The 144,179-nt window shown below is 23.2% G+C and overlaps 5 protein-coding genes across 5 annotated transcripts; 2 read left to right on the top strand and 3 right to left on the bottom strand.

Moving 5' to 3' along the window:
* Positions 1 to 3,043: 3,043 nt before the first annotated feature.
* LOC105365960 (WD repeat-containing protein 6) lies at positions 3,044 to 7,420 on the bottom strand. The gene is made up of 14 exons (XM_011504259.1): positions 7,328 to 7,420; positions 7,078 to 7,255; positions 6,831 to 7,004; positions 6,613 to 6,757; positions 6,310 to 6,534; positions 5,989 to 6,220; positions 5,575 to 5,715; positions 5,128 to 5,504; positions 4,872 to 5,054; positions 4,280 to 4,794; positions 3,824 to 3,908; positions 3,496 to 3,793; positions 3,270 to 3,432; positions 3,044 to 3,123 (listed from the first exon to the last, which is right to left on the bottom strand). The coding sequence occupies exons 1-14, from the start codon at positions 7,392 to 7,394 to the stop codon at positions 3,066 to 3,068; spliced, it is 2,841 nt and encodes a 946-aa protein (XP_011502561.1). The 5' UTR covers positions 7,395 to 7,420; the 3' UTR covers positions 3,044 to 3,065.
* Positions 7,421 to 14,513: 7,093 nt separating this feature from the next.
* On the top strand, positions 14,514 to 25,591 carry l(3)72Ab (U5 small nuclear ribonucleoprotein l(3)72Ab). The gene is made up of 15 exons (XM_011504143.1): positions 14,514 to 14,538; positions 14,627 to 14,694; positions 14,988 to 15,151; positions 15,346 to 15,865; positions 15,952 to 16,198; positions 16,876 to 17,203; positions 17,399 to 17,828; positions 17,946 to 18,235; positions 18,636 to 19,192; positions 19,612 to 20,219; positions 20,544 to 21,062; positions 21,520 to 21,795; positions 22,306 to 22,724; positions 23,054 to 24,429; positions 24,914 to 25,591. Exons 2-15 carry the CDS (start codon positions 14,650 to 14,652, stop codon positions 25,534 to 25,536), a joined length of 6,402 nt encoding a protein of 2,133 aa, XP_011502445.1. The 5' UTR covers positions 14,514 to 14,538; positions 14,627 to 14,649; the 3' UTR covers positions 25,537 to 25,591.
* Positions 25,592 to 28,936: 3,345 nt separating this feature from the next.
* Positions 28,937 to 37,844, top strand: LOC105365961 (prolow-density lipoprotein receptor-related protein 1). The gene is made up of 9 exons (XM_011504260.1): positions 28,937 to 29,000; positions 31,803 to 32,019; positions 32,904 to 33,023; positions 33,432 to 33,760; positions 34,224 to 34,475; positions 35,232 to 35,413; positions 35,583 to 35,826; positions 36,236 to 36,537; positions 37,660 to 37,844. Exons 1-9 carry the CDS (start codon positions 28,937 to 28,939, stop codon positions 37,693 to 37,695), a joined length of 1,746 nt encoding a protein of 581 aa, XP_011502562.1. The 3' UTR covers positions 37,696 to 37,844.
* Positions 37,845 to 40,798: 2,954 nt separating this feature from the next.
* Positions 40,799 to 52,170, bottom strand: LOC105365962 (uncharacterized). Its single transcript, XM_011504261.1, has 14 exons — positions 52,063 to 52,170; positions 51,857 to 51,969; positions 51,574 to 51,700; positions 51,253 to 51,493; positions 51,009 to 51,116; positions 50,592 to 50,670; positions 50,353 to 50,381; positions 49,674 to 49,891; positions 47,661 to 48,923; positions 47,279 to 47,289; positions 46,016 to 46,627; positions 45,118 to 45,306; positions 42,659 to 42,804; positions 40,799 to 41,083 (listed from the first exon to the last, which is right to left on the bottom strand). The coding sequence occupies exons 1-14, from the start codon at positions 52,132 to 52,134 to the stop codon at positions 40,962 to 40,964; spliced, it is 3,330 nt and encodes a 1,109-aa protein (XP_011502563.1). The 5' UTR covers positions 52,135 to 52,170; the 3' UTR covers positions 40,799 to 40,961.
* An 8,506-nt stretch (positions 52,171 to 60,676) lies between these two features.
* Positions 60,677 to 69,907, bottom strand: Cog7 (conserved oligomeric Golgi complex subunit 7). The gene is made up of 10 exons (XM_011504144.1): positions 69,874 to 69,907; positions 69,518 to 69,607; positions 65,667 to 65,852; positions 65,021 to 65,333; positions 63,455 to 63,648; positions 62,554 to 63,045; positions 61,855 to 61,975; positions 61,574 to 61,747; positions 61,050 to 61,508; positions 60,677 to 60,921 (listed from the first exon to the last, which is right to left on the bottom strand). Exons 1-10 carry the CDS (start codon positions 69,874 to 69,876, stop codon positions 60,749 to 60,751), a joined length of 2,205 nt encoding a protein of 734 aa, XP_011502446.1. The 5' UTR covers positions 69,877 to 69,907; the 3' UTR covers positions 60,677 to 60,748.
* Positions 69,908 to 144,179: the final 74,272 nt, after the last annotated feature.

Below are 144,179 nucleotides of genomic sequence, written 5' to 3' on the forward strand. Positions count from 1 at the left end.
AAGTTACTTACGTAGGATATCTTGACTGTTGCCATTATAATTATAAATACCATAAACATCATATATTTTATTATCTAAGGTTTAGATAAAATTTTAGAAAATTCAATTTTATTTTATTTTATTTTACACTCTGATGAAATGTAAATATTTAATTGATAGACAGATTAGCTAATAATTCTATATATGAAGTTGCACGACCTTAGAATCTTATGTGCACTAGCTTCTTAGAAATATATATTCCACTATTGACCTACTAAATGAGAGAAATGAAAGTGAAGGGCATGGAATATCAAGTTATTTAGGAATACCATCTTTTTGTATTATAAATCGGTTGTGTTACTTACTCGGTTGTAATACTTGTGTTTTTTATCGTTATTTATTTATTTTATATCATTATTTTTTGTAGGCTCTATTAAGTTATATTAGAAATAGGTTTTCTAAATAAATAATACTCATTATAAAAGTGTCAGTCATCATTAAATTAATTAATCATTAAATAAATCATATGGAAGCGTATTAATGAATTATTAATTAAAATAATTTATTAATTTTTGTTTATTTATTAAATATTCACTGGATTTATTTTTGATTTAAAGTAGACCATTTCTTTTGATTTAAAATAAATTATTGATTTTTATATCAAGGAGTGTTATAATTTACTTTATGTTGCATCAAATTTTATCAATTTTTTATTTAAAAATATTGTCTGATTAATTAATAAATTTATTAATTAAATAATAAAAGTATTATAATCATTAATAAGATAAAAAGAAAATTAAATTTAGAATATTGTGTAACAGATTTTATTTACATCATGTAGATTTAAGTAATAGAATATGAATATTTAGAAAATACAGATCAATATTTGATTATTAAAAATCATATATAAAAAAGTTTGAATGAAGTAATTGTGAGTAATAATACTTCAAAAGTTACATAAATATTCTGTATGAAGTAATTGTATGGAACTATTAAAAAAATTATTTTAAATCCTTAGAAAAGAATAAAGAATTATACATAGAACAATAAATATTATTTAATATTAAAAAAACTCAGGTATTACAATACAAATTTTCCATAATTTTTAAATTAACAATGTATATATACAGACAATATAAACATCTATGTGCATATCAATGGATGTTATTAAAATTGAATATAACATGTTACTTAAATAAAGTGGAATTTTTTTAGTGTTTTCTTCCTAGTATATTACTTAATTTTCACATGAATTTTGCATACATTAAAAAAAAATTAGTCTCATTATTACAGTAATTTTATATGATTAATTTTATAATTTAGTTAATTAAAATTAATGTTTTATTTAAATATTTTTATTATATAAAAAATGTTGCCCTAAATCAAAATTTATCTTTGCGATGTTAATTATTCTTAGTCTATATATTATAACTGAACTATTGCAACATAATATTATACCTGTGAATTTAATGACCTATATATCTAGTATGAAGTTTTTATTTTAAATTTTCTTACGAAGATAGTATGAGATTAAAATATGATATTCACATTGATAAAGCAGTAGTGTAGATAAAAAATTACGTCACAAATAATATAATTAGAAAAATATTTATAAAATACTAATAGAATAGATAAGAAAGTTGTTATTAAGATTATTAAGAATAAGTAGAAAAGATAGCACATATTTATCATTTAAAAATATTAAAGTTATCACCATGCTTATAAAATTACACTTGATAAACTAGCATTGACAGTATTAAATAAAGAATTCAAACAATGAAATATTATGCTATTCAGCTTGCATCCAGTCCTTTTTTTTCTAATGGTTTAAAGATCACATTGTTACCTTGTCGAACCTTCTAGTATAAGAATATAATATAGAAAATGAAATTATAAATTATTTTTGAAAGATTATCGTATAGCTGACTGGGAATTTCAACGATTTACCTACTTGAAGCATGAAAGTATTAAATATTTTTTTAGATAATTTTCAAAAATATAAAGAATTATGTAATTTTCCATGTTTTGATATTACTTAAGAACAAGGGGCATTAAGCAAATTATTACACATTTTAATTGCAATATAAAAAAAGTCTGCAATTAGAAATGAATCAAATTAAATAAACCAAGAAAAATTTTTTTTTAAAATCAGTGAAAAGGAGGTTAGATAATGACTAGTCAGTCTTTCTCTATTCATTTAAAAAATTGTTTCCAAATTATTTTTTCATTAACAAACAATTTTATACATAATGTTAGATTAAACAAGATATATATATATATATACATTGTAATTAAGTGTATAAGATGATAATTCATAATATCAATTTGAATGACACTTCCAAATACAATTTATAAATATTAAACCAAAATAAATAACACGTTGTAATCAATTTAATTATGACTGAATTGTACAATGCATAAACAATTTTGCACATACTTTATTATAAACTAGTAAATAATTTAAAATGAAAACAGACATTATATAATTTAATTATATAAATTATGTACTGTAATGAGCATTCGTTTTTTGAAAATCAAATGATTCTATATTCATGAATACATTGAACATGTTTAATGAATGATTTACATTAATTTAGTAAATAAAATTAAAGAAATTTAAAATAGTGAATATAGAATAAAAATCCTCTTCTCAAAAGAAAATGAACTGAAAATTGAATACATTACAATTTAAGGTGACATTTGAAGTTAAAGAATGACGGGGTAGAATTCAAATTAAAAAGCTAATGAAAGATATTTGTCCAATCAAATTGATAAAAATTTTTGATAGCATAATAATAGATATTGTAATAATTTATTAAACCTAAAAATTAATTTATTACAAGAAAAGAATTTTTCATTTGATCATTTGATTACATAATAATTTGTAAATAATACAAAAATTCATGATATTTATAAAAAATGTATCAATACACATTATGCTGTTTTTATTCACAAAATAAATATTTATTATCTTTACTATGTTTCCTTGTATTTCTTACTATAGTCAATTTATATGATTTATTTTATATCACATACAAGTATAGTTTTCTTCCTACACTATCTGTTTTGACATTTTACTATTTCTTTTATACTTCTAACAACTGAAATCCTTTTCCATAAACACAAAAAAGATGTGTATTTGGTCTGCAAAATAAATGTTTTTTTTTTAATTAAACATCAGAAATAATATGAAGTAATAAGCAAATGAAATGACTCATATTATTAATATGTACAATTATTTCAAACATATATTAAGTCTTAATATAAATGTATATAAAAATATAATTTACTTTTGATTTACACATAAAATAATGCCCTGAACATCTGATATGCACAAGTTTATTTCTTTCAGAAACATTGCACATATCTTTGAATTATTATATGAATATTTATGTACTGCAAGTTTTTGATCTCTTCCAACACTAATAATTCTGTTGTGCAGTAATATTATACCTGAAAATAAAATTTTAATTTAAATCATTTATAAGAATTTTTTTAATTGAATTAAAATAATACCTGTAATTTGAGCAGAATGAATAGAAATAGTTCCCCAAGAAGAAACTACATGAATTGACAAAACTTCATTATGTTGAAAAATAATCTTAAATATTAATAGATTAAGTAGGTTATCATCTCCACCTGTAGCCAATATATACTCATAATTATTTAATATTTTAATATCAAAACTATTAATTCCAGATTGATGTAAACTGAGATCGTGTTTCCCATCAATTGTTACATTTTTTATCTCGAATATATCATTTGTAGAAATGACGTTCCATATATTTAATAATCCATCAGTTGCCATGGTTATTAATAAGATATTATCTTGATTAATAAATGAGTGAACTTTTAAAATACACCTGTTTTTATTCATTAAAGTATTGATTAATTTGATTTGATTTGTTTGAATGCTGTAACTGAAGGACCTACAAAATATGTTATAAGTTAGTTAAATTGTCACATAAATTTTAAATATTTACCAATACATAGTTTCTCAATGTGCTATCTATAAGAACATGCTTATTACATTGCATAAGTGATAATTAATAATTGCTAATAATGATATAAAATATTAAATGCTATTTAATGAGGAAGGCAGAATATAAGAATAGTTTATAATTTAGAAATAGCAATCCAAATATAAAGCTCATATTATGTAAAGTTGATTAATTAAATAATAGTATATTTGAATCTATATATATAATATTTTAGTTAAAACAACTAATTAAATTTATAATTGCAAAATTATTAATTATTATTTAAAATATTCAATATTTAAGATGAATAATATATTTACCTGAGGCAACCATCAGAGCAGGCAATAAAAACTAAAATATTATCCATATTTTGAGGATTATTTATTGTACTTATATCCATATATCTTGTTTCTGTATCTGTATTATATATTAGTTCATTTCCAACCCAGATTTTATTTCGCTTTTTATCTAGCCCATGCAACATATAAGATAATAAATCTTTACAAGATATATTTTCATTTGAAAGAGTATTATTATTAGCCGTATTAGTTTTTATTGTTATCTCCCATAATTTTAGTTGAGCCCTGCCACCACCAGAAAAAATTAAATGTTTACTTATATTTTTATCTATTAAAACTGTGAATATTGATATGCATTTAATACTTGATAAGTGTCCATTAAAAAAATCTATAAATTTAACTCTTGATTGTGATTTAGGTATAATGGAGCTTATAAAAAGTGTACAATCTTCACCACCAGATATTAAAATATAATGATGCTTAGATAATATATGTAAAATTTTAATACAATTTATTTGTTTAGTATGGAAGGCATTCTAAAAATATTTATAAGTACATATAAAATCTTTATTCAAAATTATTCAATTCTCTTTATAGCTGTGATTATACAAACCAACAAAGGAGGATTATATAATGTATCTAAAGAAATGGTAACAATGTACACTTGTTTTTTTTGTATGTATGCAAAATTAGTTAATTTATTATACATCACACAATCCCAAGATCTGTGTCCTCCACCACAAAGAATTTTCGATACTATTCTTTTTAAAGAAAGATTATAAATTATGAATTCTTTCTAAAATAATTATATATTAAGTTTATAAAAAATATAAAATTAAATAATTATGTTTTTATATATAAATATATACCTCCTTAAATCCTAAAACATAGTAATAATTTTTATGTTTTATTAATTTACTAACCCAATCCATTGGCATAGTTTTTGCATGTAAAAATTCAATTGTTGGATTATGACCACTAATATCACAAAATTTATAAAATTTGAGAGTACGATCACGACCAGTTGTTATAAGATTACAATTCATAATTATACATGATTGCACACCAAACTGCCCATGGATTTTTCTAAAACTCTGTACAGGATATTTTTCATTATTTTGTAAATTGTAAACATAAATGCTACCTATTCTATCTCCGCACACTAAGAGATTATTGTACACACATGCTGATGTAACCCATCGTTGTCGAGAAGTCGGTAGTACATGTTCAGATAAAATTTTAATACCTACAAAATATAAATTGTAAAGAACGTGAAAATAAAGATTCATTTGGAAGCTAATTATTAATATTTTTACTGAATTTCAGAAATTGAATAATATATAAATGTCCTTCTGCAACACAAACTAAGATTGTATCAATATTTAACCATTTTATAGAAAATATTTTAGAATCTTCAATTTTATATTTTCCAATGTGATACCATTTATTCTTTATTCCTAAAAAGATAAATTATTGAAAATTATATATAAAACATTAACAGAAATTGATTAAATATATTTATTTATATTAAAATAAGTCACTTGTATATAATGTTATATATCCTCCCTTTGATGCTAAGACTATACATAATCTATTTGCAGAAAGTTCCATAATACAATAAGATGAGAAGCATTCTGGTAAATCATAAGAATTCAATAATTGTAATCTATTATTATAATGTAATATTTGAGATTCATTTTGAAAATTTGAATAAATCAAAATATCGTGATTATTAATTATATGAATATGCTTTGGAAGCATATGGTTATTGATTTCTAATAAAACATGATTTTGTAAAGGATTAATATTTTTCAAAGGCCAAGAATTTACAGATCCATCACCTCCTCCTGTGAATACAATATTATCTTCAGATATATCAATACACCAAATTGGTGCTCCATGATGAGCTTCTATTTTATATAATAGAACACCCAATAAAGTCCAGAAACATATGCGTGAATCCTGCAAATATATACATAATAATTAATTTTCTAATTTATTCTTATTATCGATTTTTAAAAATTATAATTAAATAACAAATGATATTTTACTTCTCCAATGCTTGCAATTATGTTTTTTAAAAAAATAGCTTTCCAAACTCTTGCTATATGACCATACATTGTTGTTTGAAGAGTTATCTCAATATTTTTCCAAACTGCATTATTTAAATCATTAATTAATGTACTTGATATTTTCCATAATCTTACAGTTCTATCGTCAGATGTAGAACATATTAAATTATTTAGTGGATTATATAGTACAGAAAAGATTACTCCCTAAATTAAAAATTTTATTATAAATAGAATATAATAGAACATTATAATTTATAGATATAAAATATATTTGAAACCAACTTTATGCCCTATTAAACGATGTAAAACTTCAGAAAATTTCATATTTGAATTATGCATTACTCTCCATATTAATATTTCTTGAAAAACAGTACCACTAAATATTAATGTATTTTTACAACTTTGACCAAATATAGTTCCAGAATATCTAATGCATTATATAATATTAAAAAAAATATTTAATCCATAACATAATACCTGTATAATTATAAAAAGGATACAACAAACATCTTTCTTTACAATGAGTATTAAAGTATTGCTTACTAAATAACTCAAAATTATAAACATTATTATTTGCAAATAAAATTGTTAATGTTGGATCAGATAGCGCACCTAACCATTTCACATTAATAATCCAATCATCAAATCTAATAATTTCATCAATTTGTTCTATTCTAAGATGAAAAATAATTATTTAAAAAATTTTGATGAAATTTTATAATTGATAAGGAAAATCCAGAAAATTACCTTATAAAATCATCTCTAAAACTAATACTTAAAATGCACAGGCTTTTTTTGCCATAAACAATAAGTTTATCATCTGATTTATTAATAATATCATATATATTATCAGGGTGAAGAACATTTATTTTAATTTCTAGTTTACAACGTATATTATTCAGCACATAAATCGTACATCCAATTCCTAAAAACAAACAGTTTAGAAATAGAATATTTTTTATTCATATAAATTTAAAATAATAAATATTTATTAAACCTATGAATACATAATTTTTAATACACTTTATTGCAAGAACGTCAGTGTTCATATCTAAAGATATCATGATAAATTTTTAATTTTACAACGAATGTAAATCCGTACACTAGTATGATGGACGAAAAAGAAGAACTTTAGGAAGTAAACAGCATAGAATAGGTAAAATAGATTGAAACATGCACTATTAAAATCTAAATTTATTGGCCTTTTTAAATGCTCACAATTTGATATGAAGTAGCAACGTCTGTTTTTTAGGATTGTTTACGTCCATTATCAAATATATTTCGATATAAACGATTAAATTATTCATCGACTGTTGATATTATAATCTATTGCAAGAACGTTTTCTAGAATCAATATATACTTGATCGTTAATTCACCTACCTATGGGTTTGTAAGCTTATTTATATGACCATATGTTTATTGACTGTTACCACTGTTAATAATGTAAATAAAGAGTATGTCTTTCTCGATAAAAAATATAATAAATAATTGTTAAATAATACTAAATTCGATCAGCTATATTACAAGCAGAAGAAACAAAATAATTTGTTAAGCAAAATAATTAGTTTTAAATGGCTTTTCGAGAATATTTAATTATTTCTTTGCAAACCCTATACTAAATTGTTCTGGACTTTTTGTCAAATAAATACAGGATTAGTCACGTTTTTAAGCCATTTTAAAAATAAAATAAATTTAAAAATAAAAAAGATAAGGAATTATATGTGTTACGGATTGCAGCATTTTACGCGGTAAACAAAGTGGGAGAGGTAAAGACACCTGCTTAGGTCAAAAGATTGCGCGCCAAGTCGTAAACACGATTCTACGAAATCGGGAAATTTCAATACTCAAATAGTCTAAATTACATTACAATTCCGACTAACAAGGGCCGACGAACTCTCCAAGGCTAGATTCTAGTGACGTCACTTTAACTATCAGCATGACAAGAGCAATTTAGAATTCACAGAAATCGCAAGCCTGTACTATAATATTTAAGGAGACGCGCTTAACGCTCTTACCCTCTTACTAGTTCAATCAAGCAGTCATCAAGATCGAATCGCCGTCGTACAATTCGACTACATTCAACAGAAACCAAGCTCACGGCCTTCTACCGCCGCTACACGGATCGACCTCAACACACGTGAGTTACTCCATTACATACGTTCTTACATACCATCAATGCACTGAGATCGACTCCACACGTAAACTACGCTATTACACACGTTCTTACGAATCACTAATACTCGGCTCCGTCAACTAAGTAAGCAGCAATACTAACAAACGCCTCACGGTACGAGGACTACTCCCACACGTCAAGCAGTAACGGGACACGGATATCCTTCTTCCACTAACCACTACAGCATGCAAGTCGCTAGACAACGGCATCATCACCGTTCCGCATCATAGTGACGTCATACAGGCGCCCCCACACTGGCAGCTACAGTTCGTATGCAGAGGCAAAGGCGGCACCATCATTGCCCCTTACAGCGTGACTATTGCCACAGCACCATCGCTGACCTTTACAGCGAGAATCTCCCACTACCACTGCGAGTTCATAACTACAAGTGGAAGAGCACCAAGCCATCAAGAATACACTTACAAGATTACTGAAGAAACTCTCACTTATTTATTGAATCATTCATTCATCTTACCTCAATAAACCACTGATTATTTATTATATCATTATATTCAATAAAAGGAAAACCAACTTATACAAAGGCAGTATTGAATTATTGCATTGTCCATTCCACTTGCCAGCAAGCCTCCCTACATCATCTCGGGGAAGCTTTTAGTCTGATCCCATTTTGATATTTTGGTCCTTCGAGCCGGATAAGTGGAAATCAGTGCATACATCCAATATTACCAGTCATAAGGATAATAGTACAATACGCAGATCATTGAGTACGAGAGAGATTCTTCAACACCGTAAGTAAACCTTACTGCTCTATCATATCAACATGTATATTGAGCTGAGCAATGAAAATCTGTATCTATATATGTTCGAGAATGCGAGAACATTTTTTCCTATTTTGTCAATGCAATAAAACATCTGGCAAGTAACATCGTAAAATTTCTATTTGGAGAAAATCTTCGCTTGCACAAATTTTCTCACGTATTAGTGTCATAAAACATCTGGAAAAACAATACCATAAACACGGAAAAACCTATAGTTTTGAGATCTGCATTTTCGTTCCGCTCGGCAACTACATCAAGCATTACTGCAAGCGGACCCTCATTCCCCTTCACGCTATCAACAAGTTGCAATGCTGTCACCAGATGTGTCAACGAACCGCCCCTCGCCGCTGCCAACATACTGTCGAATGCGGCAGCAGCAATGAGAGATCTGTTCATCATGAAGACCCAGAGACGACTAGGCCCTTAATTAACTCCGAAGCCAAAAGAGGCGCTGCCCTCGCACTATAAGGGAGGAGTCTCTGATTGGACAGACAATAAGGGAAGGGGTTCAAGTAAAATTCATGGTCAGAAAATGTATTTAAGGGGCGCAATTTTCAATATTCATTTACTCTCGATACTTAACTCTCTTAACCTTTATCACTCGTGATATTTAACTGTCTTGATATTTACTCTTGATAGTTTTCAGTTAGTAATATTTTCGTGATATTACTCTTATCGAAGTGTCTCTCAGTTTTTGATATCTATTGTTTATTAGTATTTTTGATATCTCTCTTTTAGTAATACTCTCTCAATATATTAAACCCTTGAGACATTTCATACTCAGTTAAGTTTAGTGAAAGTCAATTTAGCGCTATTTCGGGAACGACTTACACTTCTTCGGATTGTCCATTAACACTGTTACCGGAACAGTAGTTACTGCCCCGGAAGAACCACGACAGAAACCCGTATGTCCACTAACGCAGTACAAGAAACTGTAGTTACCTGTTCCAAGGGAGCCACGACAATCCGCCTATCAGAGTCCGAAGACGAGTCAACGATTAGTCTTTGTAAGTAGTATCTACGATAATAATTATATATATATATATATATTGAGATTCAGAGTATACAATCGACAAGCACTAAGGACGAAGAAGCTATTCTTAAAACGTCAGTGCGGAATAAATTCCAGTACGCGTCGTCAAGTTTCGTGCCCGCCAAGGGCATCCCACTTCGTAACCCTCACCTTAGTTCAAGTTCGGAAGCTTACGAAAGAGAGCAAAACCCAACGCAAGTATAGACAATCCAGTTTCACGCCACTTGCGATATCTTTCAATCATAAAGCCGCATTCATAACCTCAATCATACACGTGCTCGTTCAAAAGACGCTAGTGTCGATGAACGAAACTTCGCGCCATTCGGCATTCATATTGAATAATCAAGCTGCATAGATTATTGTACAGTTGTCTCCGCAACACATCACTTCAACCAAGAATTTAGTTCTACAAGTAATAATAGTAATATTAGCGAACCTTGTCATTAATTAATAACAGAATAAAAAGCATATACTTAAGCCATATCTTTTTTGTATTATTATAATATCCCTTCCACTTGTGACCTGTCATCGCTACCACACAACACCCGTGGTCTCTGAGTTGTCAACGGCATCAAATTATATCCGTCGAATCGGCCTTCATAAAACAAGTCGGAACGACGAGGTGCATTTTGTACAATATACAAAATTGAGTTGTTTTAAATACAATTTTACTATAAAGTATTCAATTTTTGCATGACCTTTTCATGAAAATCTATTTTAATATTAAATGTTTATTTAAAAATAATAGTTTTTCAACAAAAATTCTTGCGGAATATGGAATATAAAGCGTTTTACTTAACAGAAATGAATAAAAAAGACAAAAATAGAAATAACTAATAAAAAAAAAACAAAAAATTGTAACAATAAAAAAAACTATATTTGGTATTTCCTTTATTATTTGTGATTTGAGAATAATTAGTGAAAGAATATATACATAGTAAGTGTATATTTTTATAATAATATGAAATTTAAAACATGGCCACAATTCTGTATTATACAAATAAAAATGTATATTGGATATATTTATACAAATATAAAAACGAAATTTTATTAGTTTTTATTTCTAAAATATTATTAACTATTAATTATGAATTACAATATGATTTAAAAAATAAATGAATAATGAAAATGACATATAGCATAATGTTCAGAATTCCATTCATGTGGATCGAAGGACCAAGATGTTTAGAATTGGACTATGTCCGCCAGTTTATAGATGGGAGAAAGGTGTGGGAAAATGGAAGGGGTAGTGCTTCAACTCAGTATTTAACACATCTGATTTTCGTGCTTGGTATTTCGTTTATTTTACAACCAGAATATAATGATTCTATGTTGATAAGAATCGTTGAGATCTTGCCGTTTCTTGGTTGTTGCCACGAGGTGTCAACATGCACTACTTGTAAAGTTAAGGGGTCGTAAATCTCCTATCTTCTTAATGCAGTGCGCTTAGTGGTGATGTACTACAATGAGAAGTGAGAGGTCGTAAATCTCTTGACACTGCTTTGGGTAGTGCCACATGGTGGTCACGTGATTTTTTGACTCCTCCTTGATGTCTTGTGGTATGGAAGTAAGAATGCACTAACTCGTAAAAGCGAACACTTGCTGAGAGTGTGCTTTGGCAGTGTGTGTGAAGTTCCTTACTGAGAAGGCGCTTTGGCACTATGTGTGAGGTTCGATGTTGAGTAGTTACACCAAAATGGACGCGAGTTCCTTCCGTGGCGGCTCTGCTGAGAGAGCTTCTTTCTTGCTTGGCATCCCCACTATGAGAGCGAAACTGTTCCATGGCGTCCCCACTAAGAGAACGTGATCCTGAGTGACTACCTTATGACTGAATAGCGCGTGTTTCGTGGTGTGCTTGCTTTAAATATCTACGCGATAGTGTAGCTAGCATAGTGTGGTGCTAGATGCAATGGATGCGACTGTGCCCTTTAGATTTTTTTAGATGTAACGACTTTTCCCAGATGTCCAACGACTGTTGGGGCTTTTCCTAGATGACTAACACTCTTGGATTTTCCTCAGATCTCTGACGACTTGGGTTTACCCAGATGTTTAATGATTTGGGTTTTCCCCAGAATTTTAAAACTCCCGAGAGACTTTCGCTATCTCGAACACACACATATATATATAAACTGAATAATATTTAGTTAGAAAAAGAATATTAATTAATCAAAATAATATATATTAAAATAACATCTTCACATCACATAAGATACTGGATAAAATGGATATGAAAACACGTATAAAAGTAATTCTCAAATGTAATAGAATACAGTTAATCACATGTGTATTTATTTATATAATATAGTTTAATATGACATACAATATTTCATTTTTTTTATTGATACACTTACCATTATTAATTATTGTGAAGTTACTTTTCTAAAAATAACAGTTTCTATAAACAAAAACAATTTTTAATTTAATTTTAAATATAAAAATAATTTTGGAAAGTTAGTTAAATACACAAGATATTTTATATAAATAATATATACATAAGACGCATCTTTGATTTTGTTGTGCACTCAATAATCTTTATACCACACTATGTTGCAGTGCGCATACTTGTACATTATCGAATCTAAATCCCCAAACAAGCCATTACAGGTAAGTAAACTACTCAATTTACCAGTAGATATGCTAATACTATACATATATGTGACGGAATTTATAAAGCTTAGTTAACTTTAATGTAATGAGAAATTTGCAAAAAATAATAAATCATGTATCATCTCGGAATCTAGATGTGAATTGATAGACGTGTGTATAAACACATTGTTCGAGATTCCGAGAATCTCTCGAATGTTATCATTTCGGGCAAAGAGCAACGGCTATTATTAGGGGGAAAATCCCAATGGTTATCATTTTGGGGGAAAACTCCAACGGTTGTTGGAAATTCAGAAAAGCAGTTACATCCGAAAAAAAACCAAGTATACAAACGCCTCCGTTGTTGTCAGCTAACGAAGCTGCCGCGTGGATATTTAAGGCTAGCGCATCACGAGATAGTCGCCAGTCAGCCGTTAACTACTCAGCCAAGAACTAGTCACTCAGGATCTACTCACGTAATCTCACACACTCAGTATAAAACCGCAAGCAGCATGCCCTAGCGCACAAGGCATTTGCAGATATCGAACCTTTTCTTCGCACTTCCACGCTACAAGATATCAAGGAAGTTACCATAATCAGGCAATCACCACGTGGCACTACACGAAGAAGTGTCTAAAGATTTATGACCTCACACGTCTCCGTGTAAACATTTACCACTAAGCGTGAAGATGCTCTGAATAGTGCATGTTGACAGCACGTGGCAACAACCAAGGAACGGCAAGATCTCAACGATTCTCATCGTCAACGTAGAATTATTATAGTGTAGTTGTAAAAATAAAACGCAATGCCAAGCATGAAAAGTAGATGTGTTGAATACCGAATTGAAGCGCTACCCCTTCCACTTATCCACACTTTTCTCCCACCAATAAATTGGTGGACATAGTGTAATCCTAAACATCTTGGTCCGTCGACTAGATGAACGGAATTCTAAACACATTATTTAAGAATCTAAAACAGGGAATACTGCATTTTGGCTGGCGAAAATAAGGTCTCATGTACGAAAACATTCATTCGCATCTACGCACACACAAAGGGTGAAGATTTAAATTTTTAATGGCAAATTAAAAATATAATTTTATCATATGTATTTTTTTATAAGAATTTGTTTTTATCTTTGTTGGACTCGATATAATACACCATTCTTCTGATTAAAAACTATTTAGTTTTATTTAAAAATATTGATCATATTAGTATTGGAATAATATATATATGAAACTACTAAATATATTTAAATAATTTTATTTTAATTTAATTTAATAGATATGTATACAAGCAATACATTTTGATTGAATCCGTAAGAGTATAAAAGCTGAATAACGAATAAATCATTTGAAAATTTTTTCGCCTGTGGATAAAAAGTTAATATATTATGTATGTATATAATATTAATATAATTTTGTTTTACATATAAAAATATATTTAGAAATTATTTTTATCATTAATGGTATAATATAATTAACTATTGTAATATTTTTATAATTTAATTATTAAAATTTAATGTTTTCGCTAATTAAAAAACAAAAAAAGATCGTTTCGTACTTGACAAGTATGAAAATTAATATATTATTATTGAATACATGTTGGAATTAACTAATAGAAGTTCAAATTGAAATTGCAGGTATTTATAAGAAAATTATAATAAATTAAATTTCTGTTGTCTGTATCGCAAATAGCTATATTTTACTTTGGATGATTTGACTATTAAGGTAATCAGTTTGTACTGGAAAACATGGCAGATGCTGCAGCTAGACAATTACAATACGAGTACAAAGCAGTAAGAAATATTTGTCATATTTCAGTATTTTATTTCTTTCTCAGATTTGTTTATTCTATTTTACATTTACATTACAAAATTTTATTTTTTTCATATTTATCGTTTTATGTTGAATGGGGTTATGTTAAAATTGTGAAAATGTACATCGTCTTTTAAAAATTACGTGTAAATAGTTTTATTAAATTTTATTCACTTGTCAAGTTATACTTGTTACTGTATGTTTAACATCTACCTTTTTAATTAAAAATAAATTAAACATTTTAATAATCATGTTATTTTTACTCATCTTCTAGAATTCTAATCTTGTTTTGCAAGCTGATGTTCGATTAATAGAAAGACGAAGTAGAGATGAAGCTACAGGTGAAGTTATGTCTCTTGTGGGTAAACTTGATGGAACGAGAATGGGTGATAGAGCACAAAGAACAAAACCAGGAAAAGCAGAAGAAAGAAAAGTAAAGTATGTAAATCATATAATAGTTTTATGTTTTTTTCTTTGTTCATTAATTATTATTAAATAAATTAAAAAAATTTTTATAAGAAACTATCATAATTTTCGTCTATTTTTCGTCTATTATATATAAGTTCAAAATATATGCACAATAATATAAATTACAAATCGTATTAATTTGTTTTGATTAATACTTGTCTTAGACGACAAAAGCGAGATGAAGCTCAATATGACTTTACACATAGTAAGGGAGCAACCGTTCTGTCTGAAAGTATTGATGAAATGGTTGGTATTATATATAGACCCAAAACTCAAGAAACACGTCAAACATATGAAATTTTACTAAGTTTTATTCAAGAAGCTATTGGTGACCAACCACGTGATATACTTTGTGGTGCAGCAGATGAAGTTTTATCAGTTTTAAAAAATGATAAACTGAAAGAAAAAGAAAAAAAGAGAGAAACAGAACAACTTCTCGGAAGTTTAGCTGAAGAAAGATTTGCATTGTTAGTTAATTTGGGAAAAAAAATAACAGATTTCGGTAATGATGAGAAAAGTGGTACAGGTGAAGAAAATATTGATGAAACTTATGGAATTAACGTACAGTTTGAAGAAAGTAGTGAAGAAGATGATGAAGATGTGTATGGTGAAGTTAGAGAGAATGAAGATGAAGTAGATGAAGGTGAAGAAGCAAATGATGATAGAGCTATTCATGCAGAAAATGTAAATATTTTAAGTTTTATTTACAGATGCATAAGTAAATTTTACTCAAGTAAATATATAGATTTAATGTAAGTTTTAATTTATAGTTAGGTAGAGCAGAAGAAATGAAAAAAGAAAAAACCTTGCATCCAAGAGATATTGATGCTTATTGGCTTCAAAGGCAATTGAAGGCAATATATAATGATGCAATGATTTCACATGCTAAAGCAGGAGATGTCCTAGATGTACTGAAAAGTGCTGCAGATGATCGTGACTGTGAAAATCAGCTTGTACTATTACTTGGTTATGATTGTTTTGATTTTATTAAACAATTGAAAAAGTACAGACATATGAGTAAGCTAATTAGATTTTTCTAATAACATTAAATTTCACTGTATAAAAATAAAAATATTTTTAGAATAATAATATGTTTTTGAACCTGATATATATATATATATATATATATATATATATATATATTATCTTAGAATTCTTACATCGTTTTTTTTATATTATATGCATCATAATTAGCATTAGATGTATTTTAATAATTTCAGTGTAAAATTAAAAAAACTTAATTATCTGTAAAAGATTTATTATAATACAAAGAAATTTCTATAATACATCAAAAATTAAAAACGTAAATGATTCTTAAAATAAAAATAATATATAAAAAAGAAAATAGTTAATAATTGTATATTAAATACTTCATGAGTCACAGTTTTTATCTGTTATATCAAAATTTATTTTACATGATATTAAAGTTTTCAATTAAATTGTTTGAATTTATATGCACCATTAACATTAAACTTTTGTTTTTGCACGTATTTGCTAATTATTTTTATTTAATTACTAAAATTTGTTTTAAGAAAAAAACGAAGTTTTATTTTCCATTATTGTATTACTTTGATACATTTATTTATAGGCTATTACATATAGCTTAAAAAATATAATTTTATCAATTATTTATGTCGAAATAACTTACATGACAAAAATTAATTTATTCGAAATATTGCATGAAATATTGTTAGTTGCTTACTGTACAATGTTGGCATCGTCTCAATCGGAGTCGGAACGTTCAAAAATTCGGAAGAAAATGAGTGAGGATCCAAGTCTTACAAAAATACTCCATCAACTTGAAACTGGTAAAGGTGATGTTGATAATGATGAAACTATGGAAGCTAGAGCTCAACGTAAACGACGAGAAGAAAATGAAGATACAGGAGGCCCTGGTGGGTTGGTACAAGGAACAAGAAATATTATTGATCTAGAAGATATTGCATTTGCACAAGGAAGCCACTTTATGCCGAATAAACGATGTCATTTACCAGATGGTAGTTTTAGGAAACAACGTAAAGGGTACGTCTATTTTAATTTTATATGCATAATTCTTAAAATTACGTATAAAAATTATGAATTAAAATATTAAAATTAATGAAATTTGTTATTTACATAGTCAAATAATAAATACCACCAAGAAAAACCAAATTATTTATTGTATGCTTTTTTTTTATATAAAATAATACTGATTTTATAATCTGTCATTAATTTTAGATATGAAGAAGTTCATGTACCTGCTTTAAAACCAAAACCATTTTCTGAAAATGAAAAACTTATATCCATAACAGATCTTCCTAAGTTTGTCCAACCAGCTTTCGAAGGTTTTAAGACTCTGAATCGTATTCAAAGTCGTTTACAAAAATGTGCTTTGGAAGAAGATGAAAATCTTTTATTATGTGCCCCTACAGGAGCTGGTAAAACAAATGTTGCTTTATTGTGTATAATGCGTGAAATTGGCAAGCATGTAAATCCTGATGGTACTATTAACGCTGACGATTTTAAAGTTATTTATGTAGCACCAATGCGTTCTCTTGTACAAGAAATGGTTGGTAATTTTGGAAAGAGACTTACATCATACAACTTAACAGTTTCGGAATTGACAGGTGATCATCAGTTAACTAGAGAACAAATAGCTGCAACTCAGGTTTGTTTATTTTTTCTTTGTACGTGATTATTTATTAATTTTATTATTTAATACATTTGGAAAAGTATGCTTATTATTAAAAACATATTACTAATTTAAACAAAATTATTATTATAGGTGATAGTTTGTACTCCAGAAAAATGGGATATTATTACGAGAAAAGGAGGCGAAAAAACATTTACTTCTCTCGTGAGATTAATCATTATTGATGAGATACATTTACTTCATGACGAACGAGGTCCAGTTCTCGAATCATTAGTAGCAAGAACACTTCGAAATATTGAAACAACACAAGAAGAGGTCAGATTAGTTGGCTTATCAGCTACTTTGCCGAATTACCAGGATGTAGCAACGTTTTTACGAATTAAACCTGAAAGTGGCCTCTATTATTTTGATAATAGTTTCAGGTATGTTTCTTAGAACTGATATTTAACAATTATTAAGTATAAATGTTGTAAAAACAATATTTAACATTTTTTATTTTAAATGAAAATATTACACTTATTTAAATTACTTATTATTTGATTTTAAATAAAATTTAAAAATATACAAATTTATAAAATATAAATATGTTAGTCATTTTTATTAAATATTATTTAATCATATTTATTAAATTTACTAAGTTTTTAAATTTAACTTATGACAATTTGTTATGATTCTCTTGTGCTTAAAATTATATCTGAAAATTAAAAATCAATATGAATTTTAATGCAAAATAAGAAATGGTATTATTTAGAAATAGATCTGAGTGATTTATTTAAGAATATTCTTTTTGAAGCACTTATTTTGGGTTTTCCAATAATTTAGGCCTGTAGCATTGGAGCAACAGTACATTGGTGTGACCGAGAAAAAGGCACTTAAACGATTCCAGGTTATGAATGAGGTTGTATATGAAAAAACAATGGATCATGCAGGTAAAAATCAGATTTTAATATTTGTACATTCAAGAAAAGAGACTGGAAAAACGGCTCGCGCCATCAGAGATATGTGTCTTGAAAAAGATAGTTTAGGACAGTTTCTCAGAGAAGGATCAGCATCAATGGAAGTTTTAAGAACTGAAGCTGAACAAGTAAAGAATATGGAACTAAAGGATTTACTGCCATATGGTTTTGCAATTCATCATGCAGGAATGACAAGAGTTGACCGTACTTTGGTGGAGGATCTTTTTGCGGATAGACACATACAGGTGTTAATTTCTACAGCCACTCTAGCATGGGGTGTCAATCTACCAGCACATACAGTCATTATTAAAGGAACACAAATTTACAATCCAGAAAAAGGACGATGGGTCGAATTAGGAGCTTTAGATGTTTTGCAAATGCTAGGTCGAGCTGGTCGCCCTCAATATGATACAAAAGGAGAAGGTAGAACAAAATTTTAATTTCATTATTTTTATTCAGTATTTTATAAAACATGTTTAGTATTTTTATACAAAATACATTTAGTTAGTAAACTAATGATATATTAAATAAAATATATTTCATTAAAACTAATTTAAAATTTTCAATAATATAATTAATTAAAATAATTTTATTTTAAGATTAAACATTTCTTTCGTTCATTGAATTTCGTTATTTATTATAACTCTGGTTTAAATAGTAAAATTTAACGAAATCTAACAATTTTCATTTGATAATGTGTAGCATCCTTTTTATAAGAATGCAGTTAAAGAGTGATAGTATTTTAATAATTTCAAAATTATTTCAGTTATGAATTTTTTTTTGAAAAGGAATCATATTTTATAATAAATTTTGTAATTCAAAATATTTTTGCTTGCTCATAGGTATTCTTATAACGAATCATAGTGAGCTTCAATACTACCTTTCATTGCTCAATCAGCAGCTACCAATAGAATCCCAACTTATTAGTAAGATGTCAGATATGATGAATGCGGAAGTGGTCCTTGGAACAATTCAAAATGTTCGTGATGCGGTCACTTGGCTAGGTTATACGTATCTTTATATTAGAATGCTCCGTTGTCCTAGTCTATATGGAATTACCTATGAAAAGTTGCGGGAAGATCCTCTGTTAGAACTACATCGTGCAGATTTGGTACATTCAGCTGCTATAGCCTTAGATCGCAGTGGCCTTATAAAATATGACCGCAAATCTGGTAATTTTCAAGCTACAGAATTGGGAAGAATCGCCTCCCATTATTATTGCACACATGATACGATTGCTACCTACAATCAGTTATTGAAACGAACTCTCAGTGAAATAGAGCTATTTCGCGTATTTTCACTTTCCAGTGAATTCAAACATATCAATGTTAGGGATGAAGAAAAGATAGAACTGCATAAGCTAATGGAACGCGTTCCTATACCCATCAAGGAAAATATGGAGGAACCTAGCGCGAAAGTTAATGTATTACTCCAGGCATATATATCTCAGGTAAATGTATTTAATTCTTTTATTTAAATTATATATATATATAAACATGCTTTTCATAATTTAGCTCTAATATTGATTATATATAACGTTCTTTCTAATGTACGTATGTCGTAACTGCAAGTGAAATTAAAAAAAAAAAGAAAACTTATTCTAATAATTAATGTTCCTATGAACAATGAATTTTTTTGTCATAAAACTAATTTTATTATTTCATTTATTATTATTTATTATTTATTTTATGAGTAATTAAAATTTTTTGATTACTAGCTCAAATATAAAATTTAATTTTTACATTCTTATAATAAATTTAAAAATTTATTACAGCTGAAACTCGAAGGATTCGCTTTAATGTCAGATATGGTGTATGTAACCCAATCGGCCTCTCGGCTAATGCGTGCAATTTACGAAATCGTACTATTTCGAGGTTGGGCTCAATTGGCTGATAAATGTTTATCACTTTGCAAAATGGTAGATCGCAGAATGTGGCAATCAATGTCACCACTGCGTCAATTTCGCAAAATGCCAGAAGAAATTATTAAAAAAATAGAAAAGAAAAACTTCCCTTGGGAAAGATTGTATGACCTGGGACCTAATGAAATTGGCGAACTTATACGCATACCAAAGTTAGGAAAAACTATTCATAAGTATATTCATCAATTTCCGAAACTTGAACTCTCAACACATATACAGCCAATCACTAGATCAACTCTTAGAGTTGAACTCACAATAACACCAGATTTCATGTGGGATGATAAAGCTCATGGTGCATCTGAGGCTTTTTGGATCCTCGTTGAAGATGTTGATTCAGAAGTTATTCTGCATCACGAATTTTTCCTCTTAAAGGTAATATAAATCTATTGTGTAAAAAGATAGAAAATTTTGATTAAAACTTGTCTTTATTTGACTGAAAAGCAAATCTAAAACATCCATCTTTGTAACGGATGATTTATAAAGTAAACTACCAATGTCTAGATATTTGTTTAAATCCTAACATGAAATTGAACACATATATATGATATTGATGTTGTTTTAGTAAAAATTCATGTTATATCTTATTATACTTTATTAATTTTTTAACTAGTAAGGTCAAACATCTTTTTTACTTTATTTTATTTTCGTTGCACACAAAATTAATAGAAGCATGTTGGACAATTTTCAAAATAATATGTTATAATTAATAGGAAATTTTTGTTGGACAATTACGAACATATTTTTCTATGTTTTAAATATGATATAAAAAATTTCATTTATAATATAAGCAAAATAAACTTATTAAAAAATTTGTATATATTACTTTTAGGCTAAGTATGCAAATGACGAACATTTAATTAAATTTTTTGTGCCGGTATTTGAACCCCTACCACCTCAATACTTTTTACGGGTAGTATCAGACAGATGGATAGGAGCTGAGACACAGTTACCTGTTAGTTTTAGACATTTAATACTACCAGAAAAAAATCTACCGCCAACAGAGTTATTGGATTTACAGCCACTACCTATCACTGCCCTTCGAAATTCGATCTTTGAAAATTTATATATTGACAAATTCCCACAGTTTAATCCTATACAAACTCAGGTATCACAAATACATTTTTAAATAATATTTTTTAATTATCTTACATTTTCGCCTATATTTTTTATTTTAGGAATTACTAAAATAATTAAATTTCAAAATTTAAATATTTATTCTATTCTGTATAAATTTTAAACAACGTTCTTCAGTAGTTAAACATATTATATACTTAATATAATATATTTAATTTAATGAAATTATATTTTATATTTAATGAATTATTGTATATTTAATATAATTCGTTATAATAATATGCTATTATAATATAAAATAAAATTCAATATTTAAAAAAAAGATTGTGCAATCAAGATATACAGATTTTTATAGAAAATTGAGAGAATGCATATTATTGACATTTATATTTTAATTGAATAATTATTAGTTTAAAAAACATCTGCTGTTTAAAGATGAATTAATCAACTTCGAACATTTAGATATATTATTTAACATAAAAAATGTTTCCGATATAACATTTTTTTATAAAGAAAATTATTTGTCCTTTTTATTGATTAGGTATTCAACGCAGTTTATAATTCAGATGATAATATATTTGTGGGTGCACCTAGTGGATCCGGTAAAACAACTATTGCAGAATTTGCAATATTACGTCTTATATCTCAAAATTCAGAAGGTCGATGTGTATATATGGTGAGCAAGGAAGCACTTGCTGAACTTATATATAAAGATTGGATATTTAAATTTGGTAAAAGTTTAAAAAAAGTTGTATTACTAACTGGTGAAACTGGTACAGATCTTAAATTGCTTGCTAAAGGACAGATAATTATTACAACAGCGGATAAATGGGATGTATTATCGCGTAGATGGAAACAGCGTAAAAACGTTCAAAATATTCATTTATTTATCGTTGATGAGCTACAACTTCTAGGGGGAGAAGATGGCCCTGTTTTGGAAGTGGCTTGTTCCAGAGCTAGGTAGATTCAGTATTTTTTTTTAGAAGTATTAAATTTATTCCTTTTGTACAATTTTATGTATATAGTAAAAATCCATAGTAATATCAATTCTAATTTATAAATTCTAATTAATTATGTGCATAACGAAAAATATGGTTTTATCTTGAATGAAAATTAAAATAATCCTACAAAATTCATTTTTAAGCACATTTTTTTACATAGAAAATATTAATTATATATAAATCATATAAATGCATGTTTAAAAAATATATTGCAGTTTAAGAACAATAATATAATACATAGACTGCATTTTAATATATTAAATTTAATATATATATATAATTTGGCAGGTATATATCATCTCAACTAGACAAACCAACTCGAATAGTCGCGCTTTCGAGTTCCCTCGCCGATGCCAAGGATATAGCCCAATGGCTGGGTGCACCAGCTGCTAGTACTTTTAATTTTCATCCATCAGTTCGACCAGTACCTCTTGAGCTTCATGTTCAGGGTATTAATATTACTCACAATGCATCACGTCTTGCTGCTATGGCTAAGCCCGTATATAACGCTATTCTTCGTCACGCACCAAGAAAGCCTGTTATTATTTTTGTACCAACTCGCAAACAAGCAAGATTAACGGCTTTTGAAATACTAACCTTTACTGCAGCTGAAAGTAAACCTTTACAATTCTTTCATGCTGAAGAAGCAGATATCAAACCCTTTTTAGATCGAATAGTAGATACAACTCTAAGAGATACTTTATCTCAAGGAGTAGCTTATTTGCATGAAGGCTTATCTAATAACGACAAAAAATTAGTGGAACAGCTATTTGATAGTGGAGCAATACAAATTGCAGTCGCTACAAGAGAACTCTGTTGGAGTTTATCCATTTATTCTTATCTTGTAGTTATTATGGATACACAATGTTACAATGGTAAAAGTCATGCTTATGAAGACTATCCTATTACTGATGTACTTCAAATGGTTTCCCTCGCCAATCGTCCTCATGAAGATGATGATGCTAAATGTGTAATGCTTTGTCAAAGTTCTAAAAAAGACTTTTTTAAAAAGTTTTTAAATGAACCATTACCAGTTGAAAGTCATCTTGATCATAGACTTCACGACCATTTTAATGCGGAGATTGTCACTAAGACTATTGAAAATAAACAAGACGCCGTAGATTACTTAACTTGGACGTTTCTTTATCGACGACTTACTCAGAATCCTAATTATTATGGATTACAAGGGGTAACTCACAGACATTTATCAGATCATCTGTCAGAGCTAGTGGAAAATACTCTAAGTGATTTAGAACAAGCTAAATGCGTAACTGTAGAAGATGAAATGGATGTAACACCGCTAAATTTGGGCATGATAGCTGCATACTATTATATAAATTATGCAACTGTAGAGATGTTTGATGGCTCACTCAATGCCAAAACAAAAATACGCGGTTTATTAGAAATTATCTCAGCTGCCGCTGAATATGAATCTATTCCAGTAAGGCAACGCGAAGAAAATCTACTTAGAAATTTGGCTGTAAGATTACCGCATGCACCGCAAGCTCAAAGGATGGCTGATCCACATATAAAAGCTCAGTTACTTCTTCAAGCGCATCTTTCCAGAATACAATTAGGACCAGAATTGCAAAAGGATACGGAATTAGTGCTTAACAAAAGCATCAGATTAATTCAAGCATGCGTTGATGTTTTGAGTTCATCAGGTAAGTAACATATTATAAACACCTGATAATTATGAATAGTTATAGAGACTTCCTGAATTTATCATAATTCTTATCGTAAGTTTTTTTTCTTAATTTTTTCTAAAATTTTTAGTTTATTCACTCATAAATTCATTTTTCTCTGCCTCGGGAAATTAATATTTATCTGGATCTTTACTTTTTTATATTTTTAGCTTTTAAAACTCAAAACAGTTTCAAAATATATATTATTTTAGCAATATTCTATTCCAAATAATAAATGAAATAATTTGTTGATATATAGCTAGTAAGACTGTTCTAACTATTTTTAAGAAATAATTATAATTATATTAATAAATTATATTAATATTTTTTTAATTAAAATTATTTATGAAAATAACATATTTAACTTTTTAAAAAAATTTAATGATATGACGATCGTTTTAAGATAGTTTTAAGTTTACTTTAATAGAGTACAGTAATATGTCATTATATATTATTATTATAGGTTGGCTAGCACCTGCTGTCTCAGCTATGGAATTAGCGCAAATGATGACACAAGCCATGTGGTCAAAGGATTCCTATTTAAAGCAGTTGCCACATTTCACAATTGACATAATTAAGAGATGTACTGATAAGGGTGTGGAAACCGTTTTTGATATTATGGAGCTAGAAGACGATGTACGAAATCGATTATTACAACTAAATGAAATACATATGATGGACGTCGCTAAGTTTTGTAATCGATATCCGAACATTGAAATGGCATATGATGTCCAAGATAAAGAAAATATAAGGCATGGGGATTCAGTAAACGTAATTGTTCAATTAGAACGTGAAGACGAAGTAATTGGACCAGTAGTAGCACCTTTTTTTCCACAAAAGAGAGAAGAAGGATGGTGGGTTGTTATTGGTGATCCAAAATCAAATCAACTTTTGTCAATTAAGAGATTAACTCTGCAACAGAAAGCCACTGTAAAATTGGACTTCTTGGCACCTGCACCAGGGCAACACAATTATACATTATACTTTATGAGTGATGCCTATCTGGGATGTGATCAGGAATACAAGTTTTCCATTAATGTAGGAGAATATGAATCAGATGTTAGTTCAGTTTCAGAATCAGATTAAAAAAGTTTCATAATACCAGTCTGATATTAAATTGGAAAAATAGCAATATATTATACGTTCATATTATTATTTATAAAATAATAAATAAATAATAATAAAAATATAAATAATCAAATTAGCTTACAATTATCTTGAATTATTAAGTTTGTTATTCTTAATATAAACTTTCTTAAGCAGTATTTTAATATTTGTATATACTTCCAATAGATATAAATTAGATTTTTTTATTATAATCATTAACTCAATATATATAAATTTTAGAAATAAATAACAAAATACCATTTTCATAGTAAAAACAATATACTTTTACTGAATATTTGTATTTTATATACTATATTTGAATAATATAATAAATCTATCAAATTTATTTGTAATATTTGAGGTTATTTATTTTCCACATCACACAAATTAATTTAAATTTATACAAATTAAAAATATACAAAAAATTTATACATGAATTAATGTAAAAATTTAATATTAAATCATAGTTGTTATAAATTTATAATAATAAAATGTGTATGTATCATACATATATTATACATTATATTTTTTATCAATAAAAACAAATAATATAGTTTTTGTTATCTAATTCTCAATTTAAACAATTTTTTAGAAAACATTCAAATTTTTTTTATATATTGATATCTACACATATTTAAATTTTACATATGAATTTACAATCATTTTTGTATATTTGATTTTCTTATAAAACAATAATTAATAGACATTGTATAAATTTTATTTATCTTTATTTATATATCGAATTTTCAATGATTGATATTAACTTTATTTTTTATTTTCTCCTTCAATATATTAATAATAAAGATAACTTTCTATATATTTAATAAATTATAAATTATGTTATAAAATTTCTTTTACTATTAAACATTTTCAGTTTCATATTTGCTATGATCCTTAATAAGAAATCTATCCGATTTATCTAAAATCGAATTAAAATGGTTAGCATATTTGCATTTTATTGTATTTAAAGTAATTGAGATATTTATTGCTTCAAAAAAGGAAGCAACCATTATTATTGTAAAATTAATTAGCATGGATACAGTCGTAAATCGTGTTATTTGTGAATTAAAAATCATAATAAATATAGTTTTCTCGGTAAAATAATTTCATATGAAAATCATTAGCTTAAATTATAAATGAATAAACATAAATTAATTTTATATTATACAAAAAAGAAGTTTAGTAATGGTGTAATATTAAATTTAATGCTTGCACAATAATAATTTATAAAAATTTACTACACTTATTATAATTATTTAAAAATATGAAATGTCTGAAATTACAGTTTTAATATATTAGCCCTAAGTACAAGTATACACTTTAAAAAATTCCTGTTTTCCCAAAATAGCCTTACACTGGTATAGTATCATAAGTTTATGAAAAAAAAAACAATTAGATACTTTCGACATTTAAAGAAATTATGCACAATGCAATGCTATGCAATTTTCATTTAATTTTCAAGTAAAATAAGTTTTAATACTTATAAATAATCCATATACAATAAAATATAGATATTCATGTCGTAAAATAAACCATTTATATATTTATTATGGATTTATCATAAGAATAAAAAAGAAGAATATTGAATAAGATAGTTGCAAATAAACAAGCAAATATCTAATAGCAGACGGCCTATTATATGGTGATATACGTACGATGAAGTAAAAATATTACTTCTCTCACGGATCAAATTTCATGCATAAACGATTGAAATCAATTAAAAGCTATGAAAATTTTAATTATTGACAGCAAAGTAAATTTTTTTATTATTATACAATGCTCTCATATAATTTATTTATTAATAAATAAATCAAAATAAACTTTTTTTATATATAATTGCTAATTATTAATTTAATTTTAGAATCAAATAAATGATTGTTTTAATAAAATCAAGAATAAATATATAAATATTAGTAGTTCGATTGTGATCGATAATTAAAATTAAAATAACATTATGTAATTAATAAACAATATTAAATAAAGAAATTTAAAATTTTTTAAATTTAATTATAATTTCGAAAATTATAGATTTTTCTATATTCAATACATTCCCATTCTGAAAATCAAATGTAATTTATTTAATAACTGAAAATTTTAATTTAACAAAATATTTTTAACATTTGAATAAATTTTTATTGAAAATCTATTTTATAAAGATATCTTTGTCAGTATGTAAAATATAAATAAATATAAGACTGAATGTCATTAAAACAATTATTATACTAGAATTTTCATACAAAAAGTATTGTAAAATTATAGTCGCAAATGAATAATAAAAATTATATAATATTTATTATAAATTTTGTTTCAATTGAGATTGCTATTTTAAAACTAATGAATTCTATACAATGATTTTTAAAAAAGAAACGTGTCGAATAGAGTATTATGCCTTTTAAGAATAAATTATTTTTTATAAACAATTACACGCAAATTATTCAAGATAATAATAATACTTATAAATTCGTTATATATAAACATGAATTTAAAAAATGTGAATAATAATTAAAATACATGCGACAAAAAATATACATAGAAAAAATTATGACGCTGATCTTCAAGCTAATGTGTTTTACTTTGGGTATATCATTACTTAATGGATATATAATTTTATATAAATTTAAACTTGTAAAATTTATTTTTAATAATTTGATAATTGTTTAATATCACAAATTAATTATTATATAGAACTAATCACAGTTGGTATAATTTTTTATATCTCTTATTCAAATTTAATTAATTATATTATTCTTCTATTTCTCATTTGACCTTTAAAATGTATTATACTAATAATAGCTTCAATCAATGTATTTAATTCTTTACTAATAAGAATCGACTTTATTATTTTTACAATCCAACTTTTATTATTGTTAAGTGATGATTACTAATTCTTAATTATGTATCTCAACTTTTTTATACGTAAATTATATTACAAAATTGCATTGGATAATTCTGGAACTTTAGGCATCTCACATTATATATGCATTAGTAAGACGAGATGGCAGTTTTCAATTAAAAAATATCGTATTTAATTGAGAGACTATCTAAACACTTGCCACAAGTTGTTTTACAATGTTTATTTCATAGTTTTAAATGATAAATATTTAATCAAAACATCAAAAAAAAAAAACAAAAAAAATTAATGGTTAAAAAATTGGTTTTATCCAAATTATAATATTTGCAAGTTATAAACTATTAAATTATTATTTAACTAACTGAATATGAATCATAATGAACAAAGTTTACATTTTATAAATATTTAAAATCCAAAACACTGCCGAACTTGAATAATAATGTCTACAGTATTTTAAGCATAATTTAATAAAACAAAAAGTTGTCAATATCAAATTAATGAAAAGTAGTTTTCCATGTTGCATTAGCGATGAATAAACTATTGATAGAAATTTTAACAGGATTAAACAAACGTTCACAGTATTTGGCACCAAGTAATTAGTACAATTTCTTGTAACGCAAATACCATATAATGCATACTTTTATATCAGTAAGGAAATTGAATAATAAGTGAACGTATTATATAGCATTAAATGAGATGGCAATTTTTATGAATTAAGAATTTAAATTTAAGAATAAATTTTTTTTGTAATAGATGTTAAACTTAAAATAATTAATAATATCATCATATAAACAATAAACTAATTAAGTAGATCATATTTTAAGTAAACTAAACAAATATATATTTACATAAATTATAAAATACATATTTAATATCCAAACTAATGTCGACGATATCTATCCAATTTTCATCTTAACGATGTTGAATTCTTGTTCGATATTTTAATCCGTATTAAAAATATAAAATGAAATAATAAATATTGATGAATATATAAATACAGATAATATAGACAAAAATAATATAAAATTAATATAGTGACGCAAGATATACAAAAAAAGATCTATGCGACAACCGATGATGTTTCATCCTTTATCTGCAGTGATGGGACGAAGATAGCATTAAAAAATGTATGCGATGGCCTTCCTCACTGTATCGATTCATCCGATGAGACGGCCAAGCTGTGCCACCATATCGTGTAATATTTTTATAATATAAATTTATATTTTAAATAAGATCTTTAATTATCATTTTTAATTTAGTGTTCAACATTTTATACGCATATGATTCAATAAATATTTCAAATTCTTATATGTTATATGTCAATGTAATCAATACTAAAATTATCTATTATTATATATTCAAATAGCATTGAGAAAATTAATATATTTATAAATTTTTATCATTATAAGATTTATTATGTAAGATATATTAAAAACAACGATATTATAATAGAATCATAATACATTTAAAATAAATATAAAAGTATGTCTAAATTTTAAATTTAAAGTACACAAAAATTATTGTTTACATTAATGTAGAACACAGATTTTAAGTCACGTAATATAAATATTTTAATATCTAATATTGTTGAAAATTATAAAAACATTATTTTAAAATAAAGTTATTTGTAACAAATTCGGTTGAAATTTAAACATATTGAACCAATACCTAATAGTCTGTTTTAGGATCTTTATCCAGCAATTCGTTTCGCATTTAGTCAACATATATAATATATCTATACATAATATTTCTTTTCAAAGTTTTGTAAATATTAAATAACATTAAAAATACAAATATTACTATATAATATAAATTTTGAAATAATTAATTATTTGAAAATACATATTTATATTCTTAAAATTTTAAAAAGTTTGAAAGAATGAGAAAATTAATTATCCAAATTATTGATGAATTGTCTATAAAAGTGAAATATTATTACTAAAATATGAAATTGAATTAACAATGTATAAAAATTTGTATTATGTAGAATACCTAATGGAATACCGAATGGAATCATCGGATCCATAAAATTCATAATAAAGAACAAAAATTATGACTTTTTCACTGTCAAATAGAAGATATAAATTTACATTATAAAGATGTTAAAACTTTTGAAAAAAAATTTTTAAAATAGAAATAATTCATATTAAATTTTTCAATATTTATATATTATATTATTGAAATAGTCGATTTATTTAGAAAAGAATATCAATGATCTGAATTATATATGTAAATTATCGATTTTCGATATCATAAGCTTTGGTTTATTATAATTATTGTATACACGAGTTATTTATTATTTATTGTTATATCCAATATTTTATTAAATATAGTTATTTATTAATATATATTTCATATTTGATTACTTTATTAATAATAATTATTATTATAAAAAATATTTTTTAAATTAAAAGTGAAATTTCATTTTTTTGCAAACTAAATAATATTAATAAGTACATTTCTTTTCAACTACTTTACAGATTTATGTTTGTAATGATATTATAATCAACAAAACTAATTTTAGCGGGAATACATATTTGATTTAAAGAAAATTATGTAATTATTGTATCAAATATATTGCGAATGAACAAAAGAAATACTATTATGTTTAGATGTCCTTTAACAACATATAAATGTGCTTATGGAGCATGTATATCGCGTAGTAGACGCTGCGATGGATTTGTCCATTGTATTGATGGAACTGACGAACTTTTCTGCAATAATGAAACAGATTGTGCAGATCAAATGTTTCACTGTTTTACATCATTAGAATGCATATCACTGTCTATGATTTGTGATGGTATGATTAATTTGTAAACAATACTAAAATAACATAATTAATACGCAATATATAGTCACAATTCTATTAAATATACTGTTAATAGTAATAAATGTATTTGATTAATAATAAATTTGATTAACTAATAAAAAAATTGATTAACAAAAAATAAAATAAATATATTTGATTAAATACTTCTATCTAATAACTTTAAATTTATTAGATTTTTACCTTTATACCATATTTATTTTCATGTTTCAATTATTGTAATTTTCAATCAATTATTACTAACATATTAATCAATTCATTATATACTTAATATATAATTATCACTTATAAAATTATTATTATATAAGTATTTAATTACAATTAAATATATATAATAAAATAAAAATATGAAATTTAAAAAATAATTATATTTTATATTTTTAATAATAATATTTATAGAGTCCAATTGCAAAAATTAATAATTTTTTTGTCACAGATATCTTTCATTGTTTTATTTGTTTATATTTATTATAAATTTGGGGTATTAATTAATTATAAAATAATTTTAAAATTTTTAAAACATACAAGTTATTTTTAATAAAAAGCAAAAATTTTACATTTTTCAAGGTTTTGTAGACTGTGTTGATCAAAGCGATGAGAGTATAGAAATTTGTCAAAATTATGTTTGTCCTAATCATACATTTAAATGTTCTTATGGTGGATGTATTCATGATGAAATTGTTTGTGACGGTATTAAAGATTGTATTGATGGCAAGGACGAAGCTAAAGATTTATGCACTGCACTTAACTGCAAAAATGACGATTGCCGAAAATATACTTGCAAGTATGATTTCTGTTAATAAAATGAATCAATCTTTTACAATGCAAAATGCATTTAAATTTTCATTTATAATAATAAATGCAGTTTTAGTCACTGTTCTTGGAGCAAATTTTTTTCAGTTTTCGTTGAAGTTCACAAATACGTTAAATGTAGCTCATTTTTGATAAGAATTAAAAATTAAAATTGTAATAACGAAGTAAATAAAAAATTTGAAATGCTACAATATTACGTAATAAAAAATCAGGAATTAAAAATGAATTTAGTAATTGTTATTTTTTATAATATATTAATAAAGAATTAACGAATAAATATTTATTTTATTAATACCGATTCCCATGTATATATACATGAATTATTTAATTTTGATCATTTATAGAATAATACAGAATTGAAAATATAAATAATTTGAAAATATAAAATATTGTAAATAATTTTATATTTAAATAAAATTAAAATAATTTACGATGTATCAAATTCACATTAAAAGTGAATTATTAGTGGATAACTAAATAATGATTTATTTATTTCGATTACAGGTAATACTTATTAAAATGTATATCCTATTATAGATGTTTTTACGGAATAGTACAATTTTACTAACAATTTATTAAATAAATTTCTATTGTCTAAGGTATATAAAATAAATAACAAATTTTTTTTCTTTTTTTCATTTTTCCTAATTTTTAGTATTAACTTATTTTACTAACTAGTTCCATAGTAATTGTAAAAAATACTTATAAGATTAAATAAATATATTCATATCATTCACAAGAAAAATTTATGATGTAAAATGTATACATTTAGTATATAGAAAACGTTTTTAATATTTTTATTCAACAAATAAAGTTGAAATTTGTAATAATTTGAATAACTCTTTATTGTTACAGAAATGATGAGTTTAGTTGTGAGAATACTGGCCAATGTATTCCAATGAATAAAGTTTGTGATGGTACACATCAGTGCCAAGATGCAACGGACGAAAAAAGCGATATATGTAAAAATCGTAGGTATGCTACAATAATTGTATAGTAATTTTATAATATAATGGCATATAAAAATATATATTTTAAGTAAATATTATATTTAAAAATCATATTAATGAATGTAAAAATTATTATTATTATACAATATATACAATAAAACTATTATTCAATTACATAGTTATAAATAAATGTATTTATTTATATCATATTTTAAAAACTTTTCAAAGTGTAAACAAATAATATTTTATAAGTATAATAATAAACTATTTCATTATATATTAGAAAAATATTTGAAATTTGTAGCAGAATCATTTATTAATTAATAATCTGTTTTAGAAATATTTTTAGATTTTTTATTTAAAATCTACTTTAGATTTATTTTTTAGATACTTTGTTAGATGTAAAAAAATTTTAGTAAGAAATCGATTTAAGTTGTTCCAAAGATTACTTTCGTTGCGCTTATGGTGGCTGCGTACCGTCAAGCTCACAGTGCAATCTTCGTGCTGATTGTTATGATTGGAGTGATGAGGATGACGATACATGTGGGAATTCATTACCAGAAGGTGCATGCAATCTTCCTCTTGTAGAACCTGGAACATGGTACAATGTCGGAAATTGCGAGCGTTGCCGCCCTGGTAGTACAGTACCAGAACTTACAAGACTTGAATTTAATTGTTATGGAAATACAAGCATAGAGGGTGCCAGTATAGCATACTGTCAAGGTAGTCGATGGCTTCCATCTCTTCCTACTTGTTTAAGTGGTAAACATTCGCCATCAAAATTTCTATTATACTTGCTATAAAGATAGGATGTTAGTATTTCCGAACAAAATTATGAAGTTTTTATTATAACTCAGTTACAAATAAGATAATACTTAAAATACTTGATATTATTCAAATAGTTCCTATAAGAATTTTCTTATTTTTTTAGTATAAAATTATTTTTATTTTATTGAGCTATTTTATAAAGTTTGTACAAAAATAATTAAGTATTGTTTAGTATAGTAAAGATATACAATCTTAAGAATAATGTTTAATGTGAAAAATGCATTACTATTGTGTTCTTGGTATATTATAAATTTTATATATAATAAGTTATATACATTATGTTTATTTGATAAGGATGTTATAATAATTTACAATGTAAAAAAGCTTTTAACTGTTGAAATTTTTAATAAAAAGTAATCGACAAAATTAATTGTAGTAATGATTAATCTGATTATAGCTTCTAGCACAAAGAAATGTCCCATAGTAAATTCACCTGGAGCGATACAATACTGTGAAATAAAACAGGGTGTCAAAGCAGGTTTAACATCTTGCAATCATCCGGCATCAATTGGTACAAGAATATCATTGAAATGCCATCATTTCTATGAAAGAGAACGAGGCTCGTCTCATATAACATGTTTACACGATGGTACTTGGAGCCAAATACCTCTCAGTTGCCGACCAACTTGTGGAATAAGAACATCAGCATGTAATTTAATTTAAATTTTATTGTTTTATATCATTCTTGCTTCAAATAAGTATATAAAAATATTTTCCAAATGAAATACACGATAAATATTTTAATATCACACAATGATTCAATATAACTTTGCAATAAAACTCTATAATGTAAAATTAACAGTACGAAAAAATATGTTATGTATAATACACTTTTATTTAAAGCAAAACAGAAATTAATTTGTTAAATTGTATTTAAAGGCACATATTTGTATTGATTTTATTACAGTACATTAATAATTAAGTTATCATTAATATAATCTCGTTTGAATAATTTTTAAGAAGCTGAAGAATAATTGAAAATTTACTCAATACTTAAAATGTTTGGCTTTATTACGCATCTGATAACTTTTGTTTATGGTTAACATATATTTCAAATATAAAAATTTCAGATGGAATTGTTCTTTGCATTTGTTTGAGTTTTAATAAAAATAAATGAAATGTTCTTAATACAAGAAATTGATTAATATTTATTATTCAGTAATAAATTTATAAATTAGATAAATTTATGAAAATTAACAAAAATTTTTATTTATATTAAAAAATATTCTATATCTATATATACTATGACAAATTTGTCATCTTTTTTTAATAACTGATTTTAAATTAATATAGAATTTTATATGACTTTGTAATTATAAGAAATTAAATTTTCATTTAATTAAATATTTAAGAAAAGTTTTTATAATTACTAACATGATCATATATAATAATATAATTATAATAGTAGCAACTATGATTATAAGAGGTTGGAAACCATCACCTAAAGAAGATATTCCATGGCATGCAACGTTATTTTCTTATGAAAATGGATTATGGAATTTCTTTTGTGGGGGTACGTTAATAACTGAAAAAATTGTGCTTACAGCAGGTCACTGCATTTGGAAAACTTCACCTGACACCATCAAAGTAAACATATTTTTGTCCATATTTTAAATAAAAAAAATCTGCTTAATTCTTCTAATGTTGAAAAAATTAATATTGTTTTTTCTAAAACACTCAATTTTATAACATAAAAAAACTATTTTTAAAATAATTTTTAAATATTTAAATACAAGTAAATATAATTTTTATACAGGTGTTGTTAGATAGTAATTCAAGTAATTTTACAAATCAAAATAAAGAAACTCAGATACGAGATATTGATCGAATTGAACTTCATGGCTCGTACCAAGACTATGAAGGAAATTATGGTTCTGATTTAGCCTTGTTAATTTTTAAAAATCCAGCTTTAATAAATCCCCGTGTGCTTCCTGCTTGTATTGATTGGTCCAGCCGATATGATGTAACTCAAAGAATAGGTGAAGTTGGTTTCATTGCTGGTAAGTTAATAATATTGTTTTGAATAAGTTTAAATTTCTCAAAAAGAAACATTCAATTACAAAAAATATATCAAAATCAGTTGTTAATATATTGCTAATAAATTTAAATGAATACATTTTATTTATATTTTAATATATAATTAATATTTTAATTAACATGGTAAAAATATAAATAATTGCTTGAACAGAAGTGTTTTAATTTTTCCTTTAATCTAATATTATTTTCAACAATTTAAACTATATTATTTAATAATCACAATTAAAAATCATGTTAATTTTCAATGTAAATATCGCACTAATGATAAAATTATAGATTTTTTAATATAATGATTACAAAATAAAACTAAATAAAATTCATTGCTCTTATAAATCAATTTTTAATAAATAATTTAAATAAATATCATTACAGGAATGGGTGTAACCGAAAACGATACATTCAGTTCGAATTTACGAATAGTCTCTGCCCAAATTATATCTGAGGATGTCTGTCGTAAGAAAGAAATGCCAGATTTTCGAAAATACTTAACCTACACATCTTTTTGTGCTGGATGGGCTAATGGAACTGCTGTTTGCAACGGTGATAGTGGTGGTGGTTTTCTTTTACAACGACCTAATACAAATATTTGGGAGGTTCACGGAATCGTTTCTTTGAGTCCTAGACGTTTGGGTGGCTTTTTATGTGATCCAAATTATTACACTGTCTTTACAAAAGTATGTCTTCATGAATATTTAGTATTCTGTATTTACTATTCATTACATATAAGTATACTGTTTTCATGGTATCTGTCATAGCAGTCTAAATACTGATATCTAATTGATTTTTTTTATAAATTTTAAGTCAATTATGTTAACATATAGTAGTATTGGTATCATGTATTATTATAGATAAGTATTATGTATTATATTATATGTCATATGAAGATAATTATACTAACTTGTTTCTTTATGTAATTCTATTATTATAAAATGATTGTGAACGCGAACGTTGCGAATATATCTTCGTTCTTTCAATTAATTTCTATTGGAATTTGAATTATTATTTTTCGTATACGCGTTAGTTTGAAAAATATCCATTCGTGTAATGAATGTTCTCCCAATAAAAATATTATCTACACTTTTTAAAACTCATCTAATTATAACTAAGGTATAAGACATTAAACACGTAATTAAGTTTGAATCTTATATATATAAATAATTAAAATATCTAATTCTAGAAACAATTAAATATTTTTGCTTACTAATCTACCTAAATCTATTTTTGGAATAAAAATTCAATATTAAAAACAGTATGTATATATATATATATATATATTTATATATATTGTTGAATCTAAAATTTTTACATACGTATGAACTTGCAATATAATAAAAAAATGAGATTACCTGTATGAACCAATTTAATTTTTAAAAATACTATTATTATTTATAATTTAATAGGTATCACCATACATCAACTGGATTAAAAAAATAGTGTATTCCATTTCAAACAATGAAGAAAAATATTTAGATAATATTTTGATATCCAATAACAATAATGTAAATAAGAAAAACTGTTATACTATTAAAATACTTTTATATTATATTCAATTTAGTTACAATTTTAATTATTAATAAATATTTCTATTGAAAGTAATTTTAATTTACTATAGTTCTAACATTTAATATAATACTTCGTGTAGAAGAAATGATGTTCAAAGATTGGTTGTATATAATTTCTTTATATTAGTAGATAAATTTAATGTCTACTAAATAATAAATATTTATTTTATTTTATTAACAACAATAATTAAAAATTCTAATTTGAATACTAATGTGATCAATTAATATTTATAGATAGGGAAAAGAAGTAATGAGAAGTCGAGAAGATAATTAATTAAATATTCCTAAAACGATTTCCAAAATAGAAAAGGTGGTCAAAAACAATTCGAAGATAATAAATAGATGTGAGGAGTACATCATATAAGAATAGTATTTTCTGTTAAAAAGTGAATACATAAATAAAAAAACTTTTAATTGAACTATTTAAGCTATGAAATGAATTCTTTATGTAATGTATATAATTAAAAGAATAAAAATAACTAAGTTAAACATTGAACTAATAAATATATACTTGATCAAATCATTACATATTATAAAATTCTAAGTATGCTTTTGATGTAATGAGATATTAAATTTATTTGGTATTAATGCTTTTAATTAAAATAAGAAAATAAAACTCAACCATAATTTATTTAAAAATTTTGAAGGTATGTTTACTATAAAATTTTTTTTATAACCTGCATGAAAAAACAAAAATGGTGCCTTCATTACAAAGCATGTGTTTCTTACAATAATCTCTTTTTTATATAACCACAACTATATGCATATATATAATCGTAGTTTTTAAATGAACACATATAATAAAATATACATAAATAACACAGTTATTTATATGATTTTTATTTTATACATTTTTTTAATATTTATTTTTATTTATTCATATTAGTAAATATAAAATAAAAAATATTTTTAAATATAAATTCAATTACAAAACTTAATATAAGTATTATTTCAAATTCATTTTTGCACATATATAAAAATATATTTTATAGTTTTTATTTATGTGCACTGATATTATTAGCAATTGAAAAATCAAATATACCTACAATTTGTTTACATGTGGTTTAATAAATCAAACTATATTGAATGCTTAGTAGTCATATAAAAATATTAAAATTTTAATATTTTAATATTTTTAAAAAACTGATTTTATAGAAATAGAAATAATAGAACATATAATTATTTCAATTTTATTAATATTCATATGTTTATATTTTATATTTTATATTATGAATTAATAAACTTTTGTTACACTGATTTTTAATGAATTTATTTTTGTTTTACTAATATTATATAATGAATGTTGTTAAACAGGTGCCTTGAAATTTATATAAAAATTATATTATCTAAAATTGACTATTGAATTGTGAAGCACAATTTGAACCGTATTTTTATAAAATATTTAATTATTTTTCACTTTAAATTATATATCAAATAAATAATACTAAGATATTAAAATCGATATAAATGATATATTCTAAAGCTCTGAAAAATTTAATCAAACAATTTTCGTTTAAAATTTATTCATTCATCAAAGTTTTACATAAAACGCATATCGATTGAAATTTTTGTTTACAAATTTACAAAAGTTAAAAATATTAATAAGAAGAAATTGAAATATTGTATTAAACTGAATATATTAATATGTATTTTTCCTACTATTATAAGTATAATTACATTTGTGGTACCACAACTTTATAAAAATTAGTCATTACTTCATACAAGCCGATTAATGTATTATCTACAAAAATAATATAATAATTTAATATAACTCTCATTAAATATATTATTAGCTGCTTTATTAACAACTTCCAAATTTGGTATAAGAGATTAATAGAAAGTATTGGTTAATCGTTAAATATGCATATTATAGTTTCATAACTACATCTACACTTTGTATGACAGTACACTTAAATCAATTTTATAAAAATATAGTTGAGGCATAATTCTTATGCATTTAAAGTAAGCCTCAAATAATAATTTTGAAAATTTTATTATATTAATTGATAAATTATATATAAAATGTATGAATTAAAACAATACAGTTAGCAAAATATCATAAAAATAAATATCTTTATTAAAAGTATACATTTTATTTTCAACTTTTATTAAACTTTAAGGAAAAATTTACTTGAGCTATTGTTAAAATGCATCCCTGAAAACATATTTGTCAAAAATGGTAAATAATTTTGGCAATTAATTCTTATGTATTAATTATTTATTGTAAAATGATTTATTTAAATATTTTTTACAATAATAAATATTTTAAGTAAGCACCAATTATCATAAATATAAAATATATTTACTACTATTGCTAAGATAAATAGTAATAAAAATACTTTTTCTTTAAATTATTGAATATTTGAAATTTTTAAAACAATTTGTTTGTAAAATATATATATATTTATAACAAAATATTTTATTTTAAAACAATGTACAATAATTTATGTTTTGTTCAACTTATAATAAGTCGTATTATAAATATTCTATATTTACAATTAAATAAAAATTCAAATCAAAATATATTTTATAAAATAATTAAACCAGGAATCTTTGACAAAATATGCTTTAAGTTCACAAAATGAAAAATATATACAAATTAATCGTTAATATTATATATAAATATATATAATATATAAGATCGGCAAATAAATTATTTGAAACTTCTAAAACCTGTACATAGTTTACATTTTCAGTTTATAAAAAAGCTTGTCAACAATATAAATAATTATTCGTTTGATATTTAATAGATACGTGTTTGTAAAATAATTTAAATTCTCACCCACATGTTTTAATTAGATTCTTAATAACATTTAAAAATATTTTTATAAATTATAAAACTAAAAATAAATCATGGAAAATTAGCTAAATAAACATTATTTGTAAAATTTCAATTAACTATAATCAATTCTGTTTGAGTATTTATTTATTTTGGTTAAATACCATAACATCACATTTTCATTCTTTACATTCATAAAAACTCATCAAATGTGCAATTTGATTTGAAGCACAATAAAGAATAATGTAATTTTATAGATACTTTTTACATCTCGAAAATATTTTTCAGAAAAGAAAATATTTGCTATTTGAAATAAATAAATAAAAGATGACAATTTTGATAATAATTTTAAAATGTATATTATTAAATTGTTTCAATATTAAATTACCTGCCAAAAAAATGATTTCTATTATGTTTCATACTCATATGAAGCAAATAATTTATATTCAGTTGACTGTATTGACATTAGTAATATTATAATTTTAATAATTAATTGGTAGTCACAATAGCATGAAAATCGGTATTTCGTTGCTACTTTCGGCTTTAAAGATTTTTTTCCTGTACTATGTTTCTTCATGAATGAAAATTTGGAATAACGTATTTATACATTTTTTTATCAATTAAAAATATTTGCGAGTTTTCTTGTAAGCAGGATGCATTTAGGTTATAGCCAATAGAATCTCAATTATAAAAAACTCTATGGCAACAATAAAATAAAAAAGTGAATTATATTTATAATTAATAAATAATGCATATGTCACACTTTCCTTTTACGTAATTTCGCCTGCGCTTCTTTTAGTAAGAGGTCGAAAGTATTTTCTTCTTCAGGCTTAAACATACTACCTTTATTTCCTCCAAGTGAATTGTTTGCCACTCCATCTAGTTGATCGATTTAAAGATTAATGAATATAAATTAATATTAATATTAATATTTTTATTAAAATATTCTTTATTCTCTATAATATATAATTACTTCAAGTCCTATTTTTTAATAAAATTATAAAAATCAATTTAAGTGAATTTAAATAATCAAAATTTGGATACTTGGCAAATTCTAACCAAAACTGAAATAATTATAATCACAAAAATATTTTGACAAAAGCTACGATATAATAAATTAGTAATGATTAAAAATATTTTTAATTAATAAATTTAATTAATTTGACCTGAACAAAATAAATATTTAAAAGATAATATGCTTGAATAAATATAGCATAAAATGTAATTTAATTTACAAAAATTGTACCTAATTGAAAATCACTTACAAATTGATATTGTTTATTAATATTTACAAGATTATCTATTATCTAGTTATTATAATTTTAATTCACATGTTTTTATTGTGTATCTAAATTAAATTGACTTTAAAAATAAACAAACAATTTTTATTTTGTTACTATTAATATGAATCTCGAATATAATTAATTTTCTTTATTTGATATTTATGAATACAGTATTGAAAACAATATCCATCCAAATATTTTTAAAACAAAAAATAATTTTTCAATATTGACCAATATGATAGAATTTCAGGTCTTTTATCATACAGCTTAAAAGATGTATAAGTCATAGTAAAAAATAAAATATTTATCAAAACTGTACACTGTAAAATAAAAATGAAAATTTCCGATAGTTAAATTTTCATGAAATTCATGGTTATAATTGAAAAATACTAGTAAATGATACTTTAGATAACAACAGAAAATTAAATTTTTTACAAGAAATTATTTAGTAACAAATAGAGTTAATTTATAAATAATACTTTCAAACTGTATATATATATATATATATATATATATACACACATACATATACCTACACAAATAATGAAAGAATTAATGTAACGATTTTGCACAATATCCCACATTCATTATTAAAATTCGTAGAAATATTAATATATATTATGATAGATTAGTATAATGTAGATTATAAAAATATTGGATATCACAATATGACTAAGTTGTAATTATGTTTTTTATAGTCCATAAATATCATAAGCTAGATCTGATCATGAATAAAAATATATAAATAAGAAAATAAATAGAAAATACCACATTAGAGATAAAAATACAAACTATTAGAAATTGTCAACAGATTTTCATCAAAATATTTTTATAAAGAATCCCAAATGTTATTAAAACGGATTGTACTGAACTTAATTAAAATTTTAACTAATTATTACCAACATTTTCTATGAAAGTACACAGTAAGTTGAATCAATTAATACTTTTTATTTTATAAATAATTTAAAAATTTATTTTAACAATCACTGCTTTTTTATTTCCATTCATAGTTTAACAGATATGGATAGCACAAACTAGAATTTTCGTGTCAAAAAGTATTGTCTAAAAGTATAATATATTTTTTATAAGTGTTCAAATTTTTATTAAATTTGAAATAATAGAAATGGAAAAATCGCTTAAAACAGATATTGAATTTCCTAAACCAACTTACCAAGATCAGCATATTTTACTTTACAAAATGCTCTGCGACCACCAAAACACAAATCATATCTAGGTAGTGATGGATCATCATTGCCATGCTCTACTGCTTCGTAAGCATCGTTTTTATACGCAAACGTTACAAATCCATAGTTATGCCTAAAAATAATATTTCATGTATATATTTATATTTTATTTAATTAAAAGTAAATTTTTCGCTATTTTAATCCGCTCAATCACTATTTCAGTAAAATTTGTTTCAGTGTAATAGAATTTTTATAATAATATTTGTTTCCATAATTTTATGTGACGGTTGCGCGAGCGTATGAATATGTATGAATATGTATTCATATTAATACATTTTTGCTTGATATTTTAAGACAGACAGTGATTGAACTTCACTTTTAATGCATTTAATCCAATGAATGTTTGATTTCATAATAATTTATTATTATTATTTATTATTATTTTTTATTACATTACATAAAAAAGTTTAATAAAGAAAACAAAAAAATGTAAGTATTGTTTTAAATACATTTTCTACAAAAATTTATTTATATGAAAATTTATTAAAATCAATGCAATTTTTATGCTTCATTTAGATTAAGTTATTGTAAAACTTCGAAGTAAGCTTTCCAAAAATTAAAATTAATTTTATTTTTTAATTGAACCTATACATAAGCAGCTTCATTTATAAAATGTGAATTACAGAAATTTAGTAATATATTTAAATAATATAAAAATATTAAGTAATATGTACATATTTTATACTCTCATCAATAATTTTTAATTGATAATAAAATGCTTAAACACTAATAAAATAATTTGCAAATGTGATTAAAATATTTTGTTAATTACCTTGTATTTAACCATTTCCTAATTTGCAATTATTAAATAATGTAAATATCAACTTTATAAACTAATACTTTTATATTTCGCAACAAAATATAAAACTAGAAAGCTGTAAAAGCATTAGCGTTTATATACTCTGATTTCAATAACTTTCTGCTATACATATAGAGAGAACCTCACTGTATGAATCGTTTTAATTTCTGTAATAATTGTATTTTAATTATAAACTTATTTTTGTAATTGCTGTTGTGTAATAAACTAATTTCTATACATGTCTAATAGTGTCTATATAAATCATATCCAAAATAAATATTTACGTTCGAAACGTAGAATAAAGAGCTCAGAAAAGATGCAATTCAAAACACATTATAAAATTTATTGATTTATCCTATATTGTTTTATGAATTATGTATTCGTAATAGTACTAATATTAGATACAATACTAATAAAACTATAGCAACATTATATCATAAGTAACACTAAATGATCATAATATCCATACTGTTTAAAGGCTGAAGATATTTAATGTACTTATTAATTAGTTAAATTTTAATTCATTATATAAATATATATATATATTAATATAATTAATTAATGAATTAATATAATTTTTAAATACTATTAGGATGATTTTATTCAAAATAATAACACAAGTTTGAAATTATTATCTTAAAACTATGAGAATAGTTTTCAATAAGAAATAACTATAATTGAATAATTTAACGATATTCATAATAATTTTACAACTTAGAATAGTTGTATATCAAAATCTAATAAGAAATTACGACCATTTAAGATAAGCTATATTTTTTACGTTATGAAATAAATAAAGGTTTAATTCTTATACTAACTCCTTATTGAAGAGATCTTTGAGCTAATAGAACGATGAGGATTACAATATTGATTAGCAGACTTAAAATTTTTTAAAAACAAATCGAATTAAAATTTATAATGAATAATTTAAAAATTTTATAATTAAAAAATATAATCTATTTTAGTAGTTTTATTATTGTCTTTGTTGTGATGTATTATTTAAAAAAATCTACTTTAAAAGTTTTTCATTTGAATATAGAATAAAATATTATACAATACTATTATTATTGTTTATTAAAAACTTTTATTAAGAGTCGTTAAAATTTTACTAAATTAAATGTTTATATTAAATATTACAAGAACAAATATTTATGATGTACAGTATCAATCTATCATCATATAAAAAAATATCGTTATTATGTATAACCACATTTAATAATAAAAACTTTTAAATTAATTACAAATAAAAATATTTTTTTTTTAATTACCGTTTTTAATTTTTAACAATAAATATATTTTGTATTAATATAAATTTATTAATTTCTAAAAAATCAAACAGTTTAACTCATAACTTTACAATGAAATGAAATACAATTTTTTTGCGCAGTTTTTTATTATTTTAAATTATAAAAATACACAATGTATTTATCTAAGTATCCATATAATTTTTATTTCATATAAAAATATATAATAGTTATTCATTTATTTTGTATGATGATAAATGTTTGGATTTTTTGTGTTTTGTTCTGATTTTATGATACATTTAATTTTACTGACCATAATTGTAATATTTTTAAAAGTACTCACCCTCGCTCCCGAAAGTGTAGACTGATATTAACAACTGGTCCGAAAGTTTCAAATCTTTTTCGTAACTCTGTTTTGGTAATATCATCCTTCAATCGACCGACGTAAATAACTCTTCGCTCCTCTACTTGTCGTTGTTTTTCTTTAATACACCATTCATCATATGAGCGTCTATAAAATGATAATGGAGATCTAATAGTAAAAAATAAAAATTATATTTAAAAAAAGCAGTTAAACAGTTATGTTAATGTGTGTTGCTAAATGTAGTAAACAAGCTGCGTAAAAACATTTAAATCTAATAATCTATATTATCAGACAGCAAATCAGGTAACATTTTATTTGAATTTTATTTACAAAATAATAAGTAAAAAAAAAATCTGAAAAGTACTCAATAAACAAGTCACTGACAAAAAGGAGTTAATTATATGTTCCTAATTGCAACTTCAAACCTAATTTATTTACCTCCAACTACCGAAGCCATGACTATAACCCGATGAATCCTATCTGAGATTATTAAAATTTCGTCTGTATCCACGCCTGTTTCTTTTATTTTTCGACCATTTAGAACACCCAAAAACAGAACGGGGATTAAACCTATGTTATTTTTAATACCATATTAGATTTTTAATTTGTTTATAAAATTTTTATAAAAACTCCAAAAGCCGTATATAATATAAAATTAAAAAATCATTTATTATAAAATTATATTTTTAATTTAATTTAGTGCACTAATAATTTACTCGTATTTGTATGCGTATGTTTATTTGGTAAAATTTAGTAGATTAAAATTGAATTCCTTTTTTTTTGTTTTATAAAACATACAAATAAAATGTTATATTCAATGTTTATCTTTTAAATAAAAGTTGATCTTTATTTATCAAAAGTACTTAATTTTGATTACCTCGAGCTATTGGAGTATCTAGATGACCTTGATCTCGAACTGGAGCTTCTTGATCTCGATCTCGATCTCGATCTTGATCTCGATATTGATATCGATCTTGATATCGATCTTGATAAAAACCTACATCTCATTGAAGATCTTGAGCGTGATCTTGTAATTGATCTCGAACGCGATCTGGAGTGTGATGACCAACTGCTAGTCGAGCTAACGGAACTGCGTCTGTGACTGATCCTTCGTCGCCTTGTATGATGTCTTACACAAGACTTACTTCTACCGCGCGATCTATTTATATATATATCGGTACTCCTGCTTTTGCTTCGAATATCATTGCAATCTTCATCACCATTCTTCGTTCCACTTCGTTTGAAATTATGACTGTGATTACGATTACAACTGCGACTACCACTATGACTACGACTATGACTACGACTGTAAGCATAACTACGATTCTGGCTCGCTGTCCGACGCAAGCTTTGATTAGTATAATCGCGACTTGAATTTTGATTCCGACTTCGGAAACATGAACGAATATGTGTCCGTCTATAAGTATGATGTTTCTGGTCTCGCATGCAATTTATACTGCAAATTAATTGAATTGTTAAGTATCCTAATCTTATAAGAAAATTTGAAAGAAATAAAAGTCAACAAATTGGCAAAACAGTACTTTCATTAAATAGTAATAGATATTTTGATTTATTCGCAACAAAAAGTATAAGTATTTGAATAAATATTTAAATTTATTTTATTTATTTTATCGTAATTGGAATAATTATTACTTGTATTTCTATTCATACCATTTTTATTTCATATTAAAATTCATATACAATAAAAGTAAAGCTAGGTATAAATTTTTAGTCATTTTTTATTGTATATTTTCATGTATCAATAAAACTCAATTGTTAAAATAAATATTTTACTTAAAAAAACAAAATTAAAGATTTATGAAAAAAATATTTATATTAATTTAAATTATTATCACTAATATTATTAGTTAATTATTATTATTATTATTGTTATTGTTGTAATGATAAAATCATTCGTAAAGTTTTGTTATAATAAATATAAAAAATGCTTGTGTCAATAGTATCAAAATTATTAATATATCAATTTAATATTCAAACTGATCTAAATCAAAATTGTTTCATAGATAAATATTTTGTTCATATTATTTTTAATTCAGAATATATGATATAATAATCAATAGTAATTTAAAAGTTTTAATTTTAAAAAGAATTAAAATTTTTATTGACAGTTCAAAAATACCTAATTTTAGACTGACATATCTTGTCCATCATTTAGATTTCAGCTTATTTTTACAAGTTATTATTTTATAAATGTACATAAATATATGTAATATATATATTTTTAAATAAAACAGAACAATTATACATCTTTTTTTTCATATTTATAATAAAACTATAGTATATATTTATTTTTTTAAAACAAGCATGTAATTAATATGCTCAATCTTTTCTTATGTAAACATAAATATGCTGTAAAAATGTAAAAACCAATCAATGCTTGGTTTTTGTCTTAGCAAAAGATAGGTTTTTAGTGCCCAATGATAAGATTTTAATAGAAACATATATTCACCATACCTCTTTGTTTGTGCAGCTTTCTGTTCATTATTTATTAAGTCAATATGTAGTATTTTAATATCATCCTTTAAGATTTTTTGATTGTTAATTTGAATATTTTTTATTTTCTCATGTTTCAACATATTGGCAATGAATTCCTTTTTAATTAGCGTAATTTTATCAACATTAATTTCGTCAGTTATACCCTTACTTATTGGTTGCTTTTGTTCTTGTTTATCTGATTCATGTTTCCTGTTTTGATTTCCATCTTCGTTCTTTTCGAAAGAAAGAATAAAAACCATCTCAGAGGTTTGTATACCTCTATCTCTCGAAGGTTGCTTTGGTTTAAATCTCTGTTCTTCTACTTCTGACTTTAACTTAAGTACTGATACAATCTCTCTCTCAGACAATGCAATATTGTCTAAACTATCATTTATAGGTTCTGTATTTGTTGATGCATGATGAATATATACTAAAATCATGGGTTGTACAAGAAAGTTTGTACGGCTACCATCACTAAGATGTTCACGCCGACTGCGATACTCTGCAAGATTCAATTTCTTACGAACTGGTTTTTTCTCATCTTTAAACAATTGAACATCTGTTGTATCCTCAATAATTATATTTCGTACCTGGTCATTTAGGCTATTTGTTGTTGTAACAATTGATTTTTTTAAATTACTTTTTAATTTATTTTGAGGTATAGTTAGTGCTGGTGGTTTTTTAAGTACTGACACCATCTGTACAAGTCTAGGTGTATCTACTGATTTTGTTTGAGTAAGGACACCTTTTCGCAGTTGAAGGATTCTTGTAGCTAAAGCTGATTGAATCTTCATTTCGTAAATGGGCTTTGATGAAGTCATATTTGTTTTATTTAATATTTTATTTTTGTCTAATAGACTAACTTGGGATAAAGTCTTATTTAATTTTCTTGATTCTTTGGTTGTCATCCCTTGCAATATACATTTTGTAGAGTTAGATGAAAGCGGCTGTTCTTTATTTGTATTATTAATAAATTCAAAGTCGGTATTTTTTTTGGAACTAGTATCCATCCATATCGTTCTAACCGCAACCGCAACTTTACGATTATCATATTTTGCATGTTCACCAGTATTTTTCTTCCATAAATCATTTTGATTACATAACTTTTCTTTAATTAAAATGAACTGTTCATCTTCACTTGGTTTATTAATATATTCATCTTTAAATTCAGACCTTTTGTTACAACTAACACTGCAATTACTAAGCAGTAAATTGGAATTACTACAATAATCGTGATCAAGTTGAACCAATTCGTCAATATATCCATTGGTGTGCAAATTATCTGTAATCTAAAAAAATACCACAAATTTCACTTTTTTCTATTTGGTTTCAGAAAATAGATCAACATATATAAAACATAGATTTAAATTAACTCATAATTTTAATTCTACTTTTGTAAATAATTATAACAAAAAATTGTATTCTGATATGGCTATGAAAACTGTTTAACTTTAATATAAAATTCTCCTCAATTTTAGAAAGATTTAATTACAAAGTTAAATTAAATAAATTTACTTATCACTTTATTTAACATTTATTTATAAGTTATCACTTTATTGCTTAGCAATCTTCAATAACTAAATATTTTTCTATTAATATAATATATTTTGCAATAAATTATTATTAATTTCTATGATGAATATATATCAACAGCATAAAAAAAATATGTATTGGAAAATATATAGTTTTTCACTATAATAAATATATATAATACAAAATAAATTAGCATGCCCATACAAAATTTATCCATTAATTTAGGTAAATTAATAAAATGTATCCAATATACTTAAAAAATATTTAAACGACCTTGAAACAAATTATTAGTTATCACTAATCAATTTTTCATTGTTTAAAATATAGTAAACTATATATATATATACATAATATTTTCTAACAAAAAATAGTTTTAACTCAATATCACAAATAAAAAAGATTTTACGAGTTAAACGTATTTTTTCACTTAACTAATAGTGAATCAAATCCATTAATTAATATCTAAAATATAATTATTTAAATAATAAACAGATAAAAGGAATTACCTGTATCCTATCAGTAAGTGCTTTGGGAAGAGAATTCTGTATATCTTTCAAATTCTGTGAATCAATGAATTTTTCTACAACAGATACTTGGGATTTATTAATGGAAAATTTTGAAGCAATTGGCTTAGAAGTAGCTTTTAGTACATGGGAAGAAATGGAGGTGGCTTCAGTAGCTTCAAATTGCTCTAAAAGGCTCTTGACATCACCAGCTTCCAATACTAAATAAAATAAAATTTTCAATAATGTAATAAATTTTAAATTATATAAAACTATGTAATAGGAAACTGCATTAAAAGAATTTACATTACTATTTAAATTAATTAAAATACTAATATTATAAATTTCTTTATAGTTAAAATATCAAAGAATTTTATGTTTACTTAAACTTCTAAAAGTATTAAACTATATGATCACTAGATGAATATAAAATTATTTAAAAATAATGTACTATATTACTTGATGTTTATCAATTCTCATTAGTTATGAGTTTTAACCATTGTAATAATTTTGAATGTTTTTTAAGACGTTTATTATAAAATTTCATAAAACATATTTTATATTTAAGCTTAGTTTTTAAATATCAATAATTATTAAATCCATATATAATAAAATATAGTTAAATATTAACATAGTATAATACAATATAGTTTTTATTTTTAATTTTATATGAAACATGTACCAGGTTTTTTTGGAGATGTTGACGAAATACTTTGAAAATTACTAGTTTCTTGTATAAATTTTTTAATCTGATCATTTTTGTTTGATTTTTGTAAATTCTTTATACAAGTCTTATCAGATATTTGAATAGCTTTTTTACTTTTTTTGTCTAATATTTCTACTTTATACTTTTTAGAATGTTTCTTTTTATTATTATTTGAAAATTTAGAATTATCTGAATGTAAAGAAATAACTGGAAACGTATCATGCTTAATGTCTAAAGGTCCCTCCTTTACCATGATATCAATTGATTTTGGTTTATTTGATATTCCATTTATACCTGAATTATAAAATAAATATGTTTGAATAGAAACAATTTTTAAATAATATTTTTTCATTATATACAATTATAATATAACTTTATGTATTATAAAATTATATATATTTAATAACGTATTACAAAAATGATTCCAAAAATTATTTAAATATTTTACATTTAATAAACATAAATACAACTAAATCAAATAAGTAATTTCAATAAATATTATAACTATATAAAATGAATATCTTCTATATAAATAATATTAAACCTATTCAAAAACAAAATGAACTATTGTTTTAAATAAAAAAAACACTATAAATTATTCATAAATTAAAATTTATAATGTTTAGACAAACCTAAAGTTTTTGAATTACGTATAAACTGATTAGTTTCATGCTGTCTTCTACTATCCATAAACTCAATCATGGACTTTGTATCTTCAACTGAATCTATTCCTACAACATCTTTGTAAAAAGTAAAATATAAACACTTTGAATATCTATATTGAATACCGATCAATCATTTTATTAATGATAGAAACAATTGTATTTTGATGAAGAATGAAAAAATAAATTATATAAATCATTTATAATCATTTACCTATTTCTTTTTCACTTTGGTCTAGCAGTGACATAGGAGCAGTTTTATAACAATTGATATTGTATTTAATAGAATTACAAATTATGTTATTTGAATGTTTTGGAGGTTCTTCATACATTAAAATATTGTTTGTAACTTTTTCAGTAGATTTTATTGTATTGTCAAGAACATTATTTACTAAGTTTGAATTTATTCCAATATCTAAATTGACCATATCAATATCTTCTTCAATTTCAGAAGCCTATCAAATTTGATTGTTTTATTTATGTAAATAACTGTGCAATGAAATTTATTTCAAAATTTAAACGTAATATAGTGAACCTGTAAATATCCAATATGTTCTTGCCAATCAGTGAGTACTTTTGCAAAGTCTTCCTTGATATTTTCCATTTTTGGAATAACTCCAGCAACTCCAGAAACAGGTAATATTGCAAGATCACCATTGAGTCTGTGCATAAGTTATTATTTCTTTTAATGTAGTTGAATTTATAGTTTAACATAAAATGACACTTAAAACTGAATCATAGTTAGAAAACTATCTTTGTTACAATCAAAATATTTTTATTAATTAAAAATAGTAATATTATTATCATTTATTACTTACTCTTGTTCAGTTTCCCACAATGTACCATCAGTATCAAATCCTATACTTTCTATATAATTAAAATCATCCACCATTCTTACTAATGAACTTTGTGATTCACCCAGTAGATTGTGCTAAATTAAGAATAGTTAATATTTTTCATTAAGATTTTTATCTTTTTATTATTTTTATTTTTATTATAATTTATTTTTAATAAAAATAATTACTTGGTGATCCAAAGATAATGAGAAATCTGAAATATGTTCCTCATCATGAAAATTTAAAAATCCAGTTTCCATGTCACAAATACCCCAATAATATAGATTCAATTTTTAATCTAATTCAGTAACAGAACTGAATAGAAAATTATTATATAAAATATTTATAGAAGATAACATTTTATTGTTCTCGATCATCCAATAAAAATTATTATTTTAATAAAAAATTTTTATCACAACTTTATAATGAATTCAAATTAACTTATATAATATACAGTAGAGCATTAAAAATAAATTATTTAATATTTAACTTCATTCTTATTTAATATATATAAATTAATTAAAATATTTATTTATATATTATACATAATTTATTTAAATACAGTAAAATAATTCAAATTATTAAATGTGAAAATTTTTTCTTTTTGTAGAAATTGTTTATTTCCTATTATGGAATTTTAATTGAATAACTTAATAATTAATACAAATTATTATACATAATTTTTGGATATTGACATACTTACACTTCAAGTTAAAAAATATGTCTATTTATATATTCAACTAATCTTATTACTATTTAGCAATATGGAACTTTGAATACACAGAGAAACATATTGAATAAAAAGTACTGTATATTATTTTATGCTAATAAAACTCTTTTAAACTTAAAAAGAAATAACTATATACAAAAAAATTAATATCGAAAAGTAAAGCAATTATATTTAATATCCGAAAATTATTTAGGTGACAACAATCATGGCAAAAAAACTCGAAAACACGTTGTTACCATGTGGTTATTTTTTAGGTTATGTCGTTGATACAATTTATAAATTAAAGATTAATATATATATATCGATAAAATGGAGTTATTGAACAACGAATATTTGAAAAATAATTAATGCAACAAATATTGAAAAAGTTGACTGAAGTTATTAACAATAAATAATAATTATTTTAAATGTCTTGTTCAATATTTCAGTGTTTAAAACAATAAAAATGGAGGTTAACACACATTAGTTACCGATTGAATGCACGTACGCGTGCACCAGAGAAATATATATATTATAGTATATAGATCAGGCATTGTTACGTTATAATATTTCGGCTACTACTTTTATTAATTATAGGAATGCGAGTACATTCATAATTATGTAAGATTGAAAAGTCATTTTCGTACAATAACACATTTACAAATTCGTAAAAAATTGATGTAAAACGATAATTACGTATATCTGTAATTACTTTACCTTAACTTTCAAACTAACCCGATTGACTAAAAATGTACTCAATAGATAGGTAAGTATCTCCTATTTTAACTTTTTTAACTTTAACTATCGTTCAAATGCACCCCCTTTCGCCGCTCTTTACACTTATATAATATATATATATATAGTGATACAAAATAATAAAAGAAACATGAGTATTATAAAAATTTAATTATTTTCACTTACTACTGTTTATTTATTAACATCAATCCATTACGTATAATTCAACCTTTTAAATAATTGCAATCATAATTATTTAATAGTAAATATGTTATAAATCATAATAAAATGTCAATAATTCTTAATATAACAATTATTATATAATTCAAAAACCTTTGATTTCACATTAATAGATTCGATATAAATATAGCTATAAATATTGGATAGACTTATCATTGGTTCAGAATTGTACATACTCAATAGTAACAAATGTCATTACTGCATGCTTATAATGTACGTTTTCCTCGTATTCAAATACTATTCATTATAAATTATCTATCAAACAACGGAAGTTGGAATGGTTTTTAGTAAGATTATTATTAATAAACTACTATATCAAACAAGAAAATAATTTTCTAAAACATACAGAAACACTTTGGAAATTAACGTATATATCATACAATGTAATGTCAATAATTAATACAATATATTAATTAGTAGTAATATCATAGATTAGATTTTTACTTATTATTAGAAATATTACCACGAAATGAAAATAGATGGATTATAAATAGATATTATAAATTAAGTATATTGTATCCAAAAAAAAAACTGATTGAAAAAGGTCCGAAACAAATTGAATTTGTGAATAACCCATAAAAGAAACTTATATACAAATATTTCTCAACAGTTTACGGAACATTTTTTAATTAATTTAAGTTTACGGAACATAAAATTAGTAGATGTCATACTTTAAAAATTTAGTACATATCTTCAATAAAATTAAAATAAATTCAGATAAATCATTTGCAATCGTTCATTAAACAAGCTATCACGAATGACAAACGCTTGATTATTGGCATTGTTGAAAAAAGTAAAAATAAAAAATAGACCGGTATTCTTAGTCGATATAATACAATAAAGAATACTAAGAATACTAGAAGGATATGGAAAAAAGCCAGATATGTTCAGAAAATACACAGGATTCTGAATTTATTGTAAATATCTAATGTCACAAAGTCCGTTAAGTCACATTATGAAATATTATTTAAGAATGATGTATGTTAACGATATATATTTACTAAACGACTGAAGTTTACAATGCTATTATCAAAACAAAAAAAAATTTGCGTAAACCAAAAATTAAAATATTGATAGAGAAAGAGAGAGAGAGAGAGAGAGAAAGAGAGAGAGAAAGAGAGAGAGAGAGAGAGAGAAAGAGAGAGAGAAAGAGACAGGGCATAAGCATAATTTAATATAATAGCGTCAGCAAGAAGAAACGAGCTATCCTTACATTCTACATGATAATAAAAGAATAGCAAAAGAATTTATTATTGATAATGTTTGAAATATAGAAAGAAGAGTTGATTCAGTAACATAAATCAGAATCTTTAAATGAAGATTATTTATAAATTACATATTGAAAGCAGTGCTCTAAATAAAGATGATGAACAGAAAATAGATTAGTAAACCTAAAATTATGATTAATAGTGATGAATGTATTTCGATAAATATGAATAAAACTGCACAATATAGTTACACAATCAAGTATAAATATATTTATGTAGATAAAAGAATAAAACAAAATTGAAATATTGAATAATAACTGTTTTCCATGTATATTGTATTATCTACATTGAATTATAAATCATATTTTAAATCGATTAAATCAATTTAAATCGGATAAAATCAAATTTTAAGTTAATAAAAGTAACTCTTATTATCAAGTATGTGTAAAGAAATGTAATGCAGTTTCAGGATAGTCGGTAGATTATCTTATTAATGAAAACCAGTCACAAAATTACTTTATTAAAATAAAATAATAAAGATCACTATATTCTACTTAGCTATACTATGTCACTACCAATAGTTCTTACATCTTTATGAAAATAATAGTAACATAAAACTAGTGATAAATATATCAACAAAAATGAGATGCTCTAACATGTTATCTAATACCTAATGTACAGACTACACTTAGTCCTAAACATATACAAAAAAAATTTTAATCTGAAATTTAAATTTCTAAAAGCACACTTTTTAAAAGTATCTTTTATAATTAAAAGATCGACGTATATTACTTGTAGGTGTCTTAATTCTTTAGCTTCTTGTCTATCCAAAGGTAATCTTTTCAGTCTACCGTCGTACAAATTATATATCACTTAAATTAGATAATTGCGTACTTAACTTTGGACATTTTTCCGCATTAAGCAAGCACATTGCATTGCTTACTACTACATGCGCTGTTGAATATATATCTTCTGCAAATTGGATAAATTTTATAACAACAGTGATTATAAATATATGTATGTATTTTTATATACAAAATATAATACTGCTTAGGTAGTATAATATATTAAAGATTACATAAATAAATACACTATCAATTAATAGAAGTGCTGCGTGTCAACTGACAATAAACAAGTTGTGATGGAGGTCTGACGTTGCAATTTTAGTTATTTGAAATTTTAGTATATAGTAAATAACAGAAAGTAATACATAAATTATTCTTAATTTATACTGTTATTTAATTTTCTATACCAAAATAATAAATTTAATTGCTAGACGAAGAGCTACAACGTAGAACATGAAAAAAACGTGAATGGAATTTGATAAGAATATCAAGTTTATATTATACTTTCTATTTATATTATTAATATAATGAATATAACATAATCTTTTCTAGATTTCGACAAAAATTTAAACTAATGCATTAATAACAAGAAAACATTAATTTAACATTGAGGATTGTAATTTTCAAAAATATTAATTTGTTCGAAACTGTTTGATTTCTTGGCTCGAGCTGCCAATATGTCGATAGCTTTATAATGATTTGCCGCCCGCCCTAGAAGATGCTTGGGAAGGTGTGAAGTGGAAGGGTTGTAGAAATGTATAATATGTGCAAAGTTCATTAACGTATGGTTTATTAACAGTTACATTAATGATAAGCAGTATTCACTTCTCATAGAAGAGTGTAAACTTTGTCTTGTCGCAATGATGTGGTTGCTGATTTTGTAAGTATCAACAATGGATGATGCATGCTCCTTAGTAAGGAGTATGCTCTTTCTTGTGTAGATAACGTAAAGTCTGCTAATGTTGTAATTGTAACAATGAAAGAATAGCATGTAGTCTGTAAGCATACACAATGTGAAAATAGTGTGTAGCCTGAAAGCGTATACAATGACAAGTGGCGTGTGGTCTGAAATCTTATACTGTGGCATCTGCTTATGTTGCAAATATTAGCAGAAATATGCACGTACTCCTGGAGGCACGTGTGGCGACCGAATGATTATAAGGAATACCTTGAGACTATGCTTCTTGTAGCCGTATAGTTTCTCGTAATGCAGTCAGCGCCCTTGACTGTTTTTAGTTTGAACGTGTATTTCTTGGGATGGCTTCGGTGCGTGAGTGTTTTGAGACATTTGAAAGTAAGGCTTTGGAATATTCGATAATTCTCGGAATCGAATGTTTACAAATTTTGATAGAAGGCTGATATCTTTCCTAAAGTCAAAGTCTCAAAAAATGCTCCAATTTCGAACATAATTACATTAATTGTTTTTGTATTATATTTTAAGAATTTTAAGAAAATCAATTTATGACTAAATTTATTTGTAATTATTTTAATGATTTCTTTCATAAATGATAAAAAAGTTAAATACTAAAATAATGCTCACTAAATCACTGTCTAAAGAATAACAAATTATAACGATTCATCATAGATAACGAAATTACAATGAGTTCATTAATTATTTCATATATATATATATATATATAAGATATAAGATATATATATATATTGCATCTTTTCATTGCATCTATTTCTTTATATATTATATATATATTTATTGCACGCTTGTATCTTTTATTTTGTTTAGATGACTAAGGGCTATTGGCTCTAATGTAATCATGTTGTACTATATTTCAAGCAATATGCTCCTGTACAACTTTTTAATGAAAATTATCTCATCGTATCTCTCAAATTCATAGAATAATTTTATCTAGGATAATATATCCATTAAATTGCTATTTAAGCAAATATTAATTTATAGATCCGCTGGATTGTAATAAGTAAGTTTTTGCTTCTTTTTTTGCTATTATGTAACAAATTAAATTATAATATTAAAATTCGATGTAAAAATTGCTTAAAATGTTAGCACGTCACACTACTTGGTAAGGATATTTAATGATTTTTCTCCAGCTCAATATATATTTTCTTACAAAAACTATGCTTTTACTTAAAAAAGTTTTTATGTACTTGTTCAAAATTAGGATACCAGCTCGGTTATCATATCTTTTAAAATAATATTAAATATTATTTGTACAAGAAATAGTTCAAATAAACATATCAATTTTATTTGTCATCATCAAATAACTGCACCTCAAAGAACTATTATTGGCATAAATAAATAAATTTAACATTTACATTCTATTTGAAATCAAACTGCTGTAAATAATTATAATAATAAATAATATAAGTTTTTGCCAAAATTTTAGTTCGAAAAAATGCTATCAGAATAATTTTTTTAAAATTTCTATCAAAGTTGTAACAGCACTTACTAAAGAAAAGTATAAAGAATACTTCAAAACCATTCATCTAGAAGATTCAAATTGTTATTACATAGTACATTTGTTAATCAAATTGTCATAAAATGTGTTCGATAATTCTTATTAAACTGTTAAACGTTAATCGAAAGATAGTTTAATAAACATTCTAAATGTAGTATGTAGTATTATAATTCAATCATATAATAAGAAAAAAATTATTAAACAGTTACTCAATACTAATATTTTATAATGTATTTGAGCGTCATAACTCAACTAAATTAAGAATTATTAAGAAATATAGTTTAACCCCTTTAAATAATTCAGTAAATAATCTTATGTATGTAGAAGCATTTTAATTGTTTTGATTCAATTTTATAAATTGTTTTTATAACATCTTTTAATTGAGATTAATAAAGACTGTAGTGTATTAATAATCAATTTGATGTTATATCTATATATTTGAATAATATATATATATTTGATGTCATATACAGCAAATACCGTATCATTTCTAATGAGAAAAAAGACTTTTATAGTTTGCTGAAAATGAAGATTAAGAGAACATATTCAATAGAGTAATTCTGTGGATGAAATTATAGAAACTATTCATCGATTGATTAAATTTTCTACGCGAGTAGACTTTTATTTATTATATAACACTCACCTATTATAATTATTAAAAATTATTTTATCAACTATCTTAATAAAAATAGTATTATAAAATTAAATGGTTATTTTAATAAATTCATTTAAATTCTAAATAATATTAGCACTTGTTAGAAACAAATACTCAAAATGGCTTATAATCATGGAAATAAAAATACTTTTATTTGCTTTATCCCACTAGTACATATTAGGTAAAATTTTATTTACAAAAACACTAGTTTTTGAAAATAAATTATAATAATCCACTACCACTTCAATTTATTTTTCAATGTTTTAACATTATAAAATATTTCTCAAGTCTGGTCAGGCTCTAAATACTGGAGTGGTTAGATGTTTTAAAAACTTAACAAAATAGCCACACAGATTTTCCGATACATATTTGTTTATAATAATTACTGTCATATATTTATTTAAAGATTTAAGATTGTTTAAAGACTATTTGAAATCCATAGTAGTGCTATTACTGATAACTAATAATCTTGAAAATAAATTTTGTTTAGAAAACTTTGTAATAAACAGTTTATGATTGAAATTTCGAACAATACAAAAATATATACCTAGCATATGTATATACTTAAAGAGTATATACTTGCTTATTAGAAATATAGGTAAGGCACTGCAAATTTTGTTAAATATTAAGATATCAATGATTATATAAAAACTTGTTCTATATGGTTTATAGATAGCTATGGTTTATCGATTCTATTTATCATAGCAACACTGACCCGAACAAATTTTATATGTAAGAATGTCGTATTAATTTCCTATTACAAAGAGTATACTAAATGAATGAATATCAGTGAGAATGAATAAATACTCACAGCTTAAGTTGTTGAAAAAACTATTCGTGGTTTTAAGTTAAATTTAATGTTAAACAAAAAAATTGATTTATTAACAGTAATCTTTATTTATCGAACAGTTTTTTCTTAAAGAATTCACAATTATAAAAAAAGTTGATTTATAAAGTTTGAATTATTTCTTAGACTTTCCGTATTTTTAATAAATAAGGGATACGGATAATGAGTATATAAGATAATAGCAAAAATACCTAGGTAAATATTGTTAGTCAAGACTGAAAATTATCATAGTTCACATACTTAAAAATACTATACATAAAAGTATTTGAATAATATTATCACCAAATAATGATATTAGAACCAAATACTATTTATGAAATATTGGTAGCAAGGATCCTATTAAAACTCATATTATCGTTTTAATCAGCTCAAATAAATTATGTTTGCTTAAGTGTAGCAGTATTGATTTCATTAAATCGCTGATAATAATATAGAGTGAAAAAAAGTCAATTCTCATAAAAATTAATTTGTTTTTACTTTACAAGATAATTTCACATATCTACATATTTTCAAAAGAATTACTAATTTTACTGGAATTGAATAATTTTCTTAGTATTGATGCTTCGTTAAAAAAATACTGTCATAAATAGGCTTCAAAAATCCAAGATTTGTTTACAATTTTACTGAAAAGCATTTTAATTTATCAATTGCTTCTCATATGGATAATACCTGAATGCAAAATAAGAATGCGCTTTTGAAGTATAAATCTACTATTTTTCTGTAACTCGCATTAATTAATATTAGTTATTATATACTCTTTCTTTTTATATTTAACATAATTACTCGTTGACCTTAGCGATTTTCAACTTTTTAATACATCTCACAGAATCTATAATTTTTCAATTACCTTTAGCCATTGTATAATATTGTTTTTATACTAATATAAAAAAAAATATAATTTCTTAAAATAATAACACTTGCATTAGTAAATAATCTTTCAAAATCATTCATAAATATTTTTATTATTAAAAAAAAGTATTTTACTGTATCAATATGTTTCAATAACTATTTTTTTAAAACATTATAATTAATTTATGAATATATTGATTAAAAGTAATTATAGTTTTATTATTTGCACAAATTAAAATATTAATTCCAAACAGCAACTATTTTAGAATAATATATTCTTTATTTCTAAATTATATCTTTATTAATAAAATTGAAGTCAATTATAAAATTATAATATATGACAACTTATACAATTCATAAAGATGAAGTAATATTTCTCATCTGCCTTACAGTAGCTACAACATGTGCATTACATCCAAAACTACCGCTATAATAGTTTTCAGGTGATAGTCTAAGTAATTGAGACATTTGTTGTAAATTTTCAGATAAAGATAAACCAAGTTCTTCCAGAATATTTCCAAGATAATCTAAAAATATATAATTATTATTTATGATTTTACTTTGTTAAAATAGTAAATGTAATTAAATAAATGAAGAAAACCTTTGAATAAATATTAATCTAAATATAGGTATTATATAAATATATTTTTCTTACCAATATCAGTTGCAAGTTGTTTGCAAGCAGTAGTATTTAATTCACATATACTCCAAGTTTGATCTTGAAACATTTGACAAATTTCTTTTGCTACAATCTCTAATAAAATATTTGTAAAACCAGATTCACAAGGATCTTCACTATATCGTGAGTCTGCTATCTTTAATGCTTTTGTTAAACTTGGATTGTCTTTTAATAAAAATGGTTCCAGATGTTGAGGTAGTGTCATTAAATATTGTCCCACTTGAGTTATATATTCTTGTGGAGCAAAGCTATAGTCAGGTAAATCCAAACTTAAAAAAGATCCTTTATCTAAATTCATTGACCAAGCAGGTGCTTTTTTAATTTGAAGCAATTGTGTAAAAATTGGAGCAAATATAACTTCATACGTTGATCGATGTAGATCTATACAAAGGCTTTGAATAGATTTTAATGTTGAATTCAAAATTGATTTTTCTTCTACAAAAAAATAATAATAGGAATTACATAATAAATTGTATAATTAAAAATATATATTACATTACCTTTTTGAATACTTGTAACAAATTCTTGAAATTCTATCTGTGTAGCTGGTATTAAAAGTAAATTTATATATTGTTCAAAAACACTTTTTGTTGGGTTTTGCAATATAATGTATGAATTTATTACATTAGTAAACAAGTTTTCTTCAAATTGTTCAACAAGTCTAAAAAATTCTCCTATAAAAGTATCTAATATTACGAATGAATTTCATTTGTGTACTTATTATTAAATTAAAAAAAAATTTTGTATTAATTAATTTTTTTATTAATTTTTTAATATATACCTGTAGTTTGCATCATTGTTAAACACATTTGAAATAAATTCCAATCTTCATATTTGACTTTACGTTTATTTAATTGTTTCAATGCTAATTTAAATTGTTTTAAATAATTATTAAAATATATCTGTAATAAAATAGTTAAATTGTTTTATAGTTTTCTTTCAGAAATAAATAAAATTTTTTTTTAAATAATATTAAAATCACATAAATATAAATTATAAATTCTTATTTAATAATTAAATAAATTAATATTGTTAATTATATTACATATCAATTTGTTTATAATTTAAATATAATTTGAAAATTTAAAGTCTATTAATTTTTGCTAAAATCTAAATAGTTTAAATATAAAAATTAAATTCTTGAATTTGATACATAAATAACGTTTTAAATGAAATATTAAAGTTGTTTTGATTATCATTCTTCATTAACTTAAAAACAAAAAAATCTCTATCAATAAATGTTATTATTTTGTATAAAATTTATAATACGGTAAAAGTTTATATAAGAATAAAATTATATATTAAAGTGACATATTTAAAATTTTCAACACATTAATTTGTATTATTTATTTATCAAATAAAATGAAATAATTTTATCAGCTTTACAAATTTGAAAACAAGGAAATATGAAATTTTTTTTAAAATGATTGATTAATTTATATAGTAAATTAAGCTCAAGTTGGAAAGTAAAAGCATTTACATCGAATGTTTTAATCAAATACGGATAACCACATCCGTTAGTAAATATATTGCATCTTGTATTTGCTTCATTAGCATAATCCATGATTTTAGTAAGGCTATGTGATATGGCGTTAATTGTGTCTTTTAGATCTTCATGTACAAATTCAATTCCCTCTAGCTGCTGACATAAATATGAAATCTCGTACATTCCATATTTGGAGATATACGGTACATATGGTATATAAATGATTTGAGCCAATGATAAAACTTTGTCAACTGGGATTCGATCTAGTGATTCTGCTTCCAATATGGCTTTTATGTTCGAGGCAAAGTAATGACTTCTCTGTTTCAGTTCCATAAGAGTCATCAATTTTATAGAATTTGAATGTTGTTTTAATGTTGAATCAATACATTCTACGATACTGGGGTTCAAAGAATGTAGTAAGTCGGCGAATAATTCGACCAGTGTTGTTAACGTGAAATTTGGGAAGACTTGATTACACCATTTTACCTTAAATATATTTGTGAAATAATAATGAATTTCCAGAATTTTTTCCATAAATGATTGGTATAGTTCTTTGATATTTATTATGTTAAATAACTTAACAATAAGGCAAACAAAAATCAATATTTCAAACATTTTAGGTATATAGAAAATATATATGTTCATGAACAAATCCATTTTTAACAGAATCACCGTTGCAATGCATCTTAAAATTCATTAAACATGTGTTCGTAAAAATAATAAAAAATTATTTTAGTAAATTACACACTGCACACTAAATAATATAAATTAATTTATAATTTCTTTAGTTCATTAAATGTGAAAAATAATATAATGAAAGTTTAGTTTTTTCGATTTTATTAGTTTATTTAATTGTTTATAAATTTTAAATTACATATAAAGATTTTTTAATTACCTGATCGTGTAATACAGATACCACTTTATCATAGTAAACTTGTAACCAATATGAAATGTTTTTATCTTGAGCAAATTCAATAATTTTTTTCCATTCTTGAATTAATACAAACTTCTGACAGTTATGATAATATTTAATTACTTCAGTTAAGCGATCCATTTTCAAAAAAATATCTACATAAATTTTTGATTCGTCTATAAAAGTAAAAATATAAAAATATGTATATATATATATTCAAGAACGAAAGCTAATGTTAGGGTTTAATAAAAATATTTAAAAAATATGTATAATGCGATACAGTATTTAAAAAAAATTTAATAACTTATCCATTTATCTAGTACGAAAAAGTAATGATATAATTTTATTAATTATGATTAATTTAAATTTACATTGAAATATTGATTCTACAGTTTTGAAAACATTTATTTGTATATAATTATTGTTCTGAGAAAAGAAATTGAAAATTTCAATTTCAATTGATTTAAAATAATGCAAACGACTTTTTACCTCTGGATAATCACAGAAAAATACACGTTTCTAATAGATATTTCTAATAGTGCTGCTATTGATTTTCATTCAAAAGTTGTTTTTTAATAATGTTTGCAGTATTTTGTCAGCATTTTTCAATGGAGGCATGTATTTTCATGACCAATCAATAGGTTGCGAATAAACACTAATTTAAATTTACCCTACCTAGAAAACATGAATTCTGACATTTATTATAATAGTTATACTTTTCTCAATCCTGCAATTTTCGTAAACGCATATACACACGCATACATGCAATATATATATATATATATATATATATATATATATATATATCAATTCAAATAAATACATAGGTACATAGATATAGAATAAAAAATAATCTACAATTGTTTATAACATTTTTATCTAAAACTAAAAATAAATCAAATCCTTAAATCAATTAATTCAAATAAACATATACTTTCACTGTAGCTTCAATTACTTAATGCTTCATTTTTCTTATTCATTATCTATTACATTAATTCTTCCATTTATTATAATTATATTAACATAAATAACAAAAATAGTAATTAATATCTAACAATTATAAAAATATGAAGTCTAATAAAATTTACGATTATCTCAAGATTATTTAAAATAAAATTCTATAAAAATAAAAATTTATTTTTATTATTCCCGCTGTTAATTTAAAAGGGCAATTATAAAAACACTGATATTTAAAAATTTTAGGACTAATTGTTAAAAATATCTGTCCCTGAAATTTGAGGGCCAATACCAAATTTTCAACATGCTTTACTATGTTAATCAAAATATAAAGACAATGCTGAAGACCCAACATGTTTTGTTTCTTAGTCTAAAGATTGAAGATTTTTTTTTAAATGATTAAAATTATATTATTAAATTATTAATAAGTTTTTTCATTTTTTTCGTATGTCAAGAAAATAAATTTTAATATATAACATTTGTTTTTAAAAATAAACATATTAAGGTTTGAATTTGTAACATTATTTTTATATTAAAATTTAATAGAATTTATAATCTTACAAATTTAACTAGATGATGATATTTCCTTACCCAAACTTCCTGAAGTGAAAGCTTGCATAAGTTTTGGTCTGATCATGATTTCCAGTCGATTTTTCAATTCTTCTAGTTGTGACTTTTTATTCTTAAAATCAGTTGAATCATTTAATGAAGATAATGACTGCTTCATACTATATAACGTTTTCGCTATAGTTTCTTCATTTTCCGATTCAAATACACTATCGATATCATGAATTAATATGGACCAGGTATTATCTTCATTTATGCATGTCGCATTACTTATTGTTTGTGCCTTCAACTTATCTAATTTCATTAATACATAAATTGAAGAAGTATCTTTTTTCACCTAGTTTTTAATATATATAACCATTAAAATTTACTTAAATTAACATTTACTTATAACCATTAAAATATTGAGCTACATCCTAATTTACTAAAGTAATTTTTTTAGATTTTTGTAAATTGTGTTCACACAATACTATTAACAATTGAAAAATCAAAAATAATAATATTTACGTTAAATAATTAGAATCATATAAAAATGCTTAAAAATATATTATTCAATGTTTTCCAATAAATTAAATAAAGCTCAAAGTAATACAAAATGAGGCATGCTAAGATTAATAATTTATATAAAAATCTTTGGACATTAAAAAAATATTGTACGAAAAAAAATTACATTTTCTAATTCCATTCTAACAGTTTGCATTTTATTTTTTAGAGCTTGTGCTTCTTGTTGTAGCAGCTGAGTATCTCGAAGAACTTTTGGCATATTAGATAAGACATTTTGGTTTGTTTCTTCAAGTGATACATGAACTTGTTGGATGTATAATTGCAATTTCATCAAAATTGAAGAAAGATGAGCCTGAAAATATTTAACGATAATGAACAGAATTACTTAATAACTTATTGTATAAATAAATATAAATTCAAATAAATCAAATTGAAAAATAATGTCGAATAAAGAATAAATAATTTTTTGACATTTGTATCAAATTAACTTAGTTATAAAATAATTTACCATTAAATTTAATATTTTAATTAAGATTTAAACTGAATATGAATGTTAAAATTACTATATTTTTTTAAGTACTTTAATTTTATTTTCGTCTTATTAATAATATTAATAGTATTTATATACAATACCCTTAAAAAGCATTTTAATAGATTTTAAATTAAAATTAAATTAATATTTTTATTGAATATTAAGAATAATCTAGATTTACTTCTACCTCTATCTACAATATTATACAAGATTTGATCAATATTTTTATAGTAATTAATTTAGAGTGTGTATTTATTTATAAAGGTTAAATGTTCATAGGGTTTATAAAATCTTAATTTTAATGAAAATAAAAAAAGAGTACGTATATGATGTAATATAATACATTAAACTTTAATCTAACGTAAGGATTTACTTGAAGAAAATACTTAAATATACGTACCTATTTTAATCTAATACATCTAAGAGTTATTTTTGACACTGAAACTCACATTATTATTATCTATCGGAAATACTTACATTTAATTAAGTTATTATTCAATTATATATTGTTGTTGGAAGTATTCTTATAGAAAAAAAAAAAACGGATAGTGCCTATTATTGTGATGAAATCAAAAGATATACTTAAAATCCACTACTCGGTATCGAAAATAAAGATGCTACCAGCACTTGTCATTTTGGTGGAACGGAAGGATAGTCAATACCCGTTATTTTAATAAATGGATAACTGAATATAGTAAAAAGTTATTATTCTCTAATAAGTGGGAGAAAGAAGCGTACGCACCGTATAAGTATGCTCATAGGGAACAATAATAAAATGAAATGAGCACGGACACGCGATTAAGGATCTGTATTAGCGACCTGTACATGATATATGCAAATTTGTATGTAAATACATACGTTTACTTAGACGCAGTTACATTAACGCATAATTTTCATCGTAGGACACCTTCATTACAAAAGTAAACAATTCTTCAAGTTCTATTTTTATTATTCATTTTTATGATAAAGATAATTTTTTAAGTTGAATAATAAACTGTTCGGTATAAAAACTAATATGAACAAAAAAATATGCTAAAAAATAAAAGACTTTCATGATAAGTTAGCATTAGATTAATATTTTACGTTTAAACGCATTATTGGTAAATTTTATTTTTATAAAATTCAGAATATAAACTTTATGTTCAATTATTGTATAAACTCATACCTGATATATTCTAATTCCTCCTCTGAGTCTGATAAAAATTCAATTTTTCTCAATAGTACAAATAATGCCGATTCACTGGGTACAGTAATCAGTACTCTTACAGCGAGAATCAATGAGTTTCAAATTCGAATTATATCCTGTGTTTTGGACACATGATGCGTTGTGTACACATTTTTACTTTCTGATGATAATTTCTCAACATAAAATCATTAAAACAAATTCTTATACAATATTATGCACAGTACGCATAAACATAATTTATGGGTATACACCAAATACTACCGTTAAAGTACAGACTCAAATTTTTTTATTGCAAATTTGAGTTAACGTAATAAGCTACATACATAAAAAATAATTATTATAAGAGTTTCATTTATAAAATCTCTATGAAACCTATATAAAAGATGTAAGAATAAATTTATATTATTTTTTTTATAAGTAGTAAAAATAAAATAAAATACTAATGAAAACCATACTGATATATAATAATACTATGTATTTTTCAGAAAATTTAAAAATATTTGCTAATGGAAAAATTATTATCATTATATAATTATCATAATAATCACTATTATAATTATGATAATATTATAATTATAATTCCTATTGTGATAATTATTAATATTAATATGATAATTAATTACAATATATTAGTTATACATTATTATTTGTATATAATGTTTTTTAAACACAATATTTGATAGAATTAAATTTTATTATTATATGAATAGAAATTATTTTTTATATTGCCTATTCAGAAGTAATTTTAAACATTTCTCTTATTTTCTATTTTTATTACAAAATTATTTTTCTGGTTTAACGAATTATTATAACCTTATTATATGTAAATAGAAAATTCATAAAAGGACAAATAAATCACTATTTGAATAAAATAAAAGTACGTATCAAATTCTAATAAAGAATTCTAATAAAAAATATTGAAAATGTAGTACTATTTTATATGTTATAAAATAAGAAAACGAATTGCTGTAATCTTGTATCTCATTGATTCTATATAAAAATGTAAAGAATATAGTAAATAGATGGATTCATTTATGTAAAACGGGTTTTCTTTTGAATAGCTTTGTATATTAGTAATCAAATATAACATATAAATATAGTAAATAAAAAAAATTCACAATAAAATAAAACAATGACATCACACACATATCGTGATATCATAATTATTAATAACGTTATATGATTATAATTTCAATTTAATTAAATTAGAATGAATGTTAAGATAAATTATTATACTTGGTTTATTGGCTTTATGATCTACATTTAAGACTATGGAATAAAATATATTCCTTAAGATTTGAAATATATCTTCTATTTTTGATAAAAAATTTAATTAAGCACTATTTTTTAAACATATTGAATGAATTAACATGACATTTTTCTATGTATATTAATTTACTTATTTTAAAAATATTTTTAAAAATCATTTATTTTGTATGCATTTGATTAATTTATATATTAAAATAACAAATTATTTATAATTTTCAAGCTAACTGAAAGAGAATATTAAAATAATATAATAGATAAACAATATAATATAATGATAAAAATGGATGAATTTGAATTAAAAAATAATTGAGTATTTTTATCTTTACTTTTGAGTTATGTGGAATTAAAATTATTTAGAAGTCTTGGCTTCTAAAATCATAAATGTACATATGATTAAAATAAATCTATATACGACTCTATTATATTAAACTCATTAATTCTACTTTCAAATGTCAATCAATCTTCGGAATGACCTCTATATTTATTTATAAATTTAGGATTTTTGGTAATTTTTAATATTTACTGAATATTAAAAAAATTGATAATGTCCTTATTAAAAAAAAATCTTTATTAGACTCGGATTGTAATGTGACTAAATTTTATTTCAACATTTTAATTATTTATCTAACAAAAAACAATAAAAATCTCGTTTTATAACCTTGATACGTAAATATATTTTATTCTATTTTATCCTATGGAAGGATTGTAAAATTTATAATTAATGAAATATACAAGTAAATGAACGAATTTTAAAGATACTAATTGCATTAATTACAAAAAATAATTATAATAGAAATGTGTAATTAAAGATATGTGGTTCTACGGAGTAGGAGTAGTGGTGGAAGTGAATTGGAAATGGGAGTGTTGAGGCACATAAATGCGTGACAAAAACTGAAAAATAATCAGTATCGAAAACAAATAACAGTACTCTACAGTACCTGTTACATATGTACCTAAGCATCGTACAGTAGATGAGACTGAGCAAATACATAAAAAGAAGTAAAAAGAAGGAGATAAAATATTACCTTACCTCAATATTCGCACGCGCCTCTTCGGACCTACAGATCTTGTTAATAAAATCGATTGGATCAAAATCATTCTCGTTAAATGTCGATATATCCTGAAAGTTCAAAATTTTAAGGTTATGAAGTTAGTATTTGTGAGACAATTATATTTAAATGCGAACATCATAAACAAATTTCTACACTAGCCCATAATGCTTTACAGCGACGTAAGTTTTCTATGTATTAATAAGTTTATAACATTTGGCAATGAAGAATGTTATGTCACATTAGCATACACACAATATGAATTATTAATATGTTAAACATTTTGGACCTTAAAAGATCAACAATAATTATCTTCTTGAAGGAAACTGTGTCTCACCATTATCTTATTTTATACAATTATTGATAATGGACGTATTTCCTAATCTTTCTTTAATGATCTCGTAAGTTTTAATATTCTATTTCACAGTGTTATTATCTGTCACTCAAAACAGCTTTTGCAGGCGTGACTGAATATATTCGCTCTCAGCGCCTCTAGTTAATTTATGTTGCATATGTGTATATGTATAGAAAAAGAAATTCAAACAAGCGCATACACGAGAGAAAGAAAGAGCTAAGGGGTCTAGCAAAAACCAAGTGGTGGAGGAAGCGAGAGAGTTTTTTGTAGTGCACGAAAGAAAAATAATGAATTAGGTACTGCAATTGTTTTCCGTCTATTGCAAATAAGTGAAATTTGTCTGATTTCTATGTATTATTGGTATTTGAAATGAGTTTTGTATTAATTTTCCTCTATTCATCAAATCTAATAAGAAACACTAAACGAAAGATCAAATTGTAATTTAAAAATTATATCTATAATATAGAATAAATATATATTTAAATCTTAAAGTATTTATATAAATCAAACAACACCAATTAAAATAAAAATATTTAAAATAACGATTACAAAGTTAGGCTATTTTTATTTAAGAATAATTCATTCAAAATAATGTTTGTTAAATCTAAAATTAAAACGACTTATATATAATTGAATATAATATAAATAAATAAAGTTCAATAAATATTCATTAACAAATTCTTAAATGAATTTTAATGTACTTATTAAATTTCTTAATTCAATATTTATGATTACGATTTAAAATTATAAAATATTTTTAAAAATTTTAATTATTTGATGGAATTGTACAAATATTTGTATATTCTCTACAAAACTTATTCAATAAAAATAATATTCTTTATATTATAATGTATAAGTTTACATAAAAAAGAATACAAAATGTTTTACTATAGTTTATTAAATATCATAATGTACAGTTTAAAAATATAAAAGTTAATAACATTGCATTTTTGCAAAAGTATTCCTCATTTTATTCTTTTTTATTTAATCTTTTTTTCTTTATTATTTTCTTATATTTAAAAATATTGTTTTATAAAATATAAATTTCATAAATAATAATATATCTTACGTTAAAAAAAAATTAATTATATTAATGTTACTGAATTATTATTTTTATATATATTATATATATATAATGTTCTAAATATTGATGACTGCTTGAAATCGTTTGAAAAATTGAATATAGTGAAATAAATGAAAGAAAAATGGCAATGTAAATTTATAATATTTTTTACTTTAATAGTAATTTGATATATAAAAGAATAAAACTGTTTTTATAAAAAATTCTTATCAAAATAAATAGTATGAGGGAACTTGTTTCTATTTTTGAAAAAGAATAAATACATACAAAATTGAAATTAATAATATCAACACAATAATAATTTTACAAAAATTAAATTTGTACGCACAAAAATTTATACATGATTTTTAAACGTTTTATCATTCACGACAACATGCTTTCATATTTTTTCTTAAGGACGTTTTAATTTTCGTATATATACATAATAAAAAATTCTGTCGAAAATAAGTAACTCGAGATGCTTTTCTTTCTTTTTTTCTTCGTCTGAGCAATCTAGCCACTTATAAACTGTTTACACATATACATATTGTGTCGTCCTGGGGAAAAAAACTGCAAAGCAGAAAAATAATGTAAATAAGAAATGAAAAATGTATTGTCGTTGTTGTTGCGTTAGCTCGCTTGCATGTGCAAACACTGCACATTTTATCGACCCTCACTCGACTAGTAGTCATCCGCGGCCGTTGCCGCCACCGCTGCGGCCGGGACCAGTTTCTCCTCTTTGCTACTATTTCTTTCTCCCTCTCTCTCGCTTACTCTGTGGCGCGCAAGGGCACAAGACAAATGCTCGGTGCAGCTTAGGTTAGAGTCCCTGAGGACAACGCGAGTCTCGCGCAGGCACTCACTGAGAACATCGCCTGATTATTACGTGTGCATAAAGTAGTTGAGTGCGGTCGGGTTAATAACGTTTCTTCGCTCCATATAGGAGTGACATCCAGAAGATATTCTGTTAATAAGCAACCACTGAAGTTCTCTCGTGCACGGAAAGTTGTGTTGATTGCTCTACATTGATAAATAATAATAAAAAATAGTAGGATAACCATTTTTATCGTAGCTTAAGATATAGTCACATTTCTTTTAGAATAATAATAACTATATGATGTACAAAATAGAATATAAATCAAAATTTAAATGTAGGAATTAAGGATATGTGTTGCTCTGAAAAGTGGTTGATTTAAGCACTCGGTGGGGTAAAAAAGCTTTTACGTTAAAAGCCTCTTAAAACTATTATTGTATTACAGTATTGTACAGAATTTTGATTGAATTTTTAATAAAAGGTTGATTTGTTTAAAAGCTGCTATCAATACGTTAAAGCCAGAGTTACCCTGCTTAGAGGCGGCTTTAGCGTTGGTGTATACAGTTAGCAATCCATTTTACGATAGTCAAAATTTACCACTGCCTTTCGAAAATCATATGTATTGTTTTTTAATATCTTGTTGTAAGTTTTTATTTAATTTAATATTACCACTTTTATGACAATTTTGTATTCATTTGCGTATTATGTGACATATCTTGAATTATGAATAATGATGGTCATTTTTACGCCCGTTTTAGTGTACCCGTTTAGTGTAATATAAATTTAATCGGAAGTGACCATACTTGTAAAGATTTATTTAAATTTTCTATCGATATATACGGACACTCTCTCGAAGGACGCAATTATTCTTCCCTCAAATCTCTTGATATTGGTTCATTTTAAATTTTATACTCCATTTTAAAAGTGCAGCGAAAAATATTTCAGAGACAGAAAAAAGGGATGTTAATGGCGCGATGGTCCAAGGACGTTCTCGAGAAAGTGCTTCAATGTACGTACGTGTTGTACAATTTTTCTTCTTTGTTTTCGTTTGTTTAAATACAAATAAATTTTTTTTAATTATTCTTTTCATTCGTATCGAGCTCTTGTAAAAAGATAGCGTGTATACTTTCACGCATAATTCAGCGCATCTACACCCACGCACATGCGGGCACTCACACATTTGCGCCGTTGTCTATGTATTCGTATTTTCCACGGGTGCATATATCGCATAGAAATTCACGTGCGCGCATATAAACGTACGTACGCTCACGCAAACATACATGTACACATATATACGCAACATTGAAGATGTGACTCGTCCTACTTCTCTGAATAAAACGAAGAGTGGGAGAAGAAAGAAAGGCAATTGGCAACCAGTGCACTTTTACGTACACTTTTATACAAATTCGTTTTATTAATATTTTAAGTTTATATTAACATATTCTACTGTGATACTTCTAAATTATTTCAATTTGTTCACATATCTTCGTGAATTTTCAATTATTTAATATTATCTTGCCTTCTATTTATATGATCTATGGTCTTACACGCATGTGTAAATATATATATATTTATTTAATTATTTTTTTACATTAACAAGCGTTAACGTTGTATTTTTGTGTATGCCCTGATGCATTGACTTGCGCACAACATATAGAGCAAAATGGAGAATCTTTTTCGATTTGTTAAGACGTTGATTAAAGGGCAGGGGGGCTGAATAAAATACTTTTTCTTTCAATTTGAGAGCTATTCAAACAACTGAATGCAAATAATTATTAGTTGCAAAGCTGTTTTAAGATTTTTATGTAATGGTTTTCTGGCAATCTATGCATAAAATATCGAAGGCTAATGGGTGTGTCCATAACAATATTTAGTATATTATATTTTTATTTTTGTATTACTTATCATAATCGAATTTTCGTATATGTTATAATTATATTTATCGACAAATAAAATAAAATTATCTTCATATACGGATTAATTCATAAACAAATTACAATAATTTTGCAACTCTGGTAACTTTTTTTTTTGTAGATTATTGAAACTAATTTAAATAATATTTTACTTGTGTTAACTAATTTAATTAATTATTAAAAAGAAATTAAACATCATTATAAATAAAAATTAAATTACAAATTTTAGAAGTAAGAATTAACTTTTAAAATAATATTATTTAAGTTCAAATAAATAGATGTTTTGTTTTTTAAATAACTTCTAAACAAATTTCTAATAAAAGAAATTTACGTTATACTATAATAAATTTGAACATTCGTTGCTTATTTGTAATATTTGATATCTTGTTGTTCGTCATCCCCTTAAATTTTGTTTATGTTTTATTTATTGTTAATATAATTTTATATGGTATTTAACCATTTAACACGATGATAAGAGAGTGTATTCATACTTGAATTTTAATCGAATTTTAAATAATAAAAATTAAGCATAATAAAATGAGGACCAGGAAATGATCTAATTTTCTAACATTGATATTTCAATTATAATCAAATTATTTGAATAAATTTTATTTTTATTATCTATGAAAATGAAAACGATAAATATTCATAAATAACAAAGTAACAACTTATTGTATCATTTAATATTAATAAATTACACAAATAACATCTTTTTGACATTATTATAAAACTACTAGTATTTAATATATTTCAATTATAAAATTAAATTTTTTTTTATAATTTTGATGTAACAATAGTCTAAATATTTTTTATAACGGTTTATTTGTATGTATGTTGTATAAATCTGATAAAAAGGTACAATAATATATAGATTTTTACTTTAATTTATAAACTATTGCATAACATTTTATTTTTCACTATTCTATATATTTTTATAAATTTATTATAATTTCATTTTTCATAAGTCTCTTATATACAAATTATTATTTAGTATATATGATACTTTATATTATGAAAACTGTAATAAGTAGTATTATATTTAAATATATATGTAACATCAATTTTTATATATTTTTTGTTTAATTCTTTTCCTAATGTATGAAACGAAACATATTTGATATTTTGTCAAATATAAAATATAAATATATATTTGGTATTTATATATTTTTCTTTTCACATATTTAAAATTTTTTTTTAAATTATTTTATTTAATTATTGAAAAACTATTAAAAAAAAGTAACGATAAATTAGATATTTTTAAAAATATCTAAATACTCATTGCATTAAAATAAAAAATAATTAATAGTTTTAAGCGTTTTAATTAATATTTATAATTTTAAATGAAAAATGTAGTAAATAAAATTTTTAGTATTATTGAGTTATAGATAAAGTAAAAATAGTAAAGATAAATAACAGAACATTGGATTTGTTATATATATTTTTTTTACTCTCATTATATATTTATTTTGTGGCTTATTTTTGAAAACATATTTATAAATAGTAATAATTATGTAATATAATGCTATAAAATATTGCTAAAACTCTTGCCTGAAATAGAGTTCATCTAAGTCAGTAATTTTACGACAATTTGCACTCAATTTCTTACTTATTTCTAACTAAATGTAATTAAAATATTTTAATTCTTTTACAACATTCATTTTGTTAAATATATAACGATATATTAATAATATGAATATAATTTTCTATATAATACTAACACATTTTCATTTTGTAAGCATAGTTTAAAAATCAATATTGTAGAAATCACTTATTCCAATTTAGGTGATTCCAATTACCGTTTAAGATCTATTTAAATGTAAAAATTAATTGAATACCAATGATTTACAGAAAAAATTAAGTATCTAAGAAAATTAAAAATTAATTTCAAATATATTTTAAATTAAACATGTAAATTGGGATAGCTAATTAATAATTATTTTTGTTATACCAATATTATACAAAATTTTACTATAAATAATAAATTATTTTGTATGTAGTCAATACATTCATCAAATGTTTTTTTATTATTATCTTTGAATTATGAACTTTACGTACTATGTCAATAAGATAGTCTATAAAAAATTTCTTGGATAGAAAGTTGAAAATATTATTGTTTGACCCTGCAATTCATCAAATTGAAGAGTACTGAAAAATCTTCTAACAAGTACACATACTTTCCACGCAAAGAAGATAGTATAATTTTTATTTTATATTCAACATTATTGATCGAAATGCTGAAGTGACTTTCTATTTTGAATACTTAGAATATTCTTCTTTTATATATTTTTTATATAGTTTTTATATATTTACCCCTTATATTTTTTATCTCATTTCCATATTGATTTTTTTATTGTTGTTGTAATTACTTAATTCTGAATTTAAATCATTGTATTCTATAATTTTTTTTACTTGTAGAAATTAATTTATAAATGCATGTTTGGTATATTTATTTTAATTTTTATAGTGTATTTGCTATCATTTTATGAAATTTGTAACTCAATAATTGTGAAAATGTAATTACTTTAGTTAATACAAAAACAATTGTAACATATTAAAAATAATTAATAACACTTTATGTCATTGGCCGTAAATTGGCTATTTTTTCGCCAGTCTTTCGTAGGTGAAATTTTGTGTTCTAGAAAATATTGCAAGATAAAATTAAAGTTATTATACAATATTAATATTTTTAATTTAAAATTTCAAGATTAAAATGCAATCTATTTTATACTTAAGTAGTTTTGAAAAAATAAAGATTTTCCAAAGTTTCTCTTTGTATTGCGTACCGTATTAATTACGTAAGAAAATAGATAGAATTACATAATAAAGTATATACCATTCGATGCAAAATACTAGCAAAATACAAATGCCAAATTCAACCTATTTCAATAACTGTTTAATTAATTAACTGTATACTATTTTATTTTGATTGTATTATCAAAATTAATAATTTCATAATTAAATTTTGATGATTAACATATCATCGATTATATATAAACTAAATATTAACTAAATATATTCATTTATTTTGAAATTAAAATTATTTCTAACAAAGGCAAAATATTTTGATTTTATTTATTTTTCTTACTATAATTTTATAACGTCTCAATCAATTCACTTTTATATTCTAATAACTAATTGCATCAATTATAAATATTTCACAGATTTAATTAAATGCTATAAGATATTATTTACATTTTACTTATTTTATATACTAATACAAATAATTTAAAATCGTGAATAAGATAATGTATAAGAAATAAAAAAATATTCGAATTAATTACTTAAATTTGTTACTCAATTATTTAAATTACTTACAATAAGATTATATCTATTACGGTATAAATTATTACATAGAAATTCTAGTAATTCCATTCATCCGTTTCATATTATTATACATATATAAATAGTTCCATGTCGCAATATTTACATAAGATAAAAAATAAAAACGTATTTTCGAGTATAACAAATTAAAATATTTAATTAGATCAATTTTATTATTAAATTATTAGATCTATTTTAATAATAATAGTTAAGTTAATAATAGTTAATAATAATTAGATAATAATAGTTAAGATGAATGAGAATCTAATTATGTTTATTATATTATTTACAAATTTCAATCTCCACAATCTTTAAGTTTAATCCGTAAAAAAAAATAAAAATCATCTTTCATTCGTAATTCTTTCGACCTACTAGAATTCTTCTATAAAAATGTGTTATATATTATTTCGTTTACAAAAAAAAAATAAATATATTTTCAATAACACCAACAATAAAATGAGATATTATGAACTTATAATAAAATATTTTTTAATTTTTATGATATGTATAATTAATCCAGTATATTTATAAAAATTAAAATATACAGTTTGTTTGAATAATGTAACCAAAAATATTCATTCAGTAGATTTCTGTTAACGGTAAATTGAATGTTAATAACTGTTCTCATATGGTACATTGTAAAACTATTTGCTAAAATTTGATTCTATTATACTGCATGCATTACATTTGTTTGATATAAATTAATATTTAATATATTAATAAATTTTGTACTTAATTAAATCTAACTTTTTCTATAGCTATTAAAAAAGAAAAGTTCATATATATATATACAAATTTTTCAGAAAAATTTTTTAAATTTTATTTTATATTTGTATTTAATTTATTTTAAAAAAGAAAACATTAAAATGAGGAAGTGCAAAACTAATATTTAAGCAAAAATTTAATAATTTTATATACTATAATAGGTGCGTTATAATGAATAAATGAAAAATATAAAAAAAACTATATAATGAAACGGCATCCCAATGTTTAATTATATTCTTTTTTATAATTAATTACTTTATAGTACATTACTACTTTTTACGTACATTATTAGTGTTAGTATTATATTTGAAAATATCGTAATAGATTATATTTAATCAATTAATTAAATTTACAAAAATTATTTTTAGTAGAGCTCTTATATTAATAACTATGATTATTGTTTTAATAATAATATTTTAATTTTAATTTTTTTTTATTTTTCCAATTTCTACCGAATATTTTAAAGTAGTAGATTGTATATTTTAGATATAATTCATCAAACTTTTGAAGCAACAGAAGTATGAAGTAAATTTTTTTTTAAATATTAATCTTTATAATAAAATACTTCAAATTCTATTTGAATGAATTAATATATATATAAAATGTAGAACATTTTTTGTTAGATCTATTAAATAATAGATTATATGTTATATACAATTATTTACATTGATGCCTAGTTCTTTTTTATAAATGATAGATAAGATATAAAAAATATAATTTTTATAAAATACTGTTAAGTATTCTTTACTAATATATTTTTTAATTTTTTTGAATAATTTTTTCATTTGTATTTGTGATAATTTCGCAAAAATATTTGTTGAATTATTATTAAATTTATCTATTTAATTTTCATCTTGTTATAACAACGATTCTAAAATTTATTGCAAATTTCAAAAGTATATGCAGACAACATTTACCAAAATCAACATTATAATTTTTCTTTTATAGTAAAAGATTATATTATATAACATTGTTAGAAAACCAATTAATTTTATATATAAGAATATTATATGTAAAATGTTATTTCGTACGTAATTTAATCATTTATCTTTTATAGTGATATAAAAAAAATTATCAAAGCAGCTTGTATAATAGATTGCAGAATACAAAGTTAAATTAAACCAAAATAGGCTTATAAAATTAATATTTTTAAAGATAAAAAATTTAAATTCTATAAGCAAACGAATAATTTTAGTAAACAATAGAATGCATTTTTATATATACGGAAGTAAACGTTTTCAAACAAAAACCTTATGTCAGAAGAACTATGAAAGAGCAATAGATTTATTAAAAAAGTATTTTAGACTTACTAAAACAAAATTCTGAAAATGTATCCTTATAAGTACATAATTCAATATTTACTTACTATTTCTTCAACAGTTCACATTTTTATTTAAACTTTTAAGATTTAAATGATTTAAATATATCAAAGTAAAGAACATAAAAATAAACTATGGATTTTAACAAATAGTTAATTGTGTTAATGCATCTCCGAAGATAATTCCGTAACAACGGTGCTGTGCTAAAACTTTTTCCTAATTATGCATATCTTCCTTGTGTATCATCATTTCTGTAAGTTAATTCGAAGTCGGTTTAGGCAACATCAATTTATGGTCTATTTGCAATTTATGCAAGGTGAATATTACAAGGTCCAATGCCTGTGTTATGGCAAAGGCACATGTGTCTATTGGGACGGTATCTTGTGTCACTTTCAGACTACTGTCTACAATTTATCGGTCATATGGGCAAGAATATAGTATTACCGCAACGATGCAATAAAGTGCAAAAAAGAGGGAATCTACTCAGAAGATAATCGAAGGCTGTTGCTGATAAGATGAATACAATATTAGCAGAATCACTTCTCCAGGATTAACAGGTAATAATTTTGAAGGATTTGTTGCTTTCAGTGCATTTTATACAGAAGTTGTTCCTTTCTTCTATAGGTTTTTTGTAATTATTCCCGTTATTTTATGATGGTCCTGAGTTTTAATATTATCTTTCGTGAATTATTATTCCTTCTGTAATTGCAACATATGCACTGTAAGTACAACTTTTCTCTCGGTTTTGTTTGTTCGAAAGTGACTTAAGAACAAAAAAGCTATTTAGCAAGAGATAATATTTTATTATTAACTTACGTAAGGGAAAATTGATAATTTTAGAGATCGTTTATGGTTAATTACATAAGTGACAATATGTACTTTTTTTTTTTAAAATTTTTTTCAAGTTTAATTTTATTTTTAATTAACATTCTCTACATGAGACATGAAAATTTCTTAATACAAGTATTAGTTTTGGCAGAACGCCAAACATTATGAAACTCAATTATTTGCTTTACAGTAAGCTGATACATTTGTAATAATTTGTTTAACTTTATATTGATTATTTTCTGCAATCGATATAATTAACATCAGGATATTTTAAAATAGTAATAATTTATATATGTTTTTAATGAAAGCATTTATCAAATTTCTTATTTATGATATTAATATCTCAAGATTAATAATATGGAAAATATATTAAAAATTATGTTATTGCGACAAATTTTTTTTCCTTTTAAAAACGTTTTAAAGATAAAAAATATATTTTATCCAAAAAATTATAATTTAAATCTATTAAATAATAATCATGCACCTTAAGGGCTTGTGTTTTGTTTATACAATATTATGGTTGTAATTAATGTATGTAGAATATACTATAACAAATTAAATAAAAGATTTTTTATTAAAAATATTATTTTCTTCTAAAGAATAAAAAGCAATTATATCATATTTGCATGCATTTGTTAAAATCTAATAACAGAAATCATAAAAAAAATGGAATGACTATACCGTGATAATAACATATTGGTCCGGTTTATATTCCTTTTTATTACTTACTATGTTTAAATTATAACTATTTTATAAAGTATATGAATACTTTGAAATGTATATTCTATTAACAGATGATATCAGAAAATGAATGTATAATTTAAAAATAGAAGTTTAAAAAATAAATTATCCATTATAAATAATTGAATTTAAAGTAACTTGAAATTATTAAAATTATATTTAATGTTATAAGATCATAATTTTATAATTTAAAAAATTAAATAATTGACAAAAAAAGTTAGATAACTATTTAAAGTGATAATTTTACTTAGATTATAATTACTTAAAAATTTACATAATTTATTCCTTTATCTGTTGCTTCAAATTTTAGTTAATTTAACATAGCGATTATATATGTATTAACAATTAAATTATTTCTAACATACTGTAAATAATATTATACGCACAGTAATTGAAAATTAAAAATTTAAAATTAAATATGTAAGCTTATATAAAGAATGCCATAGTAAGACATTTTAGAATGGCAAGGCTTTTAAAATTATGATAAAGTATTCAATTTAAAAATAACGTTTTACTAATTCGTACAAATCATTTATTTTCTTAAATATATGAATGAAAATTATAAGATTCTTTTCTCTGTTATAGTTAATGTCCTTTCTTTTTTTCTAATAATATATAATAATGCGCCACTTACACCAATAATTGCGCCTTATCAATATACTCCTTCTTATCAATAACAAAAGAATTTATGATATAATATAATAAATAGATTATATAACTATCTTGTGAAGATTAAATTTCTTAATAGTGTATTGAATTATATAAAATTAAAAATTCTTTTAAAATGTTTAAATATTTTTTTATTTCCATGAATCCATGTTGTATTTGGAGTGTATTTTATTTTATTGAAAGTGTTAAATGAACTTTATAAATGTCCACTTAGTTGTTTAAAATTATTTTGTATAATAATTTTTTAACTTGAAAAATGTGTCTTCATAATATTTTAACAATTACTTTAACATCGTTATATATATGTTATTAGAATTTGTTGTAATTCAATGTATTCAATGCATATATAAATTATATTATATGATATTTATACATATAATGTATACACATATTTTTACATAAGTAAAAATAGTCAATTATAAAAAAATAAAATTATATATATATATAATATGGAAATCTTGTAGGTTATATATAATTGTACTATTTTATTGATTTATTTCTATAGTTAATATTACTCTTATATATATTAAAATATTTAAAAATTTTAATAAAATTTTTTTGAAAATATACCATTCTCCTTGTTAATTATTTATTTTAAATTAATTGTTTATAATTTTACAAATATTCTCCGATGAAATTTAAATAAAAATATTAACAATTCTTATAATATTACAATATGCATTATTACACCTTGTGTAGGAAAATTAATTATAATAATCGATTAATTTATACGCATTTAATGAATTAAAAAATATAACAAGTTTCTTGAAACATCAATTCTTATAAAAATATTGAATAAAATTTAATATATTACGTTTGTTACTTATTTCCATTTTTTAACCGTGTTGTTTAGTTCCCGTTACAATTTTTCGTCTCCGCTATTGTTAATTTACGCACTTGTTTATCTTACATCTAAGATGAATCGAAGAGAGCAGTAGTTTCAAAATTAAAAAAAGTTTACGAGAAATGTCGACAATTATACAAAAAACGAACAAATTTTTAAAAATTAAATAATAATTTATTCTTTATATTAAAAAAATGTTTTCTAATTGATTTGTGAATTTTCAAATTTTTTTAATAAGAAACTCCTGATAATTTAAATAACTAAGATATCAGAATGTAAAAATATTTTTACACGCTATACATACATGGTATGTATTAAAGTAGTAAAGTATTTTTTTTTATTTAATTTAATTTTTATTTTTACTTACATGGGATTCTTTATATTACATTATTTTATTAATTATATTACAATTCTTTATATTACATTATTTTATTAATTTTGTCGTTTATATTTTATCAATTTTATGTTTATATTTTAATTTTATGATTTATTTTTTATTAATTTTATTAATTTTATAATTTGTAATTTATTTATCTGGAATAATATTTATCAATCCAAATGTAACAGTAATGTATTTTTAATTATGAAATGCATTATTTTTTAATAAAAATTCAAAATTTTCTGTTATGTATATTAATATATTTTTTTAAATTATTTAAATGCTTAAACAGAATATATATATATATATATATATATATATATATATATATATAATATATATAGAATTTCAAAATATAACAACTGAATGTGTAAAGAAATATATTCTAAAAATAAATAATTAATGTTAAAATCTTTTTAATGAAAAATAGAATAATTCAATGTAAAATTGAAATTAAAAAAAAGGGTTTAATTCAACAGTAACATATAAAGAATTCAGATTATGGCCATTATTGCCTTATTCACAGGTTGATAACTGCGAAAGACTTCTAACTCTTCTCACAGACAGAAAAATATGAAATAAACGATCATGAATGACATTTCCTTAGTACACTTTTATATTACTTATTATATCTACGACATTTTTTGACTTTCAATTACTATTATTCTAGAATATTACAATATAGAAATATATACAAAATACTATTATATTCCTTGATACTGTCTTAATTTTCTATATTGTACAATAATTATATATATATTATTAATTATGAATGTATTAGTATATATATGATGATAATAAATGAAAAAAGTACAAATTGTTTTTATATATATTATTTTACTATTGATCGATTTTAAGGGTTTAGTTTATGGCTCGAAATGACAATTTAATAGTTCAATGGATTAGTCTCTCGTCAGGATAACTTTAAAGGAAATAATAAGTGAAAGGGCTGAAAAATATTATGTATTTTAGTAAAACATTGTTTATTCTATTGTAGTAATGAGGGTGTGTTCTTGTATTCTTGATTATCGTAGATTTCGCCCGCCATCATCAATTTGTTGATGATTAAATTTATCCTTTCGGGATTGGTAGCTTGCCAGGTTCATTTATCAATTGTCTAGAAAAAATGTGTCTTATATTTGAGTGAGCCTGCTTTCATACCCTTTTTTATGATGTGCGAAACTTGATCCATGTGAGAGTTCTCAAGAATCTGTCTTCAAGGGTGTTGCCATTTTCCTTGGGATCCTTGCTCCTTCTTAAAGCTTCCTTTGTTACATGGAGTGTTGGCGACGGCTCATGTTTTTTTTTAACGGCTGATAAATTTTAAAACAATGACAATCTTTAGTAAAATTTCCAGCAAAGAATATCTGTATGTTTGTCTCAGTGAAAATTTGATTTAGTTTCCGTGGCCAACAATGATGTACCGGATCGTATTTCTTGTGGAAATTGTTTATCTCATGTGAGTTGCCATGGTCAGTTTCTGGCGATTTTAATCTGTGGCGGTTCGGTCCACCACAATGCATACTCTTGAATTTATGTTGCATGTATGTTTCGTGTACCGTCTTCTGGATTTGATGTCCCGGTGACATATCTCCAGTGTGCTCTTGATGGTTTGTCTTAACTGCTGGCTAACCCTGTTTTCACGTATTCCCTTCAACTTGATGGATGGGACTTTATCCATGTGAGAGTTACCGTAAATTATTCCAGCAATGGATTGCCTTGACGTCGATTTTCAATGTAGCGAGGTCGTGCTATATGAACCTCGTAGGAGTAACGCTGCAGCAAGCTCTGGTCTTAGGATACTCCTTCGCATGATGGGTGTCTCCTTTGTTTTGGAACACATTAATATAGCCATTATTTTATTTTATTCGTGCACTGATACGTACATGATTGCCGACGTTGCCAATTTTCATGGATCAGAGAATCCATGTAGTTTTCTGTGTGAGGTGCTCCTTATGTTGAGTCAACGTGGCATGTAGAGGTCGGTCAGGTTGGTGAAATCCCTTCTGGTTTTCAGCCATTGTGCAGAAGGCTGAGATTGCATCATCTCGCCCCATTGAACTTGTGCTACCATAGCTTTTTGTTTGAATATGTTTTTTCCCAATCGAACCGACGTCCTTCCTTTCTTGACGTAAGCGTGTCCTGTTGAAGAGACCATCTTTTAATTTTGGTGTAGCAATCGTCGAGCGTAAGCTGGGTAGTCTTCTTTAATATACTCTTATTGCGGTGATGACATCTTGTTGATTGCATGCCAATTTTCCAAGGAGTAACCGCCCGCTATGCGGGGGTCTCGTAATCATGCTGCGACTTCAGTTGCTTGTTTTGTGTCTGCATTTCCGGAACTGTCATCGACATGTCTTCCTTGAATGATGGAAGTCACGATAATAGGGTATGTACTTCCCTCGTCCTTTATTATTGCAGCAGCGTTCGATTTGCCGGAAATGAGTGGCCTTGAAAGTGTGCGTGCCGTCTGAAGCACTTCTTTCATAGTGTATTTATTCTGCATACATTAACAATGTGACATATTTGACAGTTGAAACATAGTCCTGTCTTCTTTCTATATTTTGTTTTCTATGATTGGCATGTTCATGAATTGTGTACATACAAGTGTTGAGTGTGTGTGGGTGCATCATTCCTTTTTTGAGCTTGTCATCTTGTGCCGGAGGATTCGGCTTGTCGTTCATTTATACTTGATAAATCCTTAATGACCTTTTCATATGTTGTTCTGGTCGCACAATACTTCTAGATGCTCGTCCCTTGTCTTTAGGTTGAATCTTCATGGCCTTATTTTCCTTAGTGTTCTCATACGATATGTCAGGAATTTACATTTTTGGACTAATTGATACTTCCCACAATTCTTTTGAGCTGCCTCATTGTTTCTTATTTTATAAACTATACAATATAATGAGTCTAAGATAATGTTGAGGAGTGGTAACACTTGCAGTTCTGTGATATTTGTCACGTGGCATCAGCTGCACTACATATGGAGATAGGAGGTCATGATTCTCCAGATCCTCCTTCTGTGGCGTGCGTGGTAATAAGGTATCATATGAATAGACTGTGTTAGTTGCATGTATCATCTTGTTGCCTGTGTACTACTTGTACATTAATAAGGTGCCTCTGTGTGTGTACATTGATTGGTGAGGATTCTTTCAAACTAGGTTCCTTATTGGATGAGTGACGAAGTTTAATGATGATTTTCAAGCCATGTTGTATTGTTTGTTTTCCTCTTGATAGGTTTCCTTAAAAAATGTTTTGATTAGTATAGCAGATGCTCTGGGTGCATCTAAGTATGCATGTTCCTTGATGCAGAACTTATGTAATTCTTCGACATGTAATAATGTATTCTTAATTTATCAAAAGATATGTTTTATTGCAATGACTCACTTTCCTCAGCCAGTTTCTCAATTGATGCAGTACGAATTTATTGAGTTTATGCCTTTCTCTATTATTCAGAGGGTAAGGGTGACAGTCAAGCGTTCATGAGTGTCGATTCTCTAGGACTCTTAGTGTTCGAGTATTGGGCAGCTTCCTTCATGAAGATATTAGATGTAATATATTCATGATTATGTTGAACAGCTGGTCAGATCATCTACAAGTACGTATGTTCCTTAGTAAAGGCCTTGTAGACTTCTTCAGCAAATGAAGAACTGAGAATCTGAGCAAATGAGAATCTGAGAACTCTTCTGCTGTGACGTCAAGTTCAGGTACATCATATTTTCTACAAGGTTCTGTAATATTTTGAATGCGATTAGATTACGTTGCCATTTTTATCGTAAATTCAGAGATTGATTAGGGAGATAATGAGCTGGACTTTGCTGATTTGAAGGTCCTGGTACCCTTGACCTCCATAGTGGCGTCTTTGAACTCTTTCTTATTGCTTGATAGCTTGTGGAATACGCCCACGTGTTCTCTACAGATGTACTGCCTTCCACTACGTCTATCAGATCTAATATGTATGTGTGGGCCCTACTCGTGTGCAAGATCTGCTATCTGATGATGAGACTATGGGGCTCGAAGGACCAAATGTTTGATTTTAAGGGTTTAGTTTATGGCTCGAAATAACAATTTAATAGTTCAATGGATTAGTCTCTCGTCAGGATAACTTTAAAGGAAATAATAAGTGAAAGGGCTGAAAAATATTATGTATTTTAGTAAAACATTGTTTATTCTATTGTAGTAATGAGGGTGTGTTCTTGTATTCTTGATTATCATAGATTCTATGGATATGACTGTGTATCTTGAAGTTGAGGTTATGTTGTTATAAATATCAGCAGGTGTAGTCTATCATGCTCATGAGGTAGCATGAGAAGATGGTGTTTAAATCAAGTATGTTTGATATATGGAATAACTATACTTGATATGGTGAAAGATGTTTAATGGAACTTGGTGAGTAATCAATTGTGTCTTTAATTATTTATGGAGGCAGTAGAAAGACTAGTCACACACAAGAGTAATTAATGATAAGCCTTCGTGCTCTTGAAGGACTTAATGAAATGTATTTGTAGTCGATTATTCAATATATTGTTGTCTGGTCTTGACAATGTGCTTGAAGAATTGCGTCACTTGTATCGAATCTTATGGGCCTGTACGGGGTCGAAGCGTTGGTTCGAAAGATAGATAGAGAGAGAGAGAGAGAGAGAGAGAGAGAGAGAGAGAGAGACAGAGAGAGAGATCGTAAGTTTGCCCGATCGACTGGTGTGCGAGGTGTGACTAGCTTATTTATTAATATAAAAGTGTACCTTGTGAGCTGCAGACAAGGTGTGTTAGTTGTTGCATAATTGATGTCCCCTTTGATTACTATTTCAATTGGCTTCACTGTAAATCATTACTAAATCTGCCGATTTCCTTTTAATAATTCACACGTATATTATTTACTAGGCTGCCGAATTTATGGCCACGTGTCGTCGTCACAGTATATACTAAAACACTGAAGTGCGAAGTAGGATTACAATAAGCGTATGAGCCTTTTGAATACGCACACGAACCGAAGGCTTGATCGTTCCGTGGCGGCTCTGCTGAAAATACCGACCGTTCCATGGTGGTCCTGCTGAGGGCAGATCGAGACCCGTGTGCCATGGCTGCTACTAGTAGATGGTTAGATCGGTTCATTACGGTCGGTCACGGCAAGATATTAGCCGCAAGTGCAGTTGAGCGAGGGTAGTTCGGCAAGAGATGATTAGCAAAGGAGGGAGGCGGGCCGCGTGCTTGCCATATATATCCACGCGGCGGCTCACTTATCTGGCAACAAAGCATCGTCGTGTTGCACTGAATTCTTACACGAGGCGTAGAAAGAAAAATCTAGAACTTTCGAGAATTCGACGAAAGAAAAAGTAGGGCCTAATACCGATAGAAAACTTCCGGACGATGTTATTACCCGAAGACCATATAAACATTACGGGCTACTTGAAACCAAAACATAACAAGTAGACGAAAAATTCTCGTCCAAGTATTTACAGAAATCTGAGATCTGAAAGGACTGGCGATGCCGACAATCGACGGTCTTTAAACTGGCTTCAATCTCGAACAACTATTCATACTTAAAATATTATTTATAACATTTTTGTAATTAAATTCAGTATTTTTTACATCATATGTCTTATTAAGTATTTTAATAGATTTTTAATTATATATATATTTAAGCTATTAATCCTCAACACTATATAACAGTCAACATTAACTGAAATTTTATGTACGTACGATTATAATTATAATTTTTTTAACTATTTGCCATAGCTGTGTGGTATAATATTCCTAAATTCTCACGCAATTTCTTCTACATCTAATAAAAATCGTAAACAATTTTTATTTTATTAAATTATCTTAGGCCAAAGATAAATAAATATATATATATATATATATATATATATATATAATTACTATTGTAAATTACTGTATTTACAATCATTAGCATGAATTTGATATTTTATATTTACATGTATATTCCATTTATTTGCCATCCTCCGACCTTATATTATTGAATCATTCATGTGAATTTACTGTAAATAAACTATCTCTTTAATTTTTCATTAGAAATTTAACAGTTTATAGTTTTATAAAATATTTCTTTCTTCTGCAATTTTATCTAAATATTCTTTATTCATTTTCTCTATGTGTGTTTTTCTACCTACCATTAAGCGGTGAAGATTTAATTTATTTTAGATAAATTCTGATATATTTGTTAATTTTATAAACTAATATAATATAGCATATTGTCTATTATTTTACTTTTCACAGGCAATGTAACAAATCATGTTTGAATGACATTATTCTTCGTTCAAAAAAGATTTTTTATCATAATCTCTTTAACTCAATGTATTGTATAATTTTAAATTTGCTATGTCTATTTTCTTACGTTTGTGTCCATTTTAAAATTAATTTAATTTATTCTAACGATATTGAAATATTTTATTCGAAATATTTTTATTAATGTATTAACTGAAACATGTACCATCAAATAAATGGAGCACAATTGAATTGTTTCGTATTATAACAAGTTTAATTTTAATTCACTTTTCTGGTTATAAAATTTAGAAAATGGATTATGTTTATGTATAACTGTTACTTCTGTATCTGTCCTTCTGTAAATATCTATTTTTATGATTAAAATATTTTATAACTTAATAAATCTGTAATATTAATTGATTGTAATAGCAGAGAATTTGTCACTTATAAATTTACAGGTGTTGAAAAACGTTTCTTAAACACCATAAAAACAGTATTACTTTGGACAGTGATATTAAAGTAAAGTAATAATCTATATTTTTGTTAAATTTCAATTGAATAAATTTTATTATATTATTGATCGAAGACATCGAAGAAAACAAAAGTTTTAACAGCAATTTTAATTTTTTAACTATTTGATATACCTAATAATCATTATTATGTTTGTAAATAAACTTGAAACATGAAGTGATAAATTACTTCTTTTAAATCGCAGCACCTGGAAATTAATTAAAATTAAATGTGGCTGGAATTTAACTGTATTTAAATATGTCTTATTAACTATTAAGATTTCTAACTAATTTGTGAAGATTGAAAGGCCCTATGAAAATGCAGAAGATAATGTTAATTGCCCAAAGAACATGTCAATTGTTACAATTTATTAAGCATTTTAGTTTGAATACATATAACATAAAACACATTTCTAATTTAATAATATTTAAACTTATACCTATTGATTAAATTTAATCTGTAATTTATATAACATATAAATCGTTTGAAAATATTTTGTTCCTATGTACTGAGTTCTGTTTGAATTTGTTTTCAATTTTTACATTTCTATAAAGCCTTTTATATTTACTATGTAGCAATAATATTATTGGTTCACTATATATTTACAAAAGAAATCCATACACAATTTATATAAACAATTGTTTGATTATTAGAAAGCAACATTTTATACATTTATTGTGAGAGTATTTTATATTTAGAGTAATCTGTCAAGCTAAATGATAATTAAAAAAATACTTTTGTTAATTCATCAGTATTAAAGCAATGGATCATTCTTTTTTATATTGATTGACAGACAGTGTGTAATATGATATTTTATAATCCATATATGCATACATATATATATATATACATTTTTATTAAGTAAAAATTATGTTAATTCTTGTGATCCATTATTTTTTTACTTAGTTATTACTGTAGTTATTCTTTATATGGTTGCTGTTATTTAATTCGTAGAAGGGAAACATTAAAAAAATATACTAAATATAAACTGTTATTATTTTCTAGTTCTATTTTTCTTATAAAAGTTTGTTGGCAATAATAACGAAAGCCGAAAGTTTTGATAATTTTTAGCTACTCCTTTCAACGATTATCGAGTCACTCACCTTTTATGGAGTATTTATGTATTTATACAAGAGCACTGTATCTTAACTCTGGAATTTTTGCGAAAAACTTTCGAACACAACCTAAATCCCATTTCACAAGTGTTATTTTTTAATATTTAATTTCATAATTTATTTTCATAAATTACTACGTTAAAAAACTGTGTATTTTAGCTTTTTATAATTATCGTTTCTGTATAAAATGACAATTATGATATATAGTAAAATTCAGCATCGAAATCATGAATAATAGTAGGACGCGTAAAGCATTTAAATATTGATTTTAATAACTACGTTCATTTCTTTCTGTAATGTTTACAGTAATCGAAATAAAAATATGATTTCTTTCATAAAAAAATAAAAAGTGAAAGAAATATAAAATATTTCTTAAGTAAGAGATCCTTTAACAAATTATAGAAAAGTTTAAAAGCTTATTTATAAATTATTAATATTCGAATAAAATATTGACCTAAAAAAATAAATATAATAACTTTCTTTGTTTAATTCATAATTGCTTTCATTAAAATATTTTTAAGATATTTAAAATAAAATAAATTTTATTAAAAAATATGATAGTGATTGTGATAATTATGATGGTGGATAAAAATAATTAAAAATATAGTTTGTAAAAACACATATATTTATTATTGGATATATAATGAATTATCGGATGTAATATATTTAAAACATAAAAAATTATGAATATATAGAAATTTTAATAAAATATATATTTACACTAAATAAATGAGATATTTACACTAAGTAAATGAGATATTTACACTAAGTAAATAAATAAGTAAAAGATGATTTATCATCAATAATGTGATAGTAATAATGTAATAAAGATTATATTACTGATATGAGTTTAGCAATAACACACGCTACCACTTATCGTAAGCAATTGATTGATCAATTGAAGCAGAGCGTATCTGAGGCAGTAAAAAATAGTCTGTCGAATTTTTTGAAAATAAGCATGTCTAGTATAATCCAGGTATAACAGTAATTGTAAATAATAAAGTAATAAAGTAATTGTAAATAATTTAATTGTAATTGTAAAGTAATAAAATAATAAAGTAATTGTAAATAAAGAAACTTAATCGATATTTTTTCAATTTTAAATGTTTTTTCTTAAACTATATTTTTAAATTTGATTGACATAGGAATTAAAAAATTAATGAACTGATCATATTGTGGCTTTATTATATATATATATATATATATATATATATATATATATATATAATGAATGCGCCTACCGACGAAATACAATAATTATAATAAAATACTTACAATCATGTTTAAATATTGACCTGGATATAGTTTTGAAATTTTTCATTTTTTTAATTGATTGTAGTTTCTTGTATATTTATAAGCATATATTTTAGGAATATTTTTATTTTTTTGTTTTAGGTTATCTCAAGAACCGGAACAACATCTAACATTCTGCACATTTTTGAAACCTTAACATCCATATTCTCCAATGTCATCTATTTTATATATTATGTATGAAATAATTTTTTTTTTGTAAACTTAAATAATAAATTATTTAAAGAAAAATTTGTTATATAAATATTGCTTGTCTACTTTCTTTAAAAATTCACAAAAAATTAATGAATATCTATTTGTCCATCATATTACAGTTTATTATCAATAATTTATGAATTGTATTTATATGCTATACATTATTTCATTGTATATAAAATATATTTAATTTTACATCTAAATCTAAATTTATAATATTAGATAGTGAATTAATCTTATGATATATAAAAAATATGTATGCCAGAGTAGAGTTGTAGAGGGAAAAAACTTTTTTTATGTTTTGGTTGATTGTCTGATTATTTTATTTAATTTTGAGATGTAAAGTCAATTACTTGAGCTCTTTTATCAGTCTTTTAAAATAAATATTATTATTAAAAATTATGATATAATTCTAGGCTATTTTCTGTTCTAATTATTTTAAAATAGTATTTGAAATACTGTTAAGGGTTTCTAAGGATTTACTATTATTTTAGATAATGAAACTTTGACTAGTAATTACACGACCAGATATTTATTATTTAGCTAATTATAGTAATATAGTTAATTTATTTCTATTAAAATTTGTTTGGAACTCAATTATTTTACTTAATTGATATAATAAAACTTTAATAATTATTTAGACTATAATATGTTTGATTGTGAGATATCATATTTACATATTATATGATTAGATGTACATATATAAATATAACATTACGAAGTAACTATTACATTTGTATGATATTTGTATCTTCTTAACAATTCTTTTCCTGTCAAGGCATTCTTTTCACATTCAGATTTCTTTCGCTTTGTAATAATATGAAAGATGTAGAAGAATCGTTGTTTTTTAGTTGTTTGCCTCATCATTAATAAATATACTATTTTTAAAATAAAATAGTTAATGTCATTGACATTTTATTATTATTTATCAGTTTAATAAAGCTAATGAATTATTTTCAAAAGGTATGTCATATTATTTATAGTCGTTTAAAAAAGGATTATAATAAACATTAAATGAAAATTTCATGTTGCATTATACAAAAGTCACATCATCGTTTGTATGTAATAAACAATAAACCTAATTAAAAAACAGTTTTTATTCTATTTCACTATCAAAATTTAATATAATTAATTTGATATAATTTATGCGTTAAGCAACAAAAAGAAATATGTCTTAGAAGAAGTTGAAATCTAATGGATTTAATTAAAACTGGTTGTGATAATTTTCTTTACGAAATCTTTACAAAAAATCGTAGTAAATCACTAGAAATCATTTAAAAATTATTTATTATATAAAATAAATAATAACTATTCTTGTCTAAATCAGATATCACTTTTATTTAATATGTATGCAAATTTGGTCTGTTGGGAAATAATAATTAATAATATTCTGTTTTTTGTCTTTGTCATTTAATTTCTTTCTATTTTATTATTTATATTTCTTATTATTACTTTATGTAAGTTAACGAATATTGAAATATCATATATGAATATTGGTATTACTATCCTTTTTTAATTTAAGATAAACTCAATTTTTAAATTTTTAATTGCAAATTTGTAGAAAAATATAAATTATTATATTGAAATAATTATATATATTTGTTATTTACCAAAAATTATTTTTCTTTGAGCCTTATAAAAAGGTAAATCCATTATTTGTATCCGGTTATTAATCTTAAATAAAAATATTTTAAATATCCGTTAATTCTTATTTTAAACCGTTTTATATTCATAAAATCATAAATATAAATATAATTATGAGTCAGGCAATTAAAATAAAAATGTATTCAAGATAACTACATATACATTTGTAATAAATATATATGTTTATAGAAATAAAAGCAGTATTTAAGACATTATGTACAAATAAATATATAAGAATAATTTTAAAAAATAAGACATGGAGTTGAAAGAAAATTAAAATCATTTAGAATATATGAAATATGTATGCAAAATATATGTTGTAGTTAATGTATTAAATGACCAAGCAGTAGAAGTATAATATAAATACTGTTGTAAATTTTTATAAAAATTGATATAGCTTAAAATAATCTAGAATATTAATAAAAAGTTGAAGTTGTTCAATAAATAAAAATATTTTTTATAATTATGCATATATATATATATATATATATATATATATATATATAACACTTTCAGCCTTTTTGGCTTGCAGATTAATTGCTAATATTATAATAAAATGATATAAGAGTTATTATATTTAATGAAATATATTTATATATTCTATAATACTTTTATTAAAAGAATTAGGAATATATAATATTTATTACGAATATCATTTTATATTTGTAATATTTGTTCTGAAAGTTTGATATTTACTGAATAATTAAAAAATAGATATAAAATAATAATAAAATAAGCATCAAATTTTATTTCTCTATTTTTTATTCAATTATATTAATAATAAAAACTAATTATTTATTTGTAATAAATATACAAATTCACAATCTGGTTAAAAATGCCTTAATCATAAAATTTATTAAGTACTTTATTTTTATATCCTTATAAAAAATAGATATGCGAGTTCTGCATTTTACGTACTATTTATTTATATTTACTATCCATTTCGTTGAATCCATGTCTTTTATATTAAATTATATTAAAACCGGTAAACAATTTGTTTGTTATATAATTATATATATAATAATTAGTCAAATTTATAAGAAAATTCGAATTGAATAAAAAATCTTAAATCTCTATACAAATTTCATATTAATGTATATTTAGGATTATAATACATATGTTCCCTCTCTCTCTCTCTCTCTCTCTTTCTCTGTCTGTTTTTCTTTCTTTCTGTAACAAGAGGAGAGAGAGAGAGAGAGAGAGAGAGAGAGAGAGAGAGAGAGAGAGAGACATAACCTATATCATAATTAACAAGAAAAATATTGTTATAAATCTTTTGAGTTTTTTTAGAAAAGTATAGTTTTAATTGATGTTTTATAACAAATATTTGCCGTAAAATCCAATATTTTAAAAGTATAATATGAAATTTTTAAATAATGAATCATTTTCATTATTAATTGCGGTACATATTATATAAACTCAAATAGGTAATCAGTAGAAATATTTTTTTTTATTAAATCATTTATTAAAACGGTATATGTCAAATAACAGACAGATAAATTAAAAATATACTTAATAATATAATTGAAAGACTTAAATATCAATCGAGAAAATAAGACAGCAAACAAAGAAATAAAATCAAGGCAACAAATAATTTAAGTGGAAAAGGCAATAAATATCATTAAAAAAACAATTTGAATAAACTTAATTGAATTCTATTGTAGATGGATTCATTAAACAATATGTGGAAATGGATTTAAAGAGAAAAATACTCTCATAATGTTACGTAGCATAGAAGGTAAAAAAAAGGTAACGGTAATCGTAAAAAATTGAAATGTATAAAGTATAATGTATATTTCAAAAGGATTGTATATAAATGAAAAAAAATATAACTAAATGATATGAGTAGAAAAAAAATACAGTAAAATATAGAGTATATTGTACGGAACAAAAAAAAACTGTATAAAAATATAGTTCACATCTGAAATATAGTAGATATTGAACAAAAATAGAGAAATTTAGAATTAGCACAAATGTTTAATATGGTTAATGTAAATTAAATATTTTTTAAATAAGGGAAATAATTAAAAATAAACAAGTATTTTAAAAGGTTATTGAAGAAATATAAATAAAAATAATGTTATGTACAGGTGAAAAATAAAAAACATCATTGCGTAAAGAGATTAATGATGAGATAAAAGAGAAAATATGACAAATAGGATAATGTAGTACATAAGTATAAAAATTAAAATATGAAAGTTTATAGTATATGTTATAATTGAAATATGCAGATTACAAATGAAATAGAAAATGTTTCAAATAAATTAAAAAAAAATGTGTATTTTTAAAAGATGAGTTCGATAACTATTTTAGAATATAATGAAAATAAGAGGAAATTAAAAGGTAATATTTCAATAATGAAGAAAAGAAGCACATGAAAGATTTATAAAATAAAAATTAAATAATAACAAATAATGTTTCACTATTGAATTAATTTAACATATTATTTAAGAAAAATAAACAACCCCTTTTAAAAATCATCCTTATACCACGAAGACAATATGACAATTCATCAAAATGAATTGAATGAACTACTTAAATTAAATTATTTTCGCATTCACTCAATCCTCACAATTTAATATTTATAGTATTTTATTCAAAATCTGAATAAATCGTCACGTAGAAGAGAGTTTTTATTCAACAAACAGATCATTATTGAAAAACAATGAAGGTATTTTAAGAGTTTCATTATCATCATCACAAAAATATTCAAAATAAAAATTTTTTCTACAGCTAAAAAATATCAGTATGCATAAAAGTTTATAAATAATTAAAAAATATGTTTTAAAGACTTATAAAATATACTTAACAATTCATTATGTAATATATAATAATAAAATGTGCAATATCAAGTCTTACGACAAATTAATTACAGCAAAAAAGTATTTTTTATTAAAATAAATTATTGAGATAAATATATCGATCGATATCTTGTTAAGTCAAATATATAGAATGTTATGACAATATAGATAGTATTCTTTTTATAAATTCAATTAATATCTTATTCCATATTACTGCAATATATTCATATTTAGGTTGCAATAAATAGTGTGACTGTCATTTAGTATTGTAATACAGAACAAAGCGTTAAAGAAAATAAATTATAAAATTTACAAACTAAATTTTCAATTTAAAATAATATATTTAAAATTTTGAATATTTTTCATCGATTATGCTTTACTTTCGATAATATTAATTATATATATAATTAATTATAATTAATGTAATATTAGTAAAAACAATTTTCTAAAAAATCTAGAACTAGGATAACATCATAAATTGTAATTTCTAAGTTCATCATATTCTGAATCTACTTTGATGATTATAATCTTATTTTATTTCACAATTTTGACCTTCGACATGCTTATCGAGATAAAAAATATTAAATAAACCCATTTACATTTTTTTCTTAATTATTGAAAAAAAAATGATAAAAACTAAATAATTAAAGAATAACATAATTCTAATTAAAAATATAACATTAAATTTTAATAAATATATTATTAATTACAAATATGTAACAAACAAAAATCGCAAACGTTAAATACTTCATATACACTTTAATGTAAGTTATAAAAAAAATCTTGAAATTATGTTAAATTAAATATTCTTAATTGTAATATAATTCAATATTTGAAATACATTTTATACAAAGCTGTAATAAACAATTTTAATATTTGAAAGGCATAGTTTCATATAATACATATATAATTGATGAACGAATAAATAATTGACTAGAATTCTTATTCTAGAATTCAATTAAAATAAAATCAATATTGGAGTAGGCAAAACTAATTAGTGAGCTTATAATGTATTTATTTATTTACTTTTTTTTAATAAATACATCAAATTCAAATTTATAAATAATGAATAACAATATTTTGTTATTTGCACCATCAATATTTACTTGAAATATTATAATTACACAATTAATTTTTCTTAACTATTTGGTAAGCATTAAAATGATATTTTGAAACAATATAATTAAATAAAGCTTTTTATAAATGAAATATTGAAAAAAATAATTTAGTTTTATTATAAATAACTTTTTCAAATGTTGTAATAAATCATTTAAATATTTAATTATTGACATTATATTCGTTTTTATTAAATTATATGATTTATTATGTATATAGTTAAAAAATGTCAATTATCTTAATGATATATACAGGCTAAATCAAATTAAACATAGAAAAAGAAATAATCCAGCGGTCTTTGGTTGATTAAATTTAGTATTATAAACAAGGGTGTTCCTTTTATTAAATTTAAAAAAACTAGCGGTGTTTGAAATCGCTATACATTTATTATTTCACTGTGGTATAATATTAAGTAAGTTGACTTAAATTTAGCTATATGTATCATTAGATACAGTTAAAAGAGTTATCAATGTTGACAGTTTCACTTTATTACTATATTTTTCAATCCTTATAATCCAGAAGTTTTCATTCAATATTTGATTAATAAGATTTCATTTAACTAAAACTCGAGTTCATTTAAACACTTTTATACTCAATTATGGCCTCGAAAACATCGCCTATAGTACTATTTAAGATAAAAGACGAGATTAGCATTTGATTACACAATGAATTCTAATAATAGATAAGAAAAATCTATTGACTGCATAAAAAAGTAGAAAGAAAGAAAGAAATTATAAAAACATATAATAGTCAATAAATGGAAAATCTAGCCAATGAGAAAAATTATAAAAATTATAGAAAAAATGTTCGATTAATTAAAAAGAGAAAAATAGCATGAGTAGCAAATAAAAAAAGGTGGTAATATAGAAAATAAAGTTGAATAGAATGGAAGTATATTAATTATTAAACAATAAAATATCAAATATTAACTAAAATTTAATAATTTTAATAAATTTAATAATATTAAATATAATATTAAATAAATATTTAATAAAATATTAAATAAAAAAGTGTAGCATAAATAATTTCAAGGATCGAGAATACAAAAAAATGTCTGTACGTGAACATTATGTTTGATAAAAATATAATTTGATAAAAATAGACTTGTACGTAGACATGCTTTTATATTACTAAATTAATGTTTGGATCAAAATTATGTAGGTATAGCAGCATTCCGAAAAAACTTGTTAAAGTATATGAACGTATATATGATCTTTAAATAATTCTATTTTGAACTAGTTTTAAATTCTATTTTGTTTCTATGTTTAAAATAACGAATATTTAGAATTTATTTAAAATAATAGGGAATATTTGTTTTTCATCGATATATCTTTTTTATTTATAACTTAATAAAAGAAAACTTTTAATTCATACTCTGCTATTACCTGTTTTAAGATTGTTATTTAAATTTAATATAATTTAATATAAAAAAAAAAATTATTATTTATTATATAATAATGGTATAAAAAATATTTAAATAATGTATAAAGTGGTGTTATGCAGAATAATTGGTATATCATACTATTTATTCTATATGAATGTTTTCTAGAAAGCTTTAAATTTATCAAAATATAAATGTGAGTTTGTATGTAATATTAAATGAATAGAAAGACTTAAATGGAACACCATAAAACTTATATTTATTTAGATATATCTTATGTATTTCAATTATAGATTGATAGAAAAATAAAATTCAATAGTTTTAGAATGTATTATTTAAACTTAATTATAACTAATAAAGAATTAAAATAAATATCTGAATAAGTAGTTTTATCAATTTTTGTGATTCCAGTACAATTAACAAGAAGGAGTGTGGGTATACATGATCGAATGGAATAAAAATCTGAGCTGTAATCAATATTTTAATTACTCTGATATTTAGTATGTTTTTGATCGATCATTTATTTAACTTAAAAAAGTGCATATATTTATGGCAAGATTGGTTACTAATACATCTATTAGTATATCCGACAAAAAATTATTCAAAATATTTCAAAAATGTAAGAAATTTCATAATAAAGACAATTTTTCATATTTTATTATTATCAGTACATCGAGATTATTTTTAATTTGAATGTGATTTTAAAAAATTTAAAAGTAGCATGATTTATACAAAATATGTAAATTATAATAAAACTTATTTAAAAAATATTAAAATATTATTAAAAAATTACTATTTTATGATAAAAAGTTTATATTATTAATAATATCATAAAAATTAAATTAACAAAACATTTGGCTGGTACTCAAATCAGTATTCTCAATGAAAGTTTTTTTTATTAAATTGTTGAAAACAAATAAGAAATAATATAGCTTAAATATGCGATATACAATAATGTAATATCGCAAGCAATCAATAATAGTTTTGTAAATTAATATAAATAAAAAGATGTTTTTAAATGAAAACATAGTTTTAAATATTGAAAAGTGATTATAATATCCATAATAATTGTATTTAAATATACATGTAAATTTTGTTTAATGTATATACATTTAGAATATTAATTATAGAAAAAAATTTTGTAAAATAATTAATAATATAAAATAATACTGTTGTCAATTTAAAAAATGAAAGACCAAATTATTAAATGGCTAAAATAACTTATTTCATTTATCAATAAAATCTCAAATATTTTCTAGTTAAATTTGAATTAAAAAAAAAATATTTTATATAATTTAACATAAAAACATTAATTATTTGACGAAAATAAGAAACATTTTGTAATAGAAACTTTTTAATTTGTATAATTATAAATTGAATTGATAGAAAAATGTCTAATTATGGAATAAAATTATCTTTTTATGCGTTATTTTATATTACTTTTATTCATAAATGAAAAATACTTACACATTTCTAGCATTTTTGTACAATATATGAAATTAAAAAAGTAATTTAAGTATAAAGTATTCTTAAATCATTTTTAATACACAATAAATCAATTTGTCGTAAAGTCTCGCTTTTTATATAACTTTAAAATTTTAGTATTTATGGATTATTGGATTATCAGTATATCTCAATTATAAATGCATTCAAATTTTTATTTAAATTAAATATACAATTTTTTTTTCTTCTTCTTTTATCTTTTCTTTTAAGTTATTATACACCTGTATAATAACTCACCAGTTAATCGAAGTTTAAATTATATATACTAAATAATATTTTTACACATTCTGGGATATTATTAAACATTCATATAAAGAACAGAATTGACTTATTATCTTTAAAAAATAATAAGAATTTAAATTATATATTTGAATCTTATTTAAAATTTCTATTCATAATATTTAATAATGATTTTTTCATTAATTTTTTGAGTTTACCTAAAAAATAAGTCTAATTTTATAATTTATAATCATAAAATACATACGTACATCACTAACTATAAATGTAAGAAAAAATATTTTATGAGATAATTTTACTTATAAATAATAATAATTTATTCAGATTAATATAATCTAATGTGTGTGTTCAGTTTAAATAAATTCTTTTTATAACATTCCTCTTAATTACCCAATTTTAATGATCATAGTTTTTAAAATCCTGACTATGTATTTAACACAAAATAATTATGCTCATTACATCATTTTATTAAAAATATTTATTTAACTATCAATATAGATTGTATGATTTTTAATTAAAATGAAGAACTATGTAAATAGTATAATAATATAAATATAAGAAAAAATGGTTGGAGTAAAAAGAATAAGAAAATTTGTGAATGAAACAAAATAAAATAATGTATAATAAATACGATCTATCGCATTTTTTGTGACACTGAATTTCACAAAAATTTTTAATCTCGTTTAATCTATTTTCTTTAACTTTCTTTAGAAGTACGTGTTCAATACTTTCCTAGAAAATTTGAATGTATTTTTTTCAAAAAATTACGCTTGTCTACTATCACTATGTTTATATCTTCAAGCTATAGATGAACAGTGAATAAGCGTGATAAGAAAAAGAAAAATTAAGATATAACATTTTGTTATACAAATTTAGTAGATTTATGCATCAAAAAAAGATGGTCGAATTAATTCATACGATATTAATTTTTATTTGATAAGCTCCCTTTATATGTTAATACGCTACTCTTGAACTTTTTTTTACTTTTTGTTAACTATTAAAATATAATTATGATTAGCAAACAAATGAATTAAATCTATAAACTTTATATCTATAAAATTTTCTATAGGAAAATTTTTACCTTTTCAAACATTAAGAATGAATTAATTTACTTATAGTTGATTTTGGCGCATAATTGGGATTCTATAGTGATGATATTAAATTGTAAGAATAATTATTATATATTAACAAAAGAAATATTTAATAAGAATTTATAATAAAAATTAAATAAAATGTAAAAAGTTGTTTTTTTTAAATATCCAAATTTTAAAATTATAAATTTAAATTGGAAATCATCAAATACCATTTTGTATAATATTTGTATAATATTTTTGATGGATATATTTTGAAAAATTATTGTTAGTCGGCTTTAAAAGTGCTTTACTTTCTTTTTTTATTAAAAGTATAAATGAAAATATAAAAATATCTGTATGACGCTACTGAAATCTTATTGCTTTGTATTTTTCGTATTCAAATTTCACGGAATTTATCCTCTATTTACAAAATATTGTTTCGTTTTATATTTAATAATTTAATTTATATTTATATTTTTAATCAAGCCAATGTCTTGAAGATTTTTCTTTTCATCATATATTTCATAATATTCTTTAGTTGAATAATTCATTTTATTATATAGAATCATAAAAATCATGTATGCAGAATAGAAGTCAATATTATGCAAAGAATATTTTTAATTTGATCAACAAAATTTTGAAGTTTTAAGCGTCAACGCCGATATGACTTTTTATTTATTTATTATTAAAAGTAAAGTCGTTTATTATAATAAAATTGATAATGAAGTAGATTATTTGTGATGATCAATAATCTTAATTATTTTATATTATATTGAATATCTATTAAGATGAATAATATAAAAAAATTTAAGACAAATTATATATATTCATTAAAAATAATTAATTAAAAGTTTTGCATAGTCTTAATAAAATATAAAATAAATTCTTTTAATATATTTTATTCGCAATTTAGTAATTTAAAATTTTTTAAAGTTCATATAATATTCAGTGTTTAAAATAGCTTACTTCTTTACAATAAATTTTTTATTAATATATTTTAAAATTTAAATATCTTTACATAAAATTTTTTCAATATTTTTTCAATAATATTATCTAAAAAATATAAAACAACGTAATTCTGAAAAATTCGAAAAATAAAAAACTAATCAAAGTCAATACTATCTTTGTTCAAAATACATATTTTATATAATTCTGTATAATCATTTCGTAGTTTAAATGAAAATTAACTTGTTCTGTTAAAAATATCCAATGACATACAATTGAAGTACTGTGAATGTTAAAGTATAAATAGCCATTGCATGCAGTAAAATAGATTAAAACTCTTGTCTGAGAATCCGTATAATCATTGTGGAATCGTTTCAATCCTATATGTTTTTAAGTAGGTTATGTGGCTAACTAAGTATTTCCTATTCATTCGGCTTTCCGCTCCATATTATTATGGTAAAATATCTTTATTATTATTAGATCTTTAAGCTATTTTATTAATTGGATTAAGTATCTTATTTCCCTTGCTCTTACACATGTGCATTATTTCATAGATTTCGATTCCATATTCCAATTACGCTTTTGTCCAGCATAAATCTATAAATGATGGTGAATGTTACAGGTGTATTCAGAACAACTTGAAAATAACATTGACTACCCAAAAAATATAAGATAAAATGAACTCAAAAAATATATAATATTAATAAATTAAAAAAATTCATTTTTTATTCTGAACAATTTTTACATATACATCATTTTAGTAGTTTTCAAAGTAATCCAATGATTATTACTTCAATATTATTATTGTGTAGGTAATTTTACATATATTCTAGTCTTGATGTTCATTAATAATTTTGTGCATTAATAGTCGGCTATACTATAATCTTGCATTGTTATCGAAATAATTTGAAAGACTAAATAGTACAATTAAAATTATTTTAAATATGAGACTTTTATAACTGTAGATAAAAATAGTAAGTATTATTACATAAATAATATATTGTTAAGTAATACGACAATATTTTATATAATTAATAATTATTATTTTTTTGTTTTTATTAATGGTTTATACATAAAATTATAGATATACATAAAATGTATATCTATATGTAAATGAACTTCATAAACAATTATCTATATTTCTTGGGTAAATGTTTTTCCTTCACAAAAACTTTTTATAGTTATGCTGTCTATATAAAATTACAATTGAATGGAGAATTATTGGATTGAAATTATTGATTGATTAAAGATTGGATTGAAATACAAAAATTAATCTCCAAATGTAATTGTATGCAAGCTCTTTTTTCGTATTTTTTTTAACTACTGTAATGTTTAACACATTTGCGACATAAGTTGCTCACTTTCTTTTCACATTCTAATTGAAAATTTTTTATTGCTTTTGTTAAAAAATCGAAAAAACTACAAGAATTTTTATTTGCATGTGAGCAGAATTATTCTATATATCCTTATTTATTCTTTTAATAAAAATAAATACCCGTAATAATTTATAAATAATAAAGTATATTAAACAGCTTGTAAGTATTCGTATTTTTATTTATCTATTAATATAAGCTAATCGTTTAAATTATCGTTTTAAAGTTGAATACATTAATAAAATTAATAATTTATTTATTATTAATTAAAGATGATTTGCTATTTACTGATTACTAATATTTGCCTATAAAAATTATTTAAATATTTGTTGAATAAGTAATTATAATAGTTAAAAATTAAATATTATTTATGACATATAATTAAACTGCTAAATCATAAGTATTTGTCAGATAATGCTATAAGTGTATATGTCTTCATATTATGTAAATATTATAGATATATCCAAAAATATATTTTTTATTTGTAAATCTATTAAAATTATTTTGATGCTATATATAATAAAAGAAATTACTTAATTTTATAAAAACAAACAAAAAGGCAGTTAAAAGAGCAGTAATTGTTTTTGTAGCAGTGATAGTAATGCCTCTGTGATCATTAATTCGAGTTTTTCTCTTTTGACGCTTTCATTCTCCATTTTTGTCTCTTTTTACAAACATTATTTTACTTATTCCCATATACTATTAATGTACTGTAAACATGCTTGTATTAGATTATGATTTCCATTTGGAATTGTTACATTGTATTTTGTGTGTCAATCTGTGTACATGCATGATTGGGAGTTAATTCATCATCATTTCGATGGAGAACTTACGCGAAAGCTATGTACGAATAAAGCAGAATCGTTGTTCTGGTTCAAATGTTTGGTTTTCAAACATTTAGCTGCAGATAGATACTGGATGAACTATGTCCAAGACTTTGGACAAAAAAAACATTAATTACCATCATTCAAATTATATAAAAAACGATTATATACTTTAATGAAAATATCAAAAATTATAACTGAATACATTTTTGAGAAACAGAGTTTCTATTTATATATTCACTTATTTATGGTAGGGATTCGAAGGTTATTACAAACTGAACGAATTTCATTAATATATTATTTGTTTTTTGATAAAATAAAGTACATTTTTATAATTGTTCTAAATTAAAACTAATATTACATTTGTAATTGAAAATTAAAATTTTGAATTGAGAATAACATTAATGAAGAATAAAATAATATTTAATTATAATATACTTGTTTATCTCAAAGATTTAAAAATATAAAATATAAATTATTATGAATTACACACTAATTTTTTAACATCCTAATTTAAAGTTTTGAAATGTATTCTAACCATATTTTTAATATTATATTTTAATATTTAACTTATTAGCTAATAATTTGTTATTAGATTGTTAATGAAAATGTAATACTTATTGTTATAAATATTTTTATGAAATAAATATAAATTTAATTATATATAATATATAAATATAAATATAAAGATAAAAATAAAGATATAAATATAAAGTAATATAAATGCATAGTACAATAAAAAACATTAACTATCTAATTATTTGAAAGCATGATTTATTAAAAAAATCTGCTTTTATATTAATATTACGTTTATATTATATCATATACTATTTCATAATTGATTCAAAATTTCATGTTAAAAAGAATATTATTTTAATATTCTTATTGAACTATTAAAATATACACAATTTACATAAATTATAATATTATTTATAAAATTAGTAGTCAATTATTTATCATTTTATAATATAAGAATCAAATTTATTAATGTTATTTTAAGTTTAACTAAAATAATATCTAAAACATATTATTTTATGAAATTCGTGTTATTTTGTAAAATGTATCTAATTTATTACTGATTCTTTTTACAGGTGAGTTCCAGAATTTATTCCTTTGTCATTATCGTCATCGGCGTCATCGCCGCCTTCGTCGTCGTCATCAACATCGTTGTCGCCATCGTTATCATTATCACTACCATTTTAATTATTATTATTATATATTACATATACTTACATATGCATATAAATATATATCTATATATTACAACATACATTATAAGAAAATTAATATAGTTTCTTGTTTTTTAAAATGATGATTTTGTGAATCAGTACAAAGAAAATTAAAATTAACATATCATATGTTGTAAACATTTTTTGTTTTCTTATTTGATGAAACTAACATTTGATTTGATATTAAGTAGTTGAAATATAGTTATACTAGTTCATACTGATTAGGCTTATGTTTTTAAATGTAATTATAGATTAATGACGCAATTTAATTAGAACAATAAACACAAGAAATAGTATTAAAAGAAATAAAAGTGCGCAAATAATTCTGGGTATAAAATAATAAATTTTCCTAATTTTTTTTTACTAATGTAACGAAAACCTTGATTCAAAAATTGTTTTACGATCCCATACAATTGAATAAATGTTTCAAATACGCTAATCTTTTATTATAACAATTAATACAAATTTGATAGATTGTTAAAGATTTAATAATAATACATTTGATTCATCCAAGCTTTTATTATAACAAAATTATTGATATATAGCTTTATGAAATGAGTAGTATCTGTATTGATAAAAAATCAAAGATACGGAAGCACCTTTTTTCTCATTCGTATTGGTTTACTTGGACTCAATTAGTATTTAGATTCCATCGTTGTTATATTGACTTTTTATCCATTTTTTTAATTGAGGACCCAAAAATATGAGATATAGAGCAAACATCAAGTGATAAAAACCAATAATATTACGAATTTATCGTTTAAGATTTCATTTAAAAAAGTGTAATTGCAGTTTATAACGCGAACGGTATTAATTGCATTGCAATGTTTTATTTCTAATAAAAGTCATGTAGCAATTATGCACAGTAAATTAAAGAAGAAAAAAAAAATAAATAGTAAAAGAAAAAAAGAGAGTATAATAGAAGAAATACAATAAGCATATTTAAATACTATACTGAGAAATTTTCAATAGAAAATAATTTCTTGCATTTCATTAGACTAGAATTGAAATTTCTTATGAAACAGCAAATCATACCTGAATAGAGTTGTCTTCTTCGTTTCTATTTTTTTATAATTCTTGGCAAAACTAGACAGTAACGAAGATGTTTTTTCTTTTTTTATTCTTTAATTCTCTTTAATTCTTGTCTCGATGTTAATCTTTTCTATTTTATTTTGTTTTTTCAACTTCTTGCTTTGCTTTGGTAATTATTTTCAACAATATATATTTATTATCTTCCTGTTTATCTATATCTACAATGTTTTGCACATATGACATACTAAAATAGTAATCCATATCTCATTGCCTAGATTAAAACAATAATAAGAATACATTGATTATATTTATATGTTAATTATATGTTATAATATTATACGTTAATTGATAAACAATTATCTACCATTATAAAATTCAAAACTTTTTACTTTAATAAATAGTCCTCGTTTTTATAAATATTATTTATTAATTATAATTTAATTTATTGCAAAAAGTTTTGAAAATCGAAAACTACGTTTAAAGCGAAAAACATTATTTTTAAAATTACAATTTTTATATTGTTTTTATAATTAATTAAATTACAGACATTTAAATAATATACATACTTTATTATTTATTATTTCACTTTCCCGCAGTTTCTATTATGAGTAAAATTATGAATATGATAAAAATTATAAAAAGATAAAATATTTCATTAACGCTTTAATAGTTAATTATACACGTAACACAATAAACTAATCTATAGAAGTATTTTAATTACTTGAGACATAGATTAGACATTTAAAAAATCAAGTTTTATATTTCACCTGGTTGATTACTTTTTTATTATTATTTTAAATTAAAAATAAAATTTTAGAAAAATAAAAATATAAATTCATTTAATCTTAAAAAAAATAAAATCCAATCTTTAATTTTTTTAAACTATATAGATAAATTAATTAGAAATTATAATAATTATTGCAGCCATCTTTTAAATTATTTTGTTTTGAAAATAGGACAAATTAATGTTGAATTTTACCTAATTTTATTATCGCCTTATTCTCAATTTTTTATAATTTTTATAATTGATAATTACGGTATAATATATTAAACTTTAATATATATAATAAACAAATCAAACATTCAATTGAATTATATTTAAATTAGTTGTTAATGAACATTAAAAATTATTATACAGTCAAGAATTAAGTTTTGTTTTTCTGGAAATAAATTATAATATATTAAACGATGCTTTCCATTCTCTTTATTTTTGACATTATTTATCCTTTACAATCTTTCTCCCGCTATTTCTTCTTTCTCTATTTTTATATAAAGATTCTTAGTCTGTAAACGTTCTATTATAAATAAGCAGCTTTATTCAGTACGCAAAGTAAAAAATATTCTAGTTTTAATTACAATATTTTAATTAAACACGAAGATTATATATTTGACTAGACATATATCTCCAATAATAAAAATAAATAATGCTAAATGTAATTTATATTAAGAATTAAATTATACATATTGGAACATTTTTTAGAAAATTTCTGGAAAAAAATTTCTTATTTTCTAGTATTGTTAATTTTCAATTACTTTAACAATATAATATAAAAATATATTTACAGATTTAGATTCTATAAAAGGCATAATTATTCAATGTAAAAAACTATAATTGAAATGAAAAATTTTTAAACCTCTTGTATGTATTTTTAATATAATATATTACCACTATAGTAAAGACGAAGTTACAACTATTCATAAACTTACATAAAAATTTGACAGTTATAAAAAAATAATTAATCAAAGCTGAAAACATGTACGCTAAAGAAGTTGTGCAAGAAAAAAGATGTCTGTTATGAACATGTTTAGAAAGAAAATATCCAGGGATAATAAAGAACTGGTAAGAGTTGAAATTATAAAAAGGGTATGTAAGCCAAGCAAACCATAGCCAAGTAGGAAGCGAAGATTTACATATTGCACTAGAACGGAAAAATAACAGCTCGTCAGTCACAATGAAAAAATACTGAACGAACAAAAGAAAAGCATGATTTTCTAAAAACAAGAAAACGTGTGTTAATTACACAGGGGTGGTTTCTCTCTTTCTCTCTCTCTCTCTCTCTCTCATCTTTCACTCGTATATCAAATTAATAAAAAAATAAAGGGATTAACACGTCAAACAAAAAGAAGATACAATCAAAAATCATATTCTCGGTCATTGACTATTCTCTACAAATTATTGGCTTTCATAGTTGTCCTATGTCAGACTATTTTCCTGCAGTGTTCTCTTATCGCTCATTTCGTAGCAGCGTTCCCACAAGTTTACTTCCACAATAGGAATAGCAACAGCGGAGTAATAGCATTAACAACAATCCTCGACTCTGTATTCTTTATTCTTTCCTACTCTTTATTTTAATTTTCTTTTACTCTCTTCATTATCATTCATTTATTATCCATCCACACCTATTTACTTACTATATACATATATACGCACATACGTATATCTATCCATCGCAGCCTTTATTCTTATTTCTCCTCATGTTACAGTCTATCCCTCCCTCTCCCTCTCCCTCACTCTCTCCCGCTCCCTCTCTCTCTCTCTCTCTCTCTCTCTCTTGTCTATCTCTTCTTCCCTTGTATGCACTCCATACACTACTCAATATGCGACGACGATCGGGACAACGTTGCACCCTAAATTGACTTCTTATTAGTCCCTCTGTGTAGAATAAAAGCAGTCGTTTAGAACAGCTAAAAAACTTGGAATAAATTCAATTTCATTTCTATGGTGATCGTCCACATATGCGTTGACTTTAATGAAGATTACATTTTGTATATATTTTTTAATTCTCTCTTCAATTTTGTTTTATTTTACTCACGTAGTCTTACGTTGTTTTTATTTGTCTGTACTATTCTGAAATCCCCATTTTTATTCTAAAGTTTAAAATCTAATATATAAAATCAATACACATATAGCAATACGACAATCTATTTCTTCAATAATGATAGAATGAACTTTAGTTTTTGCTTATTAATAGATAGTAAGTAAGAATTTGATATAACAATAGAATTGATAATTACTTTTTTATTTTCTATAGTCAATCTATCCAGACTAAATAAAAGTAAAATACATAAGTATACGAAAAGTTACGTTTACATATGATCTTCATAATGACTGTTCTTGACGTCTCATTACGAGATCGAACAATAACAATTATTGGAAAATCTTTTCATACTACATAGTACAAAACAAATTAACTTTTTGTGTTATTTCTAAATAAAATTGATTTATTTTATAAAGAATAAATATTTGTCATCCAAATTATAATTGTACTGCAATTAAATACACATAGAAAAAAATTTATATTAATTATTAAAAATTAAATATTTAATTTAAACGAATACGATATATATATATTCACTAAAAACGAAAACAATTTTTTTTAAATATACTAGTTATTGTAGTTGTTTATAATTTATACAAAATATACTAAAAAATTTAATTTTATACTTTTCATGTTTGAATAACTTATTTCAATGATTATGTAAACACAATTAACACGGTATAACAAATATTTTTAATATAAAAAATACGTAGTAATTTAGATAAAAAAAGCTAATAATTGATTTGAACAAATGAATACCATAAAAGAATAATTTCATAATTTTCATGCGATTGTGATTTGATTTTACTTTCATTCGAATATAAAATAAAGCTTTTCTTTGTTATAATTATTTGTTTATAACAACAGAATTCTTAGAATTTTTTCTTTTTATCTTTTCATAATTTCTATTTCAAAATATTAAACTTTATTATATTACATAAATTGTTTTTTATACTTGTAAGAACTGTTTATTCATATTTGTTATATATTATGAAATATCACTTTGCAGTGTATATCTTTATTGTTTTTTTCGTTATTTGGGTAATTGAACGGTAAAATGTAGCTTCCTTATTTATAATTTTTATCTCATATATAATATTCTTTCAGAAATTTAAACAAAATTTTAACAAGCGGACTATGCAGAACTACTAAAGAAAAATAAAAATAAAAGGGCGTGTACAGAAATAAGATAAAATGTACATATGCACATAAAAAATTTCAATTATTTTTGCCTCAAACTCTTTCTCTTCATTCCTTAGACCTTTCAATTCACAATTAATATTTATATTATTAATATTTATATACACACATATGTATCGATATGCTAAAAAGTATGCATACCAGAATGTCAAAAAATATATACACGATATATGGATCACATATTTATATTCTTTTTTTCGTTTCAACATCATTTGCAACCTTCTTCAATTTAAAGAGACAAAAACATAAGAAGAATACAAAAAGCAATTAATTATTCAGGGTAATAATGTTATACATAATTTAATTAATTATTCAAATTACAATTTTCATAACCAAAACGTTATAACACATTTTAAACTTTAAATACTTTATAAAAGAATTTTTTTCGCCCTTACACGTATTTTAAGTTTCAGAAAATTTAAAACTTTTTTTTAATATCAAAAAGTTTTTAAATTTTCAAATACTTATTACAGAGAATTAAAAGTATATTATATGAAGAGTAGATTATAGATTATATTATATCTAGAAGTAGATTATATTAACAAAATCCACAAAAGTAACGTTATTTAATCGTTTTGAAAAAAAAATTATATTGTAATTAAAATTAATTAAGAAATTATTAAAAGAGATTGTGTAGCATGTCTGACAATAGTTGTAAATTTGAATCATTTATCCTTAATATTTATGTATTTAAACATTTTTATATATTTTTCAAGCTATAAAATAAAAAAATTAGTGTGTGTAATAATGAATTTGCAAATATGACTAAAAAAATATGTGTACGAGTACATAATTCTTATCATCCCTGCTACAATCATTTTGGTTTAAAATAATTTATTATAGTTTCATTTAAAATTTAGTTTAATATTAAATGTTTAAATACCATATACTTTGTATATCAAAAATTTAATTTATTCTTCAATGTTTGAGCTTATTAAATGATTCAAAAATATATTAAAAAATTTTTACACGCACAAACGTTAGCATATTAATAAGTATATTATACAAAAAAAATAATAAAAATATAACAAATGAATATACAAATAAAAATTAAGAAAAAATAAAAGTTAATTTTATATAATTTATATATTAAGGGATGAATATTTTACAATTTTTATTTTAATTTTATATTATTACAATCACATTTAAAAAACTAGCAAGATTATTTTTAAATTAAATCAAATTATAAAATAGTCCTTTAATCTTCATCACAAATTAAAAATTAGAATAATAATTATATATATAGCTATATATGTATTAATATATGATAGACGATACGATATATATATATGTAATTATTAATAACATTTCTATATTGTACCTTTTTGTGTATGTGCATTTGCATACATTAATGCATTTTATAATTTAAAGAATTTTTTTAAATAATTTTTTAAATTATTGAATAAGTAAGAAACAAGCCTTTTTCAATTGTGATAGTATATATTTTCAAATTTATTTTCCTCTCTTGATTTTTTAAAATACATATATTCAACAAGCATTACATTATATGAATTATTTTTAATATGACATTAAATTAATGTAAGTTTGATAACAAAAATTTAATAAATCAGTGGATAGTCCTTAGTTATGACTATAAATTTTAATATAAAAAAAGTATATAGTCAGTAAAAAAATTTAAATATATTGTATATTTATTAATACAAGTTACCATCTATTATTGATATAAAATTCATTAATATGTAAAGATCAGTTCAACAAAGGCATATTTGAATACACCAACTATTTTTTATACTATTTCAGCTATTTTTAAAATTCGAGATTATTACTTATCTGTCTAAACTATTATATTTTTTCCAATATTTTCATTTCTCTTTACTTTGGAATATTTACTGAAAATATGTAAATTATGGTTTAAATTTCAATTTGTATTTATCAATTTAATTTTCTATTTCTATATTCGTTATCTGTTGTATTTTATTTTAAGTACATGATTCTATTTTAATTCATAATACTTTTTATCTAAAAGATTTGATTGACACAAATTAAATAAGAGGATCGGAATCATACACATGCATATATGTATGTAACAAATATATAAAATGAAGAGTAAAATGGATTCTCTAATAGTTTGTACGGAATATAAATGGACACAAATAAGGATTTTATATATGTAACTCTTAAGTATACTATACTGTTTCCATTTTTTCGCAAATTAATATATAAGGTTATAGAAATAAATAAAATTTCAAGAACTACATTTATTACGAAAGTGATAAGATTACAGTATAACTTGTGTTTTGAAATCAATAGGTAAGTGACAATTAAAAGTTTGACCAAAGGCAATCGTATGAAAAAATACATAGAGAAAAGTATTTAGTATTACCAGTCCGAATGCGAAGTCTAATATTTATTATAAAAGTATGAACGATTATTTATGCGCATATAAATGTTCTAACTATCATTTTTGAAGAAGAATAGACAAAATATCATACAAGAAAATTTCAGAGAATTGCATATAAAATATTCAAGTAAATGTGTCATTAATAGCATTGGTAAATAATCATTAAGTCCACCGACATTTCCTATGTAAGTACAAATATAACGACGAGATTACAATTATTTAACTTAATACTTACATCGCATATATTATTCAAATGAAAAAGAATTATAAATTAATAAGACTTTATAATATATCGTCAACGAAAATCTATTTAATACTTGTTTCAAGCTATGATCAAGAAAAACTATGTTAAAATCTAATTGGATGATTATTATTTTAATTTATTATCTTCAATAAAATTTAATATAATGTATTGCCTTTAATAAAATTTCATACAATCTATTATCTAAATTATTCGTTATATTTGTTATGGTTATAACTTTAATTGTATCTTTGAAAATTTGAAATTCAGTTCACAAATCAGTCAAGACTCTTAATATCAACGTTTTTGCATGAAATCTATGAAAATTCAGAGTTAAATCCCTATTTTAAAAAATTATCTTAATCGTTTTAAGAATTTATAATAATTTAACTTTGTAAATGAAAATTGTTTTGTATAAATTTAAAATAAAAGTGATAAATTTAGAACTATTTTGGAAATGAATAATATTGTACATTTCGAAGCGGTTACCGCATAGATAGAACCTATAAAAGGCCTGGATCACAAAATCGATAAAATTGATGAAGTAATAATTTTAATCACTACTATTACCGATTATTAAAAACTTGAATTTGAATATTGAAAATTTGAATACTATAAAATATATACGGACGTTTATCAAAGTTAAAACTTTAAATACGATAAACTATTTTTAATTCACATATTACACTAAAACATAATTTTAAATAAAAAATTAAAATAAAATATAAATTATATTAGATAATGTAAGTAGAGTATACAATACATAGAAAAACTAAAGACTATAAATATTCATTAATGGATAAACCGAACTATTAATTTAATTAGTTTCCACTATTAAAGCAATGTATATATGATTTACAATTTTATTACCAACTTTCAAAATCAAATCGATTAAATACAGTAATAAGAGACACGTTGGGATTAAATTTTTTTATGAAAGATACATACATAATAATAAAAATATATTTTAGCAAGTAAATAATCATTACCTCTAAAGTAAAAATTTTCCAATATTTTGACTATTAACTTTGAAAATTTTAATTAAATACATCTAAATGTATTCTTATCAATAAACGGGTAGCCGAATTTGTCAAGTTATCATTTAAATTTTTCTTGATAAAACAATTTATAGCTATACATCAATGTTTCTATTATAGGAACTTAATTTTCATTACGAAAATAATTGCACTTAAATTCATTCATTCAGAGAGATTTACAAAAAATCTTATTTTGAACAATATTAATCTAAATATACCAATTATAGTGCAATAACATATTGAAAAAAATATGGCACATTGAATAACTACAATTATACCTTCCATTGAAGAAAATTACAATATTAATAATTTCCTAATTTTACGAGGCAATGATAGTTATATACAATATAGAAAAACAAAATTGGATTGAGATATCACTCTGCTTTTAAGAATTATACAAATCATAGTAATATATTAAAATTGAAAGTTAGTTATAATACATCAATAAAAAATATTCGAGTCAGTGGTATTATTAAAACTATTTATCAAAAGGAAGTTTTCCGATAATAAAATAGATTTAATAATAAAGTGATTATTATAAATATTAAAACTTTCTTCCTTTATTATTTCTCCAACATTATCAATATTAATAAATAATATTGAATATTAATAAAAAGTATAATTTTTTACTATATATATTTCTATAATTCTAGATTAATTATGTGTCAATTTGTGATAGATAAAAAAATTAGGATTAAATAACTCAATATATCGCATATTTAAATTAATATAAATTAGTTATATCATCATTGAATAAATAACTCTAATTCATGAAACAGTTGTTTTGATAATTGCTTACAGATTTAAAACCTAAACAAAAAATATAATTAAGAATAAATAATATATTAAGAAATTACTTTCCATATTCTAATTTAAATTTTATTACGATTTATTGTATTTTTAAATAAGAAAATATTGAAGTATCTAAAAAAATGATAAGAGTTTATAATATTATATTTATTCAGAGACATCAATTTAAATAAAATACTATTCTGGATTCAATATAGATTCAACTTCATCTGATATTATTACTAGTTATCTTAGTTATTATTAGTTATTATTAGATATTATTAGTTTGAATCGTACTTATAGTTATGAAGTTCCGCTTCATTATAAGAAATAATACAATTATTTCTGCCAGTGAAATAGAGAAAGAATCTATAACAAAATAGTAAATAGCACCTTAAAACTCTAAGACAAATGTGAAAAATAATGTTTAAATAAATAGTGATACCGATTGACGAAAAATAGAGACATCATAGTTTTCACCGATGTAAGTTAAATTAGTGAAATACTGTAAGAATGATTAATATAATATATATATATATATATATTAATTAAATTTAAATAAATTTAAATAAATATAAAAAATTGCAGAATCAAATAAATAAAATACGTATTAATTTAGTAAAACATTGATAAATAACCATAGTAATGAATAACCATTGTCGATGAAAAAGTAAGCATTAAATATACTAAGTTAATAAAATCAAAATTGAGAATCACTGCTAGACCGTATTTCTTTTTACTCTATCACTCCTTACTCTTTCTCTCACTCTCCATTTGCAGTTCTTTAAAGAAATGTGCCTTCTCACTCATTAACGTACATTCACCTAAGCGGTACGCTTTTTTATTTATTCTGCAATGTATTGCTTCGGCGATACGCCTTCTGCACACTATACATAATGCGTGAGTTCCTCGCAATAGTTAAACACCGTAAGGTTCTCCGAACTAGCGGATCAATTTTCAGTTTTCTAAACTATCGTTATATTATATGTTTATTTAGTATTATAGATTTTGTGATTTATAGTATACAGGAAATGTAATAAAAAGGATGATAAAGAACAAGTGAAGGAACACGTGAAATCATATTCACACCTGATTATTAAAAACACGCTTGACCCTAAATAAAAAGCCATTCAAGTAGAAAGAAGTAAAAAATAATAAAAATTTAGAAATAAAATTAAAAATCAAAACAAACTTATTAGACAATTAAATTATCGATTTTACTAGAATCTAATTAGTAAAAATTGACTAACTAAGGATGAAGTATGCTTAAATGGCTATATAAAATATTTTTGAAGAGTCCAGAATTAAAACTCACTAACCAAGAGTTTTAAAAATATATAAGTGCTGACCATATCGAAAATTGTTGCCCGTCACAAGCTGTTACTCCAATGACAGCTAAGTTTACAGTGTTTTTAAATTCATAGATGGATATATAGTACAACTTAATACTCAAAAATCAATAATCAAGTATCTACAATTATATAGATCAATAATAACTTGTAGTCTACAACCATATTATTGAAAGAGCCAGTGTCGAGGAGCAATGAAAACATGAAAGTATAATTTATATTACATTGCCTCATAGAGTATTGCAATGATTGATAATATCATTTATCCTGTATTAATCCAGTAGTTCAGTCTAATTGAATATTTAAATTGTATACCTATTAATGATTGCATAGTTATTATTAGATTCATATAGTATTTGATGTAACACCCATGTAGTAAATGGATATTGTATTAATATTAAATTATATCTATGTTATTTGAAATGATTATATAATTCATTGCTAATGAAGATTTTGTCTTAATAATTTTAATTATCCATATCAAATATGTAACAGGAATAAGAAATAATATAGAATAGATCGTGTAACTCTTGAAAATTTTCAACGCTCTATCATAAACTTAAATTTAAAAAGTACAAATAAGATAAACATATTTCATCTACAAATAATGAATATAAAAAGGATTTACTTATAGCTAAGAAAAAAATACCGAAGGACATCATTCATAATCTATCAAATATAATACTCAAAATATTTATTTACTTCGCCAACCATATTCTAATGTGTCTTTAAATATTTAATATTCATACAATAGAATTTTATATTTAATTATGTGTGTTAAATTATGCAAGGCAAATTTAAATTATATCTGATAAAATCTGATATAAATACTAATATGTATAACTTCGCAATGATTGTTCAACACCAAACAATAAACCACTAATTTCATTCCTTATAAAATAAAGAAAAAATTCTGCAGAAGAAAATGTATTATTATAAAATTTTTTGCTTTTGATTACATTCTAATAAAATAATATATATAACACCGCCAAACCAATACAAATAAATTTCTATAAACAACTATAAATAACCAATCTAAGATATTCACAATTATCTAATTATTCAATTACTCTATCTAAAAACCAATGTTATATAAATTAAACAAATGCATCGCTATAAATGAACCAAACTGTACATTCAAATAATACGTATCGTCGACAATAATACGAGAATTCAGACATTATTTTCACGTCTCCAAATTATAAAAATTATTACATGTATAAGATTACAGATGCATATTTTTCAAACATTCAATACATTAAAACTACTCTTCTTATTTAACTTACTAAAAAGTAATTAATTTATTTTTATTTCATTCTTGCATTGATACAACGTATGCATATATATGACAGTAAATTTCTAAAACTAATAGTGATATATCTGATATATTGTATGTATTTTAAAGAAGAATAAAATTCGAAAATTGGAAATTCTTGAAATTATAGGCTACATAAAAATATAAGATACGTACTATTAATTATTTTAAAGTGATATACAAACATTTTATATTTGGCAATAATCCATTACGAAAAAAATTATTTGATTTAATTATTAAATAGTAAAAGTTGATCAATAATTATTGTAAGATTTTTATTGTAAGGATTTTTAAAAAAATAATCATATCATAACAAACAGGAAATACAGAAACAAATTTTAAAATCTTCGAAAATTAAGTAGATTAGAATAAAACTAATCTAGACAATCAGAACAAAGAATTACTTCAGCGGTATTTACACGATTTCAGCAAACAAAAATATTAAAAACTTTTTAGCAAATTTTTCAGATTTCAATTCGAATAAATAAATGATAATTCAACCATATTTTTCAAGATATAGTTAATATGCAATGAAAGTGAACCATTGAAAATAATACACAATTACTAAACAAATAGAACACAATCATAACAAAAAATAAATAACCTTAGGGGCATTGACCAAATCGTTATCATGATATTATATCCATATTAAAAAAAATTTGCAAACATGTTTTTATTTCAATCAGAATAACTATTCTCTTGTAAGGATATTAAGTGTATATATATATAAAATACATGCATATCAAGTAATCATAAAAGTAATTCCCGTATACATAAATTACAATATTTGGAAACACCAGTATTTACACAATGAATTAGCAAATGTATTTTTGATGTATTACAAGAAAAGTTAATATTATTCTACAATAATAAGGGTAAAATATTATCAGTAAAATACATACAAAATAAATTAATCAGGATTTAAAAAAAAATACTGAAATATAAAAGTTAAGAAATTTATACAGACATTATGATACGAACAGAAATATTAGTATTCTGCAAGACCTAATATCATTATGAAACTAAACATATAATATACTAAAACTATATTATTAAAACACAAAATTAATTAGCAATAAAATTTTAATAACTTATACAGAAATGATGCAGATAGATAATATCAATAATCAGCTTCTTATCTATCATGAAGTCAAGAGAACATAGATAACCAGATCAAACTTCAAAAAACTTTAGATAATTTATGTTTAAATGAATAGAATTTGAACAAAACTTATTCCTAAATTTATGCAGAGTTGATGATAATTATTGGTTTTAAAGTTTATATACAATAATTATAATCTACAATAAAGTATCATTTGTTAAATAATAATAGAAATAGATCTAAAACATTTTAAATCATTCATAGAATGCGAAAGATATATAAATATAATTTATCCAATTAAATCACAAATTCTTCATCGTGATTGTGAAAAATAAGAATTTTAATTCCTGACAAGTAGCATTTTACGCAGAGATAATAGAAAAAAAAATTAATAATAAAATTATATAAATGAAATGTATATGATAAAAACACTAACTATACCGGAGAAAATAATAATTTAAATGGCAGATGAATCTGACAAACAAAATGGTATATCAGAATGGATAACCAAAAATAAGATAACACTGTATATATCTATACAACACTACTACATGGCACATGTTTGTAGTACATACATTGTAATAAATAAAATATGTATAAAGAAGAACGGAACTCAATATGAGTAACGAAATAAAGAGATTAATATTTAATAATTATTTGAAAAGAATCGATACACTAATGACCTTGAGAAAAGGACAATGGTTAATAACTAAGGAATATAAAGGGCTTGAGATTAATGTATTTAGTTTTAAATTTACAAAATATTTTATGTACTGTGATAAATCTACATATATTTTAAAAATTAATTACTAAATTTTATTTACTCTATCTTCGACGGAAAAAATTAACTTTTATAAAAAAATTTTAGTGAATAGATTTTGTATTTTCCTATCTAAATACAATCAACCAATCTAATTTAATCTAAAAACAATAAACTTATGTAACTTTTACGGAAAAATTTTTTGTATTTTGTACCTCCTCGAATAAATTAGCGATTTATATTGTATGAATTAATTATTGACAAAGCGAAATGAAATTCCAAAGTCTTGTAAAACACCTAATATGGTTACGATAGTCTGATTATAGTATTATAGAAGCATTCATCGTTCGTAATTTTGTTTCGAATTTCGATCCTAAGAGCATGATATCTGATTTTGAAATTCATATCAGACAATTTATGCGTTCGCTTTTTACATGCGAATACGCTTATTTTACCTTTCTATTAGTGAAACTATACACTTGATAAAATTAGTTCATAAAATTTTTTATAGTCCTTCACCACGGTCTACTTTAGTCATATTCTACAGTTTAAGGATCTAACTAAATTTCGTATATTATGTAACTCTAATGCTACTAAAATCGATAATAAGCAAAATAAGCTTCTTCAAAATATAAACAGGAATTTTTAAGATAAATTTGTCACGAAATAATATAAGAATAAGATACTAAATTATCCATTCCACATTATTAGTTGGGTCTATGACAATACCTATGCTAGTATAAATAGGATTAATTTACAGCTGAAATGGATAGAAATCATGGAAAACAGGTAACCGGAATTTATATATGTATTTTATAGTAAATAACATATCAAGAATCTAACTACAAAAAAACAGTTTTTATTTTTAATTTTGTTGTCTTTACATGAATTTAAAAACGCTTCTTTATAAGTTGAGAATACTGCTATTAGATATATTATTTTTATAAAAAAAAAGTCTGAAGTTTTTTATTATTGGCTTATGCGTTTACATTCCGGAGAAGATAAACTAGATGCAATCAATGCGTGTATAAAGTTATATATTTCAACATACGAACTAAACTGTATTTGCGGTTTAATAATATATTATACTCATTTAAATAATTCTTCTCAATGTGATATAAAAAATTATATAATTAGACTATTTACAATATCAATTTTGATAATGTTTGGGAATTTCAAATAAGTGTATAGCTATATTTTTTTATCCATATAATATATTAGAAAAATATAACGTATAATTAATTTATTTTATTTTTGAAGCAATATTCTAATTTTCTTTAATAGTGTGATTTTATATATTTAAATCATGTTACATCCAATATAAAATGATTCAACTAGAAGAATTTAGTTTTTAATTACGTACTTCTCATTGCCATCACCGACATCAGTTTTTGTATATACACACAAGAAGGTAAAATAAATAGATGTATCTTAATATTGTTATATTATAATAAACTTACAAAATTCTATGCAAAAATAACTTTTTTTGACGCTGTATTTAAAATAGTATACAATGAAAATCTAAAAATTTGAAGGAAGAGATGCATATACATATTCTGTTTATTTATTAATTTTAATATCAATAATTCAAAGGCATCTTAAATAAATTGAATCACTTTCTATTAAATAGGTTAAATGTAAGTTTTTGCTAACTTAATATCCCGAATACAAATCGATAGTTTACTTCCATTACTGAAGAGGATCTTACTGTTCATTAGTTTATTAAACCAGGTATCAAAATATATACTTCAACACATTTTTAATTAATTTAGGGAATCTATTGGAACACTACCTCTCATCTTATTGTATTCTCTCTCACTCTCTTTTTTTTCTATACATGCATACGAACACACACACACAATACGCAAACGCGCGCGTACACGCACACATACATAGTGTAGACTCGTAGTGCATTATATAGAGGATGGAAACAGCTTTTTTATTTTGTTATCTGGTTAAAAATTTTTTCCGATAAGTGAGAATATTTCATAGGATTGGTTGGTGGATCAAGGGAACGTTAACACTAACAATCCCCACAGTGCTAAACTGTTGTCTTTCTTTAGAGTATACTTACACATTTTTTCTTCTTATTTTCTTTTCTCTGTCTCCCGTATTCTATATCTAACTTGAAAGATTAATCCTTTTTGTAATTTTATAAATCGTTTTTATAAAATTTAATTCAATTTCAAAATATTTTTATTTTTAAATATACATACAGACATGCATCATAAATAGACTTCAAATATCTTTATATTATTATATACCATCTTAAATATATCGTAAATATCATCAAGAGTTTTTATATTTTATTATTTTACGTTTATAGCATTTTAAAAATTTATCTTGTTTAAATATAAATATCAATACTCTATAATACATATTATGGCTTCCGCTTTCACAATTATAATCGTAATAATTAATAAACTTACAATATAATTATCTACTATAATTAATTTAATAATCAAAACTATGGTGAATCTGGACGAATTTGCATAGTTAAAAAAATGTGTTCACATATACATTGTTATTGAAAATTTCTTCAATGTTGTATCATTCTTTAGTTTTTTTTATTATTCTAAAGTAGTCTAAAAATGTTTTAAAGTATATTAAAATCAATGAGTATAGAAAGCATAAAATTATAATTTTCCATTAAAATAAAGAAAAAATAGATTTTAATAACACGTATAGCATTTATTTCATCTTTTTTTAGAACATAATTTGAATTTATTAAACATAGTTACATTTTACAAATAGTTATTAAAATTATATTATATAAATTTTCAACTGATTATGAATAACTTAATTATTATTCTCATAAAAAATTTGAATTCTGAAATATGAAAATTCATTTTTGATACAAGACGATAATTACGAAATTAAATTAAATAAAGTGACATACGATTCAGCGAAAATTAACCTACTAAACTATTATTCACTGATCTCATTTAACAGTTACGTGAATGACCCTTATGTATGACTACCATTTTTAGCTGTTTTTGATTGATATTTATAATACACATGTAAATGTGTGGATATCTATTAATCGTTTCCATTGCTGTTGTGTTATGTATATCGGCATATCTTTGGAACATATCTAATTTCACAAATATTGAAGGTGTAAATTGGAAGGAATGAAAAAATTATTTTTAAATAAAATTTTTAGTTGCTTCCATTAAATGAAATTAAATTACATATAACTCCAACAATTTTATTGTGTTCATATTTAATATCTGATAGTTTAACCTAAAAAACTTATAAAGTTAAATTTATAGTAAAATATTGCTTACATTCATATAAAATATATGTTCGAATATTTATATTTGAAGCACACGCAATTGAAATCTAAATATATTGGCTCTTCCAAATTTGCGCAATTTCAATATATAATTTGAGTTGATACTCTAACAAGTAACAATAATAATGTACATTATTTTTAGACACGTTGAAAACTGTATATACATTAAAAAAATATTTTTAGAAGATCATAGAACTTCAATAAAAAATCATAAAATAATATTTATATTATAAAATAAATTTCATTTAATATTACAGAATCTTACAAATTTGTTTATAGAATGTCCAATTTTACATTTATTTATTTCATTTAAAAGATTCTTTTTAAAATGTACTGCTTTTTAATTATTTACATTTTTTGAAAAAATATTTATGAATGAAGTTATTAACAAATAATTAATGTATATGAATACTACAATAATTTAATAATATATGTTGTACACTAAATTTAATTACTTAAAATTAAAATTTATCGGAAATTAAAAAAAAAGTATCTACATAAAATAAATTGCAAAGAAAGATTTTAAATTAAACTAATATGAAGCTCAAAAACAATTTTTATGTCAAATATTAGGAATGTAATAGACGAACTGCAATAAATCAATATATAATATAAAAGGTGAAAGACCATTTTGTAGATAATTTATACTGAACTTTTATTTTATGTATTCCATATAGTTTTACTTTAACATTACAGCAAGGAACAATTGTAAAATCATTGATTTGGTATGTATGTAAGTATGTATGAGCTCCGCAAATTTTAAACTTTTTCAGTACATTTTCATTTTTAAATGAAAACTATTGAAAAACTAATTATAATTGTTTGTTTCGACTATATAAAAAATAATTATTTCTCAATTTTTATTTCTACAAAATGTTAAATAAAATGTAATATAATATTTAATATTATGTAATACTGTGCATATGGATTTTATAATTTTTTAATTGTAACAGTGTAAAGAGTATCATTTGAGTACTATTTTTGATATTTTATTTAGTACACTTTATTGTGTGAAATATTTAATTAAATTTATAATATTTTATGATTTGTAGCAAAAAGAACGGAGGAAATGACTATGAGGTGATTATATTTATATTAATTCTGTAAGAGTATAAATTATTATATATATAAGCCTTTTTTCCAGATTTTCCATTAGCTGTTTCTCAACTATTTTCATTTTAATATAAATTTTCACAATGTAATAAAAGAAAAAAATGTGTATTTTAGTATGATCAAGAATCATAGAATCATAGAAATGATGAAAAATATAAATTATGTTATCAAATTTTATTTAAATAAATTTAACAATATTGTATTAAAAAACAAAATTAAATAAATAATATCGATAACATTACTAAACCTCTATAAACGTATATCATCATTTTTCAAAACTAAAGAATTATGCAATGCTATTGTAATATATTATTGTACCATTATTTTATTTTATTTTTTCGTTAAAACTTTTCATACATTTACGTCTATATTTAAATAATCCAACGAAATAGTGAATATCTTATGTTATTTTTAATAAAATAAAATATTTATATTAATATGGCTCTGTTTATGTATTAAAAAAAAAGACAATATAAAAAGTATTATATTATTTAAATATTAATTTAATATTTATGAATAAGGAAAATTGCTTATTTTTAACAAATACAGTATTTTTACATATTATTTAATAAAAAATAGTGATGTAGTAAATTCATCAACACAATGGTTATAATTTTATATATTTATTTGATATTTTACATATATCAGAAAATGTAATGTAGGATTTAATTTGCTTCTAAATTATTATTACTTCTATAGCCTTAATTTCAATAAATAAAAACTTTTTAACAGATTTTTTATTATAATAAAAATATTCAATATTCCTAAAAAGTTAAGATTTAGTACACAAAAGTAAGACAAATTTGATGAATAAGAAAATGAAAGAAATTTTTAAAATTTTAAATTTCAATTCGATGAATGTATATGTATGCATATATTCATGTATGTGTGTGTACCTGTATGTTACACTCTAACACTTACTCTAATTGCTTATAAAAGTATAAAATAATTAAAATTCAATATATAACCTTTTGTTGTCAACAAATGGTAAAATAGTGTTTTCAAAAACGTATTCAAATGTTCAGACAAATTCAGAAAAAGTAATAAAATACATCATAAGTCATTATTCAGGTAGTAATTTAGGTACAAATTTCTACTACCATGACTAAAATAATACTATACGTCCATTTAAATTGGTTATAAAATAAAATTTGTATAAATACTGGAGCAGATTCTTTTCTCACACAAGCACTCTTCAAATATTTTGAAAATAGTGTTGCTAATGGTTATGACTTTTTACTTTCAATTTGTATATTATTATATGTATTTGTAATTATGTTGTTTATATTATTTTAGATACTTTATTATAGTTTAGATTAACAGATATATTGAATTGTATGATTCTTGACTAATATTATTTATTTAAAAAAGCAATTCTTTCGTAAAGAAAAAAATTATTTATACATTCAAAATACACATACACTATTAAATATATATTTATACAATTTTTTATTTATTATATATAAAATTAATGTATATTACTTAAATTCATTGAAATAATCAAAATTTTGAACGATAAAATTTTATTACGACCAATAAAAACAGACTAAAATATATAAAATAAAAAATGAAGTGTTAAAACTCTGAATATGTGTACAGTTTAATAGACATGTACTCAAATAAACCAACATAATATAATTTGCTATTATTTTTGTTCCAATAATAAATATATAAATAGATTACAAGAAAATAGCTACAGCTAAATTTCATTTATAATTTCTTCTATTTTTACAATTATAGAATTTTAAAGCATATTTTTTATCAGATCCAACTTATGCAGTTAATTTGTGATTAAAATTATAATTTTGTCAAAGATAAACAATTGGTAACAACAATTTTGTACCATAAAATCAAAAATATAAAATATTAATTCATAATTTTCTCTTACCCTCCTGCCCTCTCTCTCTTTTTCTTTAAATCTGTGTGAATTTTTGATCTTTTATTTCTTTTACATCATTTATATATCTTTTTGAGCAGTCATTCCCATTAGTCTTAAATCCTTTATTTATTTGCTCATGTTTTCACATATTTTTCATTATGATCCTCTTTCTCTTCATATTTGTATCGCCATTGAGTTACCTATTTTCTTTCATTGAACGACGCGCGCACCTCAACGAAATCTCGAGACGGAATAAAAAAGGATATTGATGGGTGAATTATAGTAAGTGGAAAAAGAAGTAGGAAGCGAAGAAAGAGAGAAAGAGAAAATCAGTATAAAAAAGCAAAATAGGAAGCAAATTGGAAAATCGATTATGGCCATTTCTTTTTCTCAATTTCAAGTTTTCAAACTGATGATTCCTTCACTAGCAACTTTATGTACTATAAAAATGATTGCCACTTCCAATAATTTATATTAGCACTTCTTTCTTTATTTGACTACACTATAGATATTTATCTTTTATAAACTCAATTTACAAAAATAATTTTATCATGAAATATTCTTTCATTCAGAAATCTTGAGGTGATAAGAAGTTCTTTATCTGATTTTGTTATTTTTAACAATCTCATTAATAAAACATTTCTTATTCCATTTATAAGATAATATAAACTTATTGTTTTATATATTAAAATCTATTAAATTTTCCAAATAATATAATAATTCAATTTTAGAATAACGGAATTAAGGAGTAAGAATATAAATAAATCAATATTTTTATTTATACATTAAGCATTTCAAATAATTTTTAATCAATGTATGCATTAATACATTCTTGTAGATAATAATTTTTCAAACAAATTCACCAAATGATGAATGAATAGTAATTAAATGTTTAAAAAATAAAAGCAAGACTAAAATTGTAATAAAAATTAATAAATTTACAAAATAAGTGAGACTTCTGTAAATATCAAAAAGATGTAAATATAATAAATGTAGTTTTGAGATATTTTAAAATTACAATATCCAGCAATAAAGTATTAAACAGTGGTTACAATTTATACAAACCTAGATAATTTTCTTTTTTATGGTTTATCTTTTCATATTAATTTATTTACGAGCTTATGCTTAATTAAAATATAATAGATTTTCACTTACTTCTGTTGTCTCAATTGATAATTACATATTTAAATTTCCAAGTCTAAATATTCTTAATTGACATTTATGAACATTACTGATATTACTATTCCTTTCCTTTTTATCATATTTAAATTATATACTACATAAAAAGCAATATTAAAATTTAGCATTTGTTTATATATAATTAATAAATTATAAATAAATGTATTTAAGATGAAAAGACTGTCATCTATAGTGAAATATTATTTAAATGTTCTATTTTTATAAGCTTTCTATTTATTTATTCAATAAATAAATATATAAAATTAAACAAATATTGTTAATTTAAATAAAGATGTAATCCTTTAAATTAAATTATAAACTTATATAAATATTTTCAATTACAGTGAAGTATTATTGCTATATAATTATTTTGTTTGAATATTTAATAATAAACTATCTACCGCATTTATAATTTTATCGGTACTTGAATTACTTGAAATTAATAATTCTATCAAAATAACGAATAGGTTTCATTTTAAAAAAAATATTGAAAAACTAAGTTATAAAATAACATTTCAAGTTAATCTTATATTATTTATTAAATTATAATATTATAATATTATATTATTTATTAAAAATTTACTATACTATTATCGGTTAAGATATATTGTACATTATTTTATTATATATATTATCTTTTCTCATAGAATTTAGTAAATAAATTCTTTTATAAATAATTTCATTTATTTAATGAGTCAAATAAAAGGAAAATGTACCTAAATTACTTAAAAATATTTTATATAAAATTGTCGTAAATATTTGTTAAACCTTAATTTAAATCTAAATGTGCGAATATCAATAAATAGAAAATTGAAAATTAAAATTATAATATCGATAGAAGAAAAACTATGGCAAGTACGGATAAAGCCCTAATTCTTATGTTCAAAAATTTTTAGGAATGATATTAATGATACTTAATCACTGTTATGATTTAATTTATAGAATAGTAATAGAATAGAATAGTAATGGAAGACTTAATCCATTTTTTCGATAAGGCATTGTTGAGGTTAGAATTTTTAAAGGTATACATATATCGCTAGTTACAAACATATAGTCCAATTACTGTTGCAATACTACATAATTTAAATCGTCGTATTAAAATGATCGATTTTTTCTTTAGCAAAAACAACTGTCCTGAACTTTATTGTAGCGGTTTCCATGTCGACAAGGATTTGGATGTGTCTCGATGCCTCATAATTCCCCTTCTCATCTACCTAGTCAGTGAAGCGCTCACTTTACTATATATACCGAACCAGTAAATATAGGCATGAGCCTGCGCGCGCTTTCCCTGAGCATAAAGTCTGCCAGAGGGAGAGAAAAAATAATAGTCAGTGGGGTGGGGTAGGAAAGCATCGGCGTAAAAAGGGGACAGAACCTCTATCGTTCGTACACTAACGCCTATAAGGGTACAAAAGCTAAATGGTGAAAGAAATGGATGGGACGCCGATCGTTGTAAACTGGTGGGAGCAGACGCAACGTAAAAGAAAAAAGAATCACGGGGTAAGATCGCAACGCAGAAACAAGCAAGATGGACTGACATAAAAATAAGCTGATTGGAGTGGGAGAAAGAAGAATAATGGGGGCGCGCACACTCGATCGTACGAGAAAGCAAGAACGAATATTTTAAAGGGGGGAGGGAACGGGTGCTGCTTTGCTGAGTGGCGGGAGTAGTTGTAGGATGGAAGGCGGTAAAGCAACGGTGGAGGTTAGTGCGGGGGGGAGCTATGGTAGCGGTGGCGGCAGAGGCAGCGAGAGATCCCTCGGCATTTGTAGCATTGTAGGTCGTTGCGTTTTATAACGTAACTTCTTAATTTCCGCACGAAGAGAGTTGCTAGTGATCGCGATGACGCGAGCCGCGCGCAACTACGGCGCTATCACGAAGTCCCGTAGTGCTACAGTATCGTGTAAACGAGTGTAGTATTCATCCTGCACCGCGTGCGTGGACACGTTCTTACAAACACATGGGTGAATGGGTGCGCGCGCGCGTGTGTCGCTGACACTGCAGCCGATCTGTCAGCCTCATTGTGAATTTTTACGACTTAGACAGCGTCAACACTTGAGGTTTAATAGAAGACTCTGACTCGACCGCGTACGCGAGTTTAACCAAGTGTTCGTAGTGCTTCCAAAGTGAGTGTGGTTTATTTAATTGTGCAGGCGTCACGTACGTGACGCAGTTCTGCGCTTCGATCCGCGTGTATATAACCTCACCGCGTGCGCGCCAGCGGCAGCGACACGTGACCCTGTCGAGTGTTTACGGCGAACGCATGGATACACCGCCGAATTCCCGGCTTTAGCGGATGACTAAATTCTAGGTACGTGTTTGAGAGGCTGTAATGGGAAATTAAGTACTTTAGGTTATATTGAGCGAGTTCCATCGTTAGCATCTAAAGACTTTTCCTTGCTCAAGGTCTGCTTTCTATTTAATCTGTGAATTATGGTCGATCGATTTTTTAGTTTCTGTACCTCCTTCGATAGACTCTTCACTCCGGCCACATTTCCAATACCCGAACCTTACACAAATCATTACTAGGCTTAAAACAATCTAATTATTTTTTTCATTTTCTTACATTCTCACTCCTCTTAAACAATGGTTTCTTTATCAATTGAGTAGAATACGAACTGTACTAGAATATAATATTCTGTTTAATGCTGCAAAGCTCATTTTTTGTGATCTGATTTTCTATTTCACCTGAACTTAAATTCTCATGCTTAAGAATTTTTCAAATAGCTCTGCATTTATGACATTTTCCACTCGATATTTTAAAATAACATATATATACATTTTTAAAATTCGCCCAATTTATATTAGAATAATTGATCTCCGATTTTATTGTAATATTTTTTCAAACAAATTGATTTCAAAATCATCGAATATAAATACTTGTGCATATCAATGATCACATGTATTTTAATAAACGTTTGGTAACACTAATAATAGCTAATAAATTTATTAAACAAAAAACTAATAATTTTCAAGTTCTATGAAATATAAAAAATGATAAATTAATTATATTTACCTTTAACAATTTGTACTTTATATAAAAATATAATGTATATATATTCATTATATAAAAATTCTAATAATGCTTTCTTACAAAGAAATAAATTTTATATTTAAATTGATAAAAATCGAGATGTGTCAATTTCTTAATAAATTCAGAAGGAAAATTTTCAATAATACATATAAATAACGTTTTTATAAACATAAAATTATGTTTAATAGATATCTTTCATCATCAAATTAATAATTTTGATTAGAAATGAGTGAATATATATATATAAACAATTTAATAAAAACAATAAACATTAAATGAAACTATTATCACTAAACGCATTAAATTTACTGATATCGTAAAATATATAAGTATAAGGAAAATGCATAGAAAAAGAATTCGATCAACATTTGTAAACAAAATAAAAATCATTAGTTGCTCATAAGCACAATTACAAACGAGCAAATAAATTTAATTAATAAAATAAGAGTAAGTAATTTTATTTATAACTTATCTCAAAATTGATGGTAAAATTTTTTTCAGTTTTGTAACTGTAATTTATTGTAAAATTAAATACGGAATGTGTGATACCATCAAAGTTTCATAAAGGCATATAAAAAATAACATTTATTTATTTTATCAGTATTGGAAATCAAATAATTTTGAGAACTGCAAAAACAACAGATTTATGAAAAATAGAAATATTTTCAATTTTATCAAAATTAATTCAAACATGTACCGACTTAGTAATCATTGTATAGATATTAAGATTATATATAAGGAATATTGAGAAAAAGTAATCACAAAATTTTAAGCTCAATTATTGTCATTTTTACTGTGTGAGAATAAACTTATGCTTTTCTCATTTGAACTTCTTTAAAAAATCAAAATAAAGTGTTCAAATTTTACGTAGTTAAAAATTACTTAAAAATAGACGGTGATTATAATCGTACACGGACTTACAGTGTACGTTCTTGTGTAGTTTTTTCATATCGTATGTATTGCTACTGATTCGATGTTACAAATAATTTTTTTCTTTATTTTTCCAAAACAAATTTCGCAAGTATTTGCCTTTGATTTCAGTTTACTCGTATTTTACTTTCAAAATTTAACAATTAATTAACATACATAACTAGTTATCACTAATTTATTTTATTACTTTTTATTAAATTAAAAACTTATTCAGTTTTTGGTATACACTTATTCTTATCTTAGCGTATATTATTTTGTTATGATTATTATTATACATTTTTATCAATTAAATATTTTATTATAAAATAAGGTAATACCAATATTTATAAATTTAAAATATTACACAATAGTCTAAATACAATAAATTTATTAAAAAATTCTAAACAAAATTTCATTAAAATGTATTTGCAAGAAATTAAAGAAATTGAAAAAAATATAATGCAATATATCTTGCCGTATAATAGAACTATTTAAATTAAGAGAAAAAAGAGAAATGTAAAATTATAGTCACTATATATTATTAAAAACATTATCCAAGATAACTTTTAAGTCTCAAAAAAAAATTATATTTCAAGGAAAGAGCTTCCTTTGATTAAATGTCGATTCCCGTAATTTTTTTCTTCTCCGGTTTTAGCATTGATCCAGAAATATGTTATATGCAATTTCTACATGTAACTTGTTAATAATAATGTCTTAAATAAAATGATACATTTAAAAAAAATTTTGTTTTCTATATTTATTTCATAGTTTATATTATTTTCTACAGTATGTTTTATTTTAAATGCACACATTAACTGATTTGAATATAGTTATACATAAATTTAAAAGAAATAGCTTTCAAATGCATATGTATAGTATTTAACGGTTTTGTGTGTTAACATGATAACTTCATATAAACTGAAATTTTTGTTCAATCGAACGTAGATGTACATGAATCCATTTAAAAAAATTCATTTACTTACTGTAAAAATTCTTGTTTTTTTTTCATTCAATAAAACAAAAATATTTATAAAAAGTAATTTTTCATTTTAATTATATTAATAAAATGCAGATTTAGTAATTACAACTTCAATTTCAATATTGTCTTTAATATAGAATTTTTTTTAATAGAATATTACTGAAAAAGTGAATTATTAAGTCTGAAAAAATATTTTAATTAAATGTAGTAATCTATTTTTCAACTAGTGCAAAATATTTGTATATTTTGTATTTTATCACATTTGTCTTCAAATTATTTTCGAAACTAATGGAAATTAACAAAAATTATTCATTCAATTGCAATAATTTATATGTAGAAAAGTAAATGTTATTCCTAGATGATGTACTTCAATATGTACTTTCACAAAATTAACTCACACTAAAATTCTATAATTTTTAAACTGAAACATCAAGTAATGTTATTTCTGAAATTGTTGATATATTATAAATTGTTTAGTATTAAAATATCCTAAATATACTAATAAATTATTTTGGTTTATTAATATTATTGTTTCAATATTTTTGTTTTAAATAAGTATTAAAAACTATATATATATATATATATATTCCATAGTTATATATTTTTAACGTTAACGTGTATAAGGAAAGTTCCGGTGTTACATATTCTGTATAAACTTATATTCAACACCATATATTCGAATAAGGAAATAGGACAGTATCACATGAGACTATTTTGCTTATTTATTTTAAATCTATTCATCATTACACAGCTATAAAACGTTAAAATATTTTCAGTAATAGGACTTACATCAATCATTACAATCGAATTAAAATACCGTTACGTTAAAAGAAAATCGATAATTAGAAAAGTAGACAATACTATGAAAATAGAACCTTTCTTCTGTAAAAAAAATATTTCTTTGTAGTTTACCTTTTTCTTACCTATTTTTCTTATAATATTTTTATTTTATTACAACACACTTTCGAATAATAGAATCAGCAACATCAACTGTATTAACAAACAAAATTTCACCTTTGACGCATACTTACATACACAGTTTTCTAGCTATACTATTTTGTGTTTTCCTTTTCACTCTTCCTACAATATCTTTCTCACTTTTTATTCTCATTTTTAACACATGTTAACACGTTCTTAGCATTTCGCTCGCTCTCCCTCTATGTGTGTGTATTTATCTTCCTCTCTTTTATAATTTCCCTCACTCAACTGCACCAAATCCTCAAGAGAGGAAAATTCACACTCGTTGGGTGTTTATCGTTAATCCGTTATTCCTCTTCTCTCTCCACGCATCCCTTTCTTCGCATACCCCCTCTTAATGCACATTACCCTCTAACGCCAGAGCTACGTGGTGGTTTAAATTTGTGCTGCAACCGGTCGGATGGAAAAAAATTTAAATTTTTACTACAACATTCTATACCACTATGCGCTTCTAAGAGATACTGATACTTTTTGTATTCATGATTTGACACTTAGTTGATATTTCGATGCGAAGTCGAACTGCACGCCCTCTTGAGAATTAATTTATAATGTCGTTATTCTTGTAATTTCAATTTTGATTTCTAAAAAATTTATTTTTCATATACTTTATTTTTTAGATTTTCTCTATTAATTTTGGACCTCGGTATCATTATCTTCGAAGAGTTTTAATAGTTTGCAGATCGTGCTAACGACTACTCTGAAAAGCATTACAAAATAGTATATGTTAAATTAATTAGTTTAACTTTTTAAAAAAGAACGTTTATTTAAAAGTCCATAAAAATTAAAGAATGACTGAACTGATAATTTACAATTTTATATTTTGTAAATTATTATGTACATAATTAACATAGTTTATAAAAAATATTTATATCAAAATTTTTGTTTTAAAAAACTTTAATAATAACAATAAAATATTAGCATTATCATCAATCATCGTATAATTTTATTATCAATAATAAAACAATATCATTCATTCATATTAATATTTGAAATTAGTGCGCAAATAAAACTTTTTAGGTTTAATTAAAATTAATTTTTTTAAATTAAAATGTCCATACAAATACTCCACCAAAATGAATATTTTAAATAATTTATGTATGTCATATGTTCATGGAAGAAAGTATTTTATATATAATCATTTAATAATTTTATAACCTATTGAATTATTGAATTATGTTAAACAGTTCATACAATTAAATATAAATACCTTTAAATATAAATATATTTTAAAATTGATAATAAATTATCAGAATGTAATTAAATAAGCCAACAACAAAAGTTTGAAATTTGTATAGGAATAATTCGTATCCAAATAGCCAAAATTAAATTGCATTCAATATCAAATTTTCAATAACTTTTATTTATTATGTATTTTTAAATGTTATCATTAAAAAATGATATTTTTTAAATTTTAAAGATAAATTATATCATAATAATTTGGCTGAATGGTGATACTATACAAATCGAAACTTAAATTAAAAAATTAAAATGCAGATATGACGTAACTTAGTTACTTTATGCCAGCCAAACAACAGTATTTTTATATGTATATATATATGTTTACTTTTACATACCTACCTTTCGATAAATATTACTCGGTAGAGAAAATTCTGAGAAACCGAAAATGCTCGCTTTCTCGTGATAGCTTATTTTATCACATTACACCCGTTCATTCAACTCACAATCATACTAGTATCTTAGTCCCTCTCTTTCTCTCTCTCTCTCTCTCTCTCTCTCTCTCTCTCTCTCTCTATATATATATATATATATATATATATATATATATGATTCTCCCACCCGCAGCTTTTCACCATCTTTTTTCTTTTTTGTAGCTTCTCACTTCAAATCTCTCTTTAGAAATATTTTATATATCAATGTGCAACACAACACGATTACGATTGCTATAAAAATGTTGGTCCGACCAATTGGAATTGAGCCGTATCCGTAATCTTGAAAAATAAACAAAACAACACCAGTCTTTCACTTTTTAATGATTGTCTCTTGTCTATAAAAAATCTCTTCTGGAGTCTACAAAATATAAATTAAATTTTTACTATTAATATTTTCAAACACATGGTATCTGAATAAATTGTTACTGATTTGAATTTTATTCCATTCAACTTATCGGATTGCTATTGTAAATTTGGCAGTGATTAAAACTCTTCATCAAAATATTAAATAATATTTTATTCAGTACTGAAATGATTTTTTATTTTATTTACTAATACGTTATTATTCATTGTTTTCAATTTTACTTATGGCTTGATAAAATGGAATACATAAAATATTGGATATCGAAGACAATCTTTTATTATATTATGATATTATTATTTTTTCATGTTAAAATGATATTTAAAAAAATCATATATTTTAATATCTACACTCAAGTTTAATGTCTTTTTGCGCGCGCGTGTGTGAATGCATGTGTGTATAAATTAAAGTAGATATTAAATTTAACGAAATTGAATTTTTAATAATTCCTTTACTTTTTTAATTTTTTCCAATACATTAAATACAATTCATTGGTTATGCCGAAACATGAATAATTAGGGTATTTTATTTATTATATTTTATTTATATATTATATATAAACAATATATAACATATTATTTTTATTATTTAGTTTAATATATATTTGTTTTTACACTGATAAAGTAAAAATTAATGATAATTTATGATTAACGATTTTAATAATAATTAAATAGCAACGGTTTAGCATTTAATTTTTGAAAAATAATCATTAATTTTTTAATAACGACAAAGAATTTAATTTATAATAAAAATGCTAAATTTTGAACTTACTTCGAGAGTTTACTATTATTGTTTAATGCATTTAAAAATTATAATAGCTTATTTTTTAGTTTACTATTTATGTGCATAAATATTTGTACAAAATACATTTTAAGAAAAGAAGCTGAACATTGTAATTTCCTTAAGGATATGTACCTAAGATATTTTTATTGATGTTATTAATATTTTGCCTTTTTTAATAATTTCTTATTAGTTAATCTTTTATTAATATTAAAAAATCATGTATATATTTTAATTTTTATTTTTATAGTATCTTATAAATATTATATAAATTAAATTTATTCAACAATTTTTATTTAATTCCAGATTTATTATCTTATCTTAGTTTTATATTTGTTATAATATATATATGTACATTTGGTAATATATTTTTTTATAATGTTTTCACGTATTATTTTTTATTCTATTATTATTTTTTACAATTTTAAAGTAGTTGTAAAATGATTTTATGAACAAAGCTCTTCGTGTGAATATCAATAACAAATTATTGCTCATATTTATATTTTCTTGAATTCTTTAATAAAAATAATTTTTTCATTGGGTTATATATTAAGTAAAATATATTAATTGACCTTATTATTTTTTCCTTTTAATAATATTAATATTTATTAAAGTGATTCATTATATATCAGTTATTTAAAATCGTATTAATTAAATGTTTTTGCAATTATATTTTATTGTAATTTAATTAATAATTAACAATTAACAATTTTAGCAAGGGTTCAAACTCAAAGAACAAATATAGTATGTGAAATAGATTATATTATTAAGTAAAGTAATTAGAATTTAATAGTAAATTCTACTATTTACTTCACAATAAGAATAAATAGAAAATTAATTTCTATGAAATAATCACTTTAATTATGTTATACTTTATATAATCGGCTATATTCTCATTTAAAAGAAAATATGCTGAGAAACATATTACGTGTTTAGTATTTTGTTCCTATATAAATATTACTTTTATAGTATTTTGTTTATATATATATATATATATATATATATATATATATATATGAGTTCGTTTGATTAACTTTGAATAAAGAATGGAATCGTATAAAAAACATAATCTGCGTGCTCTAAATTCAAAACTTAACTATTACCGAGTATATGACGAGCAACGAATGCATATATAATTTATTTTAAAGAGGTCAGGTACAGATCGAGGGCTCTCTGATGGAGAAAATATTTTCCTGTTTGAACGATACAAAAGTGACTTTACAAATGTACAAAAATTATATACTCAACCATGCTAGCAAATGATTTTTATTATATTAAATTGATTTGTAAAATATAAATTTAAAGCTTTAATGATTCTAAAAATATTAATAAAATTTTCGTTTTAATTTGATAAATTCTTGTGTAGATTATAATATTTATACTACAATCTAAAAATTTACCGAAATAATTGTTTAAAAATAAAATCCAATTCTATTGTTCGTTCTGACTAAGAAATTTAAATATGAAAAATATATAAATACATAAAATTTCTATTTAATTAAAATATATTGAACCATTTTACTAAATAATATACAAGATCACTTTTTCGAATTTAATTTAATATATAATTAAAATATAATTTTGTATTATTTTAATACTTTAGTGTATTAATACTTCCAAAGATTTTTGACATAGTGTTTATTCTGTTAAACCTTTTTTAATTCAATATTTCATAGTTCTAAGCTATCGAATATAATTAAATACTATTAATAATTTGTATAATGCGAAATTGTGGATTAGTTTTCAATTATCCTGTAAGAAATAAGTATAATTTTTCAAACTTTTGTAATTTACACGTTATTTTCAATGAAGTTTGTGTAGATATAATATTATAAATACAAATTGGTAATTAATTATAAAACTTAAAGCTACATGCAATTTATAAATTATATTATTAATTATTAGAATTATACATGATATGAATTCATTATATGAAATTATTCATTATACGAATGCGCCTATAAGATTAGAAAAATATTAATTCGCATGTGTCCAGTAATTTTAAAAATTTTATAAATACTGTGTCTGATTTTAAACTATCGATTTATTTTATAATAGTATATATGTAGTATATATTTTTGAAAGATCTTTTATTAATGATTGTTTTTTATTTGTTGCTATCATTAACAAGTTCCATATCTTATATTAGTAACTTACTTCCAACATTCTTTATGAAAATAAAAGCTTTCTTACCCATAATATTGGGTAGAACTAAAGATCTAACATCAGTTAATATATTTTGATTTGAATCAAGATCGAATTTCAAAACCTATTTTTAGTAATTTTATAATTCTAATAAGAGTATAAAAATATTGATAAAATATATAAATAATTAATTTTTTATTTAAATTATTATTCATTTTATCATTATTTTAAACTTATTTAATATTTTAATTGTCTTAAAATAAAAAATATTCGATCAGTTTTTTAATTTTTCGGCTAAAAATTCAATTTAAAAAAGAAGATGAGACCATGAAAATTAAATTTTACAAATTTAAAAGAATGAAGTTGTAATTAAAAAAATTATTTAATTAAATAATTGAAATTAAAACGACATAATAAATTAATAGATATTAAGTTGAAATTTGATTCTATATAAATCTACAATACATAATGTATTTAATGAATTACTGATCTATGATAAGTAGAATATGCATAAAAAAAACAATTTTTTGATGAATCAACAAGTTTGTAAAAAAGAAAAATAGCAATAATAAAAATCTTGTAAATAAATTGTGTTATAAGATTTGGATGCATGAGTGAAAGCATGTAGCCAAACATTACCATAGTGATTAATTGCTTGCTTTATTTAAAACCGATGAAAATTCTAATCGTATAAAATTTATCATTTGCAAATAAGTTTGTGAAGTGTATGCAAATTTGTAATAAGTAATAGTATTTGAAAAGAGAATACTGTTTAAACAGTTGATAAGACACTTAAAAGGCAAATGCGACCTCGATGGATGAACTAACCGGAACGCCAACTATCGCGTTTACAACTTTTACGATTGGCCTTTCTGACATTTCGATTGTCTGTACTTTTTGAAATGCATGTCTTCAAAGTTTTATTTGGATTACTCAGACATCAATGCTCCTTTAATTTTATCAACTTTTGTCGCTTTATTTTTCTTACTCGATTGATAAAAATTGAAATGCTGATAAAGACCATGTAGATTCGTTTTGTATTTATATATCTTTTACGCGCATTATGTGGTAAGAAAATCTTATCCAAAATAAAATAAAATATTCGATTCATTTTTTAAGCATATAAATATTTAAAATATCCGTAGATATTCAAATTTTAAAAAGTTTAAACTATTATAACTTTACCTTTAGCTAATTCAGAATTTGTGTTTAGACTGATTATCTGTATCTTGTGTATATATATATAAAATTATTAAAATGTTCTAAAAAATTAATAAAAAGAATCCTTGTAATTTAGCTACAGAATAAAGATAAATTGTAGTTCAATATCATTCATCATTAATAAATTGTTCATGTTATTACTAAGTAGTTTGCTTTATTTAGCTTTATAAGCTTTATAATTTATAATACAGCTTTATAATTTTTCCAAACTATTAGAAACCATACCCAAATATAAATTTACAACTTGTATAGAAGAATACACAAAAAATAAAAAAATACAAGTTTTAATACTACTTAATTCATTGAATTATTATTATCATATATGATAAGATATATGATATTAAATCAGATATACGGTACATTTTCGAAAACATAATTAAATTAATAGTTTTAAATTACTCCTAATAGAGAAATACAATTATAAGTAGTCAGCTATAAAACGAATGTTAAATATTATTATAAATTAAGATATAATGATTAATCTTTATATATGTAAAATAATAAAAAAATACTAAATTTATTAGTGCATCATATTAACTTTGAGATATAAACATATTAATTTTCTATTTTCAATATTAATTGTTATTATTGAATGAAATTTTAATAAAAAATATTAATAATTAAATAACTTTAAACCAAATATTATCTATAAATTATTTTAATCATAAATTTCCAATTTAAAATCATAACAGTTTGCCATATAAAAAGAAAGAATTTTAACGGATCATATTAAGCTTTTGTAATGTCACAGAGCTAGTGCAAGTAAAGCGCAGCTGGCGCTGCAAACCCATTAATTACGCAAGTAATAGTAATTAGTTTACTGTATTTCTTAAAAAAGGCATCTCATTTTTAATCGAAAGTTTCCCAATATTATTATTCTGATGAATAATTTATGAGGTGAAACGCCGTGACACAGTAGTCGGAATATATTTTGGGTTCGGGTCCTGATCTGATCAATAACATCTGAAGAAAAATCGGTTATTGCCCTTTTACAGTAATTCTAATCAATAACAGAAACGATAAGATTTCGAGTATTCATCAGACAAGATATTGGAAAATAAAGTTTTGGTCGGTTAATCAGGATAGATTAATCTAAAGCATGGATACTACTTAGTTGATCATTTTATTGTAATATGCTAAGTTTACAGTTCAGTACACTAGTATGTACATTGATCTAATGAGGGCTCGAAGTAGCTTGATTTGATCACGTTAGAACAGCATAGATAGCATGAACATTTTATGCAAGACAAAATCCTTTATTTTATTATTATTTCACTTTTGTAAATTTATACAAGTTCAATTTTTTCAAAATTATATATATTTTATTTTCGGCCCTTTATAAAAATAGTCTTAAAGAATTAGAATTTAATGTGATAAAACTTAAAATATTATAAAATATTTTTTACAAATATTTATATTTTGTTAAAGAAATTTTATTAGAAGTTATCGTTGTCAAAATTTAAACAATTTTAAAAAAATATTTAACAACTACTTTAATGTAAATGTTAGTAATATAAATAAGTTATACTTAAATAAGAAAGTATTCAAATTTCTATAAAAGTATAAGGCTAAAACTATTTTAATACAATTTTATTAAGATGTGGGCAACATTTAAATATCTATACTTTTGTAACTTAATAAAAAGAATATTAATATAACTACGATATCAAAAAAGTTAAAATTTAGTGTTTTAACTATTTCACAGAACTATTACATATCTCAAAAAAAATATTAGATTTCATCATTAAACAGATATCATTATTAAAATAATGTTTTAATAATCTGAATTTTCTTTATCTATGTAAAGTCTAAATATTACCAAATTTAAATAAGAATTATTGATATTAAAATTAAAATATATAATACAATAATGTCATAGATCCCCACATCAAATTTTCTTATTAATATAATTCACTGTAATTATTATTTTAATATAATTCTTATATATTTATTTCAATAAAAAGTTTTAAACCAAATTTTTTAATTTATCATTGACAATTTATAATTTTTCATTTACAAAATTTATATGATATCTAAGAAATACTAATTAATATAGTTTCAAATTTTATTTTTGTTATACTTTTGTATTCGCTTGCAAATAAGGTAAATAAATATTCATTATATTAATGATTAATAAAAATATATAAATATATTTATAACCAGTAATTTTCTGATAAATATAGAAATCGCTTTTTGCTGTCAACTGAATTATTGTAATGTTTTGTTATACACACATTTTTTTTAACAAAGAAATTTTAGTTAACTCAACTTGAATCCTAGAAATGAGATCATTTTTATATATGGCATTAAATTGATTTATTTCATTATATTTCACTTATTTACAATAAATAGTTTCACTTATTTATAACAAATAGATTCTTAATCCCAATAATTATAAATAATATACTAATGTAATTTTAAAACGAAAATATTCAATTTTTTACGAATAAATGACGATTTAGGACCTCATTTTTATTCAACCGTTTTTACAACCTCACATTTTACTTCGTTACCATTGAATATCATATTTTTTAATATTGAATATATTCTATTGTATTCTATGAAATTATATGACATTATCTATATTCTGTAATTGTTTAATACATCGTTATTTAATATAACCATAAAAATACTCATAGTAATAGACTTAACGATAATTATATGTATAGTAAAATGATGGCTATGGTTGAATCACTACTATTAATATTTTTATTGTAATCGCTAGAATAAAACCATTGTTAGAAATATAACTACAACTATCCTGATATAAATTACATTTTTTTTTAAAAAGCGTTTAAATTCAATATTTATATTTTAGTACAGAAAATACCTTCATAAATGAATAAATGCATGATTTTTCATAGAAAATGTTTATTTTCAATATATTTTATAGCATTTTTTTTAAGTAATCGATAAAGTATAGACTATAAAATATAAAATATTTGAAAATAACATACAAAATATCTGACTATATAAAATTGTAGATTTTTAAATTCATTTTGAAATTACACCTGTAAACTTAAAAATGTAGAAATTTTAAATTCAGAAGCATTTGAAAATTTAATTATGTAAAAAATAAAATTGCAGTCAAAATAATGATATTTAACAAAAATTTGTAATATATAAAATTTACTTATTTAATACATTATAAAACTTTAAATATACGTTTTCTATAAAATTGAATTAGTAGAACATAATATGAAAATAGTAAAAATTACTATTCACAATAGGTATTAAATCAGTGAATTGAGTAATCAATTAAATATTTTAATCAAAAAAATATACTGAATCGAAGTAAATGTAAAACTATAAAAACTGTAATTCGTCAACAGGATCGAGCAGATTTGTTATATAATTTTGAATACAAAAAAAAGTATATTTTGAAGTCTTAATAATATTTTAAGACAATTTAGAGAATGTTCACAATTGAAGATAAACATCAAAATGTAATCTATCTATGTAGTCAAAGTGCGTAATTATGGAAATTATATATATTACGCTATGTATGCAATAGTAGCTACAATTATTCCCTATAGTTTCTTTTAATGTAACGACTGTTTAGTAGTTTATTTAATCAATTTTTAATTTGAAAAATATTGTCATTTTATTAATTTCGAGCTTGCTTTTAGAAAATATGCAAAATATTTACTGAGTATTTCTTATACAATGTTCGATTTTATAAAAATTAAATTTTTAACAATATTAATTATGGATTAGAAATTATTATCAATGTATATCATTAAATTAATGCATACCAAAATTAATTTTTTTCGATAATATTACCCAAATATTAAAAATTATTTTTATTGTATAAAAAATAACACCAATTCTACTTAATACAATACAATTATAACTTATTTATCTGTTTCATACTTGCAATAATAAATAATTTATTTATAATCAAGCTGCATTATTACGATTTATCATCTTTGATAACTACAAACTTCACATTCAAAAAGTCTAAATGTATTTGTTGTAAAATTAAAAAAACCATTATGTACATCTTTATTTTATAAAAATAATAGCCATCGTATTAACCATTCTTTAATTGGTGGTATTGTGGTTCTCGAAAAAATTTACAAATAACTTCATATCATAAGTCATTATAATATATCACTGTATTAAATTCATCAATTAAAAATGAGATTAATGAGAAAAATTAGTATTTTTCTGTTTTTATATTAAAAAAGTATTTTATGTTTTGCTTTCTATTTTCTGCACTATCAATGTCAATATCACTATTTCTACAACTTTTGTCGTTTCTCATGTATACCTCATTCAACCTTCTCTCGCTCCCTCTCTCTCTCTAATATATATATATATATATATATATATATAATATTTTAATTTGTCAAACACATAAGTTATTATATATTTATTAGCAAATCTTACATTGTATAATATAAACTAAAAATCTAGTTGCAGTATTTGATGTAAATATATTAGGATTATTATTAATGTAGAACATACATCTTAGTTTTCATTAATCAATCTTTCCATATAGAAACCTTTCAAAATATTAAAAAATGCATGTAAATATATCATTTTTTTAATTGTATACAAAATAAAAAGTTTATAAGATATTTAAATATTATAGATATTA

The sequence above is a fragment of the Ceratosolen solmsi genome, unplaced genomic scaffold, assembly GCF_000503995.2.
Source record: "Ceratosolen solmsi marchali unplaced genomic scaffold, CerSol_1.0 scaffold19, whole genome shotgun sequence".
Lineage (NCBI taxonomy): Eukaryota > Metazoa > Arthropoda > Insecta > Hymenoptera > Agaonidae > Ceratosolen > Ceratosolen solmsi.

Bases quoted from the DNA above. Each gene is read 5' to 3' on its own strand.
- LOC105365960 (XM_011504259.1), bottom strand. From the start codon at position 7,394: ATGATATCTTTAGATATGAACACTGACGTTCTTGCAATAAAGTGTATT. The intron at 5,055-5,127 runs GTATATATTTAT...TAATTATTTTAG, and splicing joins ATGTTTTAGGATTTAAGGAG to AAAGAATTCATAATTTATAA. The intron at 4,795-4,871 runs GTTTGTATAATC...AAATATTTTTAG, and splicing joins TATATAATCCTCCTTTGTTG to AATGCCTTCCATACTAAACA.
- LOC105365961 (XM_011504260.1), top strand. From the start codon at position 28,937: ATGAATAAACTATTGATAGAAATTTTAACAGGATTAAACAAACGTTCA. The intron at 33,024-33,431 runs GTATGCTACAAT...AATCGATTTAAG, and splicing joins GATATATGTAAAAATCGTAG to TTGTTCCAAAGATTACTTTC. The intron at 33,761-34,223 runs GTAAACATTCGC...ATCTGATTATAG, and splicing joins TCTTCCTACTTGTTTAAGTG to CTTCTAGCACAAAGAAATGT.
- LOC105365962 (XM_011504261.1), bottom strand. From the start codon at position 52,134: ATGGAAACTGGATTTTTAAATTTTCATGATGAGGAACATATTTCAGAT. The intron at 51,970-52,062 runs GTAATTATTTTT...TTCTTAATTTAG, and splicing joins CATTATCTTTGGATCACCAA to CACAATCTACTGGGTGAATC. The intron at 50,382-50,591 runs GTTTCCAGTTAT...TAATTTTCAAAG, and splicing joins TTAGACATTAAGCATGATAC to TATTTCGTCAACATCTCCAA.
- Cog7 (XM_011504144.1), bottom strand. The intron at 63,649-65,020 runs GTAAGGAAATAT...TTACTTTTATAG, and splicing joins TTTCACTTCAGGAAGTTTGG to ACGAATCAAAAATTTATGTA. The intron at 61,976-62,553 runs GTAAATGCTTTT...ATTTTATTACAG, and splicing joins ATTTGATTAAAACATTCGAT to ATATATTTTAATAATTATTT.